The sequence below is a fragment of the Vidua chalybeata genome, chromosome 6 (assembly GCF_026979565.1).
Source record: "Vidua chalybeata isolate OUT-0048 chromosome 6, bVidCha1 merged haplotype, whole genome shotgun sequence".
NCBI lineage: Eukaryota > Metazoa > Chordata > Aves > Passeriformes > Viduidae > Vidua > Vidua chalybeata.
In genome coordinates, this window is record NC_071535.1 from 41184298 (window position 1) to 41321797 (window position 137500).

Genomic DNA, 137500 nt, shown 5'->3' on the forward strand with positions numbered 1-137500 from the left:
ATGGTGAAAGGCCTGGTGCAGAATGAAGGCCAGGTAGGCAGTTAAGAGGACAAATTAGAAACACCTCCCATTCCCCTCTGTGTAAGTACAGTAGAGGGGAATTCTGCTGGGCATCAAGCCTATCTCTGCCCAGAGCCACCTGGTGTTGTGCAGCCATTGTTTTCCTTCATGGGGCCCTTTTGTTTGACCAAAAATGAGTTTCTGAATTTCCAGAGCTGTAAACCCCCTTCCCAATACACCAGGAGCAGCCTGGGGCTGGCCCTTGGCTCTTCTCCCCTGTGCTGTCACTCTTGTGCATGGTACACTCACACCTCAAAGCACTGCCATGCTCTAACTTGCTCACAGATATGTCAAATAACCTCCAATTTTGATGTGGGAAGCAGAAGGGTAAAAGCTGGGATGGACATGTGGGAGGAAACAAGGGAGGAGAGCTGCAAACAGAGCTGCATGGACAAGAAGGGGAAGGTGTCAGAAGGTATGGAGGTACAAAGTGTGGGTGCAATGAAAGAGATTTCAGAGGACCTGAAGCACTGTAGGAAGTAAAAAGAGCCCAAAGGCTTATGGTAGATGAAAGCAGTGAAAAATAATGGAGAAGCTGATTGACTTCAGAACCAACACCCATACCTCACAGGGCTTTGGGCCACTTTGTGTCAGGTCTCCTGCTTGTCATATGTGCTCCCTTCACATTTATCCTCTCCACCTTTCAAAGTGTAGTCAGTGGCCCAGGCTACTCCGCAGTCCTTTCCTAGCTCCTCTTTGGAGCTTCTTGCTAGTACCTGCAAACACAGGAGCATGAAGAAGAAAGTAGTGTGCAAGGCAGTGAACGAAATCCAGTGTGGGAACCTGGGTTCTCAGTGTGGAAAGGGTTAGATTTTTCTAGGGGTGTGTATGTTTGTGTGAACTGAAGAAGACTCAGTATGACTTGGAATCCCAAAACTTAGAGGGAATTAAATTTCCTTAATTTTCCTTCAGGAAGTAGAGAAGCAGAGAGTGGGTAAAAGCAAGCAAGGAAACTGAAGAGACCCAGAACTGTGTTGCACACATTGCTTTTTGCAATATGACCTCAACTCTGCCCTCTGGGGGCTGTGGCATGGCAGGACCCTCACCTACTATTGCATGCACTCTGGAAATGAGTATGGAGGACTCCTGGACAGAATCTAATGTCTCCCTAGCTATGGCAAAACACAAAGTAAGGTCACACATGCAAACAAGTGCGAGCTAGGCTTGGCCTCTGTTTGAGTGCTGAGCCTATATATATCACTTTTCCGTTTCTATACAGATTCCTTCTGTGTAATGACCTAGTTGACCTCTTCCAGTGACCAGGAGATCACACCACTAGGCTGCAGATAATTCCTGCAGAGAGATTGGCCAAACCTCTGCTGGTGAACCAAATAACCCACACACCATCTCTCAACATAAACCTTGCAGTGTATCACGATATCAGCCTTCCCAAGCTACTCTGACAGACAATCAATGCAGCTACAGTCAACACAGTTAATACACTCAGAATAGATGCAGATAAATGCTGGATTTCCAATTTGTTGACTGTGATTCTAATAATAGCACACCCAAAGAGAGTGTCTATTTATTAGGCTCCTCAGTTTTTGCCATGCCATTTCCAGGAAGTAGCAGCTCACAGTTAAGATCATATTGGGAAGGGATATTTCTTTTAGCATTTCATTGTTGACTTCTTAGGCATTGCAGTCCTATGACTATTGGAATTTTCTAGAAGAGCAGGGAGTTACCACACCACCTGTGCACCAGCAAATGTTGTAAACACTAAATAATAGTGAAAGGAGGCACTTCAGAGCACACAGTGCTGTATGGTTCAGTATAAGAGAGTGTGCTGTACACAAGGAGATTGCAGTCTAAATGAGGAACTGTACAAAGAACAATTAGAAGAGAGGAAGAAGGATGGACAAAATAAGTTATCAAATTTCTCTGTGGGTGGGACAGATACATCTTGCTATTTTCAGCTTTTAAATCAAATTGGCATCTTGTATTTAAAGACTATTAGTGCAGGAGCTTCAGTCCTGGAAGAAGAACCAGGAGATTTTCAGTCTGGATAAGCTTTGTGGCACATGGCTTTAGGGGTATTAGAGGCCACAGGCTACAGAGAGCACATGAGCAAGTGGCTGTGTCTAGTCTCAAGTCAAAGGAAGATGTCTTTCTTCCCATGTGTAGGAGGATCACCCTTGGAACTTGATGTCCAAAGGAAAATTTCTGGTCTGCGCAAAGTGCAAGGAGTTGGATGGAGGATTTATCTGGAATTTAGCAAAAGCAAAAAATACTACCAAAGGCCTGACAAACTGGTAACATGGTGAGAGGTGACTGTCCTACATCTCACCTAACCAAACATGTCCCAAGGGCAAGCTAGGCTTCAAAGCTTTGCCCATGCCATACAGAGAATGTTGACTGGTGTGGTGTTGCTGTCAACATTACAAATTAGCTTCTGAAAGGAGACTTATGCAGCACCCTTAGATATGATGTCCCAGGCTTTAGCATACTTCAGGTTCAGTTTGTTTCTGCTGATTTCTCTAACAAATGTTATCAAACACACATGCCACTGTCTTGTCAGAACATCATACGTGACAGAAAGCCCTTTGCAGGTTTACTTCTACCTCTACTGCATTGTACTCAAAATTTTCAGACATTATATTTTGGGAAACTCATTCAAGACATGAATCTGTTTCAGACTACAAGTAAATCCAGCCTGCTTCCCCTTGTCTTTTTTTTTTTGTATAAAACCTTGCAGTACCTATGTCTTGTTTGTTCCTGTGCAGAGGCAGAGATGGACACAGAGGGAAATGTTACCTTCTGACCTGCATGATAAGGGCATTCCCTGCCTGTTTAAAATGAGATGAAGGGGCTTGAAGACTGAATTAGTGAAGTTAAACAATGGTGGTTGTAGGCCTGGTCCTCCCATGACTCGTTGCTTGAGGAGGCATTCCTTGTGACACACCAGTCTGTCACTATGGAGCAATCCAGTATCTTCCCTCTGCATGCTGTAGGGACAGCACTGGTACTTCTCCTTACTGTCTGGCTTTCCCCCTTGTGGTGTGTTTTGTATGAAGTTCATGTCTGCCCCCTGTTCTCCTCCTTAATCCCCTCCTCTCCCAAGCTGCCAATCTTCCCCAAGTCCTCCCTAACCCCCTCCATTTCAAGTTGTCAGTCCTCCCTTTCCCCACCCCTCTTCTCCAGAATGTTCCTTGTCAATCCTCCCTATCCTTACCCTTCTTTCCAGAGTGTTCCCTGTCTATTTTGTTATACTCGACACCCTATTTGTTACTTTGTGTTATTCCACTCCCCTAGTTCTCCTGATAGGTTTATAATAGTTTAGTCCCACCTTAGACCACTCCCCAGCTTTACCCTCATTGGTTAATGTTCCTGCACCCCTCCTCCTGAGTTACTGTATAAAATTTCTGTTCACCCCCCCCAAGTCTTGTCTTGGGGCTCCATCTCGTCCATCCCATAAATACACTCTGGTTTCCCCCAAGACCCGTGTCTTCGTTATCTGTCCCTGCGCCGAACCTGCCGATAGCTGGGATTGCAGAACTCGCAGGGGGACGGTCGCACCCTTGCTCTCGCCGCCCAGCGCGCCCCGTGACGGCGCGCTGCAACACCCCCTCCTCCTCCCCTTCCAAGAAAGAAATGTAATGACTGGTGGAAGAGCCCCTGATTGTGCCAGCTGGTCACAGCCCATGGTGGGTGAAGGTCTGACAGCATTGTCCAGACACTTGGAAGGGAAGGGTTGCAGAAGAAGGGCATGGGCCCACAAGGCAGGCAGAATGAGGGCTGTCTCCCTCATCCTGATAGTGCTTAGGACTATCCTGATAAATTTGCTTTTGTCAAATTAATTCTTGGCTGAACTCCATATCCTGGAAAGTTATAAAGTGACTCCCTGCACATCTGGCTCCATTTCAGATTAAGAATATAGGACTCTAATAAGCCAATAAACCAAATACTTATCAGGAGGTCCTCAGACAGAAAAGCTTCCGCTCATCTCATATTTTCTTTTATCCATTTCATTGGGAAATTTGTTTGAAAGTAAGATTTTATGGTGGTCTTTAGCAGTTCCTAGTGCTTTAATTCATTACAGTACTCACACACACCTGACACCATAGAAGGGCTGGGCTAAAGCATCCCCAGGGGTCCATGCTTCCTGTTCAGTGCTCAACCCCACTCTTTCTTCTACACTCGTTGCCCTTTGGTGAAACCACCCAAGCCCCAACACAGTGCTGTAGGGCAGGAAGAGACCGCAAAAGGTGGGGAATTTACATGGCGAGAATGGGTTCAGCCACACCAGGCTAGGAGGTGGAGGTGGCTGTCAAGTTTGCTTAAAAATAAATATTCTGCTTGTAAATATTCTTCTTAGCCATTAGTCTCCTCTACTGTCACCTAGTGAAGGAATTAAAAATGTTTGGCAGCTGAGAGCATTTGTTACAAAATCTTAAAAAAACTATCAAGACATTCCCAGAACCAGCTCGAGCCTGTGACTATCACTAAGACCTTTCTGGCTTTAGAGTTGCTGCTGTCATTACTTTCAGTGGAATCTGGGAGCAGAATTAGGCTCTCTGACTCTCCCCTCACCAGAGCTCCCTGCTTCAGCAGGAGAGAGGCACAGAGAGACCCCAGGTGCCCTTTAGGCCTCCACCACTTCTCCCCATTTCTCTGTTTCCCTGGGCACAAGCCCCCCGGCCAAAGCTCCCCCGTCACTACCCGTGTGTTCTCCAGCAGCATTAACTTATGCACACACCATTCACCAATTGTTCAGCGTTTTTTTGTCAATGAAGGCACATTTTATGAATTAGAAGAGCACATGCCCCCTTGTGGCTTGACTTCGCTCCCTGCTCCACACCGCCAGCCCCCTCGGCACCCGGGCGGGGGGACTCGGGCACAGGGAGGCTTCGCTCGAAGCTGGACAGAGGTTGAAAATAGCCCACGGCACCCGAAGAGATGGCCGAGGTGTTTGAAGGATGAGCTGGAACGACAACATGCAAAGAAAGACAGAAAAGAAAAAGAATTAAAAAAAAAAAGAAAAAAAAAAGAAAAGAAAACCAGTAGCTTGAGCAATAGAGGGATATATATTTGTACAGGGTTTTAAGAAGGGTTTATCTGATTGAACCAAGCTGAAAAGTAAAGCAGCAGACACATATGCAAAGTACAGTCCCCTGCTCTTCCATGGAGCAGGTACAGCACAGCAAATGGCTTCTGCCTGACCTATATGGCTCAGACACTCACTAGAGAGCGTGAGTGGAGCTGATTCTTCACAGCCTTTTCTCTCCTCACCCCTTCCAGTCCCTAACACAGGATTTCCTGGGGTCGACTATGGTAGCAGTTAAGTCACAAGAACCAGTTTTACTGAGAACTGAAATGAATCCCATGACCTAATCCACAGAGGGACTCCTGAGAGGATCCGGGTACAACACTTTGATGTGGGAAATACAGGATTAAAGACTAGAGGAGAAGAAGCAAGACTGACTGTGCATAACCCACCCATGGACCTCATTTACAATCAGGGTCACATCCTGCAGAGCTGTTATTCATGGCAAAACCCAAGGAGACAAAGGCAGAAGAAAACTCCAAAAGCCAGCCCTGGCATCATGGGTTGTGGGATTGCTGTCTCTGGGATTGCGTCTTGGATTAGGAACTAGGACTGCCAGAGATCCAATTCCAGCTATCATATCACTCCTTTCCTAGGCAAGTCTCTGTAAAATGAGTATTTAGTTCTCCACCTCCTGAGGGCTATGTGGCTGAATTATAGATGGTAGAAGGTGAAAAGCAATAAACAAGAAATCAACCAAATTGCTAGCATGAGGGAAGAACAGGTATTAATGCAATTACGAAAAATAAAATCTTTGTTTCTGCAAACAAGGGAGGGAGTGCTGTCTCATGGTTACTGGACACAGGGAGAGGCAGTACTCCTGGACTGCAATACTGGCATGTGTGCAGCAGCACATTAGGCTCAAACTAAGCACTCAGGGCAGTTTGATCCTTACTTGTGGTTGCACATTCTTTGGTCAAGGATTTCCTTGTTATTTTGGGGGTAGTATCTAGCTCTGTGGTACCCATAGGTAGTATCGTGAGGAGACAGGATGTTAGACATAAACCACACAGACACACTTGTGCATGTGTATATTTGCAATCCTTTTCAGTGTAACTGTCTGTCTAGATCATTAAAAATATTTTTGGGTTGGTATCTTACCATTATATCTGTACACAGAAAGACCTCGATCATGATTAGGGCTTCTAAGAATGGACACAATAAAAGTTAAAAATACAAACAGTAGTGGGTGTTATGAATGACCTTTGTTTCCTCTGCCTTAGACAGAAAGCCTTGTTTTTCAGTAAGCCTTACACAGGCTTATATAGCTTGTGGGATGTTTTAGTTCATGTGACTGTCAGTTTAAAATACTTGTGTGGAATATTTCATTGGAATACTTTCCACCTTCTTCTCTCGTATTTTGCAACACAAGTGTCTTCTCCTGAGTGAGCAGTCTCTAATACAAGCAGTGGCAGCTAAACTTGAAATTGTTGTGTATTCTACTTCCTTGGTCCTGGTTCAAAGTATTCAGTCTAGCAAATAAAGCCCATTCACATGTAGGGAGAGCTAAGCCAGTAAACTAGATCTCTCTCTCCTCCTCCGAAATGCAGCTTACTAACTTATCTTTCTTGGGGCAAGGGGTCAGCTCCTTTGGCTCCCAAAATGAGAAGGGGACTCAACACTTGGTGAAAAAATTGTCATCGCCACCTGTTCACAGGAGCAAATTACCAGGACTGCAACCCAAATTTCTCCAATATGCTTTTCAAAGGTAAAACACACAAGATTCTACCCAGGAGAGGGCAAAGATACTTTTGTCTTACTAGATTTGGAGCTCCTGTTAGAAACATCTGAAAGTCCAGTTAGCGAAGACGCACTAAGGGTACAATATAGCCCAAAATATCCTTGGTTCTCCCTGCTACAAAGACATCAATTCCACTAAGTTGGTTGTGTCATGCCCAGTGAGCCCCCATCAAACTGACCTGACACAAAGGGAGCTGCTGGTGATCAGGGCTAACTCCAAAGGGCACTGGGAGCTCCCACCATCACTGGTTGTTTGCTGGGGAGAGATCCAGTCCTACTGCTGTGGCCACCACCACTCCCAAGCACAGTGCAGAGGGTGCTTGTTCTTGCTCACCATATTTGCTCTGGTGTGGTCCAGGAACTTTGACCCCTCTTTGGCTCATCTGGGGTGGCTGAGATGAGAGTCCTTGCCTACCCATGCTGGGGAGGCTCTGAAGAGGACAACTGCTTTCCCCTGCCCATGTCCCTGGCACACTTGAGGGTGTTGAGAGGATGAAGCTCTTCAGGTCTTTGCATTGATGCAGCCTTAAACAGGGAGTGGGAGGAAGATGGCTGGTGATGGGCTGCAGAGCTCTTTGTACTGACTTTATTTCTGTATGATAGAAATTATGAATCCAGGTCGTTCATTCCTTTTGGACCCAGCATTGGAAGAGTGGATGGTAAGAAAGCACCACATAAACCAGGCAAAGGTACAGGTACAGAGGGTAAAACTGTCCTATCCATTACCCTGGTGTAAACCCCTGTGGGGTCAGAGCAGTCATACTGCCAAAGGTACTTGAGCTCACTGCAGCCACAGCTGTATTTTGTATTTTACCTTCCCTCCTTTTCAGTTCCTTGTCACAGTGGGGATGCGACCGTTTGAGTCAGGCAGGGCAGGCAGCCTGGCGTGGCTCGGGAATGGAGGTGGGCAGGGGCACGAAGCGCCAGGGCCGGTGGTGGGGAAGTGGGCTGCGGCGGGGAGCATATCCTGCCCCTCAGCCCGGTAACTACATTTACCTTGGGGATGTCCGGGTTTGTAACGGGGTTGTTTGGAGTTATTCGCCCCTCCAGCATGCAGGGCTTACGTGCCTGTGCCTAAAAATAGAGTCGAGCTCGGCAGGTCCTCAGTGCCGGGAAGGAGGGCAGAGGCTGAGCTGCCCCAGCGCGGTGGTGCCGCAGGGGCGCGGATGGGAGCGTGCCGCTGATGTAACCGCGTGTGTCCCGGCCAGGGCTGGGATGCGTGCCGGCTCCGTGCTGGGTCTGTGTGCGGTGCTCACGTGGAGCCACTCCCGCAAGGTGGTGGTGTGGGGGTGCCTGGGGGCATGAGGAGGCGGGGGTGGGCTGCCAGCAAGGCAACCCGGGCTCTTCTCCCCCGGAGGGAGCACGGGGCGGGGGTACACCTAAGCTGCGCTGAATCCCCTTTAAAAATCTGCAGTTTGGTGCCTTACTGGGTTTTATTTCTCTCTCCTGTTCCTCTCTCGCCCTGGAGTTCTGTAGTAGCCCTGAATTAGCATGTCACGTGTATGGCATGTGGAAATGAATCAGGGGCATGTGAGGAGGAGGAGGACGCCTGTGTCTGTGTTTGCATCCAAGGATCTCCTCTCACTCTGTGTTTGCGTAGGTGTCTAGCTCCCTTCTCCCTCCTCCCATCCCTGCCTGCCTCTCTCTCCCTGCCTCCCTCTCATCCCTCCATCTGGCCAGCCCAACTCTCCCTGCCAGCTCAAGCAATACCTCAAGCAGAAACTGCAGCTTTTTCCCTGCACCCCGTTAGAAAAATAGGGTGGCCCTAGGCTCTGGACATGTACTCAGGGGAGAGCATGAATGCATACACACTCCCAAACACACCCACCTTCCCTGGATTTTTGCTCCTTAGTCAGCACCTCAAGCCCTGCAGACTGCACCAAGGGCAAGCTTATTAATGCTAACAACAGAACACAGCCATAAACAGAGCCCCAGAGCTGCCTCTGTCAGTGGGTACATTGCCCTCACCCCCTTTTAGAGGACTGCCACCAGCATATGTCTGCATATAAAGCCAGGCATGAATCAAACCCACGCACGAACAAGGAAGGGAAAATGTCCCCAGTGGGGCACGGGAAGCAGGCAGGATCCCCGGGGAGAGGGGCCCCGGGGATGGCAAGGGGAGCAACGGCTCAGTGACAGTTGAGGAGCTGGGGAGGAGGCACAGAGACCCTCTTGGGGGTTGCCACACATATGCCATGGTTCTGCCTGTCTGTTCCAGCCAAGATCAGAGCTTGGCACCCCAAGAAAGGGATGATGCCAGGGAGGGGTTGGGAAGCACAGTCTGCACCCAGTCCCCTGAGTCAACAGGCCACATAAGCCCAGAGTTCCCAGTCCCCTTTATGACTCTCACTGGACTTGCTGTCCCCTCCCCTTTGGACAAACTCCACTTTTTTTAGACTCTCCCTCTGTACTGGGTGAGATGGGATGTTTCTGCATCCTCCCAAAAAGGCAGGTCTCACTCTGACCAGCTCCCACGTACTCCCCCAGGCAAAGGTTGCCTCAAGATTATTTCATTCAAAGCCCCCCTATTAACCAGGAAATAGCTACCTAACATCTCCCTCCTCAGATCTCTTCCAAAACAGCTTCTGTCCCCTGTCAAGCACTGGAGACAGCTCTCCTTGTCCACCTCCCCCCAGCTCCTCTCCACCTTTCATGCCATGTCCCCCACTCTGCACACCTCCTCTGCTCTGCTCCCTGCCCCTTGTTGCCTTCCAGGCTTTCCCCTGCCCTCCTCTCCTTGCCCGGGGGGGGCCCTATGCCCTGCCCAGTGGAATGCCCTGTCCTGTCCCCCCCCGGGGGCTGCTGCTGCTGCTGGCAAGGTGCAGCCTAGTGTGGCGAGAGGCTATAAATAGCTTTGTAAGCTCCGCTCTCACTGACACCGTTTGGACAGAGGATGGAAAAATAAACAAAGGAAACTCCAGGCTCCAAGCAGCAGCTACATTCCTCATGCTAAATAATGTCAGATTTTCCTCCAAGGTGTATGGGTAATACACAGATTGGCACTGGGGGGTTGGGGGGGGGGAGCAGAAATCAAAACAAATTATACACACCCAGTGCATGTCAATATTTTGGTCCCTCTCATTCTGCCCTGTAGTAGTTAAGCACACACAGATTGCCTATATTTAGAAAAGGGTATATTTTTAAATACTCTGAGATGGAGATTGTTTCCATTAATAATGATGGAACACATTGGAGGAGGCAGACCTGGTGAGGAGCTGTCGAATGTTGCTTTAGTGACATATACAGGCCTGAGAGATAAAGGACAAGACAGGAGCAGAATAAATATTTTGAAATCAAGCAGTGATTACTCTGAAGTTTGCAGTTGTGTTGCTATTTTTACACAGGGGGCTGTTTGCATGAGGAGACTGTTCACAGTTCCCTGGTGCAGAGACTCAGACAGTGGAAGAGGAATTATATTATCAGGGGTTTAGTTTATTTTGTGGGTTTTTCCCTTTTTCCCTTTTTTCTAAAAATTGAGGACAGAACATACACTGCAGCAGAAAGGTTCAGCTCAGAATGGATGAAAGAAGGGATGGACACAGAAAAAAAGTAGCATTTATTTCCCAATTCTAGGATGCTAACTCAGCTTTGCTTAGAAAGGGCAATGACTGGATTTTAACAAAAATATTTTTTTTTCCCTCCATCCTGTCATTCTCAAAATAGCCTCTCCCAATCTCTAGTCCTGCAAGGATATCTGAATAGTGAAGTTTCATTTATGTATTTATGTTATGGGAGGAAGTAAACAACCAAATAAGATCTGTACCATAGCATATGAGGAGCTAGACATGCTGGGTATTAAGAGGCTGCCCAAGGAGCTCAGTATGTGAAAAGAGAAAGAAAAGAAAAAGAAAATAATAAAGACAAAAAGAAAAAAACCTTTGCAGTTACTTTATAGCTAGGTAAATAGAAGCTGAATGATTTAGCCAAGGCTGTAGATATAGTCTGTGGCATTGCTAGAACACAAAGCCAGATTTTCTGTCTTGGGGCAATACCCTTCATATGATCAAGAAGATGCTTCCATTTTTATCTCCTAGATGTTTCTGCTTAACTACTTCACAGGCAGGATGATTGACAAAAGCAGAAATCCCAGCAATCTTCCTATTACTCTCTCATGGAGGGACACATACTAGTCAGAGCTGTCCTCCCCATCTAGTGTCCACCATCGTGGTGGGAGGCAGCCCCAGTAGACTCCAAGGCCCTTCCATGTTGCAGTCACTCCTGTGCTCAGTCTGGCTGTGGCTGTGGTGAGTGGGTGCCTGGGGCTTGGGGTGGCAGCTGCCTGTGGTCACTGTGCTACCGCCTGGCCCTCCTGCTGGTAGGGCTGCCCAGGGGTGTGTCCCTGCTCCTGGTCCCCTGCTGAGCTGAGTCAGCCCTAGTCCAAAGCTTCCTCACTCCTGGGGAGGAGAGGTCGGAGGAGGCTCCAGCTTAGCTCTTCAGATACCTAGTGCAGGGAGCCGTAGCTCTTCTCTCCAAGGGCTGTCCTGGTGACACTGGGGAAATCCACTCCTGAAGGGCCATGATCTGTCTCCTATCTCCACCCGCTGGTCAGGGCTCAGCCCCTCTTCCCCAGCCATGCTACATGGGGAAGGTCATCTTCTTCTGTAGCCTTCTAGGATGGAGCTGGTCTTGACTAGCTATGGCAGTTATCTAATTTATCAGATCTGCACATGCAAATATATTCCCAGTCTACTGGAAAAACCCATTCATGGACCAAATTTTCCCCAAACTCACATGCAGAGAGAACAGATATGACCTGACAGGTAGGAACACACTGGGACCAGATGTTCCTCTTGCTTCTGTTATGGCCTAACTCGGGTAAGTCATGCTCCCTTACCCAGCAGCATAGAGCAGGAGTAGCTGGGGTAGTCACAGGGTGAGATTAATCAGTGACTTGTAAATGCTTCTAAACTCAGAAAAATTTGAAAGTTAGGTGATGGAAGATGCTGAAAAGTTTGGAATGTGTGAAAAAGACCATAGTCTTTTTTAACCTGCCCTGCACACACACACACACCACACTGCTGGGAAAGGACAAAGCCCTTCCTCAGCTGGACTTCACCAAGATCAGGGTGAACCTAAAGTTGTCAGATGGCTTAAGAGGATCATGGTAGGTTTTTTGGCTTTGTTTTTTTTTTATCTTGGAGTGTTCAGCCCACATATTTGAGCTTTTCTCTCACAACTTTCTTACAAACAGATATATTGAAAGGCAACAAACTGAGCTGCCTCCTTTCTCCAGAGGGAGAGGGGTGGATAGAGGTGGGCATATCAGCCTAAGCCTACTACACTTACTGAAAAAACTTCCCTTGAAATATATGTGTGGAGTTCAAATCTATCTTCAGCTAAACCTTTGAATGAAAAATAAGTTGACAGCCTCATTCCACCCATCTGATGCACAGGCAGCACACCCCACACACAGGAGCTTGGGGTTTGGGGGAGAAGGAGGGGAGGGATTCCCATTAAGGAAACCCCGCTCACTGTCTGCTCTGGTAAGATGCGGGGGAGGGCTCCTCTCCTTCTCAGCAATATGAACATGAGATCAGTTGCCTCATAGTTGTGTAATGTCCTCACTCATTTGGGAATTCATGTGTTGGTGCTATTTAGAGTCAGTAAGAAGAAACCCCTTCTTTTGGGGATTAGGGGCTAAGGATTGCTGCTGAGCAATGTCATCGGGCTTGTGTTTCCAACTGTTCATCCTGCACCTCATGGAAACTCTTCCCTCTTCTAGGTTTCCTCTCCAACAGAAAGAGCTGCTTTACCTGGGGCTGGAGGTGGGAGTGAGCTAGCATAAATAGCTAACTGTGTGTGTTGTGTGACTTTCTTGGGGAACTGGGGGCCACAACATGAGAACTGAATGGATTTGACCTTTTGGCACAACACGGTGGCAATGTCAGCATGCTGGTAAAGAGTGACGTAGCATAGGAGACCAGCCATTTCTGGAAAACTCATCTTGACCTCCCAATCTCCCTCTAGTCTGCTCCTTGGCAACAGAGCATGAGATGGTCGCTGGTTTAAAATTATGGCAGGTAACCAACTTCTGCAGTTGTGCTATAGCTGTATCTACACTATCGCAGGTTTGGAAGTACACTAATTTACTACAAGCTCTCTTCCCAAACCAAAACAGGCTCTTGTCTTCTCTTTATGTTTTGGTTGTGATGGCTCATCCAGCTAATGGTGGCACAGACTGCTCTCAGGGAGTTGTCATAGAGTGGCAGAGCTGGAGGGCACCTGGGTTGCTTTGTCTAATCTATCCAACCAGCTGGAGCAGAGTCAGCCGCAACCAATGTCATTCCTGAAAGATGCCAGTTTAACATTTTTAAAGGCTTTGCCAATATCCTTTTTACACATCTCCTTTTCACAGAGGACCTGTCTGTGCTGCAGACAGCAAGTGCAATGGTTCAGCACTGGCCATACCCATACCTCCAAATGGAGAACTTGGATGGACCTGGCCAAAGTACATGGTAACATCACATAAAGTGGACTGGATTGTTAAACCTGGCAGGAAGCAACCAGCTTCTGTGTTAGCCCAGAAACATTAAGCAAGTGTAGGCTGAACCTGCACTGCAGAGCTGTGAGTCTTGTGAGCAATATAATTACGAGAGGAGAGACATGATACCTTCTACTCGTTCTTTTGGAAACTCTTGGAATCATGAAAATGAAATGGGGGTATAAAAAGAAATACAGCTATGGAAGACAGCTCCAAGGAAGACTTACAATAGGAGGCTGAGATATAAGATGACTCTTAGCTGAGCGCCAGGACTAGGATTTCTACAGGCCTTGATGACAATAAGCCTCTAGCTGACAATGCAGGCTGCTGTTTTGCTCTGATATAGCTACAGGGACAGTGGCACCATGCCAGCTGGGTGCTTTATTCATATTTCGTTACTCTTATAAAGATAGGCTCAAGTGACTCATATGTCACTGACCACATACTACACATTTAAAGTCATTGTCATGGATTTGATTTTGGGGGGGGGGGGTAGGTTGTTGTTCTTTTTTTTTTTTTTTTTAATTCCTTTCCCTCTGCTCTCCTCAATTTAATTATGGCCATGAAATCTGGAGATCTGTAAGGCTCTAGCAAGAGGTCTCTGGCTATCAAGTTCCCATGTTCACAATTAGCAAATGGAGACAAGAAGAACAACACTAGAAGAAAGGGATTTTAACTTAAGATGCTTAAGAGGATCTGTGATCCTGTTGTCTCATCACTGACAGGAGGGCCACAGGTGAGGAAGGTTTTGCGTTTCAAGCCAAGATTCAGGACTCTTAAACCAGTACGAAAATCAGACTTTGTTGGACTTTCTAGAGATAGACATTAGGAGGAATTCCTAGGATATAGGAGCACTAAAGGGATTTTAAACCACCTGCTGTAGTGTTCAAGAAACATTGAACAACACTGATGTCTGCTTGATCTTAACTGAGAAATTCTCATTTCCTCTCAAATGCCAATGAATGCTGACTTTTGAGCAACACAAGCCTGAAATTACTGAAATTAATTTTTTTCACATTCTGATTATCAGTGAATGCTTTCTCCTGCTTTTCTTACCCGTCTCCTGCCACAGTACCCTCAGAGATATCTCACTTAAACTTTGCACTTGCTCCTAGACAGATTCTTGCAGAGAGCAAAGGCCTTCAGCACAGTCAAGTAGAAGACAAGAGGCTTGGAAAAGTCCAGTTTGGCACCTATGGTGCTTCCCCCAGGACCTCTACACTGCACTGATGTGTGGAGAGCACAAGCACACGAAACAGGGCACACTGATTAGCAACATCATCCAGAAACTTGCTGGCATGCTTTTGAGTTCAGTATTGGTCCACCATAATTTCCATGTCATGAATGAAAAGTTATGTCTCATACTACACTCTGGCAATGCTAATTAGGCATCTTCAGCATAGTTTTATCTTATTTTAGGATGAACTCAAAAGTATAGATTCAGAATGGTACTATCCCAGAACTAAGAAAAGTAAATGTGGTGTTTTGGGAAAAGATTTCAAGTAAGTGATTGGATAGAGCTCATGAACATTTTCTGTTTCTAGAATAGATGTACAGACATGAGGAATTCCCTGCTATAAATCCCTTCTTCCCAAGAACCTATTTCACCCCTTTCTTCTGAGGGAGATTTTTTTTTTTTTTTTTAGATTTTCTCAAAGTGCAGTAGAGTGTGAGCTATAAAATATTTTACACTTGGCTTTCTCAGAGAAAACACCATACCTGTTATGACACACCTGTCTCCAAGGATCTTGCCTCTGTCCCAGGATCTTCACTGCCATCTCAGATGCTAGGGAGCCTCTTGCTCATGTCCTGTGCTGTACCACAGTAATGGGTTGTCAGTGAGAGAGAGAGAATCTCTACACATTTCCCATACAGGCACCCCAAGATGCTGGTTGTGTCCAGTCAGACCTGAAAGTAAAAAAATGAGAGAACTCAAAATTTGTGGACCATGGTGAGAAGGACAAGCATATTTAGGCAATGCTATGCTTTAATTGCCATGGCTATGGAAAAATAGCCATGGTTCTGTGCTGGTTCTTCCTGCAGCCACAACTGAGACCTTCTGTGGGCTGTGTCCCTGCATAGGTGGTCTCATGGTGAGATTTTGAATTGCCCACTGGTTCAGGGAAAAAACATTGGAATAAAAGTATGTGGTACATTGGGAAAAACATCAGACCTTCTCATGGTGCTTAAACATGGGACAGATGCAGCACCTAAAGCAAGTGATTTCTGTGTAATTCTCTTCTCAATGATGATGCTCCACTATAGAAATGAAGGATAACACAAATAGCCAAAAGCATGAATCCCCTGGTTCAGCTTTCTAAATGGCAGTCTCCCCAAAAGGCAGGTGAGGGTCTGGAGGCTTGCAGCCTACATGTCTCTCCACTCTGATGTGGTACCAAAGATGACAAGAAGATGGAGCATACTGTTGCACGTTTGATACTGCAGTGGTTTGGCACTGCAGGTTTGGGAAAAGGAGGAAACCTACCTTGAAGGTTAAAGTCAGAACTGAGAATCCCACCTCCTAATTTGTGTTCCAGGAATTTTCTGTTAGGTGACTTTACACAGACAATTGTGGCTCACTGCCCCTCTTTTTATAAGCAGGTTAGTGACAACAGCTGTCTCCTGGGGGTACCTGAGGCTGAGTAAAGCAGCGGCTGCAAAGGGCTTTAGGAACCTCAGTTAAGGGGTGAGGGTAAGAAAATATTAACTGGCTGGTAGTAAACATGCAATAGATGCCCTTCTGCATATTGACTACAAGAAAGCGAAGGGGGAAATGACTCTAAGAGCTTCTCCTTGTCGTTTTCCTTTAGAGTTCTGCTGCCTGATTCTTGTTTCTGCTTCACAGGGAAATTTTTTTTATCTGTCGTATAGGCAGAAAACTCCTGGACCAGGATTGTGAGGGTTTTTTTGGGTGGGGACAACTGCAGATAGTACTGTAAAATGTACTAAGCCTGTACATTTTAATCTCCCTATCTGGCTAGATTAAATACATTTATAGCACACAAAATGTGCTGCAAAGTAGAAGCTAGAAGGCTGGCTTTGTTGGGCAGGAGAGAGTTAATCCCTATGGGGTGCTCATGTACGTCAGAGCAGGTTCCTGTCTGTGCAGTGCTCAGCTAGGATTGAGAGCTTTTGTTCCTTGTTGTTTTTCATGATTTCTTTGCATTTAATAGTGTTTGGATTTTTTTTTCCTAATACATTTTAAAGAGTATTTCAAGCTGGAAAATGGGGGACAGTCTGAGAATCCTGTAGACTGCAATCCCCCATGTATCCTGAGATATTAAAGAACATCATAGACACAGGCAGGACAAGTCTCCACCATGGCTGTGGCTTCTGTACTTCAGCCTTTAGCGCCTGTGCCACACCCTGCGTGGGCAAGTTCCCAGTTCATCTCTCATCACCTGCCAGAGGGCTGAGCAAGGACTAACAAAAGTGGTGCAACTTGGGGTGGGGATGCTTGCACCACTTCTCCAGCTCTGCCCCTCTAGGTCTCCAAAAGGCAGCTATTACCTGTCCCAGGAGGATTGGTGACCATCAGGTGAAAGACCCGATGTTTTGCTCCCAGGTTCCACGTAAAGTCCAGCTCGAAGCATGACTCTCCTGTTTAATTTTTGTCTGAATTTAAAACACTTTGGAAGAAAGTGGTGTCATTCTCTGAGCATGAATCCAGCCCGAAAGGTTTGAAACTGACAAAGCCTGAGGAGCTTTGAATTACTGATATTTGAGGGCAGATGGAGTGTTGGATAATGTCTCTGCCCGCTCCAGAGGCAGAAAAGGTGAGCAGGGAACTCCCTGCCAATGGGCTGTCCCCTGGGCTCTGGGGAGACAAGCTGCTGTGAGAAGCTGGAGGGCATGCAGAGGTGAGGAGGCACTGAGCTGGTAAAAAAAGCTGGGGAGGGTCATCTGTGTGAAAGAAAGCAACAATCATGAGCTTCGTGAAATAGATAAAGATTAACCCAGCTGTGACTGAAGTTTTGGCCAAAACGACCCACAACGAAAGGCGAGGAAATCACATACCGCAGCCCGAAGGGCGGATCGGCGTGAGGCTGCACAAAGCAGCATTCCGAGGGCTGGGAGGATCGCCCGGAGAAACCTTCCATGGGCAAAACCTCCCCTTGCAGAATCTAGAGCTGAAGTGGGTACACCCCTCAGAAGTGCAGTGCTGGACTCCACCTGCCCCGGAGGGGATCGCCGGTAACACCGCGCCGCCTCCTCCTTTCCACCCCCGGCACCCGCATCCCCCGAATTTCCGACTGTGTGGGCGGGAGGGAAGATTTCCCCCAGCCGCCGGGGCGCTGCAGTGCCCGCGGGGAAGCCGGGCCTCCCTCGGGGTCGTTCGCCGGGCTGGGAGGCGGGGAGGGGGCGGTGGTTTCCCCGCAGCCAGGGCTGCCCCGGAGCCAGAGGTTCCAGCCGGTCTGCGGGGCGAAGTGCGGGCGGCCCCAAGCAGGGGGGCTCAGGAACACCTCCGAAAAACCTGGCAATCCCACGGAGCTACCATGAGAACTCCCCTCCCCAAAAACCCAGAACACATCAGCCCCCTGCCCCCCATCCGCCCCGCAAGGGGCGAACCCGGGCCGAGGCGGGAACCTCCGTGCATCTCGGGCACGGAGGGGAGCGGAACGGCGCTCCCCGGCCGTCCGGCGCCGCTCTCCGAGGGCAGCACCCTCTCGGCTGCGGTGTGGGCCGGGGAGCAGCCGGGTGTCCGTGGGGGCGATCCCACCGGGCTGGGGCCGCGCTCAGTGCGGAGGCAGAGCGCGGCGGGGGAGCCCCGACGGGAGTATCGGTCCCGCGGCTGAGGCGGCGCTGCCCCGCCCGGCCGCCTCACGCCGGGCTGCGGCTGCCACCTGCCGGCCGAGCGGGGCGAGGCGCCGCCCGCCGCCCCCGGCCTGCTCCCGGCTCCCCCCGCCGCCGCCGGGGCCGCCGGGCTGCGGCGGGAGCGGCTTTTGGCGAAAGGGGCCGGATTCCCCCTTCCCGGCCGGGGAGAGACCGGGATATCTGCGGCACGGACATCCCCTTCCCCTTCCAGCATGAAAAACTCCTGCCCAGGGTGTCAGTTCAGTCCGAAGCTGGGGGTACTACTGGGGAATCAGGGTCACCCTCGGCGCGTTCCACAGTGTCCATTGCTAGCACTTGTCGCACTGGCAAAGCCTGGCCGGGAAACGAATACAGGGGACATATAGAGGGCTGCCATGAATCAGTGAGGGGCTCAATACGAGGACCCTTTGGAGGGCAGGCTGTGGGTGTACCTAGGAGGCTCCAGCACTGTAGGTGTGTAGGCACAAAACTGCACTACCAGGGAGTCACAGGGCCAAAGCTGGCACACAAAGAAAGGCAGAGCAAAAACTAGGCCCTGCAAAAGTGATTCTGTCAGTGGAGACTAAGACTGTGGTGGCAGAGGAGGAGAACAGGTAGCATGACTACAACTCAGCAACCCTGATGTGCCCAGACTGGCAAAGAGTTGCAAGACCCTCAGATCACAGTGACTACCCCCGGAAAGATGCTGGGACAGTCTGTGGGATGGGATAGGAGAGGTGTACTGGGATCTTACCTGCTCCTAGTAGGATAGACCATCCATCCAAGTCCAAATATGTCCAGGGAAGAGGTAATACTAATTTTGTCCTTGGCCACTTCTCATCTTTGCTTCAGCTGCCCATTCATTAACTTGGAGGTAGAGAGAAGGCGGCGTGACAGTGCTGGAGTGCTTCAGTATCAGTGACAGCACTTTTCCCGGCATGGAGAAAGACAGAAGCACAGCAAGGGGGAGGGAGGTGGTGGGCATTGCCCCACAGCCACTGCTTACACCACTACCTGCTCTTCAGCCCCTCTGACATTACCTCTAGGTGAGGAACAGAAACACAGCTGGAGGGGGCTGCGAAAGGGAGCAGACAGTGAGGCTGGCTCTCAGCCCCCAGGTGCTCTTCCCTCTTCTTCCTCCCACTTTCCTCCAGCTGCTGGTGCTGCTCTTTCCTCCCACACAGCAGCTCTAAGAGGCTGGAGGAGACAGTAAGGAACAGGGGAAGCATTTACAAGCTGACAGATGCCACTGCCTGGTTTCTTTCCAGAGCCCCATCTTCCTTCGACCTTCACTGTCTCCTCCATTTGCTCCAAGTTGGCAGCAGTACTCACAGAGGTGTCTGAGCTGCATGATGTGGATGAAGTGGGGCACAGAGAAATGTGGGTGCCTGGGAGCTAAAGCTGGTTACTGAGGCCCTGGGAAGAAGTCACTTTGCTGCAAGTAAGGGAGGATAAATGTAAACAAACAGAAAAGTAAAGCTCATGGGTTCTTCCCCCAAAAACCAAGCCAAGATCCATTTTGCTGGAGATCTCATGGGTAGTGTGCAAGCTAGGCTCTGAGATGGTAATCAAGGGTTGCTGGTGACACTTTGAAGTGAAAGAGTCACAGGGATGAATTAATTTCCATTTTATCTGCTGTGACCTTGCTGTTCGTTCTAGTAATACCAACTTTTAAATGAATATTGTGAATTCATTCACACTCTGCATTCCCCTCTCAAACTTCCTAGAGTCATGCTGACAATACTAGAAGGTCTTGTTCTTCTTTTTCACCCACTTGAAGGGTTGTGTGCTGAACAAAGAAATCACAGTAACCTGATATGCTAGGACATGCTATCCAGACTGAAAGAACTAAAACTGCCACTCAGTCAGTCAAAAAGATAAAAAAAAAAGCTCAGGGCTAAGCCAATAAATAAAAAGATGGAAAGAAAATAAAAGCCCTGTCCCTGGATTCACATAGGTAATGGAATGGAATTGGCTTATCTTCTGAAGAGTTTCTAAAGGAACTTCCACCCATTTGGGTTTTTTTCCTTATTTTTGTTTCTTGCACGTCCTCCAACTAAAGAAAGCAAGCTTTGCCTACACTAAAATACACCAAATTGTTTGTTCGTCTGGTCAAAATGTCTTTGAAACATTTTAGGAGAAAGTGTTTCATAAGAAACACTCTAGGCATCTAAAGGCACAAAATATCCTGTTTATGAAAAGGGACAGAGGGTTCTTTGTCAGGGTACCAGAAGCTGTGCGGCACTGATCTGATCTGCTCCTGAGGAAATGCTGTCACTTGGGTTGCAGCCACTCAATTTTCTAAGAGCATTTAGTGATGCTCCAGCTAAGGCTGGTTATTGTAAGCAGGTGTAGGGGGTGTTGCTATAGATATTCAAAGGAAGGCCCATATAAACCCACTGTGACAAGGATAAGAACTCTTGTAGAGCTCTTGCAACCCAATGTGCTGACTAAGCTGCTGCAAATAATTAAAATTGCTCTATGATGACAGTCAGGAATTAAATAAGTAGGGTTTGAAAGATCATTCAATTCACCTCTCTCAGATCACTGAAAAAGACTGTAATGCACTACTGTATTCAAGAGATAACACACAGATTATACAGATTTTAGACGCAATTCTCATTATGGCAGTCTAATAGTTAATAGAACTAGTTCAGTGACTGAGGTAGGGTACATCATGTACTTTTTGTTGCGCAAATCTGTACATCCGGCTGTTCTTAGGGACATACACACCCTGCCATCATACCACCCACTTGCACAGAAAACTGCCCACAGGCAGACAAGTCCCAGTGTCACACAAGACATAGAACTCACTATTCGCAGGTCCCCAAGAAAGAGGGCAAAAGTGAGTGGGCCAGAAGATGCCTCTGTGTGCATAAGGTGTAGATTTGTTTCCCTGGTTTTAACACCTCAGTTACCAGAATCACATCCTGACCTTTCTTTTCCAGATGCAACTTCAGTCTAGGCTGAGAAGGCAGAAAAAAAGATTACGTATGCTGTACACAGTATAAAAAAAAAAATCTTAAAATAGCTTTTAAGAAAGTGTTCTACCCTCCCAAAGAAGTCAGTAGACTAAAAGCCAAGCTGAGTCTGCTCAGGCCTCAGTTTAGTCAGGAAGGCATGCCTTAGAATAAGCATGTCACAGAAAAGGTGAGGGAGAAAAGCTGTTAATGATTTTTTTATAACACAGAAGTAGTAGGCTCAAAAAGAATAGACAGTTCTTCACTGGAAACTGACCTCTGGAACTCTTAGCTGTAGGTGACCATGGGAGCTTTCATTCCAGTCCTCACAGGACATTTCTGCACTTACGCTTGTCCCTCGGCCAGGGAGGCTGAGCAGCTGTGGCCCTCCAAACTCCATGGACAATACTGACTGTGCAGGAATGCACGTCAATGCCAGGTGCCCCACTGTCTGCAATGGCTTTGCAACATTGACTTATGGCTTCTTAGATGTCCTTCTCCTTGTTTTCTGATGCCTCCAGACAACCAGAAGGAACCATCCACTTAGGCCACTGCTTTGTCCTTTTTACCTTGTCTAGTTCTGCCACCAGAAAGTCGCTGATGCTACAAAAAGCAAGACCCTTGTCTTCCTTGCTTCTTCTACCTGGAGCTTCCTCTCTCTTCTTCAAGAGTCTCACCACTAAAGCCTAGTTTCTTTTCTGTTTTCAGAGAAAACATTTTCCAAGGTTAGCTTCTAGCATAGTAGTGGGATAAGACTGGCTCCTCCATCCATTTAGTTTGTTTGGATTGCATCTGCCCACAAGTTAGTGTCCCTTAACAACTTTCATATACCAATTCTTTGCTCCTCAGCATATGAATCAGAAGACAGGGCACAGCAAAACACACTCCTAAGACATAGTGGTAACTCATGCTATCATACTGTAATCTGTAACAGCTGTAGCTTCTGGGAAAAGAAAAAACCAAACCAACAGTAGAATTAGACTATTTTATATATAGTATATATATATATAGAGAGAGAGAGAGGACATGATTGGATTTAGATCAAGAATCAAAACAGACAAAAATTTTCCATTGAATTGTAGTAGAATGATGATCACTGATTTGTCAGAGTATTATTCTCAGAGACATAGGGATGGGTTGGATTTCAAAACCACCAGTGGTGTCTGACTGTGGCCAGAAGATTTGACTCAACAACTGTCTGATCCCTGACTAAGGCGCCAGTAGCCACTGAAATTCTTCTGTGGGCCAGTGTCTGGGGCTATACATCCATGAGAGCAGAGACTGGCTCTTCTGTGAAGTACCTGGCATGCCATAGGCACAAATAAACATGCACAGCAATACACTGTTAGACTAGTAATAACGCAATTCTGAAGGACTGAAAATTGAAGGAGAAGCCTGAAACGAGATTAAAGAAAAAACTCAACAAATCAAAACACCTGCATTAAGAAAATACCCCTAGATTATAAATATCACAAAGCTAACTCCTGCTCACCTGTATTCGAAATCATTCCTTCTGTGGCACTGTCATTGCATCTCCTCTGGGACTACTGAACTTGAATACTATTATTTTTTCTCTGGAATCCAGAAGTAGATCATTAGGTTTAAAAGTTTAAAAAACCAGCTACTTACAAAAGTTTGGGGGAACGCTTTTTTAAGCAGTCAGCCTTATCAAAACAACACTCCTAATCAATCCTGAGCTTAAAAACGAAAAAAGCTTAAAGTACAAGAACCCTCTCCCTTAATTCAGATTGTCACTTTTTAAAATTTCTTTGTGCGGAATATAGGTTGAACCACTCTTGTGCAGATTCCCTAAAAATGGTAGTGAAAACCAATTGCCTTTAAACTCACTGCCTGTCCCTTTGTGGTAGTCATTTGCACAACTTTCTGTTGGCTTTCACAGATGACCAGCCACTGGACTTCAGTGAGAGGACCATAAATTGATAAGAAATCTTCATAAGCCTCAGTGTTCACAGAGCCAAATTGTTTTCTTTGAATAAATACTGGCACACTTGAGTACATTCAGCAAATCAAGAGTAAAAATAAATTCAACAAAACCAATCCTACATGTGACAAAGCCTTCTCTTGGGGGATGTTTCTTTTAAGAGAGTCTCACTGACTCAAAGACGACCAGCTGGTCCTCTAAGAATCAAGACAACCTCCAGCACTCCAGGACACCTCTAAGTGATGCTTGAGATGGGAACCTGGCACACAACATCCAGTAGCTCTTCCAAAGCATTTTCACTCTTTCAGTGCTGATACAGGCTATTAAACTTGGCCTATTCCCTGTTTCATAGGTTGTTTTTAATTTGGGTTGCTACTATTTGTAACCTCTGACATTACAACTGTGTATCACCCCAATTCATAAACAGCAATAATTTCAGTTCCAACCCTCCCCCCCCCCGCGTATGTTCTACAAAGACATCAGTCCATCAATGAGACAATGTGTGGGAGGGAGAGGTACAGCAAGGAGGGGAAACGTGTCGCCTAAAGCCATACAGGAGGACAACAACAAGGGTAGGAACATTACTGACCAAATCTGTTCAAATCTGGGGGTTCCTAAATTGGTACCCAGAAAAGCTAATGGCAGCTACTGCAAATTGTAGGAAGCAAAAGCATCACAATACAGCAACAGAACTAATTAGCATCTTCAGCTATACCATACTATTCTAAGGGAGAAGTTGTGGGTTTGTTGTTTGTTTTTAACCTTTTTCCTGTGAGAGGGAAAGAGGGAGAGTTACAGGGTGGGGAAAGAAGGTTGTGAGCTGCATCAAAAAACTTTTCTGATGGCCATTTTCTATCATAGGTGATGCAAGGCATTCACAGGTGATCTGTCTCAACTGCATTTTAAAACCTCTTGCTTGAATATGATCCTGTGGTCACACTGGATGCCAATACAGTATTTCAGTGTCTCCTTTTTTTGTATGGCATCAGTGCAGTCCTGACCAGTACAACTAAGGCATCAACAGTGAAGCAATTCCAACCATTTATAGATGGAAGTGTCCGATTCTTTTCCTGTACCATTTTCCCTCAAAAACCCCTGAATGTCAGGAGCTTTAGAGGCTATGTCTGAGGATGCTGAGGATTTTAAGGATGCTATCTGTGAAAAAATTGAGACTTTTTTTCCCAATTTGTACTTAATTCCTGGATATGCTCTGAAAACAACTGAGAAAACCCCATCTTTTTGGAGAAGAGAGGATTTTGCCATTTACCTATGGTTATGTCATCCTTAAATCAGACTATTTCGGTGATATGTTAAGCAGAGCAGTCAATGTGAAATGAATTACCAATTCTCATTATTAGAAACCATATTGAAGTTCAGTTTGTCAAAGGTATCCCAACAGTCAATGGAAAGGAACAGGCAATTTGTCACGCTCTACAACAGGGAGGGTAGATCATCCTCTCAAGATAATCATCTTTCCCATTTATGAAATACAGAGCCCAGAAAACCACCTTAGCTTATTTTGAAATAACTTAAATGGAAGGAGATGCATGTACTCTCTAAACAGGTAACATACCCTGCAGAGAATCACACCTTTGCTCTTAAAAATTTAGTGGCCTCCATTTCAGCATGCTGCCCAACTTGTTTTCTGGTCATAGGATCAGCATAATTAATTTTAATTGACTAACATTTGAACACAGTCAAACCACTGAAACCCACCACTTCTTGGCATTTATTCCTTCTCCAAGGGCAGAACCCAGCATTCCCCAGCAGATCACCAGGGGGTGAAATCTTTATGACACACACTGTTGCTAGCATTACGCCAAGTTTATGCTCCCAAGTAGATCTTTTTACTTCCCTGCTTCAGTTGGATGTACTGCTTGTGCAGTACACATCCAGGAACTGCCTAAAATTTCAGGAAATATAGTTAAGAGGGAAGCATAGGCTATTTTAAAATTGGCTGTATGGCAGAGAGAGCACGCAGTAGTAGCCAAGTAGCAAATGAACATCTGTACATACAAATTTTATGGGACTAAGGCAGTACACATTTAAGTACTTACCCAAGATTCAGAAGAAGAACTCCATCATCAGACTACTGCAGTTTTCAAGAACCATTTATAACGGGCAATTTCTCTGAAAATGCAAAGATAGCAAGAACAGCAATGTCCCGCTACCTCCTTGCTGCCAATTTACAGTATGGCTACACACAAACTTACGTCTTCCTGCATTTTGCTTGATGTCTGTGTACAGTGCATCTTGCTGTATTTCTTAAATAATTAGTAAACGCTGCAAAAAGCAAAATGTAAGCTGGCGTGAGTATTAATTACCAATTTCAAGTGCCCACCAGTATTGTCTATGAGTATAATCCTTGCTGATCCAGAAAAGGTCTATTTTAATTCCATCTTTTGTCAAAGCCATGGATGACCACCAGTGCTCCACATATTGGTGCTTTAGGTTCTTAAGGACCAGCCTTACTCTTCACTTAAATCCCAGCAGCAGTGAGACAGATGCAGTAGAAAATAGTTCAACATGACAACTACATTAGGAAACCAAGTTGTAAGGTACAAGCTCTGTACCAAGCTAAGTTTTTGCATACTACATTTTAAAACCAGTATATGAAATGGAAGGTTTACCAAATGTATTTAAGTGACTCCCAACTATTTATCAACCACTATAAAAGTGAAGCAGACCAGTTAACAAAAGTGAATAAAAGCAGCTGCTCTGCACATTAATTGCTCTTTTTTCCTACATCAAATGAAAATTCTTTCCATTTACTTGCACCTGCCTTGCTATTTTCCCCTCCCACAGCTCTACATTAGAAATCTTTGTACTTCATTATCTGAGTCCATGATTTTAGTGCTGGTATTAGACCTTTCATGAAGTGATCTGCCTCTTGGAGTTTATTGAGAGATACAGCTATGCCTGTCTCCAGCCAATAACATTCAGCCTTCCAGGAGCCTTGGGAAGAGCATAAAATCTGACATGCTGTTGGCTCTGTTGACAAAAATTTGACAGGTTCACACGCTTTTAAATAAAAATCTACCCAACAGTAGCACTTGCTCATACCTCTGTCAGCATTCCTAGATAAATGGAAATTACTTGCAATAAAACAGAGGTAAAATCTGCATTAGAACTGCTCATCTTTAGTCATACATAAAAATATTCAGGGATCCTTTTATGAAGTAGTAAGTTCCAGTATTATAAAATTACACTGATATCACAGTTTCTACCACTACCATACTTACTCTTAATTTGCATCAATGAGACAGGAAAAATATTGGGGGAGAAAAAACACGCAGTAACTTCACAAGCATTGTTAGTTCTTTAAAAAGAATCACAAAGAAGCATGTTTAACACTAGAAGCTGCAGACTGGGTTACATGACAGCTGAGTTAGTTAACTTTTCCTTATTTCCTTCTGCCACAAACAGAATCAGACACAGAGGCGCAAGGAATTTTCCAAGGGTACACACAAAATCACTGGCTGATCAGGATTGTCAAAGGCTTTCCTGGGTCCCAGCTCAGTCTGCTCCCAAGGAAAGGCTGTAGCTCCTCTAGATGAACCTGGACTCTTGCAAGTGGCGCATGACATACACAGAGAAGCTGTGAGTTGTTCATAAACAATTTATTTTATTTCAAGTATGTGCCCCTTTTGATTCTGGAGAATCACATCCTCCACCAACCAAAGACGAAACTGATTTGGAAATCTTCCACCTGACTTTTTTGCTGTTGATACCTTGACACCATGTCCCTCCTCCTCCTTGGCAGCTGAAAGTATGGCTCAGGGTGAGCATAAACTTGCACCTTATTCCAAAACGGCTAGAAATACAGTGAACAAAGAATTAGTAAATCAACCACTCAGGGAGGCAGAGGGCTATGAATATACAGACAAATATAAAACATCTTATTGGGATTTTAACCAATTTTTTTTTATCTGCAAGTATGATTAAAAACTACTTTGACTTTAGAGTCCTGCTGTTACCTCCTCCTGATTCCCCCAACAGAAATGAAGAATTCCAAAAATGCTTCATGTTTCTCATATTTTTTAATAAATATTTAAAAGTCTGTTCCTCTCCTTCCAAAAAAGCAGGTAATGTGGTATGGAGTGAACAAGACTGGACAAAGCATGAGTTTCACATGGATGAATTGCTGATTATCTCTTCTTACTATTTGGTATGGTTGTGTGCTTTGCATTTCCAGTGGCTTAGATTATAAGACATGAAGCAAGTTATTTTGGATGCTGATGCCAATCTGAGCATTATGGAAAAACTAACAGCGCCTAGGTCCTGTTACAGGTGGTCATGGACTCATGGAAGTTTCTTGGTTTAATATTTACACGGATGTTTAAAAATTATGGTCTGTGAAATATATTTTCAAAAGATGATCCTCTATTTGACAAAAAATAAAAAAAGAACCCTTGATCCAAATCCCATCTCTTTTTAGTGGTCTTGTTAAAAATTTCAATTCATCAATTTATCTTAGCACACTTAAGAGCAGAATAGAGAATAATGACATTTTTAAAAAAGAGAAAGATGCTGATCTCTAAGGAGACCGTCGCTCTTTTTTCAGAAGTAAATGACACTGAATGGTGCGGATTCGGTTCTTTGCTGGGGCAAACTCCGGCTGAAGCTTTAGTGTTGACTCATACCATTTCATGGCCTTTTCAAACTCCTCCTAAGAAAGAAAGAAACCAGAGTGCAAAGAGTCAGATTCTAAAAACAGTGAACGCATTTCTCTATGCCTTTCCCATCCCAACCAGTTATGCAGCATGATGTGAACAAAAGTAACGATACATAATACGTTGTGATTTAGGATTTTTTTCCTTCTACCATAAATAACTGATATTTTCTTGGGCTAATGACTCAGTTCTGCATAATCCATGGAAAGGAGTTGAGTTATTGCTGAGAATTATTGACCAATGTTATCACATTTTCTTTGTAATAGTACACCTCTGTATTCTTGCTGTGAAAGTAACTTCTAAAAACAGATTTCAGTCAGAATTTGAGTAGATCAAAGCTTTAAAATCATGGACAATGCAAAACCATCAAATTTTCTGAAAAGCTAATATCTTTAGAAACAACCTGAAATTATTTTGAAAAGATTACTCAATAAAAAGAGTAAACGTGAACAAAAACCCCCCAAAACTTAAAGAGCATACAATAGCTAGACAATTTCAATTGATAAGCTGGACTCCAGGCTGGTAGTTAGAAGCATTCATGTGGAAATAGCATCTATTTTTGTATAGGTGAAATCTCATTACCTATGCCACCCTGCTTTTTTATTAATTAGGAAAGCATGCCAACATCCGATAGAGTATTAGAGGAAAAAATGAGAGGAGAAAAGACCCAAAACATTCTGGGGCTTTCAGTTAGTTTCATAACTTATTTTATTCTCTTAAGTTCCTTTTCTCAGTAACTTTAGTTATGCAGTAGAGATAAGATGAATTTCTGGCCATAAAGGCTAAGTAGGTCCAGGTGAGTTGTATATCTTTATTTTTTAAAAAGATGTATTTTAATAGTGTATATAGACAGTATAAAGAAATATGAGTTTAATCTCAAATTATGTTGGGCATTAATAATCCAGATACTGAAAATGAACTTCCCTTGTGTTTGTTCACCACAACTGCGAGTTGGGTTTTACTTATTATTCCAAGCTTAGCTCTTCAAGACAGAGACCAAATTAATCGTTAATTTTCCAGAAATATAAAAATATCCTGTATTTAGATGGGTGGACAATCCAAATTACCAATTTGGATTGGTAGACAATGGTACTGTCTTTACAAAGCTTTGCCCACAGCATTCTTAAGCCAGCTTATAAAAATGTTGGCCTTAAAGTACTAAATGAGAAATAGGGGTAAGATAAGTAATAAAAGTTTTGTCTTTGTAAAGATACTACTTCCTGATGATCATACATAATTTCTTGACTGTTGCTCCTTCAAAATTATTTGTGAGAATAAGACTTTTACATACATGTAAATAGTGTCCCAAAGACAGCCATACCTGGGCAGCAGCACACTCACCATTGCTACATAGACATTTGCCAGTGTGAAATGATTAACCACGAAGTGTGGCGCTATTTCCACTGCCATGGTAGCCACAATGATGGCATCATTCCAGAGTCTGGCGTTGTGGAAGATGTTTGCTAGGCTTATTAGTGGTACATCCTGGAGGAGAGGAGCAACAAACAGTGTCTTTCCATTGCAATTGTCTCAGGATCACCAAGACAAACAGAAGAATCCACCACCAAACTGCACTCATCTGGTTCCTACCCACTTCCCTCTCTTTTGATGTTGAGAATAATGATCCAGACCTATTTTAATACAAAACTGCATTTGAGCCTTTGTGTTTACAAACAAAAAAACCTCACATCCACATCCACTCACAATAGTGACAAACATTACTCTTGGACAGAAAAAACAACTCAACAATTAACTCACTTAAGTGAATGTACATTTAGTTTTTAGAAGCTCTTAGACCATTTTTCCCTCAAAGATGAGGTGCACTCTTTAGAGACAAAAGAAGCTGTTTTGTTTGAATACCCTCCTTCAGGTCTTGTATAAAAGGAAAGGGAATATGAACAAAGGGAAGAAAACATGGTCTAACCATTAGTGCAACAGATGCACCATTTTTTGTCCTGCCTCTGCCACAGAATTGTTATTCTGATGCTGAGTAATAGCTATAAACAAAATTTTCTCAGCTAGACACTGATAGTATGTTCTTTATTTCCTGGATTTCCAGACTGTTACCTTGTCTGACTGAAAAAACTGTAGAGCCCTGGCAGCCACAACAGACTCTCTGGGAGCTGGACCTCAAACCTTCAAAGCACAAAATACAGCTTAGTACCAAGGCTTAGGTGCCTTCAACAGGACAATAAAAAGTTCTGGATGTATGTGATCCCTGATTCCTTAACCTTCACATGTCAAGGAATACCTGTGCTTGACACGTTATTCATGTTTGCAAAGCAGATATTATGGAAGTCATAGTCACAAGAGAACTTCACAGGAAAATTAATTACCCTTTATTTGCATGAGAAAAGTCAAGAGAAAGTAGCCAAAGTGCATAAAAGCAAAGAGGAGGATAAACCAAAATACACAAAATAGCTTTTCATTCAGTGCTAACTCTGAGTAAAAGTTGCAGCTCTATCTTGAAAAACAAGATCCAGAGTTTTCTCTGGAGGCAGCTTCAATATGGAGGACAAAAACAAGCCACAAATTCTAAGAGTCATACCATCTCAAGCAACATTATATCATACTTCTAGAAAAAAGCACTACTTCACCATAATCTTGACAAACTGTAGTTTGCAATTCATAGTTTGACCCTTACAAATCACACAGCTAAGGACTCCTTTCCTGAAGAGCCGACTGCATGGAAAGACAGGAAAATAAGCAAAAGCTGGGTGTGTCAGGTCTTGGTTCCAATCTTGTTTTAAAGGAATAATGCAAATAAACAGAATTATAGGAAACATACCAAGGATGTGCAGTGGGGATGTACATTTCTTAGTTGAGGCATTTCAGCTGTTAATGGCTAAATCCTCCTAATAATATCCTGAAAGCGTGAATTATTTTGTCTCGCAATTTTCAGAGAAAGGTTGAAGACCAAGATGCCAGCAGAGTTTGCATTTTTTCAGGCTGCACAATTTGTTGCCCAGGTCAAAAAGAAAAATCTGCTATGTTGAGTAAGGAGCCTATATTGCATTTATCAGTTTGCTAGGGGGAACTTGGTGTTTAAGAGCAGACATTACAATGCTCAGCACCTGGCAAGGTGAAGGGTACAGAGCACTTCAGCAACTGAAACACTAAAGAGAAGACTGTGTCCAAAGTACTGCCTTTATTTTTTTGAGCAAGGAACTGCTGCACAAAGTCAAGGACTAGTGTACAACTGACATTCACAGCCCAAATGCTTAAGATTCAAGCACTTAAGTAATTCCTTTTGATAATCACCTCTCTAAAAGCACAACCAGAAAACATACTCCCTTCTCTAAAAGCATAACCAGAAAACATACTCCCACATCTTAGGTTAGAAGACTTGTCCAGATGAAGGCTGATGAAGACTTAAAGTCCTAAAATAACAGGAGAAAGTTCAAGTCTGGGATGCCCAGAGGAGGTGTCACACCCACTGAACTGCAGGAAATTCCACTGAACCTTTTCTGCAGTTATCTTAAGAGACAGTCTAAACGAATGATGAAAATCTTGTTTTCACCTCAACCAGCTAGTATCTAATACATTACAAACACCTGATATATAGTGTTGGCCTTAACAATAGTCTGTGAAAGCTCTGCTGTGATAAGCAGAACATTCTTTCACCTGAACAGTGGGCACACACACGTGTACACACCTTCATGTGATGGGGTGCATAGTGCAATGCTTGCCGTAAACAATCAATTGCCTTCTTTCCTTGGCCTTTCACCCTCCAGTAAAGAGCTGCCATGCTAGAGAGAACCCATGAAGTCTGATTCTGGCAAAAGAAGAACACAAAAAAATACCATGTAAACACCGGTAGTGAATACTCTTCCCACCTTTCGGTCTTCCAACTTACTTGATGTACTGAGGTAGAGGATGTTACTTTAAAAGAGCATTAAACTATTTCAAAGCAGCAAAAAGTTTCTGACAACATATATGCAACAGCAAGGTAAATGAGACTGCCAAATTCCAAGCGCAACATCATTTCCTTAGGAACAGAACAGCAGTTAAATAGCTTTCAACAGCAACAACAGTTTCAGCAGCCACAACAGCTTCTAACCAGCTCTCTGATGCTGAGCATCTATATGTGCACACACATTACCCAACATATAGGAAAAAACTTAGCTAAATTAGCTGATTGGATCTGTAGGCTCCCTGCAGTCACTGGAAAGAAAAAGGATGCCCTGGGATGCAGCTCAGTCCAGAAGCCTGCCAAAGCCCAGCCTCTATCTGGCTGATTCCCAAGCCCTGTGTTACAAAGGAAAATACTGAGAATTCTGTTTCTAATCTCTGCACTAAATATTCAGCTTATTTGGATAAATCCTGGTGTCTGCAGGGGAAACTAGCATGTAAGTGAAAAAGCTAGTATACCTCTAAAGTGAAAAGAAACTAGCTCTTGTAATGTGAGGATAAGAATAATGTCTTTACTTTCAGGGGATGGACAAAGCTATATTGGAAATAATTTCAAAGTACAGCAAGTACCTCAGACAGTTTTTGGTCCAAGAGGCTAGAGGCACCAAACTATTTTCATTGAGCCCTCTTTTCCACAGTAGTTTGGGATATTGTCCCTACTAGTTGTAAATAGAGAACAGCAATCCCTGACATTCCTGTCTGCTTTGTGGGTCCTGTGAAAATTATGTCCCTAATCCTCTCATCCTAGGGTTCGCAACTGAGGTCCTTTAGCTAGAAAGCTTGGATTGGGAGAACAGGAAATGCAGGCTTGCACATGGTACCACACCTCTGCTGGAACCCATCTGACACTTCAGGCCAACACTGCACCAGGTAGAAGCAGAAGGCTGAAATAACAGGAAGCCCCTTTGAGCTGACAGCAGCATGCCAGGAGTATTACTGGAGAGGGGAGACATGACTTAACTCCAATCTCCATAAGCTCCAGGTCAATGTAGCATAAAGAGAAAGAAGAGGGTTGAGAACTGTTGAAATAGTTTAATAAATCAACAATCAGCAATGCTGCTCACTACAGGGCAGGAAACACTGGGACATCTGACAAGCTTAGGTTTCAGCAGGGAGATATGGAAGACACTTGATGGTATAAGCATAGGCTATACCTCAACAAAATACCTGTGAGGGCATTACAGATGCTAAATAGACACAAATCCTTAGTCCAAGCGCTAATACGTTCCTTGAGCAGGATTTCAGACAAAAGATTTGAGACCGGATTGACCACTACGCCAATCATGAGCAGTAAGCCCACACTTCTCATCTTCTCCTTTACACATACCTTTTCCAAAGCTTTGGCTATTCGAGTACCAACTTGTTCTAGTGACTGTGGTGAGTCGTGGTCTTTGCCAAGATTCTGTAGGACCTGTGGAAGAGGACGTAAAAGTGCTTAGATGCTGGAACCTGGTAAGAGATGTCCCCTTGCTTGTTGGCTGCTTTTTTGCCTGGCGTTTTACAAATGCTGTAACCTGCTTCAACCTAAACACCACTGTCTATCTTGAGTTGATACTACCTGTATAACACAGTGCTATAACTCCATGGCACTGAATACTAAGAGTATTCTGAGTTGGATTTGCCTTCACTAATTCATCCACGAAGAGCTATAAATACAGAGACACTAATGGTGTTTTAGGATTTCCCTCGGGCAGACTGTAGATGGCTGGGAAAGCATTCTGGCAAAATTTCATGCTGCACTGTTCTTACAGTTTTATCCAGGCATTCACTCACTGAAAGTCACCTCTGGAGACAAGGCACTGAGCTAAATGCACCTTGAATCTGCCACGGTATGGCCACTTCTGTGTGACGGCCTTTAGCTCTGGCATACCTCTTTCAGCTGACTTTCTCCAGTGTAATGCAAGCTGGCCCGACTAGAGACACCTTGCAGGTGGTCCAAAGTATGCATACTGGCTGGGAGGTTTGAGTTACAAAGGGGCTCCATGGCTGGTTCCTGCAGCTGTGTGGCAAAATCAATGTGTTCTGTAATGCTACAAATATCATAAAACAAGTCAAATTAGTTAAGAGAACAGAATAGTCATTAGAAAGCTCTCTAGTGAAAGTAAACTGCCCAGAATCTGGCAGAATCTCATTTGAGTAGCTCAAGAAGCAAGAGAAACTGGATCTTTCATCTGCACTTGCACTTTTCAAGTCTAACTGATGAAATTCCACATGATGTTTTCAAACTTAGAAATCCTGGAAGTTCTTCCTAACATAAAATCTTACACACAGTGAAGACCATGTTTACACACACTGAAGACCATGTTACTGTCCTGCTTTGTGTAAGGAACTTACTTAGGGCTCATATCCAAGATACTCACTCAATGTTTTTAGCAGAAACAGCAAGCCACGTGCTGGCTACAGTTGTAAGCTCTACCCTGCGGAGTTTCAGGCATTCATCAGGACTTGGCCAGCCAAGGCTACGGTAGTCACGCCTTTTTCCTTAAGAAAGTAAAACAAAAATAGAAGAAACTTTCTGGAAGGAGAAAGACATTCTACTTCAGTACAATTACTCTTAAAATACTTTATGCCAGTGGGTACATCCCCTACATTAGAAAAGTCACTGTCTTGCAGAGACATTTCTTTACGAACATTCCTGAATCTAAATGGACTGAATGGGACCAGTAGCACGTACAGACAGAACCAGATTGTGCACAAGACAGATTAGGAGATGAAGTTTCAAACCTGTTTCATTACCCTTTTTCCAAAACTACAGATTAAGAACAATTGCCAATCTCATTTACAGGTAATGCCGCTATTTAAATGTCCTTAAACCAAATTTGTGAGTCATCATTAATGTTCTACAGCTACAGCTGAAAACTAATAAAAGTTGACTGGTCTATCTGTTGACAGTTCCAGGTGAAAAATACTGCCAATACTGTTCAATGAGTATTGTCTAAGACAATCAGTGGCTTTTACTGTGTTCTTACACTCAAGATAGAAACCTTCCTGAAACTATTTAACACTTATACTTTTGCTCTCCCATTTTCAGAGAAGCAAAGCAAGGCAGGGAAAGGTTAAGTAACTTGCTTTATGTTAACTAACAGATCACTAAGAGAAACATGAACCTGATCTTCACATATGAACTAAAGCCTACTGAAATCTCTCCCTCAAATTTGGTGGATACTGTATCAAGTCCTACGAAACTGGCCTGTGTTAAATGTTAGGAAACATCCTCCTCTCCTATCAGAAACATGCAAACTATTTGGAACATAAGAAAAATTCACTACAGCAGTAGATTTGCACAGTGGGAAGCCAAGTTTAACAACATGCCAGTCTATCAAACCAGCTATGTAAACAATATTTCAGTATTTATTTCTAGCTACATGAAATTTTGCCCATTTGGATGCAATGCCTATTCTTCATCCAAGTTACAGTAAACCACTTAATCATATTTTGCAAATAATGAAGAAGTCTGCAATATCATGTATTTTGTAAAATATTGTGATAAAAGGGAAATTAATTTTGAAATACACAGGGGAATTTCAAAGGGAAATGGTCAGTTCTCATCACCACCACTGTGAACTATCCTACTGCAAGCTCTTACTGGCACGAAAAGCAACGGACATAAAGAGGTATGGAAATGCTACAGACATAGTTCAGTAGTCTGGGAAGGAATGAAACCCAAGTCAGATACCATCATTCCTCCGTTCTACCAAGAACTTCCCAAGTGATCTTCAATTTGTTACTTAAATTTGGATGATTTAGTTCTTGCAAAGAGGATGCCAGCAGACCCTGCCTCACAGGACTGTTGGGAAGATTACTGTACAATCGAGGGACGCTATGTAATAAAGCCTCAAAAGTAACTCAGAGGGAAAGAAGATAAACATTGAGGAAAGGACAGGTGTGTGCTCTGTTTTCATGTATTCCTTCCCTCCCCATTTAAATATTTAATTCAATAACCTACATTTGTCAGTTGCTAAAAAAATGCAGTTGTTAAAGATTTAATGTAAAAGCCTTCAAAATGTGAAATCACTTTCCAGGTCATCAAATCATCAAGGACTAAGATGCACTGTAGAACTCTGCTTACACATTAGTCCCACAACATTAAGATTTTAGCTCCATTAAAAGGTAAGAAAAGAAGTATAGGGGTCAATTACTTGGGTTTTATTCTTTGGCACCATATTAACAGATTATTCTCCAATTCCTCTCATTCAACTAGCAAAAACTCCATCTGCCTCTCAAAAATCTCATCTGTGTTGGTGCAGAACTCTACTCTTCTGTAACTACACTGTTTTGGAAGACAGATTCCAAGTTTTCCCTTATAATATTACCAAACAATCATAGCAGAACACTTGATTTTTATTTATTTACTTCATTTTTATTAGACTGAGCTTTCAGCTCTTTCTCTTTGAGTTGCATGTCTTCTGCTTAGCCAGAAGTCAGTACAAACTCTTATTCTGCATCCTGATAAACTAACTCCTCTGCCCATTCAGTTTATCAAAAGAGATCACCAAAGTCCCCTCTTTCTTTTACAACTTCTACTCACAATATCTACCTCTTTCATTCTCCACTCTCACCACCTCATCCCCAGAAGTTTTGGAAATTAACTAGAAAGTTTTCATTCAACACATAAAGTTAGGCTGCACTTCATCAAGAAAGTGCTGATGGAAGAGATTTCTTGTTTTTCCATGCACTCATCTAGAAGGGACATTTCACTATGTAGTTTTTGTAATGCTTACTTTCAGCAATAAACCAGTGTAACATAAAGGCTGCAAAGGAAATAAACCATAGTAATACAAAAGCTGCAAATGATTTGCTTTCTCTAGAAGTTGCAGGTTACCTATTGGTCCAGGAGAAGGTATCTTTGGTCCACTGATCTCTAGAGCAGTTTGGTAGAAGTTCTCATTTTCTGCATTAGTCCCTTCTTCCACATTTCTCCCAGGTGGCTCCTGAAGATCCAAGGTTTCAACTTTTGGTTTCTTTAAACGTTTGACCTGAAAAGTGATCTACCAAAAGAATAGTATTAGCAAGGTTAACAGTAAGAAACACCATGACTGTTGTCAGCTCCAATGCACTACTTTAGTCCAAAGATGTTACAGATGAGATCTTTGTCTCTCTCTTTTCCTCCCCATCTCAACTCATTCTTAAAGCCTGCTCCTTTTCACTGCATCACACCATGCAAATCAAATATACAACTTCTGACCTCCAACACAGGAGAAAATCAATTTAACTGCTAGAGAACTGAAAGGCATTTTTCATTACATATTTTACTGGTAAGATGATGACAAGAGGGATTTCAGTGTTTTCATGCTAACTAGAACTTTCGGTTAAAATCTTATTTTATTTTCAACTGTGAGCAAGAAGTTGGTGATCGATTGAAACTACTTGCTCATTTCACACCAGCCATCAGTGACTATGTCTTCTAGGCTCATAGGGGAAGTTCACAGACCTCTATCTCCCAGTGCTAAACCTCTTGAACTGTTCTCATCTTTCCCTTGCCCACAACATTTAGGCCAAGATTTAAGTAAACTAACTCAAACTCACCCATTCAGCTTCATCATCATCACCACAGTCCCCAAAACAGGAGCTAGCAAGTCCATCCTGAGATCCCTTCTTCAGGACCCGGATTCCCTGCAAGTCCATCCGACGACCTTTTACCTCCAGTGCCCCTTCAAAAGCTTCCTGAGGCCAAGAATTTTCAAACTCATCCACCAAAGCCAGCATCTCTTCAGATATCTGATCATCTTCTAAACCCTCCACTCCTTCTGAACCATTGCTTTCTGCAGTGACTGTGTCTAAGAGGGAATACCATTAAAAACTTCAAAAATTATTTTCCCTGTGCTTTCACAAATTGTACAAAAAGAATCTTTTTTTCTGTGACCCGACTTTTCCACAACCCAAGTATCACTGACTACTCACTGCACACTGCAGAGAGAACTAGTCAATGCAGACCTCCTCACCACAAATAAGCATCCCTGTTGTGCTTGGAGAAGAATGGTGAAGACAATGAAACTAGTTTATGGTTACTTGTTACTTTATGGACAGAGAGGGGCAAACATAGCTTCTCAGTGGAAAACAGACAGCTTTTCTGAAAAATCTAGAAACCATTTTATTTGCCAGAACTGATTTTGTAAGGCTGACTTACTTTCCAGTCTCAAGAAGGAGGGATCCCTCACTGAACTCTGAGTAAGGACTTCTGGATCTTCTGTACCTCCCTCAGAGTGTCCTTCTGTCATTGCTGTAGCTGACTCATAGTGGCCATCAAAGTATTTCTCCTTGCCATAACTGCCATCTGGATTTTTCTCATGACAGTGGCCTGAAAGAGAGAAATTTAATGATATACCATGAGAAAAAACTCCTCCTGGATACAAGTGGAGAAGCTGTATTGTGGAAACTATCATCTTCTAGTTTTCTGTAGATTTTCTATGTTGTTAATCTATGGATTAAAAGAATAATTCTGCAAAGTATGAAAGACTTCATTCAGTGATTAAAAAACTGATCTGCTCACTGACAAGGGAGATAATGTAAAACAGTTACAGGAAACTGTGCTATGAGATATATGCTGTGAACTACTTATGCAAGAAAAATCAGCTACTTTTCAAGGGAAGGTTGCACAGGAGATGAGAAATTACTGTTTGCTGGTACCCACTCCAAGGAACACTCCCAAGACATGTTTTAGTGACAATGCACCATATGAGGTGTTTGCCTGCCACACGAATTTTCACTTAAGACACCACAGTGGTCACCATGCTTACGTGCAAGAGAAAAAGGGCCAAGGCAGACTGATCTGGGAATGCCAGACTGACCTTCTATGCCAGCAGACAGCATGTTGGTATGACTAGTTCATGAAACAGAAAAACAAAAGCTAAGAGCTTTAATCTGTGCAAAAAATCAGAAGTTTATACAGCTGAAAATTTAACATCTATAATTTTGTGCTCAGGTTACAAGTCCACATTCCACCAAATGCAAAGATCCAGGAATAACATTGGGAAAAATCCAAATGTAGAGTCAGTAATAAGCAGAAACAAAAAAAAGCACACATTTGCAACAGTAGCCTTTGAGCATCCTTTAGTACCATATAAGCACTCAAACACTTTAAAGGGTGGCCACCTGCATCTTTGTAACAATACTTTTGATAATAAGTACATTTTAACAACAGATCCCAGATTTTCTCATAGTAATTACTTTCCACGGCCAGAGGTGCTTAGGGAACACAGCTAATGACACCATTCTCCACACGTGCTGGGAACTGCCCTGAACCCCAAGGCACAGCTACAGGGCTGACACACAGACTGGGGGCACTTGTCTCATCACACAAGAAACCTGGCCCCACTGAGGAAAACGTATTCCATGTGCACAGCTACTGCTCTAAAACCCTTCCTTCCTTTATTTCAATCACTTGTGAGTGAAAATAGTATACATATACAAATGAATTAAGAAGCCCACAGTAGAATAAACTAAAAATTAAATGCATTAGATTCTCAAGTATATTCCCCATTCTGCCTTCTGAGTGCAAACTGTATTTCTCCATGCATATGGGAAGCATTTTTTTTTCAACCAGAAGCATAAAATAACAAAAATGTGAATAAAGTACATCAGTGACCTCTTTCTACTTCACACAATGATCCTATATTACAAAGGATAATTCTAGGTTTTATGCCTTTATCAGGCCAGTGGGATGAGAGGATGGTTCTAACTCTCATGTAAGGTTAACCTGTTCCACTGCTTCTCTGCAAAGTGAAACTACAGCTTTTAGCTCTCTGCTTCTCCATCTGGGATCACTCAAGTATCATCTCTGGAGGAGAAACAGACCAGTATTTTCTCTGTGTGAGTGACCAAAATCAAACAAATTAAACTAGATTTATAAATCCTTTGGGAAAACTATTTCCTGTCCTAGCTTTTCTGCTGTATGTAAGAAGACAAACATTGTTATGAGTAAATATATAAAACAGAAGTAGTTAACTTCATGAACTCTTCTAATATCCATCCAGTTATACTCAGCCTTTCCTACTCTATCATTGATTCTTTCTTCAATCCCCTGCCCACCTCTCCCATTCTGCCAATAAAAAACTAATTCTTAAATTTTTAAATGAAACTAATTGGTTTCATTAAAAAAGAAAAAAAAAGAAAGATAAAACAATCATTTCAATATATGGAGAGCCTCACATTTAGTTATGAGAAATGGTGCACACAGAACACTTAAGTTGCCCCCACTTGACATCAACTCAGCCTGATTTCAATGCAAGTCAGGTGCTTCTTAGAAATGTGATGGCCACAATTCCCTTTGCTGAAGATCCACTCATCATGAGTATAAAGAAAGAAGCAGAGGCGTTAAAACCCAGACTATTTTTAATTGAAATTAAAATGCCAAAAAGAATTTTAAAAGTTGGAAAGCACAAGCAGAAGGAAAAAAAATTGATGGCGCTTAAAATTCTACTTAACACCAACTCTGTTAATATTAATTTACAAATACTGACAGCTAAAAACATGCTAGATGACTGTGCTGGCTTTCTTGGGATCTGAGAGCTGCTATATATAGTAACCTGAGTGACCTAATTTTTTCAAATTGCTGCTTTCAGTTGTCTGATATTGCTGGAGACAAAAATGCTAGTTGAAAAACCAATGGAAGTTGAAGATCTCTAGTGAGTGAACCATGAAGCTGGTGGTACTGAAATACTACAAGCTTCTGTCAGCCAGATGCCTGAAACCCACCAGGAAGTCCAGTGGAGAAGAGTGTAAGACCAGCAAGGGAACAACACAGCCCCAGACTCCAGGCACATTAAGTCTGTAGAACTTTGGGTGCATCACTGCGATGCTTACAGCACCCTTGTCATGTGAAGGACAAAAGTCACCACTGACCTAAAAACGCCCAGCTATTTATTATTAATATTTCACATATATTCCGGCTGTCTAAATCAGCACATGTGAGTTTCAGGTGTAAAGTTCTGACACAGTGTTATTACAAAACTTGGAAGTCTAAAATTTCTACATCATATTTGGTAAGTTCCGCTTACTCCATCTTGAAAATTTACTAGAGAAGGATCACTTTCTTGCTCATTTATTTTCTGAGATCAGCTGTTGTCACTCTTCCCATTGATTCTGTAGAACTAAGCAAGCTCAGAGGGAAGTGGATCTTCCCTCCCTTAAGAGTCTGCCTTACCTTATGTATTATGAGACCTGGTTACTAAATGCCAGACAGTAAAACAAAAATCATAGTGATGATACAAACAGGTGTCTGGGCCTTTATTTAAGTGATGTAAGTAACAGAAACAGTCTGTACCAGAAAACCCCCACAGACTAGATCCTAATTTACAAAGGAAAACCTCTGGAGAAAAAAGCAAATACAAACTCTAAACTGAAGCCTTGAGACCCTGGAGACTAAAAGCAGAACACAGCATTGTTTATTAAAGGACTCTATTCCCATATTGTTACAATTTGTAATTTTTTTGGCCAACGTGAACATACTTGTGCAGCATTAGCACAAACCAAACTTTAAATATAGGAAACATTTGCTAGATTATCCATCCCATTTAGTATTAACCACCTTCATGATTTTCAGGACCCCTCTCAAATGTCCACTGAAGCTGTGGTAACTACTGCAGTTGGTAGGGCAGAAAAACCTTAGACAAAAAGTTAGGCTCAAGTGCTTTAGGAATGGGGTGAACTCTTAAGCTGAAATCCACTTAGCATAAGGAGGGAAGCACCCAGAGTGTTGACATCTGTCATAGGGAAGGAGAAATATTAGGAAGGAGAAGCAAAGCAGTAGCTGAAGAGTTGCTCCATCTATGAATGGGTAACAAACACTTATTCTGAACCATATTTAATGTTGCCACATTTCTCAGAAAAGTTACACCTGGAAACCATTATGAACTTTCCTCACTACATATGAACTTTTCTGGTGCTATGGTTAATTTTTTTTTTTTTTGTCTAAGAGCAAATTTCTGTTGATTTAGGTGGCTCCAGATGCTCAGATTGAAAGCCACTCACCTAAGGCAAGGAAAGAAATGTGGGAAGTAGGGAAAAGAGGAAAGATAACAAACAACATCCCCAGAGTATCACAAAGAAGTGCTGCACTTTGAGTAAGGTCTTCAAAAGTAATCAAACCTCACCATTAAATAAGGCACTGATTGTTCTAAAAATGCAAATTAACTGCCACTGTAGCTGTTTGTTTCTTGTGGTACATCTGACAGAGAGAACGAGGCCTCATTAAATATTTTCACTGTTTGATTCCTATATACCAACTAAAGATAGATGATTTGGTGTCATCAATAGCATTAGAAATAAAAAGTAAAATTACCTCCAAGTGTCTTTGGTCAGCACAAAATTTTTCCTGACATTTAGCTCTTTGTCAGGGCAGAAACTGAAAAAAAAAAGCCTATGGCATTCCTAACTCCACCACCTATGTTCCAGCATCCTAGGTTTATGAAAATTACTGAGTCCTAACTTCTAATGTTATACAGACTATTCCCTTGAATTTTTTTCGGTACATATTTAGAAATTACAGTGGCAGAATAATGCCTCAGAACTAAAAGTCAAGTCATTTTAAACTGAGGTACTGATTTTTTTTTTCCCTACTATTTGGAATAAACAGAGCTGTATTATCTCCTGAATTATTACAAGAGTCAAGGACTGTTGCTGTAGTCAGTGACTTGCATTAGGTTTGGCAAAATGCATGTTATTTGGAGATATGTGTCACTTAAATGATTTGCCTCTTTATGGGTAAACACAGCCACAAGAGAACTGCACTTAATACAGATGTAAGTCAGCCTAATACCTGAGTTGTCAGAGTAGAGAACAAACTTAAACCAAACTGCTAACACAAATTACTGACTCCATACTTATTTTTTATGAATGCTTAAAACTAGTATTTCCCACAGTGAAATTCAGTAAAGACAGGTCTTTTTTTTTTTTTTTCTTTTTACAGCAGGAATGACATACCACTGAGCTCAATGGAAGTAAGTTTCAATCACTGCATGCAGATGAACAGACATATACAGACATCTCAGCATCAGTGCATCACTAGTCTTCTCTTTACTTCTGCACTGCTTACACAGATGCAGATACACATAAGTAAAAGGAGGGGGTGTATTACCACTTTACATATGAGAATGAGCAATGATGCTGCTTAGAGGTCATGTGAAAAATATGGGTGTGCTCACTACTTGAGTGACGTATATTTACAATTAGGCTAAAATATATTAATTACAGAAATTAAACTGAAACCCAGCACATCGACACCCATCACTTTTATAGAACCAGTCCTGATCAGTGCTTTGTGTCACAGGCAATATAATTTACCAGAGTTTACAAAAATAATCTAGAATGAGAGAATTCACCTACCAGAACCTTTTGTGGATCTAGAACTACTGGGATCTCAGTCATCAACATTTGGGCTAAACGAGCACCTTAAGAACTGTCTTACTTTCTGCACCACAGTGACTCTGTTGCAATCTGACATTAACAAGCCAGGCAGTGTCACAGGGAAGTGCTGTTTGGGAGACCATCCTCTAGACAACATAAAAACATGAACTTTGACTTTCATGGCAACGCTAACACTGTTTAATTTTTTACCAGTGTTTAATTTTTAATTACCCTGATCTTTCAAGGTGAACATGGTAATTTCCTAAAGATCTTCTGAGACATTAAGAGCAACCATGTTATTCCAATCACATATAAACATATATTTGATTGCAAAGCATTTGCTAAGGGAAAAAATCCAAGCCACTTATTTTGACATGAGTTTTAAAAGCAGTAGGATGAGCAGTAACTACAGAAGAGACCTATCTTTAGCAGCTATTGCTGCTCTGCTCGCCTTAATAATAAATTAACATGGTTTTATTTAGATTTTGCTCTAAAATTAATGCAGTCCTTTTCTTACTGTTTCAATTAAAAAAAATACATGTTTCAAAATGAATCCCACGATTGAGCTCTGAAAGCAGAAACTGCGCAACACTTAGGACTGAACAGGTTAGCCAAAGGTCACAGGCCATAACTGCTGAACTGTACAACAGTACTGCAATACAACTCCAGAAGCAATACCAAAGAAATTTGTTGCTTTCCACACACACAAGCAAGTTGTAAAAAAATACAACTAAAAGAATATCTGGTTAATTTTTAGTGAAAAATGATCACCAAATGATAGAGCAGGTACGTAAAAGGAGAAGAAAAGTAGAAGTTTTAATTAGAATTAGCTGGCTGTGCAATACTGATCTGTGAATGTTTGCTAGGCCTGTATTTAGTTCAAGAGAAATACATCAGATTTAGCATACAATCACCGTGCTTTCAGCCACACATTACTCAGCTCCAGAACAGTAACACCAGTGGACCTCCAGTGCCTTTTACAGTTTTAACACACTGGATAAACCACTAAAAAGATGTATCTACTATGCACATATCATTACAGATTCTGTTCTGGATAACAAAGACAGATTGCACTAGGTTCCCACTCTGATGAAGCTAAGTATCCATATGGGTACTGGAAAAGAATGTCGAGTGTAGCACCCAAATTCTGAACTAAGCTTTTAATGTGTTTTCTCCCTACATACAAACACTATTTGTTAATTTTTAGCTTTTTCCTTTAATATAAATCCTCCTTTGAAAAGCCAGAATTTACAAGACAAAAAGAAACATTTTCAAAGGACAGGACAAACTGCTGATTGAAAAAGTGAAGTATTAAAAACAAATAATGAAAAGCAAAATGAAGTACTTTAAAAGCTGACTTTCATAAATTCCTCCCTTTAATAGCAAGTGGCCCTTCTTCAAAGATGATGAGAGGTGTGTTCAAAAAGGAATAGTCAAAGAACACATTACATAAAAAGCTTTCATTTGATGCATAGCAAAAAACAGGATGATCATTTATGCCATCAAAATTTAGACCAAAGCACACAAAATCAAGCCTACAGAAGTTCTTTCTTTTTTATTATTTATTCCAACAACAGTTTTCCAGTTAAGAGGCTTATATGGTAAAACTCTTCTCACTCGCAGGAAGTTTTAAAATCTGATTTGTAGCAAAAAAGCTGCCTCTAAATTGGCTTAGCTATAGATATAAAGGTGATCTATTTGTCTCATCACAGCAGTTCCGATTAAACCTTCCAAAACATACAAATGCCAACAATACAGAACCAGATTTCTTGATCATGTTGAGAGAAATATCTCACTACTACATAACAGACCAGTCCCTGACGAACAGATACAAAAATTCTCCTTATGAAATATAAAGAACTGATAAATAAAACATGTGAAGAAATTAAAGAGAAAGACAAACCTATTTAAAATAGAACGTAATGCAGTTTAGTAAGGGACATGCATGCAAAACACCCTGAAGAATTCAGCAGGCTACTCTATGACAGAGTAGAAAATATTCATCTTCCTCCCAGCATCACAGAGACTGATTACCTAAAGTCTTCACTCTTCACCCACTAAAATAGGAACTTATTTTTTTCACGATGCACATCTAGAAGCAGAAACTTACTCTGTGATTCCAGGAATAGGACATAAAACAGAAACATCTAAATATCTATATGCAAAACCTCCCAGTCCTGTCAGTGAATAAAAGAAGACTGGAAAATGTCTCTTTCAGAGGACCCTGTTTCTATGTATAGAGCAGGAAGGTAAGTAGCCCTCCAGTCTGAATTTCAGTCTGTGCCTCAAGGGTAGTGTTTTTTTCTGCTTGCTTGTTCTGAGGAAAGAGAGAAAAAAACCAAGAGAAGTAAGCACATAAAAGTTCTGAAGACAAAGGCTTGTCCTCAGTGACTTCTCCCTGGGCCAGATTTTTTTACTGTAGGTAAGAAAATAGTTACTTATTAATTTGTCACCTGCAGCAGATTCCAAGATAAAGCTTGCTGTGAATAGTAAATGACTAATATTTACAGCCCTGTACACAATACAATTCTGAAATCTGTTGATGATTAAGCAAAAGACAATTCTTAGTTTAAGTGTCACTAGCATAAGCGAAGCCTACCTACAGTGGCTTTTTCTTTGAGCTTTCTAATCTTTCCTCTTTTCCATGTATCTATTATGTTAAGCATCACATATTTTGTAGATCCTGTTAGATCCTAAGTATCTATGAACTCAAGTCTAAAAAGGACTTTAAGTACAACAGTAACCTTCTACTGAGAAATGGTATCAGATACTTGAACTCCATGAGAGTTAGAAACTCCACTATGGGTTACTGTTAGTTTCCCACTTCTCTGAATGCATGGGATTGAAACTCCAAAGCCAAGGAAAGGCCTTATGTGTGTCTCTTGATAATGATTTTGTCTGTGAGGTTTGCATCATATACAGGAATTTAAACAATATACCACAGGGACCTGATTACATGTTTTTTTTAATTCTGAAAAACTATTTTGATAGGCTGTATTTATGTTTATCTGCTTATCTCTTTACTAGGTTACACTGCTCAGCAAGAGCAGATTCATAGTCAGACTCGATCCATGACAATTTATAAATTTGTTTGGGATAGATATCCATGCAACTGCTCCTCCTAATTGGACATCAAAGCAGAGGTACTGATCACCCAAACATCATACCAGGGTTAACTGGTCAGGTAGGCCTGTCCCTTACTAATCTAAGAGAGCTTTTAAGTGCTTGACAGTTTGCCTGACAGGGCACATTCTACACAAATCCATTAAAAAGCAGAACTGTTGCTGTAAATAGGATAAAAAAAATCCTAGTGTTGATGGTTGTGATGATCAAGATTAGCCTTAAGTAAGGAATACCTGCAGAAGGTTATGTTTGACAAGAATACTGCCAACCACTCTAAATTAGAATTCAACAAGAAAACTCTCTCCTCACACTGCCAGAACAGTACAAAGCCATAGAATAGTTACTGCAGAAAGACTAAAAATTTTTGCAAGAATGTCCCTTTTCCCCAAAATGGTTACATTCAAAAAGTTTCAATCTCTTCCTCTAGGTAAATGCTGAACTGTCCTAGTTTCAGTCTCTAGTAGCCAGAACAGATGATAGATTTAAAGCTTTGAGGACAGTCAGAGCACAACACAAACTCACATGAACCAAGCAACCAACCTTAAAAGGAAAAAACAAATCAATAAAGCAGACAGATCAGGGGTAGTTAAGTGCCTGGCAGTACGTGGCTCAGCATGCAATGCTCATTTTAATCTGAGCACATGGCATTGCATGCTGCTTCCAGACAACCTCCGCATGACTCATTACAGGCTGAGGCCACACATTACCACTTTACAAGTTCTCAGATTTAGGCCAAGTGAATACAGCCTTCAAGGTCTAGGCCAGCTGCTAATGACACTAAACTACACATTATCATTTTCTCATATGTGCTTCTTTTCTCTTCCAAACATGCTTTAACCAACTCACTAATTCAGTGTGTACAGCTCAACTATGAACATGTTTGTGAAACTACATCTCCCTGGAGATGTAGCTGGGGAATTACTATTCCTACTAAAAAGGCTGTTGAACATATGCAGTAGTTGGAACTTTTAAAATAGGTCCAGCTCTAGGTGGTGCATCCAATTAAGGTTCAGTAAGAAATTTTAGCAGCTACATGTAAGTAACTGCCACTGGCAAAGACATACTCTCAAACAGAGGGGAAGACAGAGTCACAAATTTCTCATTTTCTCTACATTCTTGTCACAGAAAAGCACCACACTGCAAAGAAATGTTAATACATCTGATAATTGAAAGTATCAACTTTTGAAAACTTAGTTGGAGAGGGAATCTTTTCCCTTTGAGCAATGCCTGATGTTTCTCCTCCTCCTACATGAACATGTAGCTATTGCTCAAGTAAAGGAAAGATCCAAGTAACGTACAAAGCGTAGTCTTTTGCACTGTAAAGGCAGGTAAAAATGGGAAATGTCGTATTATATTTAGTTTAATACTGTACTGCTTTTTCTTCATACTGAATGGTTTTGCATCAGTAAACTCTCACTGAATTCTCCAACAGTTCTAAATTCCCTTCCACAGTGCAATTCTCATTTCCTCAGTCACTCCAGTGGCTGAGGCCATGATTTTCTCCTCTCTCTTCTGCTAGCCAATGGCCTTCTGATCTTGGGAAAAGACAGAATAGATACAGAACACTAAATATTGCAGGTATACCATTCTTAACAGCATGATGCAAAGTGACACTGATGACTGTTGGGAGAAGCTGTCAGGTACACTGCCATGCAGGAAATAAGCAGGCCATGTGTGTAGGATAGCAAGACATACTCTGCGTGATGAAAGAAGCTGCAGAACAAACTCACTCATTAGCATATTTAACACATGCAAAAGAGAATGACATTTGAGCAACACAGATATACTTAAGGAATCATGCATTGTTTACAGAAACCTTTAAGATTCTCAGTGCCTTTCCAGCAAGCAGCAGCTTGGAAGCAATGTGCATAAGCAGTGGGTACACAGCCTTTGGATACTGGTGTAGCTAAAAATGTCATGTTTAATGTAGTACCACATTCCTTCATTTTTCAATTTAAGCATCTCTTATCTATACATCTTTTATATAGTTTTGACAAGAAAAATGCATTGAAAGGAAAGACAGGTTTCAATGAGCTTGGCACAGCAGTATTAGGGCAAGGTCATTCACCTTCAACTTCCTTCAGCCAATCAAGAGATACTAAATGAAGACTTTTCACGGAAAAGTATGATTTATAAATCAGGCTCCAAGGAGTGAAAAGTACCAAGAAGATTGCATCTGGTCAACTATCTTCAAGATCACATTAATATTCTTAAAATTCTAAGATTACTGCAGCAAAAGTGGACTGTGGGAACTGCTTCTTCCCTTACTGGGCTAGTGGTGCAGAAACAGTAGCACAAACCCAAAATAATTGGGTCACAGAATTCTTACAGAGCACATTCTCACGTGCATTTCTCCAAAATCTTCCAATCAGAAGCACATCTGATATTTCCTGATACCCCCACTCCCCAGGGATGTTGGCTTCTACCAAGACAAAAAGCAGACGTCATTCTCCATATCACCCATCTGCCTGTATTCTGCAAGATGTTTTCACTCTACACAAGTACAATTTAACCTCCTCTTACTCCTTTAGCACTAAAGAGCCCAAATATGGTGACCTAGAGTCTACCTGTGTGGCACCCACCAGATGATTCAGATGGATGGTCACTGTACGATCTTCAATGACAGAGATGCTTGACTGCCAGAGGGAGAAAGAATCCAGCTTGATTTTCAGATTCCAGGTGGAACTTGCAGGGTGAACAACAGGTACATGGGTACACTCCTATGCATGTATGGGGCACCAATAAACAACAGAGTATTTAACTTCAAAGGATAACAAGGATCTTAGAACTGCCACTGTTTCACACAGAACCCACTTTCTCCGTGCTACTGCTAAATGACCAAGGTAAATTATTGCCCTGATGTGCTTCTGAGAGCTCTGACAAGCTGTTCATGTGCTTCATAGAATTCTGCTTGTTGTTTTAAAAACTCTAGTGGTGTTAACTCTTTTGTTCATACAGATGAACTTTACCAAAAGGCAAGAGAGACAGAAAAAGCAACAGAGAAACAAATGGTCGCAGATCCTACCCCTTTTGCAAACTCTAAGATAAATAAGAGTACTAATACATGCAGTATTCTCAATAAGGTTCAGGAACACTTAAATTTTTGCCTTCTAATATGCAAATCAAGGTGAGAAAAAGCTGGATTTTAAACATACAGAAGTGCTCAGTTCAGAATCCCGTATAATTGGAATAATTTCTGGCCTTTTGCTTCAACTAAAACACAATTAAGTTCTGAGCTAAGCTCAATACCCCTTGTTCCAAGAGTAAGCATCTTAGGGGATGTTTGTTCCATTAACATTAATGTAACGCCATTAACACTGTAAGGGATAAGCATTCATTGGACAAACAAGATACAGCGGCTTGAGAAGGAGGAAATTACTTTTACAACAAAAATGTCTAAAAGGACCTCATTTTATAGGAAATTTAGAACAAAAATTTAGCTGTCAGTTGCTGGGACTATCAAGTCAGTCATAACTAGTAGGGAATAACTGAGTTAAGTGAAAGGTGCATTTAAAAATGCAAAGTATTTCACATTCCTGTGTCTTAACACACTATTGAAAAGAAAATGACGTCATGCTTTTGCTTAATGTTTGTGTATCTCAAATCACTAAAGGGAGTTGAGGTGATTGCAGCTGTCAAACTAGTGTCAGAGGCTTGCTTAAACTGGGATGTTGATTTAAGGAAGTTATTTAATCTGTCATAAGCTTACTATTAGAGTTTCAAGTAGAGACTTTCCTTTCAGGTCAACTTCTCCCCTTTGGGTCAATTTGCTTAAAGGTGTACGCTTATTAACTTTAACTTACTTGAACTTGTAAGAACCTAAGTGAGGGATAAAGGGAAATTCATACACATATAAGCTGAAACACCTTTCCCGTGTTTTATTTTAAGGGGAAACCAGGAGTTTTGATTTCATGTGGCACAGAGTAGTGGTGCCACAAGAGGGCACTAAAGCCACGCCTAAAGCAGATCCACATTACACAACTCACTCTGAGGAAGAAGGATGAACTGCTCTCACAAACACTCACTCTACACACAAGGATCCAGGTTTCTTGGTGGCGTGCACATACATTCATAATGAACTCACACTCTCTCGACTTTGCACAGAGCAGCACAAAGCCTTTTGTAAAAGCACTATCCTGTCAAGGATGAAAGACAGTGAGACTTGAACTTGAAGCTTGAAATAAGTCATGTTTCATGTTCTGAATAGCATCAGTCTGTTCATAAGATTTTGAATTTTGGTCTTGTCTAAAAGAATGTGAAGTGCATGAGCTCATAACCAAATGGAACTTTGAGTCAGAGATAGATGCTTAGTCTGATAAAAATATTTTGAGTACAAAGTACTGTTTGCCCAGGCAACAATTCTGTTTACACATAGAAAGGAAAGTCTTATCCAACAGCAACTAACAAATCAGTATGTTTCAACGGCCAGCTGACCATCACACTAAAAATATGGTTCTCGTATTCTGTAACCTTTTTAATAAGGCTTGGCAACATCTGAATATTTACATCAGCCAGTGAAGTACCACAGGAATAATCCCACAGAGGATAGTCCTCTACAGACCTTAATACCTGATAAAAGCTACTTTCAATATTTTAAGCCATGAAGTGTGCAAGACAAATCTCAGCAATGCACCATTCAGTATCAGACAAAAATGATGCTGGCTTTCACTACTTTCACTAGCTTAATTAGCAGTCCAAATATTTCATTTCTGTACCTTTGAGAGTGTCCCTGTTTTTCACATTAAGCTTTTTACACTTGTTAACACACACCTCTTGGTCCTGTTACCTGTGGGTCAGACATGGGTGCTGAAGTTATCTGTCAAGCAACACGAAGTTTCTTAACTTGCTTCAGGAACTGACTCACCAGTAACCTAACAGCTGATGTAGCAACACCCGTAACACTGCCAAGTCACCTCTAGAACGATCACCACAGGATAATGCTGGAAGAATGAAGTCTTCCAACTGTTTTCTCAGGTATTTGGGAATAAGGCACTGTGTGGGTTCTTGCTGTATATAACATCTATATTAGATGCAACTGCCTGAACTCCTGCAGCTGTCTAAAATACCTGTCACAGGTGATAGGGTTGGAATAACTTTGGACACTTCACACATACCCTCTGTAAGAAAAAACCCCCACCAAAAACCTCTGCAGATTTAGAAATTTTTTTACAATGAAAACAAACATTTATATAAACTTGAATACAAAAGGCAAAAGTTAAATAGAAAAGTGTTGGTCTGAGATTTTTAATTCTCATTCTCATGTGCATCAAGTGACTTGGGTTTGAAATATAAATTATCTGTACCAGAAGTAAGTTACTAAAAAACAGGACCAGGCAGCAGTACAGACAGGAAAATATAAGCAAGCATCCAAAAAGTCAGTGTTAGTCTGTCACACTTCCAACGTCCTGTGCTAACAGCAAACATCCCAGCATGCTTGAGAAAATGCCTATTTCACTTATTTGAAATAAACACCAAGCACATACTGTAATCAAAAATCAGTCCATGAATTCAGATTTTTGATCCCATATTCCATCTCATGCTAGCATATAACACCCACTGACCATTTGCTGGATTCTGCCGATGGCTCACGGCAGCAGAGCAAGGAACTCCATGTCTCACTACTGAGTTCAGTTTTCATGAACAGAAGCTTTTGACAGGCGAAGCAAAAACACAGCTATCACATGGGCCTACAACCCAAAGCACAGGAAGCCTACTGCTGTTACTTTCAGAAATACTGAAGGAATGCTCATCAGAACAAGATATTAAACCAGAGAAACATATGACATTCCAAACTGTTGGTAAATTATTCAGCATAAGATACCGATCTCAAAGGACAGAAATACTTTATGACATGCCATCAAGTGAATAATAATAACGTCTTTTCAACTGTTTTCCTTGGACTGAAGGAGCAACAGAAGACTCACAAAGTTTTAGGATACTTTTAAGTGCAAAATACGATTTCTGAGTACACATTCTTGAAATCATTCTGGTTTTGGAGACTTTACCTCACTTTCATATAGCCTGTCAAGGTTCCTCTTGAGTCAGCTGAAGTTTACAGTGGGGGAAAAAATACTTACCCCAATCTTATGCAAATAAGATAGGTAAATCTACTTTTCAATTTTTAAATTTTGAGTTTGGACTTAAACCACAAATCACCATCAACGCTGAATTAACCAATATGTTTATTTTACATTCTGCTCAAGAATGTACAAAGAATATTTACGCTTTTTATCAGCTTTATATTTTCAGGTTTCTTGCACTAAAACAGAAGATGACCTAAAGGATGTTATAAAGCAAAATAGAAAATAAATATTAAGAAAAGTCCTAGAAAAAGGCAAATAGTATAAATAAATATAAAAAGGCAAATAGTATAAACAGTATAAATAGAGTAAAATACTTAAATAATGGAGTACTGAAATTTAATAAGCACATGAACATGCTAAGGCATATTCTTCTACTTCTTGATTTAGTAGCTTCACAAATTCCTTATTGACCAAATCGCTACTACAATGTATCAGATGAATATATTCATGCTCACTTTGCTAATCAGTGGCCAAGCTGGCAAAAAAGGGCAAGATAACACTTTTCTCTTAACCACTTTTGAGATGGGCTTTCCCTCACATTCAAGAAACACAGACTTCCTAAACAGCATATGCTGTAACAGCTGACCTCAAAATGAACATCCTGGATCAGGAACCATTGCAAACAGAAGCCAAGAATTAATCAAAGTCCATTATGAAAAGTTGAAGGAAGAAATACATATAAAACAAAAGATGTCATAGATAACTTGGAGTTCAGATACAACCACTGCTTGTTACTGTTTCTGTTCTGTGAATATACTTTTAAATTGCTTTCTGCTTAACTTCAAAATAGAGTAGCTATGACTAAGGTTTGACTGGAATAACTTTAACCTTGTGAGTTACAGACTTTTAGAAGACCTTACTTAAAAGTAAACAAACATTGCTTTTTCTTTTTAGAAGAGTGTGTCTCTTGTGATGAAACGGGCAAGTTCCATTACTGCTCACAGTACCTCCTAGGATTTCTCTAAGAAGGGCAATCTGAAGTTAATAGATTCATTGTGAGGTACCAGCATAGGAGTTGACATTATGGGTATCGGCAAGAGATCCATCAGCTGGGCCGCTACACCACTCACTACAGTGCACTCAGCCAAACAGAATTCATTTCTCTGCCCAGCTGATGGGCTCCCAATCACAGCAAAATGCACAGGGCCATATAAAGTCGTATTATTTTAATGGCACAGTCCTGAAATTTCACCTACGATAGCATCATCCATACTTTACCAGGAGACAGGATGGCCTCTAGTCTGTGTTTAGACAGCACAATTCTAGATGCTAAATCAGAGGAGGTTTCTCCATGTCTCTCCACTGGAGAGGCAATTTTAAAAAACCTTCAGAGGTAGTCCTAGCAATGCTAAACATCACAAGCATTTCTCTGATGAGGTTTACGCTCAATTACGCTTGAAAATAAAGAAAATATTAGATGGAAAGATACCTTAGTAACAATTTGAGACAGGAGGGATTAGAAAATATATTAATAAATTGTCTTCAAAATTGCTCATGAGTATCATATTGGCCATATTCAAATACAGACAAAGTACTGAAAATATTCAGTAGGATTGAATAAAATTAATGAATCCATCTCCAAAAACTATTACTTTTTTAAAATATAAATAGCCATTAATGACAATAAATCATTCTGTTGAAAATATTTACCAGTTTTTTGGGGGAGAGATTGGATTCTAAGTCATTCTTACATATTTTTGGAGTGTTAGGAGCAGTGATTGCAGGTCTCATACAAATAATATAATGCTGACACAAGACTGTCTATTCCTTGAAGATTGAACTCTAGAAAATGACAACCAAAGTACTGAACACACTGAAAGGATATGAATTAAAACTAAACTGCTCTTCATCAAATTCTTCAGCTGACTGTAAAACCTGAAGGGATGTAAAAAGGGGTTATTGAGCAGCCTAGCAGTAGATGTGCACTTCCATAAATACTGAATCCAGCATTCCTCATTTACCAGTAAGATATTGGTGGTGCTGTTAAGGTATTACTGACAGTCAGGAAGTAATCTGCACTCAGTGGAAGCCCTCTAGATATTCAAGAGGTCATCCTCAAGCAATTATTTAATGGACTGTAACTTTTCCATTAAAAGCAACATCTCAAACATGAGCCATAAAGGTAGAAAGCACTGTGAAGCAAAATGGTGGAAACTTGGAAAAAAAAGTCTTCCACACGCAAGGCAAAAAGACATTATTTGACTTGTGGTCCATCTTTCAGCAGTCGCTTACCGCTGCACACAGAAGAGGTGGTGATGTTGTACAGGAAAGGATAAAACTGCAAACAGCGGATCATCTTCAGGCTGCTTTCACACTCCAAGCACTTGGCTGTCAAATCCAGAGCATGTCTGAAGGCCTGCAGTGCTCCACTAATGTTGTTCTGAGCCAGGTATGCATTTCCCAGGCTCAGAAAAGTCAGGGGCTGTGAACACAAAAGCGACACACTGCAGCATTCGAAGAAGTATGTTCAGTGTTTTAAGAATGAAGCCAACTAGGAAATACCCTTGTCAAGTCACACCCTCCCAAATTTGGTGGGAAAGAATTTAGAAAACTTCCTAAACAGGCACTGCCTATTCTTACAATGGAGAACTAACAGCTTGATGCATTGGTGGTAACTAAAAGCTGTTTGGCCACAGGGTTGTGTTAGGAGTTCCATCTTTGTACAATAAAAAAAAACAGCTGTTAAATACACACAGACTGAAATGAAACATTAAGTACTTACTTATAACCATCAGAAACATAATGCTTTCTGCAGAGAATGCCAAAGGACTAAACTGAAATGCGCAAAGGCAATTTAGAATCATTAAAAGTCCACAAAAAATAAAAATATCACTAGTGTTCTAGCAGGACAGATATATTGCATTTGCCAAGAGTGTTCAGATTTACCTTCGCAAAGCTAGGTTACTGAAAACACCAATGTCACACTAGACTAGAGGTACATATTTATGCCTTTCAATTCTTTGTAAAACAATATTTTTGCCTACTGCTTTTGGCTCCTCTCCCTAAAATAAGTACTTTTTCGAAAAGTAAAGATTATAGACACCTTTTTCCCTGGGTAGAACTCAACACTTTAATACAGGCACACAGTAAAACATTACATTCATTGGCTGACTGAAAAGTCTTTCACTTGGACAATGCAATTTGCTGCAATTAACAGTACACTGCTAGAATAATGAATACAGCATTGTAATTTAAGCAGTCATTTTTCCTACTGAAGCAGTTTTTACATTCATTATCTAAAAATGTGAAGACTGAGCAGTAGCTGAAGATTTTTCCAACTCAGCTTGCATTACTAAACAGCATTCAGAAAACTGTGCAATATGATGAACAGGATTTTTTTTTCTTTTTAACAGCTTGTGCTGATGGAGCACATCTTTTATTCCCAGTAGTTGTGATTAATTTTAACTTGTATTTACTTTCCATTATATTCCAGGAAATACCATTCAAGTACAATGCCTCCTGCTAATTTTTCTGGTACAATAGGTATTACAGGACTGAGTACACCTGAAAAAAACACGAGCAGGCATTACTGTAATGAGGCAGCATTTACAAATATTTTTCAAGAAAAGCCCTACTCACACAGCATGGCTCCTCCCCTCCAAGGCTGTTTTTTTTCAGATGTTCGTAAGACACATGATTCAAGCATAGTTCTTTCTCTAGTTCCTTTTTGCACTCTTACCTGCCACCCAAATGGACTACATTCCTTTCCAACACCTGAAAATCGGTTTCTGAATGCTACACTGAATAAACTTACTCTGTTTTCAGCTTTTTTATGTGCTAGGTGACTGATGGCTTGGCAGGTTTAAATGCTGTTAATCTAACTAGAGAGGTAGAAGCACAGGAGAGAAGTCACTTAAACTTCTTACTGAAGTGTCTGTGATGTGAGACCAAAATTATCTGCTAGAAAAAAGGTGTTCCCTGCTATGCCATTCCCTCCCCCTTTCTTCTCACAACTGTTCTGGCCAGTCCAGTAGCTCAAACAGCTTATACAGAAACTGCCTATATGACATAGGTGACAACCTACAGAATGTTTATCATGTTACTGTTCAGAAATACAAAAACCTGCTTTGAATCTATGGTCAGAAGTAAAGCCACCAAACAACTAGAACACATTTTCCTTAATGTATATAGACAAAACCTAGGGACAAATAAAAGTGTACAGATAAAATCAAGTCTCACAGAAAGATGTCTATAAAGATCTTGGTAGCATACACACTACCTTAAGGGTTTTAAGAATGAAGATACAATGCTGACAGCTTGACAGATCTCTGTTTTAGGTTAAGATCTTGCCAAACACCAGGATTAAATTCCTTGGAGGCACTGCTGATAATACAGGTTTTGGGAGGCTAGAAGTCTGCCACTGATTTACAAGAACTCCTCTAGATGTTTATACTCTCAACAGTCAGCATCACCCAGTGCAGTCAAGAGTTTACATAGAAATTAACATCCATTGCAAATTACCAGCTGGAAGATGAACTAACTGCATGTGCAGGTAAACACAAGTAACGTACTTAGAAAATAATGAGGGAAAACACATTCACTGCTGGGCAAACACAAAACCCCATCATCTTACCTCAGAGGCATTTATGGCCAAAGCCTTCAGCAGGAGCCTGCTGGCATCCGAATGAAGACCATAATGAAACAAGAGGTTAGCAAGGTTGACTAGAGGGATGTCCTGATACTCATGTGGAGCCAAATTATATGCTTTTTGCAAACAGGTGATAGCAAAGGTGCTATTTCCAACTGCACGCCAGTACAATCCAGCTTCATTAAGCACAAGCCATAGAGGATCTTCTGGCTATAGGAGAGTAAGGGAAAAAGATAAAAGATAAAGGATTTCTGTCTCAGGAAGACAGAAATGCCTGCTCTTTAATAAGAAGCAAACAGAACTCACTCTTGCATACTACATTGTTAACTGGATACAAATTAGATTTTGCTGTGACTATTAGCAGATTATTCAGTCTGCTCCATTCTACTCAAATGGACATGATTTACAGGCTGAACTGCAATTTAGTAGCAGCTGTTGCTCACACTCTACTCATATGAATGCTTTGTACCATGACCAAAAATCCCTTAAGATGTACAAGTGATAATGGTTAGTTCAGTACAGGAAGCAACGCTTGTGGGCCACTTCAGAGACTTAAAATTATACAAACACAGATCACAGGTCTGTGTAAAATGCTACAATTTGAAAGTCGGGCAGCTATTAAACTACAGTTAGATGCGCTTCCAGGTCTTCTGTGTAATATTACCTTTTCCTGTCAATTCAGGGTTTCAGAGTTATTTTTTCTTAGATTTAGTTATCTATTTGTTTTATGAAAGTTGACAACTGGCATGCATTAGATACTGTTTAAAGATTATAAAATAGTAAGCAATAAGTGGGGGCAGGTGAAAGAATGAAGGAAGTGTCAAAAAGAAGCACTCAAACTAGAGGAGAAATAGCAAAATTTAAAAATAATGACAAGTTGACAGAGGTAGGTAAAACATCCACTTTCAGATGCACTTTGAAATTATTTAGAGGCATGTTCTAGTTTTTAATGTTTTCATCATTCTGTATTACCCAGTTCTACAGAACATTTACAGTATAAAAGCAACTCAAAAGGTGAAATGGATGTTCAGTCCTACCTACATGTCTGAAGCCCAAATGCACGCCTGAGTAGCAAACATGCAGCTAGGATTAAGGAAGCAAAACAGTGATACTATTTTGAGTTAGTAAGAACATTTTTGTTCCGAGTTTTAACAAACCCCTCCCACAGAAGGGTTCTAACTATGGTTCTAGATGAACTGGAAGATATCATCATGATACAATAATGTTTGTTTGGAGTACCTTACATAATCTGTGATTTCAAGATTATTAATGACCTCTGTTTTACAATGCACATACATAACATTACTTGCATGTTTTTTCATTCCAAACTCCTCACTGAATTACTCTCCATTCACAGGTCTCAAGGACCTCCTATACTAACTGTGGCATTCCTGCGCTAAGTAGTTTATCATTAGCAGAACAGGTAAAACACTAGACTGTTCTTACATCAGCAGGTAGAAAAGTTCAGGCTTTTAGCATGACAGCAACGGAATACTACAGTTAAAACCGAAATATTCATGCACTGCACAGTAAGATATTAGACATGTATAGGAGTGTTCTGAACAACATAATAATAGGAATCAACTCCTACTGCTCATTTTTTCTCCTGGTTAAGGCAGATGCACATAGTAAATGGTACTGATTTTAGACTAAAAAAGTATATGCATATAATACCTTGACACAACTTCTACAAGAAAGTTAAACTGAGAAATATTAGCTTGACATGTCAAAAAGAGTCAACGTCTCTGTCAATGCTTCCTGTCATTTGACTCTCAAAGGCCCCACGCAAGATGGAGGTGGCATTCCACAGAGTTCTATACAGAGGTACATTCTTTGCCCCAGAGTGCTAATTATCCTGACAGAAGATTGACAGAGGGTTGGTTTCCTTGGAGGGAGAGTAGGGGGAAAAGCACAGTAGTGGGAAGGAGGAGGAAGAGCACAAGGCAGGCATGCAGGAAAGGGTGGCAGACAGAGGAGTAGTTCCAAGCTACTTCTCCCAGTTAAGCAAATGGCTGCCAGAATTAGCTAATATATTGCTGCTCCATATCCTCACAACAAGAACAAGCAACTACAGGGCTGTTTGGTTGACATCAAGCTAAATTAGATACTTCTCTATGTATTTCTGCTTTACTTGTAAACATTGCTTTTAAAGTTAGTTTCGTCTCAGTTACAGGCAGCAAATAAACTCCTTTCTAGTGCGTCTTTAGAAGTATAAAAACTGACTGCTTCAGAAGTATAAAAACAAATCTCAAGTAAGAATTCTGATTTCATCTCATGTGACAGATTGACATACCTTTTTCATGGCATGATCTAGAAACACTCCTATCTTCATCAGTGTAATAGTTTCATTGTTGATACGAGAATGCAAAATCTGGAAGACAAATATTTGTTTTTCCCCAAACTACTGAATAAATTTTACAGTCAAGATCTATAAGGGCCATTCAACATTTGCTTCCTTAAATCTTCTCTTTAGCAAAGGGAAGATAAATACCTTGTACTAAAAAGAGGATGTGAACACTTAACACTTAAAGCAACCAATCTCCAGAATGCACTATGAAGTTACCAGCTTGGTAGAATGCAGTAGCTCTTGGAAATGAATTGTATCAAGTGACTGTCAGATTTAAAAGAAAGATGTGATTTCAAAGAGTAAATTAAATTTCCCATTTTGTGTGCTTTTGGTCAGCATCTGAAAGAAGTCAAGCAAGTTAACCCTTTCTCCATTACTATCAGAAACAATTTGCCCACATTTTTCAGAAGTACTGATTACCTTGAAATATCAAAATCTTTCATGATCTGAATAACATTTTTAAGGCAATAAAAAAGAAGGATTTTAAACCAGAAGAGAACCAACAAGAAAACATCTCTTACTTGTCTTGCTTGATCGTCTGGCATCCTGAATTTCAAATCTAGATTAGTGTCTAGTTCCTTGACCAGTATGTTTAGAGATTCATTATTACGAGCATCAGTAATGGAAGAACAATCTGGTGCCTGTGCTTCTCCATGCCCAACAGTATCTCTTGGGATATTCAGTATTGGCTGGATTCTAGCAATAAGGAGAACCAAGACAAATTAACAGGATGTGCTGCATGTCACCATACAACAATCTACTAAGCCTTGTACTGCAGACCTCTATGAGATGCGAGCTGCAAACATGAAGAACTCAAGGATCACCTTTCCCTTGAAAAGTTAATTTATAAGGTCTTTACTTTACATTTTTAAGCACAGATTAATAAGAACAATGAACAGTGCAGTAGAGATAACAGAAGGTTCTCATATTATCCTAAAAGGGATTCTATGAAGTTTAGGACTAAACAGATATGTGATAAAAAATAGTTGATTTTTTACACTAGAACTTGATTTCAAAAACATCAAAAGGTAGCCAAATTATGCATAAAGAACATTCTAAGATGAAAACTGTTTTTTCCAAAGGAAGTTGCTGGATGTTTTTAGATGGGAACCTTTAACAGAAGCTCAATACTAGTATTATACTGACTAGGTAGAACAAAGCAGCTTTTTTACTACCACTGTTATAATTTAAGTGACTAGGGTATAACAACAATGCATTGATCTATGTAAGTTAGCTATTGCAGTACAAACACATTTATTTTATCCTATAGAATAATGAACATTACTGACTCTTCAATGACTAAGCTGATTTTCTATGCCTGTCCCGAAGGAACAAGTTGGAGCTTTCCATTCCAAAGCCTTTTTTACTGTTTCCTGGTCTTCATAGTTTTCTGTCATCATAACTAAAGCTAATATGATATATGTAACGTACAAGAGTTAACTGTAGTTATTAAATAGATGCTCACCTCATTCTCTCTCTCAAGTATTTTTTTTTGTTAATATAGTTCACAAGACATTCAGATGTGTGCTTAAATCCTCATTCTGTCTGTGCTTAATGTGTTCACTGTGTTCACCCTGGACTCAGTCAGGGAAGAATCACCATGAAGTTGGATCTGGCTATTACACTTACAGCAAAGACAACAATCAAGGAAAATGCCTTCCTTCTGTGGAAGGGCCAGAGAAAGAGGTTTGAACACCTCTGTGCTGTTGATTACTAATTGCATCCATCCTCTCCACAAAGAAAATACTCTTCACTCATAAAATAAAGATTTATAAATACAGCTTTTAAAAATCAATACTTGCCTGAATCCCCTGTTTTCTGGAGGCAAGAAGTAAGTTGGCAGTTCTTCTGGGTCAGGAATTCTGGGGAAAGATTTCATGCATTCTGACCGCTGAGGCCAAAGAATATGCTGTTTGTCCTAAGGGGAAAAGGAATTATTTTTTAATATTTTATCAATATTTTAATATTCTAATGAACAAGGCAATAAAAGGGATATTAAAAGATAGTCTGAAGAAAAACAAAACAAAACGGAGATATTTATAAGTATTATTTTTCCATCTTTTTTTAACATCAGCAGTTGAAATTTATCTTTACTTAGCTGAACTGCTTTACTTGCAGCAGATGTTTACAGAACAACTCCCTCTGTGCTCCAGTAGTTTCAAAGGATGGGAAACCAGTACAGAGAAACCAGACAGACGCTTGTATGTTGAAGAGATTTGTAATGCTACATTCTCCAGTGCTGTCACACATCAAAACTGCGGCCCAAATGCTAAGAAGTTTCACACAAACAAGGAGAGGATTCTCTTTCACCACTCCTCTGTGAAAGGGCAAAGCTCATCCTCTTCACTCACTCTGCTAGGTTCCACACTCCACACTGAAACAACAGAACGAGCCACAGGGGAAGACTGCAAGGACTGGCTGTGAACACTTTGGTTTGCATGAAGATCCAAATTCATGGACGTCATACTAGAAGTTGAAGAGTCTTCACCAAACTAGAAACAACAGAAAGATAAATTTTAATAATGGAGATGGTACATTCCTTTTTGAATTTCTCCATGGTATTTCCCTTCACCTCCCCCTTTAGGTAGTTACGCCTCACCGATGAGCTGAAATGTGGGTAGCAGAAAAAAAAAGGCATTTAAGCCTTGTGATCCACTCAGACCATGAAAGAGTAATATTCATACTGTAAAAAAGTGAACAATGAAAACACAAGTGCAAATCAAGGAAAAAATGCTAAAAGGTACGAAGCAGATACTTGTAATAGGCCACAAATAAAATTTACTTATTTAGATTGCAAAGCTCAAGATCAAGTCAGAATTGCTAAGACTCATGGCTTTCAGAATTATCTCAATAATCTGAATTTATAATTACTATAATAGGAAAAACAAAGACAACAAGAAGACAACAGCAAAATTAAAAGAATTATTCCTATTTCTTAAAATAGTTAAGGGAAAACTTCAGAACATATTCCACATTGCAAAATAACTGAAATCATAATCCTTATCTGCAGTTCTAACACAGCAGAGGTGTTGCTTAGGTGCCTGTCATTCTGAATTTTCAGTATTAGTACACACCTCACCTCCAAAACTTCTTAGTACTCTTGTACCAAATTTTCTTGGTGCAATCATAGGAAACTAAGGCTTTGGACTAAAATGAAGTTTTTGAGTTCAAGTAATTCTCTTCTCTAGGTAAAACAAAGCCTTTTACAAGAAATCCTCTCTATTTCTATAGTTCACAGTCTCTCAGCTTGTACTAGTATCAAAAGAAATATGTATTAAAATACTTTGCACTCTGGAAAAGAAAGACTAAGATTTCTCACTATAATTACCACACCCAAAATGTAACCCTTTTGTCAACCCTGAAAACATTGAAACTATATTGCTAATAAAGCAAATGGGATCCAACTTGAAGCAGTGGTATCAAGTCACAGACAAACCTGAACATATTCTACATTTTCAAAAATGTCTCCACGGTGATAGCGAACAGGCTGATCCCACTGACAGTGCAAGCGATGCTGCTGGTTGCCCAATCTGCAAATCTGGTGGTTCCCTGCAGAGCAGAAAACATTTTTTTATACTACAGAAGTGTGGTTTCTGAGAAGACAAAAGACAGCACACAGTCAACCTCTCTGGCCCCAGTTTGGTCAATCCTTTTTATTTACTCCATCAGTCCCAAGGAAACTCCAACCTCAAAAGACTCAAAAAGAAATCCCTGTTCAAGAACATATCACAATCTCTCGTTTTAATAAGCAAAACACAAGAGCCACTCAGGGCCATCTTAATATATGAAGAAGTTATATCCTGACACTTGTTTGAATATGTGCCACATTTCATTGCTTTAATGAGCATGAACACTAAAAATTGTACCTAGTTGAGCTTCTTTTGCCATCTGTGTCTCATGAATGATGTTCCTCAAGATTTGTTCCTCCTGGATGAGCTTGTACTTGTCTAAAACATCTTGTTGCCTAAGGTAATGGTCATGCTGCTTTTGATATTCCTTTAATTCATTTAATGTTCGCTGAAGTGATCTTAGAAATTAAACAGAGAAGATTTACTTTGAATGCTATTTTCCTACATTCTTGCACATTTTTAACTCTAGGCCTCTAAGTTTTCTTATGCTTAATCCTATTGTATGATTAAAGAAAAACAGAAATTTAAAAACAATTTTTCTTGAAATGTAAATAACTGCTGCAACAGAACTACAGAAGTCAGATTATATGCATTGCCACTGGGATATTTTAGTTACCTATGCTGGGCTTCCAATTTTTGCTCAAGTTTTTGCTGACATAGGACAGCGTGCTTCCTTTTTACAGCTTGCTCAAACCCTGGTTTGGCCTGTAGAGCATGATCATAACATAGGACTGAATGGTTGTACTCTCCAAGCATCTGAAGAATGACCGAGAGAGAGAATTAACTTAAATTAACTTAAATTAACTTAAATTTTAACTTAAATTTTAATTTATGGTAACAAGCAGCCTGTCACTTCTGCACTGAAGCCACTACATCTATTAAAGAAAGGCTGAAGAAGAATTTTACTGGAATTTATTTCCAAGTGCAGATAAAAGCCTTTGCTAACAGACAGACTTTTGAATAAAAGTATCTTGACAGAATCTTAAGCATTAAGCATGAGATACACATGCAGCACAAGACACACTGTAAAAGAGTAAACTATTAAAAGTCAACCCCAAAAGATTAAGTAATATTTAATTTTCTTCAAGTCTTGGAAAATAAAGATTGTATTTACTGCGTATATATTTCCTAAAGTGTAATAGCTGGTAAAGAAGTCACTGTAATCCAGAGCTGCATGAACCACAATAGCTGCATCTGCAGAGAAGTGAGCCCGATGCAAAATATTTGCCAAATTTACCAGTGCAATGTCTTTATTTTGCCTAAAAGAATAAAAGAAAATAAAAAGGAAAAAAATTACAAACTAACATTAAAGGAAGGTAAGACTGTGTAAGAATCATGCACAAGGATACATTAATTTGCCAGTCATACATTAAAACATAACACTTGCTAGAAAAATGTCTCAACTATTTATATGCCTAGTATAGCAGAAAGAGACCCAAGAATGAATAACACAGATTATTCCTTAGCATACCAACTTACAAACCAAAACCTGTTTACTAACTAGGATAACTAGAAAAGACATCTGAGAAGAAATCCTTATTAGCAATTCTTACCTTGAAGAAAAATGAAGGGCACGCATGGCACATTCTACTACTTGGTATGGCTCATTCTTTATTCGCCAGTAAAAAGAAGCCATGTTATAGAGGACCCAGGAAGAAGAGTTCTGCAGTAAAGTGAAACACATGAACTGTAGTAACTACTAACACATGAACTAAAAGGTTAATCAGGGCTTTAATTACTATAGGATGAAAAGCTGAGCACCAAAGTTGGTGCTCAGCTGCTCTAAGCTATCCTCTTCCACTGGAAAGCTGCCATTTGACAACACTTGTCAATGCTGAGGAACACTGAACTAGCATACTAATGTGTTAAAGAAACAGAATTTCTGCATTTCTGGCAGGTAAAAATACAAAATGAGGTGAAATGAGAGGCGGCAGTAGTTTAAGCACCAGCATCTTAGCTGGAGTTCAATGAGGGTTCCTAGATTTTGCAGGAAGACATTTAATGAAAAAATACACATTTCAGTACTGTTGTTTCTTCTTTGCTCTTCAAGTACCTGTATTTTTTGTTTAAAAACTCTTATTACCTTGACAAAGCAATGAATGTGGCTTGCTAGACAACATAACTATATAAATCCTTAAAGATGACAGTAACTATCTATTTACTGGCTTTGCTGATGCCTTCTCCTGCTTCTACTTGCCTATCAGAAAATGGTCTGTTTGCCTTTTGAAACTGAACTGTAAAGCAAAAATACACGTGCAAAACTGGATCTGACTGCTTGTACGAGATCTAGCTAAACTTGTGAGACCTTTCCAGCACTCTTTTTTTGTGCATCCAGCAAGATTACAGTTTCATACCTTCATGAGCCCCTCATAAATACGGTGACCTATTTCCTCTATACTTCTTCCCAGTCTCCGTGATAAGTATGTGAAGATTGGATCTTCTTTAGGTAACAGGGGTGCAGAAAGATTAACCCTTTCTTGGACACCCTAAAATAAAAATTGAATACAGGTATTTGCTGACACTTAAGATAGAAAAATATAAAAAAAGCATGACTCCAGGAAAACGTGTAGCTTGGTTATTTTACAATCTTATCTTCAAGATCTTTGGGAATTGATAGAACAATTTCACCTCTGACAGATAAATAATATGTATTATTGCAGATGGGAAAACAGTAGAAGCAGCCAAAAGCAGCCTTTGCTTGTGAGTTTTACAGGGGAAATATTCGGTTCTGGTAGTTACCAATTTCACTAATGACCACTGAAGCACTTAAGTCAGGGTTGTCAGGTTACATTCACACAGTGGAAGTATCCCTACATCTCTCCTCTTTCTTCCTTCCCCACGCACAAACATGCTTCTTTCAAAAATACAACCAAACCCAGGAACAGAGCTAAAAAAACTCCACTTAGTGTTTAGCTGTAAGAAAATCCTTATTTTTTGGTGAAAAGACTTGCAATAAAATAAATATCAAGATAAAAGCACTAAAGCTGCATCCGTATTACAAAATCTGCTCATATAATGTTGTTGACAAAACCAGTTTTCCTACCACTTTTCCACTGTGACTTTTTTAAAGCAGCTGAACTTTGTACTAGTAGGGAACAATTATCCTCTGGGTTAGGGCTTGACATTCAGACACTAAACAGACATTCAGGTTTGTTAGGAGCTACCAACAAAACTGCAAACAATTTTTTGATTTTGAATCTTCATACATTTTAAGGACCCTGTTCAGCACTCTCCAAATTTCAACTGAGGCAATTCACAAGCTAGTTGTAGTCCCAATGAAAGCTATCAATTTGCTAATGAAATGTGTTATGAAAACAAAAGACTCAATTTTCCTAAAAGTGTCCTCTAAAATAAGACAAAAAAAAAAAAAAAAAAAGAGAAACTGTATACCTGATGGAACAGGTATAACCTCTTTTACGCAGGTACTTTAATCAGGGCCCAACTGTAGTTAAAAAAAAAAGTGTGAAGCAGTCTTGGAAGATTACAATACCTTTCAACCTTGAGTGTGAACTGCCAGTAGGAGTTTTCTATTTCTCTTCCTCATGGGGGAAAATATTTACGTGCATTTGCTCACTTACCCGTAAGTGCTGAAAAGCATGAATACTGTATGGAAGATCTAGAACTTTTGTACAGTCTGGCTGCTGCAGGTCTGGAGGCACTGGGGACTTTGTGTCTATATAGTCTTCAGGGCTGAGGACGTAATAACATAACAGCAGACTGCAGATTAAAATACTGCTGAAGCTCCTAAGAGACAGTATGGTAGCTGATATAGAGAGTACACTGATTTAATCATCACAGAAATCCCCTGTTAGGGCACATTAGCCCATTTCTGTTGTATTCCCAGATTTCAGTTGAATTGGGATGTCAAGAGTATAGGATAAAGTAAATAAATTTGTCTGCTTTAGAGAAAATATCAACATTTGGATAGCCTCCAAAATGCATTAGGGTCAACCTAGTGTATCACTGCTATGATTAATGACGTATCTGCCACACAAATGGCAATGCATTCAAAATGAATGAATTTCATTCTTCAACTGAAACAAACCAACCAATCCCAAATGCAGGTGATGAGAAGTCCAAATGAAGGGGTATGACAATAAAATTGATCTTTTCCCACTTCAAGTACTCATGTGATTATGATAAAAAAGCAACTAAAACAAAACAGTCATTCCTGAAGATGAATTACCAATGAAGCTGAATGTCAAGTACACTGACTGCTCATCCTTCACTTTGTAAACACGGGACAAAATATGATCAGAAAGTTCAACAGCTTGGTAATCAATGGAATTTCATTCAAATTTAAGTCAAGACAGTTTCTGCTAAAATAAATATCTAGCTCAAAACACTGAAAGTACACTCAAGCAAATTCAACCCCCTTCTACATAACATATTTCACTTTAATTCATATGTCTGGTTGTATCAGTACAAAGTAACAGTGGTAGAACTGGAAAAATAAAAGTTTCAGGACAAGGCTAGCATAGATAGTTTGGGGGAAACAGTTTTTGTACGTTGTACCTGCTCACAACTAGTGGCAGATGTTGTTTCAGTTTTATTCCACAGTAACACAAAACAAAACTGCCATTTAAAGAAAGTCAGGGCTAGTAATTTTTCACTTGTGTTTAGAGGTACTGTTGATTTGTTTTCATTCAGTAAAAATCTTAGAATATAAAGCATGTTATTAAAGCATCTTATTACCGGATATCTTTGCTCTCTAAGGTGATGTATGTGCCATCATACAGATCTAGGTCCCCCAGGGGCACCTTTGCTTTAATGCAGTCTGGATCTTCTTTATTATGCCTTTGTTCCAGCCCTGTGTCTCTGTCCTCATTTTCCTCTATATGAATCTTTTGAGCAACTAACTGTTTCTGTAGGAAAAAACAGGAAACAGACGCATATAATATAAATGAAAAAAAATGCTATAGTTATTACAATTCAACAGTCCCACTTTTTCCTTAAAACAAAGTTCATTTGAAAAAAATCTAAAAAAAATCTCTAAATTTTGGGAATACTTCCTTATATTTTATAACATCTCTAGGACTTTTTTGGATTTGGATGGCATATAAATGCTTTCATTAAAGATAATACAACTTGAATGAGCCCTTATTTCTCCTGCTTGCCTAAAAAATGGGCTAGTAGCATTCCAAATCCATGGTAGGCCATTTAGGAAAAGAAGAAATGGTTGCTACAAGTACATCTAATTTTTCACATTTGGCTCCCTTTTTTTCCACTGTAAGACCTTGTGGAAATAACACGAGGCATTGCAACAAATCATCATCATCAACCACTTCAGTGTGCTAAGTACACTGAACATGAGTATGTGTGAATAGTACTGTACATGAATACCTGTGAAATGAGAAAACCTGCATTTTTAATTAAACCCAAACACATTTGATTACATGCTACTGTGAAACAACAGAGGTACATATACTAGTAGCAATTTGTACAAGAATTTTACGCGCTATCATAGGTAACTTGTGCTGAAAGTCATTTGTGTACCCCAAGTTGGACATTAGTGATTTCCACACCCACAACCCACGCCCCATAAAGCTTGCAAGTATGATTCTATCCACATCTAAAATGTCCATCACCACAAAAAAGATTATACTCTGATGAGAAAGGAGGAGTCCACACCAGGAGCAGTCCTGCTTATTTTCCTTTCTCCTACTTTACCCATTCACCTAAAGTTACCTCTGGTGTTATCTAGCTTTCCGCTTAGTTAGTTATCCCGATCTGATAAAACCAAAGCTGGCGCAAGAAAGGGGTGCATGGCCAGAAGGGCTGTGAGCTGTTTGCTTACCTAAGCCCTATTATATTTAAATTTCAGTTTATGAGTTTGAAGTTCATTAAAGCCCTTTTCAAAAGGGTGGTTTCAGACCCCTTCTTAATAATAAATGGGCTTGAAGAAAAACAGAGATGATTTGCTTTGTGTTCTTCTGAAATACAGTACAACAGAATCTAGTGACTTTATCTAAAAATGTTAAGATTTATGGTTAACAAGTGGGAATGATACAACTGGAGACCAGTTAGGCAAACTTGAGGCAAAAAATTCTTGAGATTAAAAAAATTTCTCATCCTTTCGTTGAAGGAGAACTTTGCCAATAATAAATTATTTGTAAAACAAAAACTATCTATATAAAACTATCTAAAACTATCACTAAAGCTATCACTATAAAGTCTATGGAAAAAAAAATCTGTATTTTCAGAATTAGTTAGTACTTAAATGTTATGCTTTACCTCCAGTTCTTTGAGGTAGTTAACTGTTGTTTCTTGTCTCATAAGTATTACCAAATCATGTGGGTTTCTCAAGTTCATTGGTGAATCCACCTGCAAGACATTTTAACAGTCCATCATGTAAGATATTCATCTAATTACAGTGATTTTAGAAGAAGGTAATTATGTTCATTCAATCACAGTTTGTCTGTTCAGAGGTTTTCTGTCCAGTCAACATTCATAATATGTCCATTATGAAAATCCATACTTCAAACAACATTGTAATTTGACAATCCAATTCAACTCATGCTTTAACTTTAAATCTATTTTAATTAAATCAGGCACACAAGTTCTAAGCATAAGAGGCAAATAAATTTCCACAACAAACATTACTAAGAGTACTTACTGCTGAAATACTAGATATCTTAAACTGCAATCAAAGAAACTTATTTTGTTTTGTAACTTTAAAATTCCTCCACCACGTCCCTCAAAAGGCATAAAGGAGTTCAGCTTCAAATCCTCTCTGCAACTAATTTAACACACTGGCCTACCATTAGGATCTACTGCCTTCAGGATTAATAGGTAAAGGAACAAAATCAAGAGGGAAGCAGGGGAAGACTGAAAACTCTGTTACAGAAGACCATGCTACAGCTTCCATAGCTACACACAGGCGTTCACAGCTCCATGAAGAGGGACGTTAGAGGCAGGTTACAGATAGAGCAGTTCCACATCAGCCCCTAGCTGGGCTCAGTTAATTATGGCACTTGACCCCACGGCTGAAACAACCCAGCCTTGCCCTCATGCCAAACTCTGCTGTCTCCCTGGGTGGGGGAAAGTCCCTAGAGTGGAGAAGATGGTGTAGTAACAGCAGCTAAGCTGATGCAAAGGCTCACTTCCAGGCTTGCAGCCCTGTTCCCTCCCATGTGTCAGTGTGAGGGCAGTACACTTGGCTGCACACCAGTTGTGGTGACCACCAGGATCTCTTGGAAGCTAACCCAAACTCAGGAGCTGAACAGAACGTAACTTCCTCCTGGTTGTTTTGTCTGAAATAGTAAACTAAATTAGTTCATGAAGGATTCAAAGGACATGAGAACAGAAACAAGGAAATAGGAATATGTGATGACAGGATGAACAGACAAGGTGACAAGGACAGCAACATCTCACACTTTTACCGTAACTGTTAGATGGTCTACATCAAGATATTTTTCCTGGATCTGCTCAGTTTCCATTCAAGCTTTCAGGATACAGAACCAGCTGCTGCATGAAGATGTGAGCACTTACCTATTTGTTAGCACTGATACCTCTAAATGGGCTGTCCACCTCCATGACATCTGTGCAAACTTGATGACATTACAATTGAATGGAAAAGTCTGCCATATATACAGGTGCAGGAGAACATCCTGAGCTACAGTTCTTCCTTTTTGTCACCTTTCCAAATAGCTTGGACAAATTTCTGTTACACTCTCTTACTTCAGAGAACTCCATCTCCAGCATATTTTCCGGTCATCCTAACGTGGCCTGTCAACAGATTACACCTTAGGCTGTACTCTCTTGGTTGTGAGCTCAAATCTACTTTCTTTGGACTACTGACTGTGAAGTCTACATTTGTTGCAAGATTCTTGACTGAGTAAGAACCTTGTCCTCTGAGATATAAATGCTTGTTCCTTTTACTAAACCCCAAGCATGGTTTTGGCTAAATTTGGCTAAGTATTCATTTCCAAAGTAAAAGCTGCAGTGCTTCTTTTAGTATGGAGCCACTTTGATGAGTGGCTACCTATATAGTCCAAACAGTTATATAAAAAACTCATTTTCTTCCTTAGCAAATTAATTCTTTTATATCACCAGATGAATAGAATAATGGGTGCTACTGACACTAATCCATTTTTACACTGTGAATTTGGAGATTCTGGATTCAACTGTTGCAAATAAAGGATGACCAAGTATTCACCATGATGCAGAGAAGCACATAAAATACCATTTAAAAAAAATCGGATGATTTTGTTAGTTGAAGTATTAAAGTCTACAGCATTTTATTCATGGTCATATTTCCTATTTCCTCCTATGGGCCCCACCTCACTTTGAATTGGCTGCACACAAAAGACGGAGTTATGCACTGAATGTAGCACTGGTTTATGCCTCACTTGCTGAAGAAACTACCACAGTATGTGCAAATGAATGAGAGATTAATTTGCAAAGAAAATAAGTTTCACTGTGTTTAAAGCACTTCATCACCCATTCCAAAATAGCACTGCTCATCTGACATCTAAAGGCCATTTGCATGATTCTACACAGTCACTGAGGGAGAAGTCAACTATCAGCTCCACTTTCAGTGATGAACAGCATCTGGGCATTTTTGGAGAAGTTATGCAGGCATCACCAATTAGAAAACCTTAGTCTGAAAAATGAAGGATGTTGGCTTATCATCCATTCAGAAACAGAATTATATTCAGGGTCACCTTCTGTTTTTAACTTTTGGTAAGACAGTCTCATGAGAGGCCAGAATTTATTATTGGAGAATTTGAAGTGGGACATTACCAACCCAGTGTGTGTGGGTTGACAGGAAAGCAATGCAAGAAGTACCACACTCCCATCAACTATCATCTGGCAGCAGAAACTAAAGTTTCAACAACCAAACAGCAATATCACTGAATTAATTCATAAAGTTATGGCGATCCACCAGGAAATCATCCCAGTTAAGGATATTTTTCTTTAGTCTTCAGATTTTCTCTTCCACATCTGACTCAGTTGGTCACCAGCAAATAAGGACTTTTTAGTAACAGCAGAATCCTTCAGCCTAGTAGAAAGTTAACCTTACCAGTGTGTAAACACAAAGCTCCTAACACAGAATTTTACTAGTCGCATTGGGTTTGCATGGCAAGGGGTGCCTTCTGTGAGAAGCTGCCAGAAGCTTCCCCTAAGTCCAACAGAGAAGACTTCAGCTGGCTCCAAGACAGATTCGCTGCTGGCCAAGGCCGAGCCCACCAGTGACTGTGGTAGTGCTGTTGTGATAACACATTTAAAAAGGGAAAAGAAGTTATTGTGGCCAGAAAAAAGCGAGAATACGCAAGAGAAACAGCTCTGTAGATATCAAGGTCAGTGGAGAAAGAGTGAAGAAGGTGCTCCAGGTGCCAGAGCAGAGATTTCCCAGCAGCCTGTTGTGAAGACCATGATGAGGCAGGCTGTCCCCTGCAGCCCATCAGGGAGCAGAGGTCCATGTGCAGCCTAGGGGGGACCTCACACCACAGGAGGTGGATACCCAAAGGAGGTTGTGAACCTCTGGGAAGCCCACACTGGAGCAGGATTTTTGGCAGGACCTGTGGCCCTCCAGGGGACCCACACTGGAGCAGCCTGTTCCTAAAGGATAGCATCTTGTGGGACTGACCCTGAGCTGGAACAGTTTGTGACAGCCCATGAGAAGGAACCACACTGGAGCAGTTCATGCAGGACTGTCTCCTATGGAAGGGACATGACATTGGAGCACAGTAAAGAGTTCTTCCTTGGAGGAGAAGGAGTTCTTGGAGGAAGCTGTGGTAAAACTACTCTGTGATGAACTGACTACAACGCCCATTCTTCATCCTCCTGTACCACCCAGGGGGGAGGAGGTAAGGAATCAGGAATAAAGTTAAGTCCAGAAAGAAAAAGATGGGTTGGGGGAAGGTATTTTTAAGATTTGCTTGTATTTCTCATTACCCTACTCTGATCTGATGCGTAATAAATTAACTAATTTCCTCAAGTTGAGTCTGTTCTGCCTGTGGTGGAAACTGTTGAGTGATCTCTCCCTGTCCTTATCCAAACTCTTGAGCTTTCTCTTGTATTTTCTCTCCCCTGTGCAGCTGAGGAGAGGAGTGATGAAGCAGCTTTGGTGGGCACCTGGTAAGCTCTTCATCACCCCCTTCTCTGTAGTGACAGACAGATGGCTTTTGAACTGACTTATTCATCTCAGATCCAGTCAGCAACACTGTGAAGACTTACAGCTCATTATCCAGCTTTCTACAACACCCATCCCTACATCAAACACATTTTCTTCACAGTGCCAGCCATTTCTACAGTAGGAAAAAGACAAAGCTGACGTATTGAGCTATGAAGAGCACCAATACTGTATTTGCTATTGAGGGCAGTAGTGACACCTCATGAAGAATACAGTGAGTAAGCTGCAAACAAAGGTTAGCATCTGCATAACTTGTGCAGCACAGATATGAGTAGCAGCAGTGATAAAGGTAAGTAGGAAGCAGGATATGCTGAAATCAGGAAGACACACTTGAAGCCCTGCAGGGCTTGTCACATGGATGCTCACACTTCCCTCATGCTGCTTGTGCTCAAGATCCACCTGGCATCTTCCTGCTTTCCTGTGCAGCCACATCCCCAAACCAGGAAAATTATACCCTGAATAAAACCACAAAATATCTCAGAACTTTCTTGTGAGCTGCTGCTTATTAAGATTCAAAGAGAAGGCAACATACCCCAAAGCTTTGGAAAAGCCCTCAGAGCTTCACTCAGCTGTCAAATAATTCTTTAGTCGGAAATACAATAATCCAAATAAAAAGATATTTGATGGATATCTAGAGACTGCTCTGGATTATGCCCCTTCCTTCCCACAACAAGACTCTAGGCAGATTTCAGAGGATATTGGTTTCACTCAGACTCATATCATGCTTGTGCTCTTACAAACCCTTGCCACCTTCACCCCTCCATGCAAAGTCTGTTGTGCCTTGTCACCTGATTCGGGACTCAGACAAGTGAAAAATACACAGATATTGTGACTTGGATCATGTTTTTCAAAATGTAAGCAACTCTCCATAAGGCTCCTCTGGGATGAAACAGAACAGACGTCAACCTACACAGCAAACACAGCCTCATGGTGTGGAGAGTGGAGACTCCTGCACCAGAACAGATGCTTTGTCCAACATACTCATTTTTAACTCAAAGTGTTAAAATGCTGATGGCAAAGCACCACATTCATTTACTCTTCCTCCAAAGTGCTGAAACTGTGACATGCAAGTTGAAGTGCTTGAAATGCAAGAATTTGACTTCAATTCCAACACAGTAAACAGGGAAAAAAAAGTTGCGCTGAAAAGCTTTCTTTGAACCTTTGACAGCTACTGTAGTTACACTGCAGAGAGCCTGCCAGTAAAACACTTTTAGAATAAGTGTTCTCTGTTCAACTTTGCCCAAAGGTGAAAGTTTCTTTATAAACCACAGTTCAAATTTATTCACTATCACAGAGTACACCAAGAACCTGATTCAGCAAGAAACACACAGAATTTGGGTAAGGAAAAAAGACATCAAGTTGAATCAAACCCTGAAGTTTTAGTCTCCTATGTTACCTTCATATATCAAAGTCTTTCAGCAATTAGACTTGCAAGTTTTGCCAAACTTCCAGCATATTTTTCCCAACAATCCAGTTACATTGCACTAGGAAGTAATTTTTTTTTTTAAATGAGGGTTGATAAATGCCTCAGTCAATTATTTTTAAGTAAGGTTTTTTTAAACAGTACTGCAGAAACCCCACTGTTAACTGAGGCACAGGCACATCAAAATCAGAACTGCTGTCAGTGCCTCTGCACACCCTAAAAGCATTATACTACATGCAGAAGGCAGATTATTAGAGAAAGAAGCTGAAAACACACAGTATTAAATGATGGCATACAGAAAAATGGGGTCCCCATATTTGTTTTATAGGCAGTGGATGTTTTGTCACTGTAAAAAATAAAGGCAATTCCCCCTCCAACAGGTTGGAACTTCTTGCAGTCTTGAGGGGGAGCAAAGGATTTGAAAACTGGTGCTTGTCTTTTGTTATATTCTTGCTGTCTTGAGATACTTTACACTCCAACATGATGCTACATGGCATTTTTGAGGGAGCCATAAAAAAATGTGTACAGGTTTCACTGCAAGACAAACTACAAAACTGGAAAATAAATACTTTGACTCATCCAAATGATGAGTAGGCAGTGTCAGAAAATACTTGTTCCAAGATTGTCACTGAAAAATTCACACAGAAAAATGATGTTGAAATGAGTTTTTATACGTATTGAGACATTTGAAAGCTTACTGCTGCAGAATCTGTTAGCAAAGAGCACTAGATATTTTGATATTATTAATACTAGCTGTGCTACAGGGAAAACACAAATTCTGAACACTTGTAGCACTTCAGAAATAAAACCTAACGAAGTTGCAGTATAATTGAATAGCTCTGCTCAACTGAGATCACACAAACTATGACTATCGTAGGTAACAGATCCAAATACATCAAAAGGAAACAAGACTTTACTTGGAACACTCCAACGTGTGTCCAGTGTGTTGCTAGTCATATTTAAGGGTACAAATTTCCAACCTGTATGTTCTAGGCAAGCCTTATATTCTTCAGTAGCCATATGCTCAGCTGAATCAAAACAAGAGATGGAGAGATCATTCAGATTACATCTGTAATGAGCAAGTACTTTTTTTCATAAAAGCAGACTGGTTCTTGATAGTCTGTTCACTGCCAAATCCTAAAAATTTCAAGTGTTCTAATATTAAAAATACAGACAGCAAGACTAATTATTAGACTTACAAGATATCTAAAAAAGATGAAACCTGAGCAGTAACTTCTTCAGCAAATGAACAACATGAAAACCCATTAACTTTTTCTGTTAAACTTTGAGGGGAATTACTTTATCCAGAAGTGTATTTTTAAAGCAGGCAGGTACATGTAATAACAGTGGATTTCAGAGTCTTGCTGACTGCGACAATGCATTATTACCCGGGATGCAACAGCTGACTTGGCTCTTTTGGGCTTTGGTGGGGTCTTCATGCCAACATGTGCTTGGGCCAATTCCAAGGCTACCCTTCACCTGTGAAGTTCACAACACAGGGAAGCCATTCCAGGCACCAAGTGTAACTCTCACCTCAGAATAGCCAGTTTTAAACAGTTGATTAGTTTCATCTTTTCAGATTGTCCAACCCTTATTTTAAAGGTGACAGCAAACAGGAAATCAAATTGTGAGGATCCTAGGAGAAACGGGACCTGGGAACACACAGTGTCCAGAGGACAAAGGCTGTATGAAAACCAGGAGCTGAGGAATCAGCAGGACATGGCTACACATGGTCAGAGCCACTGCTAGAGCACTCTGGACTTACAGCCTGAACTGCCTTGGTGTGTATTACCAAGCTCAGCTAAATCCAGACATCTTTGCACTAAAGCTTTTCTGTCAGCAGTCAAAACCTGGCATAAGATTACCTGCTGGACTACGGCAGCTGTGAGGGGCACAGCCACCAACAGCTACAGCTCAGCAGCCCTTGGGATCTGCCTCTTAGCTCATCCACCTCAGATGCAAATCTCTGACTGCTGAGTTGAGAGCAGTGGAAGCTACTTCTCTACCACCGCTCCACTGAATGAAACATTTGCATTTCTGATACCACATACAGGCTACCACAAGGCCTATTTTTATAAATTCGGATCTAGTCGTGATGTTCACAGCGACACAGACATACATAGGCTGTACTCCCCTGAGAGCACGCACTGCTGGTGAAGTGCAGTTCTAAATGACTACCTGGGACAAGGACATTAAACAACTCAGCCATTCACAAAACATTCACATTCGAAAACTTCTTATACACTTAGGTAAAGGCAGAAAATTTAAAGAGATTTTTTTTTTAACTACTATTTTTCGTAGCACATGAAGGCCTATGGTGCTCTGGTGATCAAGAGAGAAGTTTTAAACCAGAACAAGTTTTCCTTTTCTTGAGGAAAACCTCACCTATGCCTCAGAACCATTCTGCTTCAGCTCATCACCCTATGGATAGGATAACATCTAATAAACTACAGAACATTCAAACCAACCAGCCCAGATGTCTTTGCACACCCTCATAAGGAGGGACTGACAACTGTTTTGGGGAAAGCATGGCTTCACCTTACACACCTCAGTAAAAATGAACAATTTTTTTTGTGTATGTCTGTGTAGGTTTTTTTGTTTTCTTGTTTTTGTTGTTGGGTTTTTGTTTTTTTTTTTTTTATTTGGCTGCACTAGAATCTCAGCTTTCCTTGGGTTTGGATGGCTGCTTTTCCTGTATTCTTGAGCACATGGACCACTGCTCTCATCTCAACCTGTTAGCATACATGTGCACTCAGATGCCAGACAGAATAATGCATTAACTAACTCTAAAGCCATCCATGAATGAACTTGCCTTGCTGCTGCTTGAGGTGCACTCACACTCAAATCTGCAACCAAATGAACAACTGGTAGGTACTGTCTCTCAACTCTACTGCACTAAACCAGAGTGAAGCACACTACAGCACTGCAGGAAATTCTGATGTCACATTCATTGAGCAGCTGGCTGTCTTAGTTCCAAATAAGTTAGCCAGCATTACTCTTTGACTCTCCAGATTATCTCTCATGAACTTCAAAACACATAACAACACATTAAAATGAAAACAACTTTTTGCCAACTCAGATTTCTTCTCTTTGCTCCTGACAACACCCTCCCAATTCTGCTTTGGATCATCTGCCTGGAAAATTTCTGTGCTTCATTTAGTTTAATTATTCTGACCTAACTTCTTCAGCATTTACAGCAGTCCACAAAAAGGCAGCCCTTGAGTCCCCACTAGCTTGCTCAGTTTTAATCACCTCCATCAAGGCATCTCTAGAAAGACCCCCACCTCTGCTCTCGTATGGTCTCTGAGCCATGGTAGCAGCTGGTCCCCATCATTAAAGCCATGCATGACTGTATTCTGCATTGAATTTAATCTGACAACTGTCTGTCCTCTCTTTACGCCGAGTTTCTCTCTTCTCTTGAAGTACACTAGTATTTCTGCAGAGTGACTAGCTTCCTTATTGGCAGACAAGCACTGTCTAAAATCAGGTATATATCAGCCTGAACTTTATACTGTGAGTTGTGAAATGGCTTATAAACATGTGCACTGAGCTGATATAATCTCATTAAAGAGAGACGATTACTCAGTCTCTGGCTTTGCAAGAGCACACATTTGAAGGTAGACTCAGACTAAAAGAACATGAACTGATCCAGAGAATGATGTCTTTGATCTCAAAACCAGCTACTGTAGCAACAGATACAGCTTGATGGCTGAGACTCTGAAATATTATATGCACTGCTAGTAATTTGTTCTGTCATTTAGAAATGCTCACTAGAAACTTGAAAGACAGTACCTACTTAGCAAGGACTCCTGTTTACTAGATGAGATCTTGCTGACATATAGAAAATTGTTCAGTCTGTGTTAATTTTGCCACTGCTGCCAGGTTTTTGTACCACTAGGAAATCAAGTCTGAGCCAGGGTACACCTGTGGTCTTGTGTCACAGAAAAGTCAATCTCACTTGAATGCTTGAATATAGTCTCATATTAAATGCTTGCACCCTTGCTGCACTGTAAGGAGAAACAGCTAAGAGATTTTAGGTCAATAATGTATAATAATCTCACCTTTCTTCCCTCAAACACATTCCAGCAACTATATTTTGTATTTAGGTCAGGATCTGTGACTCCTGCTGTCAGCTCCTCATCCACAGGTTCTGCACTTTGGTAACAAGGAAAACAAAGCTCACAGTAGCAAACTGAAAGCTACAAGGAAGTCAGTTGTCACTGGTGCTCAGCTGCATTTTCACTGATAATGGCTCATTTAGCAGTAGGAATGTCTGGGTCTTATTACCAACTAAGTTTTCCCTACCTCTTTATTATAGGCTTTATCCAGATAAACTGAAGTAAACCAAGTGAAGACCAAGCCTGTACCTCTCTAAAAAGTTGGTAATCGTTGAAGATGTGTTTCAGACTTTAAGAATTCTAGTATTTCCAAAATTAAATCATATAAAAGCTGATTAATATCACCACTCTTTGCCACCAGCAGCCACTTCCAGTCAGAGACTGCTGTGCTGGAAGCATTGCAATGAGCAGTGCAAGGTCCAACAATGGCTGACCACCAGCAACATCCCTCAGGGATCAATACCAATTGTTACTAACACAACTCTTTACTACTGACAGCGATAAAAAGAACCACAAGTGTGGTATCCTCTGCAAAGGTGGGGAAGCGTGGCCATTGCAGGGCTGCAGCAAGACAAAGTGGTGGAGAATGGGCTGGCAGGGACCTGTCTCATGAAGTCAACAACAGCAGCCACAAGCCCATGGGATGAAACAGCCCCATGCAACAGGAAAGGCTGGGGCTGAATGAAAAACAACTTTCCAGAAATGGCATTTGGGCCCTGGTAGGGAGAACGCTGGTGGTGAGGCAGCTGCCAGCCCTTGCAGCTCAGGCAGCCAACTGCACCCACTGGGCAAGGGGTGTGATCGTGCCCCTCCACCAGGCACCCACGTGAAGGCCCCTGTCCCCACTAGGAGGGCCAGCAAAGCCCATTTGAGGTGGTGAGGGCCCTGGAGCACATAACATGCAGAGGTTTCCACTGCCAATGAATCACAGACTATCTCAGGTTGGAATGAACCCGTAAATTCTCATGATACATAACAATTTAATGAAGAATACTCTGAAAAACTAAAGCAAAGGAATGCTCTGCAGTGAAGTTGGAGGCTTTTGTCCTGTTGTTGCTATTAGGAGGAGAGCTTAAATATTTTGGAATATAGTGGTTCTACCAATTAACTGATAAATCCCTTATGAATCCTCCAAGTGCTGCTGAGTTGCTGCTTGAACTCAGACAGATTTGGTGCTGTGACCACTTCCCTGGGGAGCCTGTTCCAGTGACCAACCAACTTGTCTGTGAAGAACCTTTTCCCAATGTCCAGTCTGAACTTGCCCTGGAACAGCTTCATTCCATTTCCTCATGTCCTCTCACCAGTCACCAGGGAGAGGAGATCAGCACCTTCCCCTCCACTGCTCTGCTTGAGGAAGTTGTAGGCTTGGATGATGTCTCCTCAGAACTAGGCTAAAGGAGCTCAGTGACCTCAGCTGCTTCTTGTAAGTCTTACCCTTGAGAGCTTCCATCCTCCTGGTTGCTCTCCTCTGGGAGGACACACAGTCTAAGAGTTTAACGTCCTTATCCTGAGGCTCCCAAAACTGCATGCAACACTCAAGGTGTGACTGCACCTGTCCAGTGGAGAGTGGGACAGGTAGAGACTGTCACTTTTGCTGTTAACTACAGGACCATTGCTACATTTTGGCACTTAAAACAACGTTGGAGTTCACTAAAAAACTTGTCCAATGATTCCCCAAAACACAAGAAAGTGGAAAAAAATAAATTCAGAAGTGCCATGCAGAGTTTGCAATAGCAATAACCACAAATTTAAACATCATTTTCATGAGAGTCAGGGACATGACAGTAACAGATGCCAAAATACATCTAATTACAAAAAACTCACTGGACAATTCACAGCACAACATTACAAGTACTGAAGAATCTGGCTTCTCATAGTCCAAGTAATAACATACTTATAATTGGAATTTCCTTGCTGGAAATGGCTGAATTAATTTTGACCATGCAAGTAAGAGAAGTTATTCCATGGATTGTGTTTTCTCACCTCACCTACAGGCCTTGAGAACTTGACAGAGGGAACACGCAAATGCCCCTGCTTACAAAGCATTTGTAATAGAAAAGACAAATGCACAGCAATGGTATAGTGGAAGCTTCTACCTTGTACCATCAGTTAGCTGACATCATGAAATGCCATTTCTTAAAATAAGTAATGAATTTAGCTAGTAAGATTTTCAAGCCATTCTAATTGGATTTTTTCCAAATCACAGCTGTTTAATAATAATCAAAATCAACACCTGGCCCAAATTTTATAATATACACTCAGTATACACAAAATGCTTCCAGACCATTATCGTATACTTGCACCACTTTCCCACTATGATAAGTCAGGAAAAGAGATGAGATAGCACTGGAAGTGGTGTCATTAATTGATTTATTATTAATGAGGGTGTTAAGAGTGCCTGGATCCACCCAGACAGCCGAAGTGCAGGAGAACCATAAAGTCAGCAGGAGTTTCCGGCAGAGAAAAGTCTGCTCCACCTGTCTGAGGACCTCAATGCATTTTGACAGGAAAACCCGACCAAAAATCCTCACAAATAGAAGCTGATAATGGACATTCATGTCTCAATTTTTTGTACAGGGGGAAGGCCACATTGCTTGCTACAGCGATCAACTCTTCCACTCCAGAGGGAAACGGACAGATCTGACACAAAAGCAAATTTCTAGTACTGCTCCCTTTACAACAAAGAGGAAAGCAAGCAACTAAGAAAAAGCCTAAATATGAGCTACAGTTCGACTCTTTCAAGCCGCTTAGTGAACGTGAGGCACAGCCCACTATCAAAATAAGACATTTTGACTAAACCCACATGGCGTGCGTGCTCTCCTGCCCGAGCACACGCGCCACCGTTTCACTTTCCTACTTCCAGGAGGAAGGAAAAGCGGTCGGGTCGGGTGCGGCTGGATGTGAAAAATCGCAAACTCACTGACATGTCCTCCCCTCGGCGAGGAGCCTGGGGGTGCCGGGGCCGGCCCCGCTCGGGTCCCGGTTGCGGTAACGCTGCTTCCGCCACCAAAGCGGGACCCGGCCTCGTGCCGGAGGCTCCCCGGGAGCGGCCCCTAGGCAGGAACCGTCGCCGCTCCAGATTTCCAGCCGAAACCCATCCTCGCCTCACCCCGACTCACCAACCGCCCCTCCCCGTTGCCTCGCCTCGGGGCTTCGGCGAACTTAAGCCACGTTTCACAAGCGACGCCACTTCGTTGCGGGAGACACCCGTGCCGGGGCCGCGGGAGCGACCGGCACCGCCGCCCTGCTGCTGCAGCGGCTGCGGGAACAGGCAGGGCTTCGCACCGGGCCGAGCAGCCCCGTGCCCCGCAGCTCGGGGCACACCAGGGCTATGGGTGAGCGACAGCGCGGACAAGGGCTCTCCGTGCCTCCGCAGGCGGGTGGGCAGCGCCCCGCGTCTCTCGGGCCGCTCACCTGCTGCTGGATCTTCCCGTCCTCGGTGACCACCCAGTGGGTGGTAGCAGCGGCGGGCCGCGTCCCCGAGGCCAGAAGCGAGCACAGGCCCAGGGCCCAGCCGGAGAAGACCCATACCCGCCCCAGCCCGCCCCGCCCGAACACTCCAGCCACCGCCATCTTCTCCAATCCCGGCCTGCTCGCAGCCCCCGGAAGCGGAACGGCCGCCGCCGCCATTTTGGGAGCGGGCGGTGCCGCGCGCTCGGACCGGTGCGGCCGCGCCGGGGGGCGGGGCGGGGCGGGGCGGGGGCGGGGGCGGGCCCGGGTCGGTGCCCGAGGCGGCGCCGTGAGCTCCCGGCCGGAGCGCTTTCAGTGCCGGGGCAGCCCCGGGCTGAGGGGCGGCACAGCAGCGGGCGCGCAGCCCTGGAGCACTGTTAGAGCACCGCGCACCGACTGCCACGCGCGGGGAGCCGGGTCCGCCCAACGGCGCCTTCCCGCAACCCTGGCAGCCGCCGGTAACGGCCGAGCTGCTGTCTCGAGCACAAGGCCGGCGTTAAATGCCAACAAGCGCCGTGTAGCGACACGCTGAGCGCTTCAATTTAAAAGAGGTAATTTTTGTCCGGGGCACTGGAACATTTGCCACCACAGCTCGAGGGAACGACTTTGTGCCCAGCGCAAAGCAAGCCGTACCTGCAGTCATGCACACACAGTTAATGCCAGCCTTCCCAGGAGCTGGATGAAGAGAGCTCTGAAGGCCACATCCCTTCTAATGCTTTTCAGTTACACAGGAAAACCCGAACTTTTCCTGTTCTAGTTGACAGTAAATACCAACCCAGCAGCGGGAGCCTGTTTCCCCAGTACCGAGAGAAATCTAAAAGCTGCCACGTTCAAATGTTGTTCTGTTCAATCTTTTTGCAGTCCAGCTTCTTGGGAACACCAAACTTCCTGGTGCCTATTAAACAGCAACATTCATTTGCAACTCAAACTCATTAAATGGAAATAAAAACAAGTTTAAAAATGATGTGTCAGTGGTTCAATGGATTTGGTTTCTATCAGCCTAGAGAAAATACCTCACAAGTATGATAATTCCTTACTGCTGCCAGAGTTTTCAAATCGGGCGTATTAGATTCCACAAAAAACCCTACGCTGCTCTTCCAAGTGGCTCTTGCTCTATTGTAAGTGCCAGGAAAATCCACAAATGCCAGAGGTTTATGTCTACAAAGGAGACAGAGGAGTCCTGCAGCTTTATCCAGTAAAAGGAGTGAGGCACACAGTTGTGGGGTTTCTCTCTTGGGGTTTTGGAGGGCGCAGCCTCCTTTTATCCTAAACTGGCTGCATGTTGCCCTCTTCCTTTCCCCACTGGCTGAGGTACCAGGAAGGTACAGCCTTCCTGAACCGCCTTCCACATATTCCTCCCTTGAACCTACCATTTTACCCCGAAGTTCAGAAACTCGGGTTTGTACAGAGCCTTGTCTGTTTCAGGAGCCAGGCTGTCCGGGCTCTGCAACAAACCTGCTGCCCAAAGTTAGGAGAGACATTGGGATCCATTTCAAAGATGTTAACACCCACACCTTCATCCATCAAATTGTTTGTAGACATTTGCTTTCCTCTCCTAATGTACTAACAAAATGTATCACACTGTCAACATCGAGGAGTTTGAGTAAGACAATGACTGACTCCTTTTCACCGAATTTCCAAATAAGATGTAAACATGCAGCTTTTGCTGAATATTTAAATTCCCCCTCAAAATTCTGCATTTGAAAGTTGAAATACTTAAAACTTGAAACAGTTAATGCAGTCTTATTATGATCCATTCCTTAGTGGTAAACAGCTTTCTGGATCTACAGCAACCTAAGGAGTAACTGAACTACAACAAAAAGGTACCACAGAACTTTTACTAAGATGACAAAATACTGCAGAGTAACTGTGAAACAATGAGCCAAACAAAATTACAAAATGAATTTATTCCAAAGCTGTAAGGGAACATTTACAATTCAACAAGATGGTAAACAGGTGTTTCCACAAGAACTCACTATGTTAAAATTAGATAGGAAACTGGAGAAAAATAATCTAACTACTTCTGAGGCCACAAGAACTTTGCACATCACCTCTGAAATACAGGAGTCACACAAAGAAAACTCACTCAAAATTCAGTGAGAATAGAAGCTGCTAGTACCTAGTTACTAGTCTAAATACAAGCTATGTTTAGGTTTTGGGATTACATTATTAAATCCCCTCAAAATACCCATTATAGCCACAAGTGCAAAATGACTTTTCCTTTTTTTCCCTCCCAATAGAAGCTTATTACATATCTAGTGCCTATTTTCAGAGTGACATTTTTACCTCAGAAATTTCTCCTTCAAAGCTTTTAGCCAAGTTTCATGATTTTAATGCCAAATCAGAGTTTAGCAGCTGGCATGTAATGAGAAATCCAAAGTCAGCTCACATGTCCTGGAATGTCCAAAATTTCCTACCTACTGTTCCAGAGTTAAGCAAAAACAGACTTTGAATTTAGCATCCTCAACAGATGTTTCTAACTTGGACATAATTTTGGTATTCTGGCCCTCTGATTGCTGATTGTAGTGATAAATATTAAAGAGTGTTAATGAAAACACCTGAATCAGATTCACAAGCAAATACAAATGGAACTAGGGTGGGGAGACATCACCTGTGGATGTCGCTGGGCAAAGAAAAGGAGGGTAAGAAGTATTATTCACTCTTCTAAAGCCTAAGGTATTTTACATCAACATGCTCTGGAACACTTAATTAAAATTCTTTTCCTGTTTTGACTTCTTTTTACTATATACTAATTCCTTTACAATGTTGAATGACCTGAGAAGTTAAAATTTTGAGTGGTGAGAATTAAAAAAAAAAAGCATTGTGCTCTTACATTGTATTTTCTGGGTGCACACCAGTAAATAAAAATCTCAAGTTGCTATGAAAAAAAAATAGCATGGAATTGTTAATTTTTCCACCTGAATCAAACTATGTAGCTGGAATTTTTCAATGTTACCCAAAATACAATTTTATTTATATATTTTTAAATGCAACTATTGGTTAAAAAAAAAACCAAAACACACACACACACAAAAAATCACAAAACAAGAAAAACCAACCAACCAGCCCACCCTCAAGTGCCAACTAATCCAGAAATCTGCATAAAACAGAAAAGAGCCAGAAATGCCTATGGTCCAGCTCCAGTCTAGGAAGCTTAATCACTGCATCAGTCTTTACCCATTCCTGAAATAATTTGTCATTTATAGTTTTGGTTTTTTATGCTATTAGTTTACTGAGATTTCACGGCATAACTATATGCACATATTCATATTAAACATTAAAAATTAATTTTCAAAACATCATATTTGTATTACAATGCACGGAGAAGAGTAAGATGTGCAAACCAAAAAATGCCACATTCTCCACATCTCTAAGTAAGAAGACTGCTTCATGCTACAAGCAGAACAGATTTCCAGCCATGTTGCAAACTTAAAAAAAACAGCATGTATTTCATTCAATTCAATTAAAGAAAGTAAATCAAAGCAAATTTAACAATGGTACTCTTCTCCACATATTGCAAAATATGGTTATAGATGAGGAAAGGATTACTTCAGCTGCTAAGCTTATCTAACACATTATTTCTGTTGTCATGCCTTTCCTGTCCATTACTTAATACATAAACTCGATTATATATTTCTGTTATGCAGTAGCTGACTTTTAGGTTAATATACAAACTGTCAAGATGCAGCTTTTGATGAAATATCTATGCTCTTTTCCAATTTTGAATCTTGAAGACACTTCAAAAGTAAGAACCCAAATCTGCTGACTGTAAGCATCCAAAAATACAGTTGCAGTTTCACTATGGACAAGTTGTAGTCCGTTAGAAAAGTAGATCATACATACAAAGGTATAAAGAACATTTAAGTCAGTCTCAATGGAAGGCAGTCCTTGAAGAAAACAATGCTCCAAGCAAACTTGCCGAGTAGCACTTTCACTTTAGCCCTTCAGGGGCATGGAAGATTTAGCAGTCTTCTCAGTAGATTCTTCCTCGGCTGCGACTGCCACGTCCTCCCCAGCCTCTTCCTCGTCCACCCCGGAAACCACCTCTTTGCTCTGAAATAGAAGTTGAAACTTTTCAGGCAGGTTTTATGTTGTATACAGATCCAAACTGAATAGCAGGATCTGGAGGTACTGAAGGGTAACTTCAGTCTCTGAGGCTATGCCTGCTTATGGACCATGAGATTGCTGAGTTATTTTCTGATGGAAAATGGACCCCACTAATTTTAAAAGGAGGTCAGGAGAACGAGCTCATCCAAATTAAGTGCAGCCTTTCTGCATACTAATACTGTGATACATAACTGTCCCTGTAATTTAGGACCATATTTGGGCCAATCCATCACCACAGAATTGAAAACTGGCTGCCTAGCTCTTCCTTCTGTTCAATAACACAATATTAACCTTGAGGTGTCAGTCTGACTTGCTACTAGTGATTTTATGGAACTATGGAAAACTAGAACTTTCTATCTGTCCTTTCCTATCTTTAACGTTATCATCAGCATATTATACTTTTTTCTGGGGCTGATATTAGTTACAAATCCTAGCTAGAGATGGATACCACACAAAATACTTGCATACTGTAAATTTAAAGTTTTTCCTTTCTCTTTTTTAAGAACCTATCTTATCACAGCAAAAAAATCCCAACAACACAAACTCTAATCAGTTTCTTTGGATTTGTTTGAAGATGTACCAAACCCTCATTCCCCCTTCATGATTTTTCTTCACGTACAGTCTTAAAATACAGTTTATATTAATCTACAGAGAGAACTGCATGCTGGTTTTAAAGGCCATAAAAATCAGACGCTGACTGATGAGGCTGAAGCATCTCACTACCAAGAAACAGTAGCAAGCAATAAAACATTTTTGGTTGAAAGCTTCCCAATCCTTAGATCTGCAGGATTACAAGCTTATCTTGAAAGACACAGGTGTGTCACCTGAAGTCTAGAATAAGAAATTTTCAGATGGTGTTATCTCTTCTCTTTGCTTTATGTATCTGCCAAAGCTTTATAATAGTTTTTCAACCCATGGGTGTGGGTGACCATTTGTCAAGTTTATTTGACCATTTACTTGCCAGAGGTAGGACCAATGAACCTACAGTAAAGACAGGAATTGGCTGCTGCCATTGCTGGTCCTAATCATTCAGCCTGCAACTGCTTTTGTGCTTCACCCAAAAATATGACTCGCAGAAAGGCAGATTCAGTGTGACTGGGAGCATGAGGACATAACTGTGTGTATGCACAGTGAACCTGGCAATTCCCAGAACTTCTGGATCAGGTCTGCAACATCACCAGTGGCTGTAATAGGAATGCAGCACAGGTCCAGTCGTATGACAGGAGGTGACCCAGCACTGCCATTTGCTGCAACTGGCCTGTTCAATGGGAAACCAGTGCACTGTGTGTCGTAACAGAGAACACAACAGTTCAATTACTAACTCTAGGTATTAAAACACTACTTAAATTTACTTGCAAATGACATAAGTTATAGGCTGGTGACATTCAAACACTGCCAATACATCAACAGCTAGGAAGAGACCATCACAAACAAAAATTCATGACAGTAGAATTTGATCTTCCATGAATGTGATATTTATTTTCCCCACCCCAAGACACAACTGTCACTAGACAAAGTTTTTCCAAGCTGCCTAACTTACCGTAAGAAAAACTACCCAGGTTACTGCTGTATTTTCCACTGGGAGGATTATATATTTGCCTGGCATCCCTTTTTGGTCCTGCTGAAGCTTTCTTTGGGGGTGAACTTGAGGTTGTATCTTCACTTGCTCTTTTTTGACTGACAGAAGAAAACAAAAATGTATCATTACAGCCCTATGGTGACAAGTACAGTAACAGTAGCTCAGCCACAAAGTTTAACCACTGGAAGGCAGCAGCAGCCAATGACAATGCCCTGAACAACAGTATCTCAAAAGAGTCTCCAGTTGATTGTCTTTAGTATCCCTAAAGCAGGACTAAGAGCATCACTCACAGCTACAGGATGGGTGTTATTTTTGATGTGAAACTTTTAGCTCACATTCTGTCTGTATTGTACAGACACAGCTTGGGAGAATAATTTTTACTTTTTACAAAATAAACCCCACTATTTTCTTTTATTGTATGAAGAACTCTTACCTTGCATCTGCCTTCTGTACTGGTTTCCAGGACAATGTAACTGTACTTTTGTAAGAAGGAGGAATGTGGAAGAGATCCTATGGATGCAGAATTGGACAGTTTATTCTACAGTTAAATTTATGTCAACTGCACTTCAAAATTTTAGCTACTTACTGAGACTCCAAAAAAACCACTTCTTTCCAATAATTTTAAATCCTTTAGTCCCATAGCAGAGAAAGAAGGCAGTAGAATACTGCCTTATCTGACTGCCTTTACTAGGAAATTCAAGTAGAATTTATCTTAGCAGAATAGTGTCTTACGCCGACCAAATACAGAATTATAGACTAGTTTGGGTTGGAAGGGATGTTTAAACACCATCTACTTCAATGACCCTGCAATGAGCAGGGACATCTTCCACTAGATCAGGTTGCTCAGACCCCCATCTAATCCAGCCTTGAATGTTCCAAGGAATGGGGCATCTACAGATAAAGTCCAGGCTTTCAGGCTCTCTCCTTTCCTGTGCACATCACGCATCTTACAATGAACTACAGTGGCTCTGGCTGGAAGACATCTGATATCCCTATGATGGTACAAGATAGGCTTCTCTATATGGTGGGCTGAGTTTTTGGTTTATTGTGGGAAGTGAGAGTGAAGAAAGAGAGGAAAAGTGGATTAGAAGAAATCAGAATGGTTTCACGGGCTCCAGATGAAAGTCTCTTTCTTGCAGCCCATCTCTTCTAGGTGTTTTGCAGAAACAGGTTCTGTACAGAAGCTTGCTTTGCCTCCTCCCTCCTTTTTATCTCCCTGCACCTGTTTGAACTATTCCGTACTCCCCACTGACACTGTAGGAAAGGGAAATAACAGGAAAATCCAGAGACCCCTAAAGAAGCAAGGTGGTCTTTTCCTGGGGACAACTAGTGCTGCAAGAAAGTGTGTCCACACCCGATCCCAAGACAATTAGCAGCAAAAGCTAAGCTGCTAGCACGATCAGCAAGATCCACCTCTCTTCAGAAAAAGTAAAGCAGCACCAACTCCGAGCTGCCTATCACCAACTAACACAATAACACAAAACAACTTGGTTTAAATCTATTTCTTTCTTCTGCATAGGTTACTCTGCAGTGGGAATTTAGTAATTCATAATGTGAGGACTTACCTTGATTAAAACATTAATGTTATTGGTTATTTTCAAGGCAACCACTTTGATCTTGTTCTGTAAAAAAAAACCAGACAGACACCAATGAGCATCTAGTAGCTTTATGTCAACCTCATTACATGAAGTAATAACATTAAACACACTGCTCTTCCTAGTTAATTGCTATTGTAATTAGTAGTAGTGATAGTGAAAGGTGTGTACACTTCCAAGTTTTTATTACAGCTGCTTTTAAGATTCTTGTAGTTTCACACTAACTAGTTGCATTTAATGTTCCAGTGTAGTTCCCACTGTGGGTTTTTTTGCTCAACATATGAAAATTTCCCCTTCAAAACAAAGCACAAAGCACAATTAAACCAAATAGATGTGGCTGCAGCGAGCAGCTGAAAGTTGAAATTAGATCATCTTCACTTGCAAAATGGAGCATAAGGTAACATGCACTTGCAATAATGTTAGCTCTATTATTCCCTTAATCTATTTGCATACTTAAAACTGACTGCAGCCTATTAATACGTACCAATGGTTCTTTCAGTAGGCTCAATTAGAAAAATCTGAATTCCTGAACAATTCTTACCTCCTCTGTTTTCAAAGCTTCTCCTGTTTTCCCTTGAAGTGCCAGACGAAGCTGTCGAATATACACCTGCAGCCCTCGAGCAAAATACTGTAGCCTAAAACATTTAAAAGCAATCCCTTAGTAAAATTTACATAGTCCTGTAGAAACAAAAGCATAAGCAAAGGGAAGTTGTAGTCTTGTTTCTTTCCCTTAAGGAAAAATGCTCCAAGTAAGTTTTTGATCAATTGAATTTAGCATCCAGACAATAATTCACACTTTAGAGTCAGAGAATTATAAAGGTTAGAAGAGACCTACAGCATCAGCTAATGCAACTGTCACACCTAAACCATACCCCCAAGTGCCACATACAGATGCCTCTTGAACACTTCCTGAGACAGTGATTGCACTACCTCCCTGGGCAACTTATTCCAGTGCCCAACCAGTCTTCCAGTAAATTTTTTTCCTCTAGTATCTAATCTGACCCTTTCCTGGGTGCCACATAAGGCCATTTCCTTGTCTTTTCCATTGAAACATGGCAGAAGAGACCAACTCCTACCTCACTACAACTTCCAGTCAGGCAGTTGTAGAGGCCAATGAGATCCCCCCTGAGCCTTTTTTTCTCCAGACTAAATGGCCCCTACACCCTCAGACACTCCTCATGAGACTCGTCATGCTCCAGACCCTTCCCCAGGTCCACTGCCCTTCTCTGGACACACTCCAGCACCTCAATGTCCCTTTTGAAGTGATGGTCCCGAAACCAGATACACCATTCGAGGTGAGGCATCACCAGTGTCAAGTACAGTGGGACAATCACTGTCCTGGTCCTCCTGGTCACATTATTCTTGATACAGGTCTGGATGCCATTGGCCTTCTTAGCTACCTGGGCACACTGCTGGCTCATACCCAGCTAGCTGTCAACCAGCACCTCCAAGCCCCTTTCTGCTGATCAGCTCTCAAGCCACTCTGGCCCAAACTGCAGTGCTACATGGGTTGTTGTGACCCAACATTCCACCTTATTAAATCTCATGCAGTTGTCCTCAGCCCATCCAAAAGCCTCTGCAGACCTTCCTACCTTTGAGCTGATCAAAACTCCCACTCAACTTGGTGTTGCCCACAAACTTACTGAAGATGCAGTCAATCTCCTCATTCAAGTAATTGATAAAGATGTTGAATAGGACGGGCCCCAGTACTGAGCCCTGGGGAACACCACTAAAACTTTTTAACAAATACCTTGTACCAGAACATTAACGCTTACCTGATTTTGAAATCTTTCAATTTCTCTGCATTCAGCTTGGCTGTGAGGAAGTCTGGAAGTTTGCGACCTAGCTGATGGAAGCTATACAATAAACACTCCACATAACTGAATTGCAACTTGGGCTCTTCATTGCCAGCATTTTCCCCATTTTCTGCTTCCTCTGGTGGGAGGGGCATATACTCCTGAAGAACAGAAAGGAAAACAAATGCATGAGACACATTTATGCTGACTGACTGCTCTTTCACAGTGTTTGAATTGGATGGTTTATCTGTGCCAACAATTTAAGAAGTATCCACCATCTCTATGCTAATAAATAAAGTACTGAGTAAAGTCCTGGTGCAGGTTGTTTACTGACACTTCTGTGACTCAACTCAGAGGAAATACTATGGTGGCACAATTACCACAGGAAGCAATAATGTACTGCACCAATGCTTCTGAAATAGTGCTGAATTTGCTTCAAATTGTCAGTGTAGATACAGTGTTTAATGACATCAACATGAGTCTCTCATTACTATGAAATTTAAAAAGAAGAAACACACATGAGTTTACTGGATTAAAAACATTATTCAGGTAACAGCTTTCTATCTACAAAGGCTTTAAATTGCAAAATTATATTCAACATTGTATCAGTGGACAGGCATATCTCTGAAATAGCCACTTCAGAAAAAGGATAAAGAGATGAATACATAAAAATAACTTGTTTTGATGAAAACTTAATTTCTTAGTGTTTTACATGAATAAAAATTGAATTAGTCTTACCAGTAATTTATCAAACAGCTTCTTCAAATTCGATTCAAGCTTTTCCATATCACCACAAAATGAACTCATTTCAGCGAGAAGCTTCAAAACCTACACATAAGGATAGCCAGGTTTTTGTGTGTTAACTGAAAGTACACAAGCTTAACATTCAACTTAAAATCAATTATCACATCACTATGGCTGGCACAGTAGAGGTCAGCTATTACAACTAAACCCCTCCCAAAACAGCAAGAAGGAATTCAAGGAAGAACATGCCTAATTTGTTTTTCCTGTCTGTAAAGAGAAACACAGGTTTGTGTGTCTAATCCCAACAAGCATTAGTCAACAAGTAAACAAAACTTAATCTTCCACACCTGCAGCACAGCTCACCTTCAAGTGAGAGCCACAGAGATCTAACTGAAGCCATAGCACTGATTAATGTAAACAAAATTACACACATTAAGCCACTCCCTTAGGAGGCTAAATTAGCCCAAACTATGCAACCATCATTTCAATAAATGCTATGTGCTTAAAAAAATTGAGAGTAATATAAAAACGATTACACTGATCTACTTATTCTACCTTGCTTCAAAAGCTTGGGACAGATGACACATGCTTTAAAAGGCAATGCTCAGTCATGCCTCAAGGGAGCAAATGTTTTTTCTAGTGCAGCTACTTTTCCTACAAGCCAAGAAATGAGAACTACTTGAGGAAGCAGCTTATGATTTTTAAAATAGCTGTCTTTATCTAGGATGGTTATTTTTCACTATTTGGAAGACATTTTAGTTTTGGCTTACCTCTAACTGGATATCAAGACCCTCCACTAGAGTAGTCAAAGAGCTGAGGTTTGGCAGAACATGCTCACAGAAGTAAGTAACAAATTTTGTGGAATGAACATTTTTCTGAAAAAAAAACCCAAACCCACAAATAAACCATCACACATCATTCATGTTACTCTTGAGTCTGAAGGGGCTAAGTGTTTTTCTTCCATCACCCCTCCACCATTATAAATGCCCACCTCACAACTGTACCTTAAAGCTTTATTAAACTTCCCTCTTATTTCTAAGACACAGACCTCCTTGTAGGTAGCCTAAATTCAGAGGATGTCCCCAACAGCAGCTGTAAAGATTGCTTGCAACCCAAGAATAGGCCCTTAAGCTCTGCAATTGCCTGGCACTAGACTTGAAATAATAAAATTCATGCAAAATAATGTGAGAATCCTGTCGTAATTCACTGTAACTGTAATCTTAAATTTGAAAAGAGAAGAGACTAACACAAAATATCGTTGTAGTTGGAGGCTGTAAGGATGTTTTCCAACATTTGGATACATTAGAGGTTAAAAATAGAGAAGTACTGATTTGTGGTCTTTCAAACATAATCATTGGGAACACCAAAGCCAAGCTCCAACCATTAACTTTCCTCAGTAGTCCTCATGCAAAGCAAACAAATACGTACTGAGAACAATGGTACTGCCTGCCGAGTGCACTGCAGAAGTCTGTCCACACAGTCCGTATCTGATGGATTGAACGTTTGTTCCAGGTCAGCCTGTTCAGCTACCAGCTCCACCAGTTGCTGCCTCCCACTGACTGTCTGTAAGCTTTTTAATCCAGACAATATTTTCATGAACAGAACAAATTCCTCGCCTGTCACATCTTCCAGAACCTTAACAGAGAAACAGAAAACATATTTTTGTGGTGGCAATTTGCAAACCTCCAAGTCAAACCTACCTGATTTGAAAAGGTAAAGTATGCAAATATTTAGCATTTAGTTATTTCAAAATAGAAGTTTGAAGGAACATATAAAAACGTTTAGTATAATTGAATGCACCTACAAATCAAAGCAACTGTCATCAAGTTGTGCATAGGAAACAATTTTTTTAACTCTAAATTGAGAACAAAGTCCTATCTAACAAAAATAAAATCCTTCAGGCGGAATAAATGTTAAACAAGTATCTAATCATTATTGGTTATTTTAAAATTTTTGCATCTTTCTCAGCTTAGGGAATGCATGGAAATTTCCTAAGATTCCACAAAGACAAATGCCAAATGTTGCACCTGGGATGAACCAACTTCCTTGCATCAGCACAGGTAGGGGACTGACTGGCTGGGGAACTGCTCTGCTGAGAAGACTGAGGTTTCTGGGTGACAGCAGGCTAACACAAGTGACAGCACCATACCTTGGGTGAAAAGCAGTGTTCTGGGCTAAGGACAAGAGCACAGACTAAGGGAAACAAAAGGAACAGAGGATTGACAGGTCCTTGGCTGGGCTGTCATCACATTCCAAATGTGGAATACTGCACCTAGTGTTGGGCTCTCCTATATGAGGAAGTGCTTGATAAGCTTTAGGAAAGCAGATCAACAAGGTGATCTGTGTCTAGAGCACATGAGCTGTGAGGAGAACCTAAAGCAATCAGGCTTTTCCAGCCTAAAGGAAGAGAGCTGTATGTGGGTGGGGCAAACTAACTAATCTTCCAACTTCAGAGCAAGACATCACCCATAGCAGCCAGGTTCTGTGATGAGGTGGACATGGTCAGAATGAAACAATGACACAAAACTAAAAGGGGAGGTTTCAACAGGATAGAGGGGGGGAAAAAGATCTCTTGCAGACAATTGAACATTGAAGCTGGTTGCCCAGAGAGTATAGGAACTCTCCTTTGTTAGAGGTTTTCAAAACCCAACTGGAAAAAGCACAAAGAAGTCTGATCAGAATTCAGCTGAGCATGATTCACTGAGCTGATCAATCTCTCAAAGATCCTTTCCGATGTGAATGATTAGGTCCAATTCTAATCAAAGTCACTCTTACAAAATTACAAGAGCCATGGTTTTAACATTACCACAAGAAAATGCTGCCAACTTTGGAGTGTATCAGAATAGGTAACTGCAAGATCAGATTTGTACAATGCTCAAACAGACCTCCAAAACAACACCAATGATAAGGGATGGTTGAACAATACTTGAATTTGAACTGAAATCAGACGCTCACCTTCTTTGATTCAGTCAATATGAATTCCTCCACCTCCTTTGTCATCACTTCCTCTGGTAAGGTTTTCAGTTTTGTAGAAAGGAACTTAATGGCTCGCTCTCTCACAATATCCTCTCCCTGAAGAATCTGACTGAATAAACCTCCCAAAGTCCCTGAATGAAGAATAAATTGGGTAACACAAATTATTTTAGAAGTTGTGACCTGGACCTTTTACACAGAGGAAGAAGTCCCTCCTTTTAAGATCCTACAATACATTTTAAAATAACTGCTATACTAACTTTTTTAAAAAAATTACAATTTTCACATATCTTGACATAAAAATTCACACTCTTTTATTAGTCTGCATAATTCAAATACATAGTTATTAAGTTCAGTACTGTTTGCAAAACCAAACAATTAGTGTGTGTCTCACTTTTGCACTGTACTAGGAAGATACAAAATTGAGTCCTATACTCATCCTACTACAGACTGGCAAATATTAATAAAAGCCATGTATATAAAAACGTGTCCTTTACCTTTAGCATCCATCTTAAATATACTGAGCAAGGCATTGTTCACCAAATTGAATTCTGCAGAATCATCTGGAGAGAGAAAAAAAATTAATATACATAGACTCAAAATGGAAAGGTAAGAGCAGAAAACCAAAATGGCTAACATTGCACAAGAAGTATTCTGTCTTCAGCATTTACCTATAAACAACATAACCTGTATTTTTAAAAACTATTAGACTGAGGAAGTTCAAAACAATGATTATGGAAGCTGAAAGCAAAAAAAAAAAAAAAAATCAAAACTTGAAGGACTGAAAACTTGAAGGGAAGTTATTAATCTATATATTTAGTTATTTTAATAAACAAGCTAACTTTCACTTAATTTATGTAAAATACGTAGTTATTTATATTTAAACTCTTAATTAATTTACAGTATTTCTATGTGGCAGGAATTATTTCTCTCTTAAACTAAATGGAGAAATGCATAAATCTCAGAAAACCCAAACCTATCTTAATGAGAAGCCCAGAGTCTTAACCATGCAGTTTTAATGGAAGTTTGAACACCTAATATTTAGTACTTTATAACTTACTGAGATTAAATGTATATTAAATTCTGAATTTACCCCCAAAGTATTTATTTTGCACCAAAAGTACAACTGTGTGGAACAAAATGCCCTCAGGCCATTTCAGGTTCTAGAAACTGGATCAGAAATTCAGTAACTCTTTTTCAGAAAGCAATTTGCTGCAGTCCATAACTGGAAGGTTTCCCCCCTCTTGCCTTTTTCTACAGATGCTTTCAGAGAACTTGAATGAAAAAAAATTTGTTTTATTTAAAAGAAAGATTTTTTGTTTCAATTAGAAAAATTAGTGCCCTTTCAGCCTAACTGTACAGCAAATATAAAACAGGCGAAAACACAAGAAGGACAGGTACAGCACTGGGATAAATTATGAATCAATGAAAAATGTTTTACAGAACCAAAACTGTATACATATTTAGGTGTGACATGAGGAGATCAGCCAGGATATGTCTCTTACCTGACTGCAGAAGCTGGGTCAGTATGTCTGCTACCCGAGGAAGATTATCTCCAGTAGCAAACTGAGGCAATTCCTTGATTGCTTGTCGACGGATCTGTTGAAATTGTCAATAACGTAGAAATTAAAAAATTTTAAAAATTTCAGGAATTACATAACACCCCAAATCCCCGTATTTTGACATATTCATGAAGAAAATAATGTATTTTTCTTAGAGCTAGGCAACACTGGAGAAAAACCAAATTCACACAGCACTTTTGTTCACAAAACCATTCATATGATCGACAAAATAAAGGCTGGAATGTGCGTTATTAAGGAGTTCTATTTGCTGACAGGAAGGACAGTTCTACAGTTGTGCAAATGGCAGGGATAAGCTCTAGGGTTTGTTCCCAACACTGAAAAAAATCCTTCAATAATCTGTCGAAATCCTTTAAGACCTGATAAACAGAGATGCTTCAAAGGTACAGCTTCTACCAGTACCAAAGAACCAGCATGAAGCATCTCAAGAAGCACAACAGTCAGAATCACATCCCCGTGGTTCTCAGGTGCAAACAAGATTCTGTCTCCCAGCAGCATTTATTCATCAGAATCAGTTACCACAAAGTGCCCTTTGATAGGAAACCATGTGAATGCTATTCAAATAACTTCAAATGCTATTCAAATATTCAAAGTTTCTTTCTACAGAGTTATTCCTTTGATCAGTGGTGGGAGCTAAAAAAGATAAATGAAAACTGATGCATCTTCCCAAACTATCACACAATGAATTAAATGCAAGACTACAATTAAATTTATGTTTTCCAAAGATCAACCTTTTTCTCCCAAAAGACACAGACCATTAAACAAAAAGAGAAAACAATAGCAAAATATAAATTCAAAGTATCAACTTGCTACAAGGCTCTTATTCTTACAGAAACATCTTCATCCTCGCAGAGGTCCAACTGGGCATTGATAGCTGAGTCAGCTAACTCAGGAAAATGCTTGAAGAACTTAGGAATAAACTGGGCTGCAAGTCTCTTCTCCTTGGCACCTCCTTTCACACCATCCAAGATCACCTGGTAGGCATCCTTATGCTGAAAAAACAAAACCAGAATACATAAATGGAAAAACCCTGGGTTATTCTCAAAACAAGGAAAGACTTTTTTCTCCCATTCTCTGAAACTATTTAAGTGAACCATATTATACAAGCTTCTTACAAAGGAATATATTTTTCTCTTAGACTGATATAGCCATGCCAATTTGGCAATATTTGCCTCTCTTGCCTGGCTTTTACTGTTATTCTGGCTTCTGTCAGTTCAAGTGTGTACCGCTCCAGCTGCTGGCCCTACACCTCTTGCACACTGTGATTAGATTAGTGCAAGGAATTCTGTGATCCCTGCCACTGAACTTGGCCAGTTTTTCAAGGAGTTTCTGCCTTTTGTATGCTCATGTATTGTCTCTGAAGTAGAGATTACTTTTCCCAGTAACTGTGCCACTGCAGTGGATCATGAATTCTTATTAACATATATGGTGCTAAAGTATCTTTGGTATCTATTCAGGTAGTTAACTTCACTTGGAATCTCTGGTTATCGATTCAGGTAGTTAATCTGGGATGAAACACAGTGCTTGGAAGAACTGTTAAGGGAAACTAGATTAAAAAAAAAATCCCAGAAACCTCCAGTTTTAACTATAGAAATATATATTCCAAATACAGGAAGAAACACTTCCACAACAGTAAAATTTTCTCTAGCTGCTCCAACTAGAATCACATAGGTGCTTCTGATTCTGTGACTGCAGGAACGAAACTTTAAATTAATTGAAGTTTTTGTTGTGTGTTTCTGAAATAGAAGTCAGCATTATTAGGATACTAGCAGAAATCAGGAACTTGTAAGATTAATTTTCCTCATGGTTGTGAAAAAGAATGCTTAAAACAGCTTATTCTACTTTGAAAAGCAACCCTGACAGCACAGGACACTTTCTTTGCTTTATTTACATTAAATTTCCCAGAGCCACAGAGATACGTGTATCACCACTACGCCACATGAAAGATGTCCCATAGCAAATACAGACACTGATTTACAAAGCAGCACACTGTATTAATGCCCTCTAAAGCAAGCTGCATTTTAAAATTTAGTGCCCATGCTCCTGAAGCACTCCCTACAGTTTGTTGCTAGCTGTGTTGCCAGAATCTGGAGTGGGATACAGATCTGATGAAAAACAAGCAGTGAATTAACCAGTTGCCTTTCAGCTGAACCACATCATCACCAAGTTCACTCTGTAGCTGGGCCAAAGCAGTGGACTCAGCAGCAAAGGCAGGAATGAGCCAGCACAAACTAGCAATGAAAACACACATCAGTACAGACATGGGTTCTCAGGCTGCATGTTAAGAGCAAGTTCTGTTGTAGAACACATAAGATAAAACTTAATACATATGAAAAAGCATTCACGCAGCAATGGAACAGAGTAGCCTGTGTTCCCTGCATTTGTGTTCATGCATGCTAATTACTCCTACCATGTAGGCAAAATACAGTTCAGGCAGGAGCTTGTTTTATCTGTACCTGGAGGCATGGAATGCTCTAGAAAAAACACAGGCAACTACAGATGCAGTGTGATCCTTCTGTTTTGTGCATTCCCTTCCCATCTGTAACAAAGGAATGTCCTAAGCTGGATATTAATTGACCAATCATCCATTAACTTCTCTAGGTTAGTTCTTGAGTCAATTCATACCCTGCACAGTGTCCTGTGCCAAGTTTCACAATGCGTTATGAAGAAATGTTTGTCTTCCTCTTTATTTTCAGCCAGCTTCCCAATAGTTTTTTTCAACTTCTCACCTTCATTCCACTTGTGGACACCTCATACCTGAGCCCCTTTCTCAACTGCAACACTCTTTTACAAGCTCAGTACTTCTTTTGATACCATAACTTCTGGTAGTCCCCATGCCCATGCTCAATACTTCTTTATTTGAGACAGGGTGACCATGACGTTTTGCAGTAAGAGATCACGTTCATGATGTTGTTAAGAGATAATAAAGCACTAAGTGAGATAAAACTGATGAACAAGGAACAATTACTCATGGCTTCTCAGAATGCAGAAATTGGAGCCACCAAGCAAGATTATGAAATGACAAATTCAAAGAGGTAACTCCGTCACAAAGGTTAACAAAACAATGAACTGTTTTAGCACAGAACACCAGAAGCCAGAAGCACACTCAGCTCAACAAAGCATCAGGAAAGTTCACTGAAGAATAACCTCACAAGCTATGCTTGTTACAGAGACACTTCCTCTGGTTCTGGGAACCCAAAAGCTGGAGAGGGGCAAAGCTGGGAGAGTGTTTTAGGAATCCCCACTCTATACTTACCCTCAGAGGTTCTTACACACCTACCCTGTCACAGGCTGCATTTCTTAGCCATGCTGGAGTTTGCTCTACCTAAGATGGCCATTCCTTCCTCACAAAAGCTACTCAAAAGAATCAAAGTGAGATGAACTGTGCATTTCTGAAGTGACATGGTAACAGCATGTTTTACTCTGCACCTCTCCCTGCATTTTATTTGCACTTTCTTTTTGGCTCTGAGGTGATGCTTTTGTTGGACTGTCTGCAAGGATGCTTTGTTTCACTAGGGCATAACCACAGAAGCAAAGTGAACGGACCTGAATTAAAACTAAAAAAAAAAAAACTTCAACATCCCCCTGCCCCCAACCAACCACCAAAATATTTGTTCTTTTAAAGAACTAAGTGACATTGTATAGCAGTGTTCTCGTTTAATTTACAATCCATGGTTAGATACAGATATGGCAAAACTACTTTCCTGCTTATTGACATTACAACCAAAAGGAAAAAAAAAATCTGCTTTTTCAGGGTGCCATTTGGGAAAATGAGGGACTAATACAATTCCAAAACTAGTTGTAACTAGTCATAATATTTATACTGGTAATATTCCAAGTAATCTTCTTTTCTTGAGTAATTCAATAATGGTATAAACAAATGGCAGATCTTGCCAAGATTTTACAGAAAAAATCTTCTTCAGTTGGGAGGGTCGACCTTACCTTCTTGCCTCAAGGAAGAAAAAAACAAAGGGCTACGGGCAGCTTTCAAACCATAACAGACTTCACTTTCCCTCAGCAAGCTTTTTAGCAAGACAGCCTGCCAGACGCCCTCCAGATCTGCAAGCGCGCCGGATCTGCAAGTGCGGTGTCAAAAGACATCAAGGCCCGAATTCGCCAGGCGAAACTCCTCCCCCCTCCTTTGAAAAAACAGCCTGACTCTAGCTAAGAGCCGGTCAATATCCGAGACGCCGCATTTAAAGGAGAGCTGCCGACACAACGCGGATGCTGCAAAAGCGACGGGAGCTACTACGGTCCTTGCAGATCCGCGGGCACGCTGCTCATTTCCACCCGCCCTGCGCCGCCGCCGGCCTGAGGAAACCCACCCCGAGCACAACCCCGGAGGATCGCCGGCTGTGCGGCGAGGCGAGGAGGCCCTCCGACGGCACCCCGGCCCGCGCGCCCCGCCTCGGCCCGGAACTCCTCGCGGCGGCGCTACGCAAGCCCGAGGCCTAGCGAGGCCTTGCAGGCCGCAGCCACACTGCACCTGGCCCGCCGTCTCCGTGGCGTCCGCCAGGATGCCGTAGTTGCGGTAGAGCTCCTCCACGGTGGGCATGGCGCGGCGGGGAAGGGGCAGAGCCGCCGAAACACCGAACCCGCCACTGACGCCGCCGCCGCCGCTCCGGCCGCCGCTCCCGCTCGGGCCGCGTCGTCAGCACCAGCGAGGCGCCAGTCCCGGAGCGGCCGCGCGCCGCCGCCTGCGCGCCGCCGCCTGGCGGTGGGCGGTGGCACTGCAGGGCCGCGACCCGCGGGCGCCAAAGGCGGAGCGGCAGCGGGAGCGGGAGCGAGACCGCGCCCACGGAGCGCCCAACGCGCCGCGCTCCTGCAGCGCCCGGCCTTAGCGGCTGCTCAACGAGCCCTGCGTTATCCGCCCCGCCACAGACTCGGGCCGGGGCCGCGCTACGGGGTGCGTTCTTGCGCTCACAGATGCGCCATGGCCTTCACCTCTTGCAGTTTTTTTTGTTCCCCCCTGCCCTCCACCCCCCCCCCCCCCCGGGTTTTTCTTCATACTCCTTCTCCTTCCCTTGATTGATGCTTTTCCCCAGCGCCTCTTTTCTGTATCCCTTTTTGTCTGTCCTACACAACTGCATTGGAAGATGCTCGGGAAGTGCCTGTTGCACGCTGAGCTCCTAGTACGAGACAGACTGCTTTCCTGTGATTTGGTGATTTGCATCTTTTCCTGCAGAAGAAGATGCTCCCTAATTCCAGAAACTGAAGTATCTGCATCTCATACCAACGAAGGCAGCATGTGTTCTTTAGGCTTTAATCGCCAAATAGAAATTGTGGCAAAAGTTTTAAGGCTGTAGCAGTCAGTGTCTTCTCCTTGGATATCAATATGCTTTAGCCTCCTGCAAATTTCACAGGCACTTAAAATGAAAGATGTGAATCTGAGGCTGATCTACACAAAGCACTGGACCTTTCTTGAATATCCTTCCCAGCAGCATGAAGGATGCTGTTGGAGGCATTTGAAGCTCCACCCTGTCTCCAGAGTCCATGCAGCAGGGATGGACAGCAGCATCAATCATTTACCACCTTCTTTTTCTCTATTCAGTGTTTTAGCCAATGGCAGTAGTGACAGCATCAGTCATCTTTCCCTCCTTCCTTGAACTAAGACCCAATGCCTTTACCTGTCCACCGGTGGATTCATGTCATTCCTGCACACTCTGACGGGGTCTGAGAGTGTGGAAGCTTGTGGCTGCTGTCAGATCCAAGAGAGCTCTAACCACATCCTGCCCCTCCATGTTCTTGTGGCCATCATATTTACCCGAAGTAATCTTAAAAGAATATGCTGGCTAATCTTAGTAGTGGGAATAAAATGTAACATGAGAGAAGAAATATTTTTAATGTCACAAAAGATCTGCATGCTTAGGAGAACCTCTCATTTTCTCCTAAGGGAGAAAATGAATAAGGCAAAGCTTCCTCAGGCAGCCTGGCAGATATTAAGAGATGTCAATCTCTTGTCCTCCAGCAGTTTCCAGGCAGCATTGCATCTGAATGCAGATTTTAGAATTCACTATAAGCATCTTTATCAGCACTAGCATGGCAAAATTTTACAACTTGGCCAGAATGGAGGAAAGATGAACATCTCATTAAACTACCTTTTACTCTCCCCTGCTGAACTTTTCATATAGATGGAGCTGCCTTATTATCTCATTTTCTTGCCTTTTTTTTTCTTTTTTTCTTTTTTTTTTTTTTTTTTGTCAAGAATGCTCTATCAAACTGTGATTACATTCCATAGCAAGCATGGATAAATATGTAGCATTTATGCATTGTTGTATGCATGACAGTTATGGAGAAAAAGTAAGCATGAATGAAAATGGTTGTGAGAGGGGCTGTGTACCTTCTGGGAAAGACTGGCTCTGCGTTCTGTAGCAGAGCAGAAGGGGTGCTTCAGACACTGGAGAGTGATGGGAGATGAACTCCGATGCTGGACTTTGGCTGCATGGCAGGGAGATTAACTGGTAGGGTGGGATGGTAAGTAACTTCAAAATACTATGATAGCATTATGTATTTTTTTTACAACTAACTATTGTAATCACATCTTTATAACATCTATTATAGGCCTTGGAATTATACTTTTCTACCTTCTGTAGCAATGATACATTCAGCTGTTCTCATTGTCTTTCTAACAGAGAACACACAAAATTAAAAGGGGTATTCAGAGCCACATTAAAAAAATTGTTTTTTCTGAGGTTTGTTCTGTTTCCATCCTTTGATCCTGGAATTTTATTTCCTCAATTACTTCCTTGTTTCTTTACGTCATTAATTTCATTTTTTCTCTCCTGACAAGAATTTCCATTTTCTAGTCTTTCATTTTCACCTATTTATGAAATATATATAACGTTTTTTGTAATGAACCTCTTTAAAATTAATCACCATTAGTCTTTAGCTTTTATATGAAAGGAAAATAAATGAAGAGCTGATGGTGTTACACCATCAGTTTTGAAGAAATTGTTTGAATTTTTTTTCAAAGTTAGTAATGGATCTCTTTGTTAAAGTTGTGATATTTTTGAAAATACATTTGTAGGAACTCAGAAGCTTGAAATGCACATTAGAGAATGACACACAGCTTTTTTAGACTCTGCAGTGCAAGTCTCATAGTTTCACAAAACAGGGTTAATCTGGCCATCAGTCAGGATTTTTCTCTCTTTTTTCTTCTCAATCTCTGCAAACCCAAGCATGTGGTGATAACCCTGTGGTAAATTTGATAATTAAGTGGTGTCGTTGTACATCTGACTCCCATTCCTGTGTGCTGCCCATAAATCAAGTACTCTGGAATCACTGCAGGTTCTTCAGAGGGAAAATAATTTACTTGCAAAATTAATGAAGTTTTCTGTTTTCCTCAGAGGAAAAAAAATTATTGTTCCTATTCCACAAGTTCTCAATTTTTTTGTGGAGGACCAGCCTCAGACAAAACCATAGATGAGGCAAGAAAAGACTTCTATTATGACAGAAGGAGAAGACATGCTTAATGAAAACTTCACACTGGAACAGTGGTCTAACCCCATGAACCAAACCTGGAAAGTTTCTGTGAATAATAAAGTGACTGAAATAGCATCGATTTGTTGGCTTGTGCTGGACAAGCAATTGCTCCTGAATTCCTCTAATCTCACTTTTTAGAACTGGGCTTGAGTCACTAACAGAGGTTTTACATATCAAGGGGTACAGCAATTACCCTCCATCCATCTTAAAAATCTGTGAAGAGTTTTTCTGAAAAGGGTATCCAGATATCACAGGGGAACACAATGAATGCATGATTATGTTTGCAGATGTAAAGCCCTTTAATGGCCCACACTAAAGGCATCCTGCGTGGCTATAAGCACCTAGCTGCTGTCTTCAAAGAAGCGCAGATTTTCCACGAATTCCTCCTAATGTTTTCGGGTTTTCTTGCAAAATATCTTCCTGGCAAGGCGAGAAATTTTTCCCATAGGAGCGGCAATCCCTGCACCTGCAGCGCGGACGCGCTCCCAGGCGGTGCCAGCAGGGGGCGCTCGGACCCCGCGGAGGAGCCGGCGGGAGCCGCTCCCGGCAGCAGGAGGCGCCGGCCATTGCGGCGCTATTCCCCTGCAGCACTGCATGGCCCTCTGGAAAAAACCTTACGCCTAGTCTGTTCCAAGTCACATCTCCAAATTCAGCCGAAAGGGGGAATTTGAGAAATAGAGCCGGGTTTTTCTTTCCCTCTGTATTTTCTTTTTCCAGGGTGCTGCCTTTGTACACAGTCTGCTTGTACCCTTCTTACCCTGCCACAATGTGTAGGAAATGTAGAACATCTTTTTAAATGGTTTGCGAATGTGTTAGTCTCTTCTACAGTTCAGAAGCTCCCACAGCCCCCATGAAGCGCGTGCCATGCGCATTAACTGTGCTCAATCAGCGCGCTCTGGTTTGCAGACCAAAATGCTGCATGTTTTTCCACGCAGGCAAGGCTGGTTAAAGATTGAAAACCCATCCCTCTTCAGAGTCTTTGACAGTCTTGTTTGTTGCGCCTGGCTCTCGGCGGCCACGGGATGGAGGCTCGTCGGCTCGCTGTCCCGCTTGTGGCCGCAGGGCAGACACGCGAGTGGCCGCTCCCGAGTCTCTGCCGAGACTGTCGCGAGTGGCGGTGATTGCTGCGGTGTGGGTAGCACAGCAGAGGCACAGAGCACAAGGAAACCGAGCCAAAGGAATCAGGGAGGGACACTTGTCTGAATCTCCAAACATTGAATGTCGAAGTCGGGGCAGAGCAAGTGAACCAAATCTGAACCTGAAGGAGCTAGTTTTTATAGGGATGGGGGAACACGGGGAGGACACAACCTTTGACCGATAGGAAGGCATTCGGGGAGGGTAAGGGTTCAGGGTAAGGGCTCCCTAATAGAAGCCAACATGGGGACGGAGCAAGCCCCACAACCCAATTCTACCCTGAGGAAGGGATGAAAGACAGGGAACACTCCAGAACCAAAGGAGTGTGCTATCTTTGATAGACAGGGGTGAGACAAGGGAACAAGGGAGGTATACAGGTGGATTGACATGTGGATTGACATACATTTTGGCAGGGAAAACTGTGGTAAACAACTCAGGACTGAACCATTAGGGAAGCCAAATGGGGTACAGAGACTGAGCCACTACAAACTTATAACAAGGAATATTAAAACCTACTACAGAAGAACCAACTGTAAAATAACAGACTGCCACAGTTTGTGTGGAACATTCATACAGCAATATTAGAGACAAAACATCTTGAAGAGTAAGAAAATGGGACTGTGAAATATGATATTTGGCAAGAAGACTTAAAAGCAAACATAGCATAGATTTAAAAGCAATTCATAGCATGAATTGTTTAGCTCAAAGAGCATCTGTGAAAGGGGGACAGATAACTGGTTTATACTGAGTTTATGCTACTTTCGTTGAAATGTTGCACTTGTATACAATGCTGGCCAGGACAAATTAATAGGATACTCCAAATTAATTGGGTACTCTATCCTTCATTGAAAAAACATAAAATGATTGGGATGTTACTTTTCTACAGGCTGAAGTTTGGATGCATTATAGCTCTCTGCTATGATGGTCATCATTGACTTGCCATGCTATGATTCCTACCTCCTGGAACTCACTTCCAATGTGAGTCTGTTGCTTCTCTGGGCTCACTCAGAACAGGTTTAATCTCTGAATTTTGCTTCCAAGCTTTTGCATTTTCACACTGCCAGTTCATGGTCCCCCATAACATCCTTCTCTTCAAACTGGAGAGTGATGGATTTGATGGGTGGGCTGTTAGACGGCTGAGGAATTGCTTGGATGATCGCCTCCAGAGGGTAGTGGTCAATGGCTCAGAGTCCCAAAGGGCATCAGTGATGAGTGGTGTTCCTCAGGGGTCTGTATTAGGATAAGTGTTATTTATTATCTTCATTAATGACATAGAGGATGGGATCAAGAGCACCCTCAGCAGATGACATCAATTGACACACATGAAGGGCAAGATGCCATCCAAATGGAGCTGGACAAACTTGAGATGTGGACTCATGGGAATATCATGAGGTTTAATAAGACCAAATGCAAGGTGCTGCACCTAGCAGCACTAGGTGCAGCAATTGTGGATTGTGGCAATCCACAGTATCAATACAGGCTGGGGGATGAACAGATTGAGAGTAGCCCTGCTGAGAAGGCCTGGGGGGTGCTGGGGGATAGGAAGATGGACATGACCCACCCACATGCACTTGCAACCCAGAAAGCCAAACGTGTGCTGGGCTGCATCCAAAGCAGTGTGGCCAGCAAGGTGAGGGAGGGGATTCTGCTCCTCTGCTCTTCTCTGGTGAGACCTTACCTGGGGTCCTCAATACAGGAAGGACATTGACCTATTGGAGTGACTCCAGAGGAGAGTTACCAGGTTGGTCAGAAGTTTGTTTCTTGTGAGGGAAGACTGAGAGAGCTGTGATTATTCAGCATGGAAAAGAAAAGGCTTTGGGGTGAGATAATTGCAGCCTTAGAGTACTTGAAGGGAACTTGCAGGAAAGATGGGGCAAGAGTTTAGAAGAGTGTGTAGTGACAAGACAAGTGTGAAGAGAGTTCAAATTGAAAAAGTATATAGATTAGATATTAGGAAAAAATCCTTAACTGTGAGGATGGTCAGGTACTGGAAACATTACTAACAGAGGTTTTACATATGAAGGGGTACAGGGATGTTGATTCCCCATCCCTGGAGGTGTTCAAGGCTGGGCTGGATGGGGCTCCGAGCAACCTGGTCTGCTTAAAGGTGTCCCTGCCCATGGCAGGGGGGGTTGGCATTGGATGATCTTCAAGGTCACCTAACCCATTCTATGACTCTATGAAAAGCCTTTTGCTTGATGAATTCAGCCATGGATGCTGACCCAGCTCCCACAGTGAGCAGCTTGACATCCTGTACCTTCCACTGCTCCTGAGGCTGCTGCTGGTGAGACAGCTGTTGCCACTGCTTCTGAAAACATGTGAGAGCTGCTCTGCAGCACAGTGACAGATTGGAAGTGCTAAAGCCACATGGCAGCAAGCTGGGAAAACTTTCCCACAGCTTCTGTGTATTTGCAGTGGCATTTGCAATGGCATGGAGCACTGTTTTCATCTGTGCTGGCTGATAAAGAGTATGGAAATGACAGTGGCTACACAGAAGGAGCTAGGTGGTGACAAAAGAGACAGAAGAATTTTGGGGACTAAGATTTATTTTTAGTTGGTTCTGACAATGTTATCCAGACATACTTCAGAAAAATCCCGGCAGTGTGGATGAAATACCTGGAATACTTGGAATAGATGCTCAAGTAGTACATAATAATGGTCCATGCCACCTGGATGACACCCTGTGGCCTGTAGCAAGCTGTGTAAACATGGCTATGGAAACCACAGTCTGCAGCACTTGCTGTGGTCCAAGTCATAGTTGAAATAGGATCTCTAAGCAGATGATTCTTTTCGACTTGGAACTTGACTAGATTAGAATGAAATAGTATTCCTCCAGCACTTTGAGCCACTCTAATGTGAGAAATCATCCTAAGTAGATGCAGACCTTTGTTATAATGGAAAAAAATGATGGCAAATTGAATCTCTAATTACTCAGAGAAAAGAAGCAAAATATTCTTTTTCCTTCTCCCATTTCTTGAACTAGAGAAATTAGACTGCCAAAGAGCTTTTTTTCTGGCACAGCTCTAAGAACTTCTGTTGTCATGGGGATGTCAATTAATGGTGTTGTTTTTTATATTCTTAACCTAGCTGTGCCAACTAAGCTTTCGCATGCAGACCAGGTCTTACACCAATCTGAAAACTCATAATAATAGGAACTGGGCTTTCTGTTTAACAAATTCTCTTCTGAAGACTTTACTGTATGCCTTCATGTTTTTTTTTCTCCTCAATAGCACACTTCATTAAGTAAATGAATGTACGGACATGCATTGTATACATACAAATTGGAAGATGTTGTAAACACAGGTTTTGTTAATGCACACAGATATAAGTAATCTGAACTTTACTGGCATGTCTGGCTGTGTGCAGGTCCTGCAGGTGTGGGTTGTAAATTGCAGGCTGTTCCTGTGCTGCAAACACACTCATATAATGCACAAATATGTATACATGCACAATGTCTGGTGTGTCAAATATATAGGCCTGTGTGTAGTGCATGCCTGAGTGCTAGATGACATATTTTGTTGAGTAAATACAAAATGTTTTACTATTTGTATAGTCATTTGTCACAAATGTCTGGGAGTCTATAGAATTCAATGAAAAGATTTTAGAGTGTGCAGTGTGATGCATACATGAGATTTAAACCTGGAAAGCATCTTTTTGAGCATGTTTATATTGCATAGGCAATTCTACCTTTCCCATGAAAAATATTTAAAAATTATTTATATATTTAATTGAGCTCTGAGTCTACCATGATTGCTAAAAATGTTGAACAGGAATAGATATTACAACAGTTTCCTAAATGTTTTGCACTGGAGCTCTTCAGCTGTCTACTCTACCTCAAGAATCTGTGTTTCTTGGAGCACGTGAATATTCTGTGCTGAGTAGAAACCCTCGCTGTCTGCCAGCAAAATGTTGGTAGTGCCCTTTGTTGGCTTCCCTGGGGAGTTCATGCAAATCACTTTGAAATACAACAAACAATAAGGTCCCTAAATACTTTTAAACAAGACCAAATTAGAAAAAGCCTTCACACTGAAAACATAATTTTCAATTAGTATCTATTCAGTGGGAATGGGAATGAGGTAGGTGAGAGCTGGCATGTGAGATAAACTGGATTTGTTAACATGCCTTGAAAACACTTGTTGGCTAGCATGTCTTTTTTTCCCTTGTGAATACCTTGCTGTAACTTGGTGACATTTCCATAGTCTCTCTGCTCTTGTACTTCAGATAGAAATGAACTCTGCCCAGCAGGAGGTAGACTTGAGATAACCACCAGCCTGCTGTGTTTATGCATCATGTGGAGAGCTGAGTATTGCTGCACAGGCTCAAAGCTGGGGAAGGAACAAATATTTTTCTCTTATAGCAACCTTATGGCAACATGCTCAGCTTGGAAACCTGGGGGAAGAAGATGAAGGAAGGAGAGGGTTGTTAAGAGTGATGGTGTTTTTTTACCCAAGTAACCAGGGTGTGATGGTGCCCTGCAATCCTGGAGATGGCTGAACACCTGCATGCCCATGGGAAGCACTGAATGAATTCCTTGCAGTTTTCTGTTTATGTGCACGGCTCTTGCTTTACCTTTTAAACTGTCTTTATCTCAACCCATGGGTTTTCTCACTTTTACCCTTCTGATTCTGTCCCCCATCCCATGGTGGGCAGTGAGTGAGCAGGTGTGTTGGGGCTTGGTTGCTAGCTGTGATTAAACCACAGAAATTCTCACTGTGGTTAAACCACAGAAATTCTCTCTGTGGTTAAACCACAGAATTCTTTGTTTCTCTCATCTCTTTTCCCAGGCTCTGAAGCCAGACGTGTTAATTATGTACATCTTCTTGTTATTCTCTGACAAATTGTCCCTCAACTCTATAAACTGGCCATTTTCTTCTCTCTCAGCATCTCATCTGTAATATATTCCAAATAAGGACAAACACCTTATTCAGTGCCTCTTTCATCTCTGCATCATTTAGACAATCCCAAGCAAAGTGTTATCTAGTATAACTATATCCTTTCATGATGGAATTCTGCAGTTGCAATACAATCTTACACATACTATGGAAAGCTGAGTATAATATATAGTAAGAGTGAACAAATTCACTCTAGAATGATGTTGCTGACATCATATAATCTCATGACAGTTTGGAAGAGGCATAGGCTTGGCCTCAATTTGTATTTTTTTTAATGGTGTGAAACAGTGACTAGTGAAAACATGCAAGAGTCAGCAGAGTTTGTGGCAGTTTGTGGACTGGCTAAACTTTTTCCCTTACCAACTCCCTCCTCTTTCCATTCTGAATTTGTGCCAACTGAAGACCACTGAAATGCCTTCTCAGCTTTGACCTAGTATTGCCCAAACCAACTATTTTTCAGCCTAAACTGAACAAACTATATAAGAAGATCCTCTGCAGCTATGTATTCCTTCCTGCTTTGTTTGATGCAGCACTGAGAACTGTCTCCTGTAGGGGACAAGCAGGGAACAGACTGTTTCCCTTTAGCTAAAGAGACAGTCTGGACTTTTTCTTCTGGCCTTTCTTCTGGCCCTTCTTTAATCAAATGTTTAAATTCCTTGATTATTTACTGCTTATAGTTTGGCTAATAATACAGTCTGCAGCATGAGGAGCTCTGAAAGAGAGACCTATGATTCCCCTATTAAGATACAGACAGAAATATCAGCTACTGTCAAGGAAACAGCAAAAGGTTGACCTTCTGGACATGCACCCTTTAGAAGTTTACAATATGAACTGTCTCCTCATTAGCCTTATTGGTCCCAGTGAAGCATTCCAATTACTCCCTTTCTCTTGCCATTGAATTTGTCCCTTTGGGCAGCCAACTCAACTAGCAATTGATTATTTATATGAAACTTACCAAGGAGCAAGACAAAATTAAATGCCTGAATCACAAATGGAGCAGAGACAAGTTTCTTGGAAACACCTGTTGTTTTCTCAGAACTCTCTGTGTCATAGATGAGTGACTCTGACATCCCATGCAAAAGAGGAATTAGGCTGGGCTGTTCTCTCCTCTGGATTTATTTAGCTGTTCCCTGAGTCAACAGGCAACCCACTCAAATGCAATCTTGAATATATGTCAAGTGATAGATAAAGGGGAATTTTGAACCAGTCTTGATTATTCAAGATCCATGGGCACCTTTTGATGATCTGGTGCTCAAATCAAAACTCAGATCTCAAAGTACCTCTTTATATATGAAAGAGGTATGTGAATCTCTTGAATGAGATATTCACATATGACCCTTTCCCACTTGCATACCAGAAAATGTTGGAGTAGAGCTGAACTAATCCAAACTTTTTGATTCATCCCTATATAAAAGCCTATATAACTTCAGTCACATTTTTAATTGTAAAAAGGCTGTGAGTTTTTCTGTGCTCTTGTGAACAGCTGCAGCATTCTCCCATGTGTTTCCAGTGTTTTATTGGCAAGTCACAGCAGTTATGAAAGGGATTAGATGATATTGTTGCCTGTGATAGCAGAGGACCAGACTCAATGACCCAAGCAGACTCTGCCAATCCTATGTCCCTATTTTCCTGTAGACGACGTAAATGATATTAGGACTGCTGGCACGAAAGCCACAATGCTAATCTTTTTTATTATTGCTTTATCCATTTTGAGCTAGCATATCCAAATCACAGTGCTTGATTTTCTGTTGTCTTGCTGCTTATGCTGTCATATAAACTAACCCATAAAGGATGTCAGAACTCATCTGAATAAGACTGGAAAGGCTTGAAGTTCATTTTACACAGATGTAAAATGATTACCCAAGCAGGGGGAGATCAGCCCCCCACATATATTTTGATATACCAAAACTCCAAAGCCATTCTTGTACCGCTGGTCTGTGAACTTTTTTCAATGATTTAACACTTCAAAGTATAGACATGCCTGTGCAAACAGAGGATTAGGATGTTCCAGGCAGAGGATTATGAATGCAGAAGAACTTTCATGCAATGAAAGGCTTCTTTGCTAGAGAATTACCATCAAATATAAACATGTAGTTCTGAGACCAAATGAACTAATGAAGTCTGATTTCCTATGGGTTTGTATATTATGGTTGGATTTCCCAGTATCCTGTAATGTACACACTGCAGGTGAGGCATTTCAGACAAGTTTCTTCATCAGAACTCTAATGCTGAGTGAAGATGATCAGATCTCAAAAGCCTTCATTTTCTCAGACATAAAAAATACCAGGTAAGAGCAAGATTTACTTCCCAGCATTGTCACTAGGGCACACTAGCCACCAGAAAGAAGCTGGAGCCTTTCCTCACATCTGTCCATTTATATGACCTGGTACAGTGCACAAGTCGTAGATTCAGGAAGAAATGTGCTGCTCTGCAGCCCATCTGTGTCATGGGCCACATCCAGTTCTGCAGCTGTTTAGCTGTGAGAAGCTAATAATTCAGAGGCAGGGTTGCACATACTTTCTGTGAGATGTTGGCTGCTCCTTGTTCTGGTTTGAAAGCAAAACCAGTGAGAGACTCCAAGTCAGAAATACAATTTATTGGGAAAAGGAAAAAAAAAAAAGACAAAAATACATGCAATGATACAAAAGGAAGACCACTGACAAAGTCAGACACCTGCTTTGGCCAGTGTGCTGGTAGCAGTCCAAATTGGAGTGGCTGCAGTCCTCTTGGAGTGGCAGATGTGGTTGCTGTGTCTTCTCGGAAACCTGTGGAAAGGCTGCTTTTCTGTCTTGAAATGCCTGGATTTATCCAGGTGGGAATGCCTAGCTTCTCCCCCTGGGTGGAGCATCTCACAATGGGCTGATGTTATTTTGAGTCACAAGGTGTGTTCTTAATCACCTGTTAAACAGAACTGGCTCCTGGAGAGTGTTATCTCTGAGTCATGTGGCAAGACATTGATGGGCCCATTAACAGCAGATAAGGAAAACTGTCCAGATGCAACTGCTACTCGGATGGTAATAGGAAACATCTTGGTGCTCAGTCTTGGACACTCCTACAAGAGCCTCTGCCTGCTTTCTGTCACCCTGGAACTCATTATAGAATAAGCTTTTTTTTTTTTTTTTTTTTTTTTTTTTTTTTTTTTTTTTTTTGTAATGACAATCATATAATAAAGCACCTATGACCCACTCAAACATGTGAATCTTCAGCTTGGCTCTAAATAACTCTGCAGCTCTTTTATTTTATTAAAGCCTCAAAATGGGCATTTTGTTGTCCTCTGTGAGGTAGGGAAAATTAGATTGCTTTGCACTGCATAGCTCTTTTATTATAATAAATGCATTGAGGATTGAGCTTTTTAATTAATATCTGCAAAAGAAAGGGAAGGACCTACTACTGAAGCCCTTGGGCCATCTCAAGGAGAGGGTGAGAGTTAGAATTAGCTGGAGAAAAAGAAATAAAGCAGCTTTCTGAAAAGAATACTCCTTGATACTCACTTTATGTCCAAATACCATGGGAAACAGGATGTTTTTTTAGTGGAGGAGACATTCCAGGACCATCACAGAAAGCAAATCATGGTGTCATTTGGGTCAGCATCACATTTTATCTTTCCTGAGTCACTTTCTCTGAAGGTTCTGAAAGCAACTGAGCAATGACAGTTTGGCCTTCTGCCCTCTGGAAATCTATGTGTAAAGGTTGTGGTTTCCTTTTTCTACCTGGCAAAGTGCAGCACTGGAAAATGACAGAGCAAGGTACACAGCAAGGAGGTCAAGAGCCTTTGAAAACAGCATTCCTCTACCCTCTCCCCTTCTGTTTGTGGTGTGCATGCAGTTTTGCCAGTTATTTGTATTTTCAAATTTAGGGAAAAACCTGCCTTTTTCTTGCTGGACAACCAGAAGGTTGGACTGGAAACTTTCAGAGTTTCAAGCGAAGACCCTGGGAGGGTGTATGCTTCTGACACATAAAACTGTTCTCCCAGGCTGGGTGGCCAGGACTGGAATGTCTTACAGTTGTAACCCACACAGCTCAAACACACAAAAAATTGGGAAGATTAAATACCTCCCAATGGAAACTTTGACAGGCAATACATCTCTCATAAATATTGAATTTGCATGTAAAATAAAAGTGTAACAAAAGAAAGAACAAAGCTAGTCTTCTGCAAAATACAACAAATCATGTTGTATTCTTGAAAGAATGTCAAGAACATGTGAGTGGTAAGTACAAAATGAACTCTACAGTCTCTTTGGCAGCTCTTGCTCATTCTGCCTCCTAACTTGCCAGCTTAAATATTTAACATTTAAGAGATCCATTTTTTCACTGGACTGGAAGAATCCACTTAGAATCATAGAACGTTATGGGTTGGAAGGGACCTTAAAATTCATCTATTTCCACCCCTCCCTCCATAGGCAGGGACATCTCCCACCAGACCAGATTGCTCAAGGCCTTATTCAACCTGGCTTTGAACACTGCCAGGGTTGAAGCATCCACAAGCTCCCTGGGTAACCAGTTCCAGTGTCTCACCAGTCTCACAGTAAGAATTCCTTCCTAACACCTTGCCTAATTTCCCCTCTTTCAATTTGTACCCATTACTCCTTGTCCTAGCATTACATTTCCTGATGAATGGTCCCCTCCTCAGCTTCCCTGTAGGCTCCCTTCAGATAGTAGAAGGTTGCTATGGGGTCTTCACACAACCTTTTCTTTTCCAGGCTGAGTAGCTCCAACTTTCTCAGCCTGTCTTCATAGGGGAGATGCTCCAGTCCTCTTACCGACTTCATGGTGTCCTCTGGAATTGCTCCAACAGTTCCATTTTTTTCTTATGCTAGGGATATTAGAACTAGATGCAGCATCCAGGTGGAGTCTCACAAAAGTGTGGTAGGGGGAGAATCCCCTCCTTTGACCTGCTGGTCATGCTCCTTTGGATGCAGCCCAGGATTGGTTTGGCTTTCTGGGCTGTGAGTACCGGCTCATGGTGGGTTTTTCATCTACTGTTGCACCCCAGTGCTTTGCAGGGCTACTCTCAAGCACTTCTCCACCCAGCCTGTAGATGTTTCTGGGATTACAGCTATCCAGGTGTAGTTCCTTGCACTTTCCTTTGTTGAACTTCATGACATTTGCCTCAGCCCACCTCTCAAGTGCGTTAAGGTCCCTTCTTCATCACTGAGCCCAGAAAGTCTCCCCCTCGGTTCAAGATATATTTTGCTTACCATCATCCACAGTAGTTCAGCTCCAGTGACTGTTGGATGGTACTGCAAAAAGTGGCTTTTAATTTTTGTATATATTTCATTTTTAACTTATGCCATTATGACAGAACAGCTATACTGATTCTGGATTTGGTGCCAGCCAGGCTGGCATAAGTGGGGGTCAATGCAGAAGACAGCACTGGGCAGTGCAGACACAATTCAGTCATTCTCAATCTTACATCCATGAGCTCTGAAGGAGTTGTTTCAGCTTGGCTGCATTTAAGACAGAATCAACCAAAAATGTTCATGTTACCAGGTTGGGTGAAGTTTAAAAGGGCTATGGTCCGGCCCCACAAATTTAATTCAGATGAGCTATAACAAGGAAGCACTCACCCTTGGGAAAATAGGCTTGTGGCTACACCGTGGACAGTTAACTGAAATGGCACAACAGCTCCTACTTGTCTTTTCTTCCAAACCTGTTCTAGAAAGGCATAAGGAGAGGCTGGATACACAGGACTGACTTGAAGTAGCATCCTTTGGTAATTAAGATCTGACTGGCTGAATGACTTTGACGACTCTCTGAAGCACTGAACTGGAAAAACAGGGGCAGATTCTCTTTTGGCGTGCTAATACAAGCCTCTGCTATGAGCAGCTCCTAGAAACCATGCAAATAACAAATGAAGTCAGAGGATGAGTTTGTGAAACAAATACCAAGTTTGTCTTTCATTCTCTTTACTTTGATCTCTGCTACCAATTAAAAGATAAAAAAAATTTACAGCACATATAAGTCCAATTAAATCTTATAACGAAATCCTCAAGTACTACTGAGGTGGAACTTGCAATAATTAGTTTTGATATATAAATAAATTTTCCAAATGCAATTTTGTTCTTTTAAGATCATGTTCCACTTTGAGTTCATAGTGTTTTATTATTTCACTGATCTGTGAGACGTAGCTTCCAATGTTTCTGTTCCCTTGGTTCTTTCAGCCTCTATGCGAATGCATTAAAAATAACTAGAATTAATGACAAATCTAATAAATAATTATTATAGTGGCAATGCTATGAACTGGAATTCTGACTTTAGGAATAGGTGAAAAATATTCATAGTCCTTAGTTTCATACTCTCATCCATCCAGAGAAGGACAAAGAAACTGGATTATCACGGCACTGAAGGCTTAAAATAGATTTTACAAGTGAACAGTCAAAGTCATGGCTAAGATGCTGTACTTGAAGTTATGATGAGTTTTGTAAGCAGCTAATAATTTCACAGGCTGCAGTAAAGATTGTCTCCTTAGTGTGGTTATTTGAATAAAACCCCAAATATCTGTCCCACATCCCCTTTTTTGGAAAAGATATAATGTATTTATGCAGGTAGAGCTCAAGCCACGCATAGGTAGAACTTTTTCACTTGCTACTTTACTACACTTCTCTAAGACTTGTTTTCATTTAAACAAAGTAAGAGACAGTGTCATAGTTTACACTAGGACAATACACAGGAAGGATGTTTTTCTGGCAAAAAAAACATTATAAAAAGTGAAGATCACGAAAGTCCCCTTTTCCATACTGCACATTTCTGAGTTGATGTAGACCTTCATGTAGAGTGAGTTTTTGGGACATTAACCTATACCTTCAGAGGGTCAGAGCCTGTCCCCTTTTTGCTGGAAGTTTATGTTATTCAGGTGCTTAAATCCCAGCTTTGACGGAGCAATAAGGGTGTTGTAAAAATAAATACATGAATATTTATAAGAAACATATGGAAATTCAGATAAAAGTTGATTTAGTCATTCTTAAACAGCAGTGTTTTCAGGTGTTTGTACCATGGCACTGGGAACCGAGTAACTGCACACAAAAGATAGGCAGATGCTAATTACCATTGCTCATGCCCCGCTTATCTTCGACAGCCATAGACATTCAAATGACAGGGGCTTTCTGAGTCTTGTAGGATGCAAGGCACAATGTTGCAGCTGCTACCAGGTCTGCCTCTTCTATAATGCTCTAAGCCCAGTCTATTGACTTTTCACCTCAAAAGACTTTTCTCTGGACTCCAGTCTCGGCTGCCTTATCAGTGTACTTCTCATGCTGTCTTCTTGCTTTCTTCTGACTCTCTCTGGCCAAATAATCCTAGCTTTGTCAAAATAATTTAATTCTATGTCCTTGCTGCACATCTTAGGGTTTATCTTTGCTGCCATAGAGGGAAACTCAGGTAAGGCTTGGACATAGACATTTCAGACCAAAATCAGTGCAGACAGTAGAAGGGGGAAAGGCCAGGCTTGTTATCCCACAACACAGTCTGTGGTCAAAAGAAACCTTTCTGAGAAGAATATGTCAAGCTGCAAGGGGCTGGGAGTTGGTGGACATGGTAGAATAATGTATCTTATACTCCCTGATAGCTTCTGTTGATTAAAACACCTTCATGCTCCAAGTACCCCAGAAGCCCATGCAAGGGCTTCTCACCCAGTTTGCTCTTTATAGATATTTACAGTTAATACAGGCAGACCATGCCATCTCTACCTGGCTACAATGCTTATTCCGATGGGAATATTTTCAACATCACAAATTGTGGATCCAGCCTGATGTATACTGCCTGCTTTAGCAATCTTGCTAAAAATCTCACAGTCATTATATTTCTGACATCTGGATTACATCAATTTCTATGGCTTTCAGTGGGGAGGCACAGACTGGCTTCATTCCATCTAGTCTGGGATGTTTAAGTCAAGCACTTCACTGGGGATCAAGGTATAAAGATACCTGTAATCAAGGGAAAGTGATTTACCTCCAGATAATTACTCAGGTATAGCTAGTGAGAGGTTGTGTTGTAGTGACATCCTTTAGATTAACAGAACATGACAACTAACTAAAGTAACACCTGTAGTCTGGAAGCCTTATAGTTGCCTTATAGTTGCTCTGTATCCCAAATTTACAACAAAAGCACATCTCTGAAATGTGGTGGGTTTGAATGATGCATACTGTTCATGTACTTCTTCCAAAGTACAGCTGGAGCCAAGCCAATTTATAATGTTGTTTCAGTACCTTACAAATAACTGTCAGTGAACTCCCAGCTCAAAATACAGCTAATGGCAACATGGCAACAAAAGTCTGCTTTTCTCTCTGCTAGCAAACAATGAGCATTTTTCATTCCATGACTGTTTAAGCAGTGAAGGTATTAGCCTTCACTGGGGTACTCTGTCATGTAATTTGCAATATATTCATGAAAAAAAATAAAAAAAACTTGCTTGTTATGACTCTCATAAATTATGATCATAATAAAATGTCTTTTATAAGACAAGTCAATCAAAATCTTATTTCTTAGATGGCAAAATAAATGTCTGAGTATCATGGATACTAAATACCACAAAAAAAAAGTGCTAAGGACATGCTACGGACTACCACTTACAAGAATAAAAAAGTTTAATTATCTCAAGAATCATGGGGAATCTGAATGTTCATTGCATATCATCCTCACTGAATCATTTTAATTTAGCAAAAAAAAAAAAAAAAAAGGTGAAATGTCTTTTTCAAAACATCTGCCAGGAGCTAGGCAACAGAGCAATACAAGGTGTCTGGTCTCAGTGTTTATTACAAAGTCTGTAAAATAAGCCAGTGTGTGAGAGCACACAGAAGCAGCCCATCAGCATCTACTCAGTCCATGCACAGCCCTGGCTGTGGGGGGATTGTGATTCCCATACTGCCAAACCAAAGCAGGGCATTCCTCAGCTTGGAAGAGGAGGTATACCAGTGGTGGCATTTCCAGTGTTCTCAAAGAGGAAAAGGGTACTGGATGATAATATTTCAGAGCAGAAATATTTTTTTACACTTTTTAAAAATGCTCAGACCTGTAGTGACACACAGCTTCCCTGAGTTTATTCCTCCCTAGGCAGACCCTTAGAGAATGATGAGATGGGTGACAGAAAGGACGAAGAACAACTCAACAATAGCAAAACTTCCAGTTCATGCTCCATTTCCCCATGTCCTTGGCAGGGTGCTGTAGACACTGTTCTGGAGAGGAGCTGGGTGTCACACCCCCACCCAACAAAAATGTGCTGTGGTGTCTTGTCCCCTTAGTCAAAAAATGAGTGAATTTAAACAGGAATGGAGATGCTAATAGGCAGAGAAAATAAGGCTTTCTTCTTTACACAGAGCTCTCCCTTCTCCTTCATCCCAAAGATTTCCTCAAACCTGCAAACATACTTTTAATTGAAAAGTTTAAACCATCAATCATATAAAAGAGCTTGCCACATTCTGCACTACCTACAACCTTCTTATGAGGAAAAAATAGAAAGTATCAGAGGAGCATATGAATTGAATTGTACTGAAAATTTACTCAGTCAATCTTTTGGGACCAATTTTTGTCTCTCAAAACTGATTTCACTGCACGATTTGTCTTGGTAATATAACCAGAAGTGTTTTCTTCCTTCTGGGAATTGAAACGCCTCTTGCTCTAACCTGCCCAGCATCTGAAAACATTGGGGCTCTATTACCTACCAAGCAAAGTCCAAGCCATTAAAACCTTTCTATTCTCCACTGTGGCCCACTTTCAGGTACCCTCTATTCTGAACAGAAGAGACAGCTGTTGGGCTCAATAAAGCATTCCTTCAGAGATGCCCAGTCAGGTGCATGCCCTACTGTTCAGCAGTGAAAAGAGAAGATTGTGATAGACCATGAAATAGTAGCCTTTACACAGCACTTAAATATTGCTGATGTTTTACTCTGTCTCTGAAGAAAAACTGATTTTCATGTAGCTAAGTCCTTTAATAAGAAACGCCATTCTGAAGCTGCAGATTTTTGCTGTAGATGCTGAGAATGAGGCATTAGAAACAGAATTACAGAAAGGTTTGAATTGGAAGGGATCTTGAAGATTACCTAGTTCCAACCTCCTGGACATTGTAAGGGACACCTTCTACTAGACCACGTTTATCAGGGCCCTCTCCAGCCTGCCCTTGAACACTTTGAGGGATGGGACATTTGCAGCTGATCTGGGCAACTTATTCCAATGTCTCATCAGCCTCACAATAAAGAATTTCTTCCTTAGAACCAATATAAACGTTCTCTCTTTTAGTTTAAAGCCACCCCCGCCCTTGCCCTATCACTACCTGACATTGTAGTGGCACTCAAAAACTGCCCCTGGCTTTTTTTCAGGCTTCCTTTTGGTACTGGAAAGCAAGTTAAAGCCTGGTGTGCAGGCAGGTGACACTGCAGTTAGCTCTCAGCTATCAGTATTTTTGCAAAGACATACCTCTAACATGTTTGTATTGATCTTTGAAGTACAAGAAAACCCTTTTGAGAAGAACCAGGCTTTTTTCCTGTCTTAAATATTCCTTACAAAGGATCTGTTCCCAAACATCCTTGGTATAATTTCTTGCCTTTTCTTGATCCTTCTTTCAAGTCCTGTTCTAGAAGATTGATTTGTCTGTAGTGTGCATGGGAAATCCTCATCAAGTCCACTCTACACAAGCCCCCAGTCCAAGCAATTTCTCACCTGCCGCTACTGTGATCTATGGGAACAATATATATTGACTGGTGGCTGGACATGAAACTGTGCAAGGCTTCTTTTATTGAGAACCAATTCCCTGTTTGCTCCATTTTCCTGTTATGAGCTCCAGAAGCAGAGATTAATGACAGCTGTTCCACTTGTTTAAACAGCTGATGTCTCAGGCCTAGATCCCACCTGGGGCTCCCGTCTGGACAATAACAACACGCCATTTCTGAGCTAAGCAAAAAAACACTGTAAAAACCAGCAAAGTTTTAGCTTCCCTTTTGGCAAAGAAAATAATTTCTTCAGGAGCAGAAAACCAGTTGAAGGACAGAAAATGAGAACCACTCTGGGCAGCCACAGAATTTTTACTATAGCCCATTACTACTGATTTTTCATAGACACAGATTGCAAAATGAAGACATTGCTGGGGTGAGATGCAGCTGTTGGTTATGAAGAGACACAATTGCCATAACTGTATGATGGATGTGTTCACAGTGAATAAAATGTAGAAGATGACCGGGTCAATAATAATAAATGTGTAGATACAGAGGGAGAAGCTGGAAGAATGTAATAATGAAGAAGAATAGGGAAAAGCATATGGAGCTATTTAGGGTTCTTTCAGCAAGTGTTTTTGACACAGAGAATAAAGAGGATATAGCAAACAGACCAGCTGGACCATGTATTAAAACTACTGCTTTAAAGAGTGGTAACGTAGGAAAAAACTTGGCATTTCTAGTTCCACACCAAAAGTCCTGGATGAAGATATATATAGCCCAAAAAAAGATGTAGGCTGCTTTGCTTCTTCTTTGGCTACAAGAGAAAGAGGCTGGCAATATTAATGAAACATAGAGAGATTGTGTAACTGCTTCCTGTGCTACACGTATTCTTTGTTTAGGGGACTTTGGATTCCAAGGTTCTTGTTCTGGTACAAAAATAAAATTATTGGAAAAAGTGGCCAAGAATAATAGATAGATAAAAGTACTCACTCCTGCAGGTGAGTACTAAAGGTTCATTGCTTTCTATTTATTCAAAAGTTCTATAGTCAGGTTTTTTTTTTTTTTTTAATATAACACATATACATATTTTTAAGTGCAAAATTTTACAAGTAACTCTCAGGTGCAATCAGAGAAATAAGAAATAGGCATCATGCAGCCATCAAGCTTTCCAGTTATATTTTCATTCCTCATTCCACATGAAAAATACCAGCTGAGCCTTGAGTTACATACCATTGTTAGATCCTGTAGCTGCCCTTAACTTGCAGAGATGGGGGAGTTTGGAGAGTTATTTGGATGCCATGTATTTGACTAAGAAACAGATAGGGAAAGGAAATACTCAACCCTCCACCCCTGTCATCACCACTTTGTCTATCTCCATCTGTCATCCAGACAGGCTCTTAGTGATTAAATTTATAAGCATTTTCAGACACATTGAGTGAGTACTGCTGAATCAGGAGAATCACAGTCTGGTCTCAGCAATGAATTAATATTTTAAGCCTCATGTTAGTTAAAGGACTTTTACAGCTCCTTGATAAAAACCCAGCTGTTATTTTCAGAGAACTTGAGCCAGAGGAGAGCTCTTAGATCCCAGTTTCTGCACTCTGAGACTTTGGGGAGGAAGAATGAAGAAAAATTTATTTCTCTGCAATAACCTGGTTTGTCTCCTGTTCCTTTTTTGGGCAATGAAAAGCTACTAAACCTCACCAATGCAGTGAAAAGGCTGGGCTGGCCTGGCATAGCCACTCTGAGGTGTTCAAAAGGACAAACAAAAAAGTCTGGAGGGGGCTTACTCCGCAAGCTGCTTTGGCCTCAGTGAGCTGCAGAGCATCCTGGCTGAGCTGCTGCTGCGGTGATGGAACCAGATGCTCTTGTCTGCTGACCTGATTGAACTACTCTGCAGTGATGGTCCAGAATGACAGAGTGCTATTCTTGGTAGTGACACCTTGATAAAGGCTGCCATTGCCTGGGCTACTTGGGAGATAAATAAAGATGGGAACTTCTCCCTGGAAATTTTGTAGATTTTATTGATATGTCAAAGAAAACCCTGGCTTTTGAGTTTTCTTTGTACTATTGCTTTGTGCTTTTGTGTAACTATCGGGCTTCCCTGTGCATCCTGATGAATCAAAGAGGTTGCTATGTAAAAATCAAATAATGTATCCTCAAAGGCTGAAATTTTGAGATGTCAGTTAAAGGATTTAAGGAGAGAAGATGGTGGCAACCTGCATATACCCCACATTTCTACTGAGAAGCAGCTTGACAGCAATTTCAGGCAAAGGAATCCTGGCTCTCAAGTTAGGACGATATGAAATAAAGCTCCATTGATTCCTCCTGAACTGTCTCACTAAATCTAGTTTGACTCTTCAAATAGCATTCTTCAAATATGTCCGATAAAATGAAGACTCAACCTCCAATGTAAGTCTTTAGCCACTCCTTTCCTTTTGCAAACAACACATAAATGTCAGAGTGGTTTTACTGACCTCAATAAATGCTTGCAGGCAAGCAGGGATGATCCCAGACACTGCCAATAGGAGGCCATTAAGATTGATGTTATGTTTCCACAGTCTCTGTCAGCTGACAGAACCTTTGCAGTTTTACAGTCTGGTGGTAAGCTTGAGTCTGGTGTTCAGGCAAGAGAAGAATGGGGGCTAAAAAACAGGTGATTGTCTTTTGTCTTCCTGCATTCCATGTCTAGTCAGGGCTGAGCAGCACTTGACAGGCAGCTCCCATACAGCCAGGTGGGATGGTGATTGGAAAAAAGCAAAGTGAAAGGGAAAATCTGCAGAGATATTGTTCTGCTTCCTACTCATTACCAGCCAGTAGAGCTTGCTCATTGCGTGGGTGAGAATACATTATGCCTCAGGACGGATTTTAGGAGCAGGAGTGATTCTTTGCATTCCAGAATGCTCTGACTGCTTTCTTTAGAGTCCTGAGGGGCAAATTTATCTCTAACATGAGTAAATGGATTTTCACAAGAGCTGAATAAACTCCACTCTCTTTTGTAAGAAGAATAAGAATGCTTTCAGCAGCTAGGAAAAAAAAAAATTATATGATAGGTCTGAAATCAAGCTCACACGTGGTATATTGTTTCTGAGTGGCAGATACAAGTGTCTTTCCCCTGCTCTCTCCAACAGCTTCATCAGGAAGATGCTCGAGGTGTGCAGCTCCCAAATATTACAGCAATGCTCCCCTGGTAGGCAATGGGGTGGCAGAACAGCACGGCACACACTGACCAAGGAAGGGCTGTGCTATGGGACATTTGGCCGCTATGCAACTGCAAATTCTCACAGACATTTAAGAGACAATTAGGCTCTGCAGCGAGGAATCCAGTGCATTGTGGCTGTGTTTCTTCCAATATCAGAGACAGAACATTGTAACATTTATTACTTGCTCGATTTCCTGGTGCTTACTTTCAAAGCCTCCACAGGAGAACTTTGCTTTGTTAGTATGTTTCTAGCATTGCCCTCTCATTTTGGATTTTCTATTGTACTTTACACAGATTAACAGAGGGAAGATTGAGCAGAAGGTGAGAAAACAGGATGCTGGCTCACATTTATTTGTGAAAAGAAGGAGTCTGACCTCAGCTGGAGAACAATGACTCCTGTAGCAGGATAGCATATGAATGTTAATGCTTCAGAAGCCTCAGATTATTTTTAGTTTTCCATGTCAAGGACAGGAATCCCATAGTGCAGTTAGAGTCTCTCTCTGAAGTTGCTAGACCACACAAAATAGGCACACACCTTTATAATGAAGGAATTTTGGCCAGAACTAAATAAAGTTGGATTCTGCTCTCAGTTACAGAAGCAAAAACTGAATAGGAGTTCTGATGCCAGTGACATAATTTTGGATTTGTTCCTGAGCACTGAGCAAATCTCCAGCCCTCAGTCTTCCCTCCTTTATGTTCACAGGAACTTTCTACTGAGAGTATGCATTAGTTTGTACCTCTCTTTTCATCTTTCTTTCAGCATGTAAAATCCCAGACTCAAAGTAGAACTTGGAAGTAGTAGTCAAGAAACAGATGGATCCAAAGAAGATGTAGAACTCAAAGGATGATTTTGTCTACACAGATCTCAGCATACAAATGTTGGTGAACTTGGTGAATATCTTTTCCAAGTTTATTTCAAAGTCTTCCAGTACTCTGAGGAAAGCTGGCTTTGGTCATCCCTTCCTTCTTACATTGTATTCCATTGTCATCCTTTGAAATACTTCACTCTTTCACTGGAGTTTTTCTCAGTCTAAGACATTGTCTTTGCATCTTTGAACTGAGCATGGAAAAGTAGAAACAATTGACAGTCCTGAGGAGTGAAGTTTCCTGTGGAGCAGAGTTCTGTGTTGAAAAGCAGTGATTCTTAAGAAATCTGGAAAGAAAGCTTTCCCAGAGAGACTTTCTCTTGCTGCATCTCATCTTCCAGGGAACTCCAGCTATTCAATATTTTATCCTTTCTCAATTGATTTTTTGTCATTTCAATGAACAGGTACTTTGGAGGAAGCACTTACTTCTTTAGCTTTAATCTAGTTTAAGTCAATTCCCTGATCACAGCATACCAATGATATAATATTGTGTATGCTCACTGCAGGTTGTTTTCAAAGACTTCCAATATTTTGTGAATCTTCTGTTTCAGCCATATCTCCTTTCCTATTCTTTTTCTTCATACCTTATTTCCATTGGTTCTCCATCATACCAAAATGCCATATTGAAATATCTTTTGCATTGTCCCTTTCTCTAATAGTGCCCTGAAACTGCTGTTGTTAAATCCCATATTCATTTTCGGTTTATTTTTAAACTCTCTGGAGATTTTGAACTTCAACATTTCTGGCCCTAATTAAATGACTTTAATAAAGCCATCCACATATGAAAATGTGGATTTATCTCAGAAGAATTATTTATCTCAGAAGAATTATACAGCTGCAGCACTTCCTCTTTTTCTCCAGACAGAGTCTTAAACCAACAATCCCAAGAGGGCTACAGCCCTCTAACAGCCATAATATAAATCCACATTCTGGGGAATGTAAATGTATGGAATTTGTGAGCACAATATTTGTAGGGAATGTTTTTGAGATTTTGGGATATATCTGTATTTTAATTAATATCGTTGTCCTGCATTCTTTTCTGAGAGAAGGGCAAAAACCCACAAGTTTAGTGAGCTCCCATAGGTTCATTTCCTTGGAAGTGATAATATCCAGAGACAAAATTCACCAGATTAAGTCAAGGGAATCATAAGGAAATGTGTGGTTAATCCATCTAATTTTGTGTAACAGGGAAGCTGTACGTTATACGTGCAGAAACTGTAAAAGAGATTTAAGGATAGAACACTGCTTTATACAGGATTGAAAGCCACTCTGACAGTAGTAGGGAAACAGAAAGGAGGTATCAAATTGAATTTAAGAGATGCATGTAAATGGAAAGGTAAGAGATTTTCCAGTGGTGAGATCAGGTAGATGTCAAGTATTGGAAGGAGAATTAAGGTTGATGAAAAGCACCATCTGTCCTTTTGTATGTTGGTTTATTTAAAACACATATTTTCACTTATATATTGGTCTATGTTTTCCTCAGCTTTTCCAAGGTAAAATATTTTTCAACAGAAATTGGAACAGAATTATATTCTTTAAAAAATATACTCCTTTTTAGCTGAAAAGGGGAGAAAGTTTCTGTAAATATTGTCACTGAAAACAGTATGGATATATTTTCCCAACAGAAAAAAAAATGGTTTGAAATTAAACTTTCTCAAGGAATGAAGAAGAGTGCCTTAGCTATACAAGGGAAGAAAGAAATTGGAGCACTAGGAGTAGGACCTTGGTCTGGATGCTTGCCATAGTTATATAGTTCTCTTGCTGACTGCAACCAAGCATTCAAAAGTCCTTATTCTTCTACAGTAAGAGGACAGAGGTGACTTTGTTACACTGCTAATAACTGGAGACTTATCTGTAGTTCACTTGGGAGAAGCTTTTGGTTTTGAACCAAAAGCCTGTCTGAGCATTCTTCAATTACAAAGGGGTTAATCTACCTGCCCAGTGGATTGATACACCTAAGGACAGACCACAGCTCTTGTGGTTTGCAATGTCAAGTTCAATACTGGCTTGCATAAAATATTATTACCAGGCAGCTGCTTGCTGATGTGGCTAATTGTCTGACTAGCAAATTGTTTGCTAACAGCAAAGCACAGAAAACAGAAGTAAGAGATGGAAGGATCCCAGTGACAAAGTAATAATTTATCCAAATCAGTCGGTTGGGTCTACATGAAGAATCAAGATCACAATTAATATTTTAATTTGTTGTGTCTCCTTCAAAAACGGCTCTATTTTAATATATAAGTTTCTGTATAAAATACATGATACATTTTGAAGTCAGCTTTACTTTGCTTTTCATTGCCGTTTACTATATCTGAACAATATATTTCTGATTCTACGTCAATGAAAATCTCAGGTGTGTCAGCCTAAACAAAGAAATTTAGCCTAAATACAGGAGTAAAAATAAAATTGTGTCTGGAAAACAAGGTGTTAACATTGTCCACCTGCTGTCAAGCTCTTGCCATGGGTGAAAAACAGATTTTCACTCAGTCCCCTCAGTTCTGATTAACCTCAGTTTGTCTGGAGTGTCTCTATTCACTTTAAAAATGGGGAGGCAATATCTACAAAATCCAAGGTGTTCAGAGCCTGGGGATTGAAGCTAAGGTCTGTTGTTCCAGAGAGCAACCAAAGAACATGGAGGTCTCTATCAGTATTTTCTTCCCTTGCCCTTTACCTGTCTTCCTAATGTTTAACTAGAGTTTCAGGATTTAAAAAAATTTAATAATCAAGCATGATGTTTCTGAAGCAAACTGACTGGAAGATTCATAATGCCACAAATTCAGGCCCAAAACATATAATTTAGATTCTTATGAAGCTTTTTTCAACAAATTATATAAAGCATCTGATGGGTCAAAATCTTCAGAACTTAAATATTCTTGCTTGTTCCTTGCTTTTCTTCTGAATAGAAAAATTTTTTAATTTCCCCTTGCTGACCTTCATTCCTCTATCTGCTTCTATAATTTTTACAGGAGTTGTGATTTGTTTTATGAACTGCCTTTGTCTGGGCTGCTTCTTGAGTGCATTTTGTTTTGGCTTGCTTAAACCATTCCTTGTTCTTTGATAATATTAACAAATCGAGCTGCCTCACTGGATTGACTTTTGTCCTCATTTATTTCAGAGAGCCTTTTGGTTTGAAATCTCCAAGCACATCACAACTGCCATTGTAAATCAAGCTGACAGTCAATTACAAGATGGACTATGTATTCGAACAAGGCCAGCTTTGAAAGCCCAGCTATTTCTAATACACTTACAGACCTGCAAATGCTCTTTGTTTGCAGGACACAGGGATGTCCACTACATGCGAATGACTGGTGCTGGGGTGTGGTGTAAAAAATCAGTAGCACTTCAAGAGAACTCAGAGGAGTTTAGTCAAAACAATAAGAAAAGTGTTATCTGCCTCCCAAGGAATAAATCTTAGTTGGTGGGATACTATTTTTTATGAAGCTTTATTGTAACATCAGAATGCATTAACACTTGCACTGCTGACAGAGCAGACAGGCTGGGATGTACCAAGGTGTTTCAGAAACAGCCGGGCACATTGGAGCATATAGGAAACTTGTGATCCATGAAGAGATGTACAATAATGCACCTTACACCACTTTTAGTTCTACTAGAAAAATATTGCAGCAAGACAGTTTGCGATATGGGTGTATGTATCTGTGAGTAAACTCCAGTTAGCACTTGGCATAGTTTAATTCCTCTCCATTTGGCAATTCATCTGGTGTTCTCCCTTCTGTTGCATTTCTCGGAATAAAGTTGAAGGGGCTGTCTTCAAGTGTACAAAAAAGGGGGAGCTTAGGCTGCACAATGACTACGTTCCTAATGCATAAGAAATGAGAGGAGTTTTGTTAGATTTACCATTCTGTTATGATCAACAAAAATCTGCAGAAATGTGGAAACAGCACTGGCTGGATAATCCTGCAGAAAGCATACCATGGTACTCAGTATGGACTTTCCTCATGAGAGCTGCTTCACTGGGGTGGAGTGTATAACTCTGTATATAACCTTGTATTGAAAAAGGTCTGACAAAAGCAAGGAAAACAGCTCTTACTTCTGGGAGGATACAGTCAGTCTAGCCCAGGTGTGGCAGGACATAAAACATGAATACACTGTGTGAGTCTCTCTGTCACTCTTCAGTTTATGGTACCAGTAAATCTGCTGGCTTGATTTGAACAATAATAAGAATAATATACAATAATCTAAAGAAAGAATGGTTTTGTGAGCCGGTGGAGGAAAGAGAAGATTGATTTTTTAAAAGTGTTCTTTTGAAGCAGTTGAGGAATATCTTGCCTTGGGAATCAACATATATTCTATGACTCAAAGACCTGGACTAGAAATAAAGACAGAAGTCACAACTCACATGCTATGCTTATGTTACAAGCAGTCCTGTCTCCCTTGCCTCCAGGAACTTTCACAGCACAAGGCAAAGCACAGGAAATATAGTTGTGAAGAGTGTACCAGGATTAGCAGGGAACAGGCCTGTCCCCATCTGCTTCTATGGCCCCTGCTGCTCTCCAGGAACATCCTGTCTCTCTATTGGCTTAGTCTGGAGCAGAACAAAAAGGAAAAAAACACCATGGTGCTCAAACTTGATAAACTGCAGTAGATGCAGATAGTGAAATGGCCAAGTGTTGCTCTTCAGGTGCTCTACCACTGAACTGTCTATCCTCTCCATGCTGGTAGGAAAGAGATTAATTGAGATTCCTGTCTCACATCAACTCTTTAAAAGCCCTCTTCACCATCTTGGCAAGCCTATGACTGAAGATGCTCTTCCCTTTCTGTGACAGTTGGACCCCATCAATCCCCTCAGTGGACCAGGTTTCCGAGAGCGATTCCCATGGTCTTAGTAGGCAAACATCTCAGTAGGCTATTGCATCAGAACTGTAACCCTTTGTTGAATTTCCAGACCTGACTGGCCCTTTCAAACTCCTTTCCTTTGATTGGCAGGATTGATGAAAAAACTACCTCTACTCCAGAGTCCCTTACCATCACTCTCAGAGCTCTGTAATCCTTGACACACCTCAGACTGCTCCTGGCTGTATCACTGGCACCCACAAGAAGCAAAAGCAGTGGGTAACAGTCTGGACTGTACAAAGCTCCGTAGTTTCTCAGTGACAACCCTGACAGGAGCCTCTGCATCACACCTCTCTAGAGAGTGTCAGGTCAGCAAATGGCTGCCTATGTAGCTCTCAGAGGACAGTGGCCTACTTCTTCCACCCATTGCTTTTTCTTAGTTGTGCTGGTTGTTACCAGCTGGTTGGGGAGAAGATTGCGCTGCCTTACTCAGCTCCAGTCTCTTCTGATGTGATGGGTCTTTCCTTGTCCATCTGCAGAGCCATAAAACGATTCTGGAAAGGCACTTCAGGCTTCAGGGGAAATATTTTCCTCCTGCAGGTCCTTGCTGTTGCAAACTTCCATTCTTGGACATTATTGGCTACCCTCCCTTCTGTGTATGCCCATGAAGGAGTTTTTGGTGGTGGGCTGTGAGTCCACTGTAGACTGTGCAAGTGTTTTTCCTGCCTTCACATTCTTGGCTGCTGGCAGCTTTGTCTGTTGACAACATTGTCACCAAAACTGCAGAAAAACAAAAACTCTTCAACAACATTTTTTAGTGTTAGAGAATTAAGACATTACTTTATTCTGGCTAGGATGTTGTTTTGGCCAGGATGTGCAACAGAAATCACTTCATCTACACATTGCCTGGATTGTGCAGAAAAAGTAATTCCGTCACACATGGTCTATACTAGATTTTTCACATACTTATTCAGCCAAAACCCAGAGAAATAATTGGTTCAATGTTCGTTGGTCAAATTACACAGGTCTTCGTACTTGGTTTCCTATTGGTTGTCGACCCCTTCAGCTTCAATGTTGATTAGGTTCTCATTCTTCATTCTCTTATCTATCTTTTCCAGGTGTCTCCATGCTGGGCTAATGTTTGAAGTTGATGTTCATTAATGGTCATTATCTTTTGTGTAGCTTTGTGTATCAGCCTGTTGAGATGTTAAGCTCATCAGGCCTCGAGTGGTGAAACGCTCCTTTGAAAAGAAACTTCAGTTCCTTTGCCCCTGGACAAAGGCAAACAGAACCCCTGACTAAAGTTATATAAAAATTTCAAACTTTGTGTCATTTCCAGCAAGATGATGCTGAAGTGATGCAACCTGTTTGTTGCTGCTACTAGTGTCACAAGAGGCATGATAACAAACTGTCCCTGCCAGCTGCTTAGCATCACCCGCCTATTGTGTGTAGTTCTTTGTCTTTCACTCAGCTGTAACTTGAATTTGGGCCATATGTTCTGCTGTGTGGATGAAAGAAAGACTCACTCTTCTTGGACCAGTAGTTATTCCAAACTTGCCTCAGGTAGAAGTTGTACATTGCACATTTTATTTTGGCAAGGTTATTGCAGGCAGTGCAGCCTGGTTATCAGAGTCAATTCTCGGGACAGGTGTCTACTCTATGCTATGATTGTGTCAATATCTCACCTAAAAGCTCACAATGAGTTCTGGCAGGGCTGCGGATGGATCCATAAATGCTCCCAGAACAGGAGACAAAGTCTCCTGCTACTGCTATTCCAGCAATGCTGCAAAGAGTTGTAGTGGCCCTAGATCTGTCTCAGGTGTTGAAATATTCCCAGTGAAGAAATGCCTATCACTCCAGAGGCCATACAATATGCTTTAAGCAACTTTGAGGACCTATTAACTCTTTTTTTGACACTGTTTTAGGAAAGAAATGTCAGACCTGTGTCATGGGTGATACTGAGGGCTTCAGACAAAGTTTATTAGAGAAGTCCTGTTGCTGAGCCATGAGGCACAGACGGGACCCCCTGCATTGTAAACTCCTTCTCAGAGAGAAGTCTGGTGTTGCCTGATCCCAATCTTAGCGCCAGAGTGTCAATGGATTAAGTAACCTTGTCCTGCAGGATTAAAGATAGTAAATCAGATATATTTATATGAAATAAATTCTTTATTATGACAAATTATTAGACCAAAATATTAATCAAATTAATTATTGTACAGTGTAAAAGCCAGAATTACTTGTAGTGTATAGTATAGTATAGTATAATACACTGTATCAAAGCAATAATATTAAAGCTATCAAAAAGAAACAATTATTAAGCAGAGATTGATGTACCTCACTATACCAGTGCTCGTATACAGATCTCTTTCACTCAGCCTCGAGGAGTATCCTTGAAGGGCTGTCCCCACTTTAAGGGAGAAAACTTCATACACACTCTCCAGGAAGGAGTATGTCAGAAGAAACTACCATATAAAAGTGGACTGGACTTTTATGGCGTAAAGTGATATGACTGCCAGTCATATGGATTTTGTTTATCCCACAGTTTTGCTGACAGTTTGTCTCCAAGTCAGCCTGGCAGTTTATCTCCCAAATCTTTATTTCACTTTTAGGATGTTAATTGGGAGTTGATGCATCAGGTTGGTTTTAATAGAATTCAACACCAAACCCAGCATGACACCCCCTGTCAGTCCACCACTGATAGCCTTGCAAATAGGGTATTGTCTGAGTTGTTTGACCCCATTCCAGGACAGAGTGTCTTGCGACAACCAGCAAAGTCTGCTCTATATGCTGCAAACTGCTCATGTACACGTAACAAACAGCAGCTATGGAAGTGGGTCAGAAGGTCCAGTTTTTGAAGAGGGTGTGCACAGAAGGATGCCTGGAAATACTATTTTTGCTGTTTGACATCCCAGAAAGAAACGATGCCAGTAAACTAGAATGAGATCACATAATAAAGGGATGAAGAAAATGACTTATTATGAAGAAGGGAGGGAAGATATACATACTCATTCTGGAATCTTTCTGCAGTGGTAGCTTATTGTAGTTAAAAATAAGGAATGTGAGAAATAGACATGCCTCTATGTAGAGTTCCAGGTATTTGTACCTGTTGCCTTATATATTTCTTGTCCCCATTTATGTTTTAGATTAAATTAGTGAATTTCACTTTTTCCTTATCTGAGTATTTTATGGCTCCAGCCCTGTTCTCCACCTTCACCTTATATTTAAGTTTTTTCTTCCTTTCTTTGGTCATTTGCATAAAATCATAGATACAGAATTCTGGGGCAATTAATGCTCACCAGTCCTTTAGCACTTCCTCTGACATTCTTTTTCTGGTGCTTTTATATACCCACATTTCCATTCCTATGTCATTTATACCAACATGAATATTTCCAGTGTTAATAATTCTGTAACAGGTTTCTTGGATGAATGGCAAAATTAGTCACTTTAAAAGTATACAGTAACAAAGAGTGAAATTTATTCTTTTCCAGAGAGCCACCACAAGCTTTAGGTACCACTCAAGTCCCATTGTCATGGCAGAACTAGCTGAGACTTAAGCACAGAGAAAAGTGAGATTCATTCAATAGCCCTACTTTGGCTGTCAGATCTCAGCCTGGAGGAGGGAGAGCTACAGTAACTCCTAAGTGTGACTAAGAAGTGAGAAAAAAAAGAGCTTTCACATGTAGTTGACAGCACTCTTGGTGCTGTGGCATGGCCGTGACAAGACTGCTGCCAAGTGCGTTGTCAGGCAGGATATGAGGATGGTCCTTTTGTGCTTGCTGCCAACTTCTGAGCTATTTGAAACCTCCTTTTGAACCACCTCTGCATTATTCCCTTTACTTCAGCTGCATCGCCAGTTTTAATGAATATCACCTAATGTCATGGTGGAGAGGAGAGTCCAAGAAAACAGTCTGTTTGCAAATTTGATCTAAAGTTTTAGTCAGTTCCTAACATGGGCCATCTGGCATCCATGCTATGGGATTATTTTATATGCTTGTGATTTATAGACTTCTTAGGTGTTTAAATATTGTTTTAGTTAAACTTCCTTAAACAAAGAGATATTTACAGGTACCTAGAGCTTAAAATTGTCCAGTGTAAAACAGCACCTTATACTGGCATTTAATTTTTCAGAAGTTTAAATTATCTATACACTTAGTGTTTTGAAAGACCTTTTTTTTAAGGAATAATGAAGATACATGTCCAGATTTCTTTCCCTGTTCTTGGTTATTTTCTCTGCGTCCCACTTTCTTTTCTACATTAGCAATAATAAAAACAAATCCAGCATCCTTTCAAATCATTACATTTTTGATCAATCTTCATGGAACAGTGACCCCAAATTGATACTAAGTTCTTTTTCCTTCCTTGTATTTGTGTAAGGCACCTTGTTTCATGGAAGAAGTGGGTGTGCTGGGAAAGCAGTGGTGCTCTCTATGATGTTGGAGTAGGGGACCAGGCAATAAATCCCATGGAAAGAAGGTAGAATCAAAAATCTATCCCCTTCACTGCAGGAGAATGCATCTTTTGGACAAAAGATGAAAAGTAGGTCTTTTTCCATGATCTTTTGATCTTTATCTGTTCTTGAAGAGATATTCCAATACTGCTGCCACTATTTTGACACAGGCATTTTTCTTTCCATGCTCAGCAAGTAGAAATGGATTATGATCCTTGACAGTCTATCTCCTATGCCCCCACTGTCTTTCAAACACATTAAACTCAGGACCTAGTATGAATTATTTTCAAATCTACTATTAAGTATTAAATTGATTTTTATCCTCTAGTCTTTACCAATCTCATCTGAATTTGCCATGAATCAAATGGATCATTTGGTTTTAGACAAGGCTCACTATTTGGAATGAACAACTGTACACTTGGTCAGCTCAAGGCCTCTTTTAATACTCTTTTAATACAGCACCACCATTTGGATACTCTTTGTAGAACTTAAGCAATAAAGAGACATTGAGTTCAATTTCTGAACAAGAAGAAACCCACTCTAAATAAATGGATATGGATATCTATTTACTCCTGAGGGTTCTCTCTCTAGTTCTCTTTCATGACAGTTAACTTTATCTGAAACACCAGAATGGATGTATAGGGAAGGAAGAGGAAAAAAGCAAAACAAAAATCCCATTCTACCTTAAAACTGACAGACAATTTCTTGATGAAGTTGTTCTTTGCCTATGTAATTATTCCATTTCAGAAGTATGGGAATATAAAAAATTTCAGTTGTAGTTCAGCTTACATGATTAATAAAAGACCTGGGTCGGTTTTAGTTTGTATTTTTTCATTTTTAAAATTTTGTACAGAGCCATTTTAGCTGAAAGAAGGCATGGTATGCTTTAATACTAGATATTCCTTGAAGGAATTGGCTGGTCTAAAGATCAGGAAAATAATGATATTTTTTCATGTGTCAGGGTGACTTTTTAATGTATATTTTAGATAATTCAGCAGTTTGTGATAATATTGTATTTCCTTCTTCAGGCTTTATATTAAATGGATAAAGATTTCTGGGCAAGCAAACTCTTCTCCAGTTCCAAAGTTTTTTTCTCCATGTTCTTTATGGCAATATATTTCTATTAAAAGAGCTCTTATGACTCTGTTTTTTTTTTTTTTTTTCTCCTGGCTTTTACTATGAATGATTTTCCCTTGTGGAGGTAGCAGCACAAATCCTCTCTACCTCATACTGCAAAAGGACATAAGACCTTGAGCTTCATGTATGGAGGCAGGGGATCTTAAACTTGCTCTCCCATTCACAAAACCAGGAACATCTCAACTTTATCAACTGAGTCAACTGAACATTGCAGTTGCTTATGCAAAGTAGCTTTACACCTGTTTTTTACAGTGTACATTCATTGCTTAATATGTGATTTCTTGGATATGGAAGACAGATGTGGAAGATACATAGATACGGAAAGTCGTGTCCCAAAAGGATGGACACACACTATTTGTGTTTCGAAACCAGTTCATCTTTTCTGCAGCACTGCTTTTAAGATTCAGGCACTTACAGTGACAGTGAAGGAACCAGTTGTTCTGTGTATGAACTAGTAAAGAATGTGAAGTGTTGGGTTGGCATCATCTGGAGAGGCAAAAGAGAGCTGCACTAAACCCAGTCTATATTTTACAGAGTTCACTTTGCACAAAAGCTGTGACTCACTTGCCTTACAAATGCTTTTCATGGAGATCCTGAGCAACAGAAATCTCACCTACATGACATTGGAGCATGGGACTGAGGTCTATGCATGCCCACTAAGTAGGTTGTTACACATAGCTAGGGCAGTAACTCTGCCGGGAGATACTAGTTTTTGTCCTGAAAGCAGTGTGATCAGCTTAGCAAGAAGCACTGTTCAAGTTGCAGGTAATTGTCTCTGGATCTGGGCTGGACTGAAGTGCTTGGGGAGCTCTTTGCATGAGTGTCTCTGATGTATGGTGTAGTACAGTCATGATGGAAAGCTGTTGTAAGAATGAACAAAATCTTTCACTCTGTGCTCAGAGAAAATTTGATCTATTAGAGACACAGTCTGCTTATGATATTCCTGATCATTCCTTCTGAATTTCTAAACTGCTATATTGCAGTTCTTACACGTGGACATGATAAGTTAGGTGCTACCTGGTGTATAGAGACCAAAGACCCTGATGAGCAGGAGACTGTAGAGATGGGGATCTGTGCTGTCATCTTGGGCCCTGAACCTGCATGCAGCCTGGAAGATCTTCAACCCTAGTGCAAGTAGGGAGCCAAGGAGACAAAAAAGGGTGCTTTTCTGTGGTACATAAAATACTACATAAATTATCATCTCCTTTGAAAGGATAGATGCAGACAGCCTGTACTAAAGAAAATGATTTACCCATCTGAGTGGATAACAGTAAATGTCTCACAGAAAGCTGAGCTGTACAGCTCTGGGTCTAAAGATACTGCAGGTAATAGAGGGATGAAAATGCATGAGGTATGTTAATTGAGCAATAAATGAAATGTATGATTAAATTAAGAGCTAACCTTTCTAAGGTAGTGTGTATTACTTTGCATTATGCCTTTGGGCTTTTCTGCACTAGAAAAATAAGCTGAAGTAAGGTCATGTTGGGTTCAGTTAACTCTGACCTAAAGATGACTGCTTTGCTAGTACAGTTGTGCTGCAATGTTTTATATCTCAAATGAGCTTGACTCCCTGCAGACTCAGAGTGATCACAGAAACAGTGTTTTCTACCACCTGTGCTTCTGCCTTACCCACTGCCTGTGCATGCCACTGCAATCTGTCCATTGTGACAGGCATCAGGCACTTGGGTGAAGTACCTGATTGTGAGCAAGAACAACAGCAGGTGGTTAATTCATACTTCTGAGATTCTTCCCAGAAGAATTGGGGCATGACTAGGAAATATGTAGGGAAACCCCCAGTCTGTTTCACCCTGTCGATGGTCAGAAACTTTGTGAACATTGGCAGCTGTGAAGCTATTCATATGTCCAAAATCTACAGTACTGAAGAACAAGGGATTGGATGAGAACATTGTTTCCCTTCTTGATGATGATCTGATATTACAGGTAGCATGAATGTATTTTTGGCAGACAGTTGTCTCATGGCTTTCTGAGTCTTCCTTTGATTGCTTTCTGTGTGTAAGGAATTTTTGCCATTTGCTGTTTGGATTTAATTAGAGTAATGCAATACCCTTAAATGGACCACTTAGAGCATGTCTTGTTCTCCCTAGTCTGGAAGGAATTTTTTTTTTCCTTCTGCTAGTGAGGTCCTCTGTAACTCTGTGGATCATGTGTGCTTCCCCATGCCTGAATGAGTAACTGCTGAGATCCCCTGAATATTGCTGGTACAAGTTCAGGCTGCCCTGCTCTTCTCTGATCAGCTATCTATAGGTACTGTTGTACCTGTTCCTACAGAGCCCACCATTTGCCATTTGCCTTAGTGCATAGGTAACTCAGTGAATTCCATACCCACATTTGGACACTACAGCTCATCTTATGTTTGGCATCTCTTGCTCTTCGTAAGTGTATGTGCTCACATGCTCCACAGGCACTCTGTGATAAGACTGAGAAGGATTAAAGTAACTAAATCTGCAAATCCAGTTGTGATGCCAGGGAAGAGCCAAGCCAGATAAGCATAGCAGTCTCCATGGCTCTGTGATATGAAGCAGACACCCTTTGTAGTAGGTTTAAAAAGACATTGGCTGTGAGGTGGCAGGGCCACAGCTTCATGCAGATAAATACTCATATCTTGCAACTCTACAAAAGCTTGTACATGATCTCTCTCCTTCACAGATCACAATTACATTCAC

The 137500-nt window shown here is 41.1% G+C and overlaps 2 protein-coding genes across 6 annotated transcripts; both read right to left on the reverse strand.

The window, feature by feature from the left end:
- Positions 1-26622: 26622 nt before the first annotated feature.
- On the reverse strand, positions 26623-82270 carry TTC17 (tetratricopeptide repeat domain 17). Of its 4 annotated transcripts, XM_053945464.1 has the most exons (26): positions 81813-82270; positions 68954-69043; positions 67415-67584; positions 66298-66409; positions 65074-65205; positions 64273-64382; positions 63834-63978; positions 63336-63475; positions 62957-63117; positions 62527-62639; positions 61442-61582; positions 60893-61008; positions 59612-59786; positions 59037-59114; positions 56729-56953; positions 54388-54577; positions 37734-37904; positions 37133-37383; positions 36429-36594; positions 33967-34087; positions 33477-33636; positions 32934-33017; positions 31350-31469; positions 29036-29179; positions 27530-27690; positions 26623-26835 (listed from the first exon to the last, which is right to left on the reverse strand). In XM_053945464.1, the coding sequence occupies exons 1-25, from the start codon at positions 82026-82028 to the stop codon at positions 27559-27561; spliced, it is 3663 nt and encodes a 1220-aa protein (XP_053801439.1). In that variant the 5' UTR covers positions 82029-82270; the 3' UTR covers positions 26623-26835; positions 27530-27558. The 4 variants fall into 4 exon arrangements, with proteins under 4 accessions (XP_053801439.1, XP_053801438.1, XP_053801440.1 ...); XM_053945463.1 differs by having other exon boundaries at positions 26623-27690; XM_053945465.1 differs by lacking the exon at positions 31350-31469 and having other exon boundaries at positions 26623-27690.
- Positions 82271-83736: 1466 nt separating this feature from the next.
- Positions 83737-100853, reverse strand: API5 (apoptosis inhibitor 5). 2 transcript variants are annotated; one of them, XM_053945468.1, is made up of 14 exons: positions 100709-100852; positions 97053-97214; positions 96148-96241; positions 95140-95205; positions 94625-94776; positions 93098-93304; positions 92440-92544; positions 91664-91753; positions 90905-91086; positions 89671-89764; positions 89100-89156; positions 87968-88044; positions 87496-87632; positions 83737-85901 (listed from the first exon to the last, which is right to left on the reverse strand). In XM_053945468.1, the coding sequence occupies exons 1-14, from the start codon at positions 100775-100777 to the stop codon at positions 85822-85824; spliced, it is 1572 nt and encodes a 523-aa protein (XP_053801443.1). In that variant the 5' UTR covers positions 100778-100852; the 3' UTR covers positions 83737-85821. The 2 variants fall into 2 exon arrangements, with proteins under 2 accessions (XP_053801443.1, XP_053801444.1); XM_053945469.1 differs by lacking the exons at positions 87496-87632; positions 87968-88044 and having other exon boundaries at positions 100709-100853.
- Positions 100854-137500: the final 36647 nt, after the last annotated feature.

Coding starts and splice junctions, on each gene's coding strand:
- TTC17 (XM_053945464.1), bottom strand. CDS start 82,028: ATGGCGGCGGCGGCCGTTCCGCTTCCGGGGGCTGCGAGCAGGCCGGGA. Junction 67,585..68,953: donor ACTACCTCAAAGAACTGGAG/GTAAAGCATAAC, acceptor TTTTTCCTACAG/AAACAGTTAGTTGCTCAAAA. Junction 37,905..54,387: donor CACCTCTTCTGTGTGCAGCG/GTAAGCGACTGC, acceptor TCTCTCTTTCAG/GCCACTGTCATGAGAAAAAT.
- API5 (XM_053945468.1), bottom strand. CDS start 100,777: ATGCCCACCGTGGAGGAGCTCTACCGCAACTACGGCATCCTGGCGGAC. Junction 97,215..100,708: donor CCACGGAGACGGCGGGCCAG/GTGCAGTGTGGC, acceptor TTGTTTTTTCAG/CATAAGGATGCCTACCAGGT. Junction 91,754..92,439: donor GTCTTGATATCCAGTTAGAG/GTAAGCCAAAAC, acceptor CCTTATGTGTAG/GTTTTGAAGCTTCTCGCTGA.